This window comes from Dendrobates tinctorius, unplaced genomic scaffold (assembly GCF_039654945.1).
Source record: "Dendrobates tinctorius isolate UK_male_01 unplaced genomic scaffold, ASM3965494v1 ptg000224l, whole genome shotgun sequence".
Lineage (NCBI taxonomy): Eukaryota > Metazoa > Chordata > Amphibia > Anura > Dendrobatidae > Dendrobates > Dendrobates tinctorius.
In genome coordinates, this window is record NW_027361891.1 from 3,752,540 (window position 1) to 3,896,718 (window position 144,179).

The 144,179-nt window shown below is 44.8% G+C and overlaps 2 protein-coding genes across 4 annotated transcripts in view; one reads left to right on the forward strand and one right to left on the reverse strand.

Moving 5' to 3' along the window:
• The first annotated feature begins 12,450 nt into the window (after positions 1–12,450).
• Positions 12,451–101,599, forward strand: GNS (glucosamine (N-acetyl)-6-sulfatase). The gene is made up of 14 exons (XM_073555454.1): positions 12,451–12,684; positions 35,532–35,591; positions 42,760–42,963; positions 44,793–44,858; positions 60,919–61,017; positions 61,481–61,648; positions 62,194–62,276; positions 76,972–77,090; positions 77,583–77,686; positions 95,278–95,379; positions 96,740–96,844; positions 97,448–97,558; positions 97,714–97,874; positions 98,280–101,599. The coding sequence occupies exons 1-14, from the start codon at positions 12,544–12,546 to the stop codon at positions 98,371–98,373; spliced, it is 1,617 nt and encodes a 538-aa protein (XP_073411555.1). The 5' UTR covers positions 12,451–12,543; the 3' UTR covers positions 98,374–101,599.
• Positions 101,600–133,918: 32,319 nt separating this feature from the next.
• RASSF3 (Ras association domain family member 3) overlaps positions 133,919–144,179 on the reverse strand; it is a 272,610-nt gene continuing 262,349 nt past the window's right edge. For all 3 annotated transcript variants that reach the window (XM_073555455.1, XM_073555456.1, XM_073555457.1), the window contains 2 exons: positions 142,108–142,223; positions 133,919–136,243 (listed from right to left, as the gene is read on the reverse strand). In XM_073555455.1, the coding sequence (XP_073411556.1) occupies positions 136,094–136,243; positions 142,108–142,223 (266 nt within the window). In that variant the 3' untranslated portion in view covers positions 133,919–136,093. The remainder of the gene's footprint in view (positions 136,244–142,107; positions 142,224–144,179) is intronic.

Here is a 144,179-nt window from a genome sequence, read left to right on the forward strand (position 1 = left end):
CCCCAGCACCCGTATATAAATCAGCCCCAGCACCCATATATACACCAGCCGTTGGACCCGTATATACATCAGCCCCCCGCACCATATATATACAGTATATCAGTCCCAGCACCTGTATATACATCAGCCCCAGCACCTGTATAAACATCAGCCCCAGCACCTGTATATACATCAGCCCCAGCAACTGTATATACATCAGCCCCAGCACCCGTATATACATCAGCCCCAGCACCCGTATATACATCAGCCCCAGCACCCGTATATACATCAGCCCCAGCACCCGTATATACATCAGCCCCAGCACCCGTATATACATCAGCCCCAGCACCCGTATATACATCATCCCCAGCACCCGTATATACATCAGCCCCAGCAACCGTATATACACCAGCCCCAGCACCTGTATATACATCCAGCCCCAGCACCTGTATATACATCAGCCCCAGCACCCATATATACATCAGCCCCAGAACCCATATATACATCCCCAGCACCCGTATATACATCAGCCCCAGCACCTGTGTATACATCAGCCCCAGCACCCGTGTATACATCAGCCCCAGCACCCGTGTATACATCAGCCCCAGCACCCGTGTATACATCATCCCCAGCACCCGTATATACATCAGCCCCAGCACCCGTATATACATCAGCCCCAGCACCCGTGTATACATCAGTCCCAGCACCCGTATATACATCAGCCCCAGCACCCGTATATACATATGTATTGTATATACAGTAGTCTCAATGTGATATACACTCACTGGCCACTTTATTAGGTACACCATGCTAGTAACGGGTTGGACCCCCTTTTGCCTTCAGAACTGCCTCAATTCTTCGTGGCAGAGATTCAACAAGGTGCTGGAAGCATTCCTCAGAGATTTTGGACCATATTGACATGATGGCATCACACAGTTGGCGCAGATTTGTCGGCTGCACATCCCTGATGCGAATCTCCCGTTCCACCACATCCCAAAGATGCTCTATTGGATTGAGATCTGGTGACTGAGGAGGCCATTTGAGTACAGTGAACTCATTGTCATGTTCAAGAAACCAATCTGAGATGATTCGAGCTTTATGACATGGCGCATTATCCTGCTGAAAGTAGCCATCAGATGTTGGGTACATTGTGGTCATAAAGGGATGGACATGGTCAGCAACAATACTCAGGTAGGCTGTGGCGTTGCAACGATGCTCAATTGGTACCAAGGGGCCCAAAGAGTGCCAAGAAAAAATTCCCCACACCATGACACCACCACCACCAGCCTGAACCGTTGATACAAGGCAGGATGGATCCATGCTTTCATGTTGTTTACGCCAAATTCTGACCCTACCATCCGAATGTCGCAGCAGAAATCGAGACTCATCAGACCAGGCAACGTTTTTCCAATCTTCTACTGTCCAATTTCGATGAGCTTGTGCAAATTGTAGCCTCAGTTTCCTGTTCTTAGCTGAGAGGAGTGGTACCCGGTGTGGTCTTCTGCTGCTGTAGCCCATCTGCCTCAAAGTTCGACGCACTGTGCGTTCAGAGATGCTCTTCTGCCTACCTTGGTTGTAACGGGTGGCAATTTGAGTCACTGTTGCCTTTCTATCAGCTCGAACCAGTCTGCCCATTCTCCTCTGACCTCTGGCATCAACAAGGCATTTCCGGCCACAGAACTGCCGCTCACTGGTTTTTTTTTCTTTTTCGGACCATTCTCTGTAAACCCTAGAGATGGTTGTGCGTGAAAATCCCAGTAGATCAGCAGTTTCTGTAATACTCAGACCAGCCCTTCTGGCACCAACAATCATGCCACGTTCAAAGGCACTCAAATCACCTTTCTTCCCCATACTGATGCTCGGTTTGAACTGCAGGAGATTGTCTTGACCATGTCTACATGCCTAAATGCACTGAGTTGCCGCCATGTGATTGGCTGATTAGAAATTAAGTCTTAACACACAGTTGGACAGGTGTACCTAATAAAGTGGCCAGTGAGTGTATATTCAGCAGTATGTAACATAATATAGTATAATACTGTCAATTATGATGTAGGGTTGTGTGTATATAGTGTAGAGCTGTTCATATAGTATGTTGCTGTGTATATAGTATATAGTGTGGAATCCACACTATATACACTGGCCCATCTCTACACTATATAGTATATACACAGCTCCACTCTATATTCCTTACCACAGTATATATTGTGGAGCTGTGTACATTGTGTATACTCCTCCTGTCCTGTATACATGGTGTAAATATAAGTATCTGCTCTAAGTGTGTGTATGAAAATAAAAAGCGCTCCGATGAATTGTGCAAAGTGGCGGACTCTTTATTAGCCCATGTGACAAAGTTTTGGATCTATAACAGATCATTTCTCTGCTATGGAACTGAAATATTACCACATGGGCTAATAAAGAGTCCTCCACTTTTCCCTTATTTAATCATTTAATGTGTTGTTTATTTTCTTTTTATAAATGCCTTTGATTTAAGGATGTGTGTCCTAAAAGCATTTCACCCACTGCTTAATATTTGGTGGTGCTCAATTATGACACATATCAAGGCTGACATCACCACCCGGCGAAAGCGGGCAAGTGCCGTCGGGGCCTTGGCATGCTATGGGGCTCGTAATTAGGGGCTCCGGTGCCAGCGCCGACACAGTTGAAAACAATGATGAGTGAGGGAGCTATCTGCTGATGCTCCCTCTCTCATTATTCCCCCTCTGCGTCTGAGCTCTGTGACGTCTCAGTGCAGAGGGTGCAATGACATCACTACAGCGAATCGTCTGTGCCAAGCAGTGCAGAGGATCAGAATACACTGAGGAGACCAGAGCAGTGGGGACAGGGAGAAGTATTATATGGGACCCATTATACTGTATGAAGTAATATATGGGGCCCATTATATTGTATAAAGTAATATATGGGGCCCATTATACTGTTTGAAGTAATATACAGTTTGAGGGCCTATTATACTGTATGGACCATTATATGGGGCCCATAAAACTGTATGCAGTAATGTATGGGGCCCATAATAGTGTATGCAGCATTATATGGGCTCATTGTACCATATGGAGGAATATGTGGGGTTCATTGTACTGTATGGAGCAATATATGGGGCCATTATACTGTATGGAGCATTATGTGTTGCCCATAATACTGTATGGAGGACTATGTGGTGCCCATAATACTGTATGGAGGACTATGTGATGCCCATACTACTGTATGTAGGACTATGTTGTGCCCATAATACTATGAAGGACTATGTGGTGCCCATAATACTGTATAGAGGACTATGTGGTGCTCATAATACTCTATGGAGGACTATATGGTGCCCATAATACTGTATGGAGCTCTAGGATGTGCATATAATACTCTGTGGAGGACTATATGGTGCCCATAATACTGTATGGAGGTCTATGAGGTGCCTATAATACTATATGAAGGACTATGTGGGGCCCATAATACTGTATGGAGGACTATATGGTGCCTATAATACTCTATAGAGGACTATATGGTGCCCATAATACTGTAAAGAGGACTATGTGGTACCAATAACAATGTAATGAGGACTAAGTTGTGCACATAATACTGTATGGAGGACTATGTGGTGCCCATAATACTGTATGGAGGACTATGTGGTGCCCATAATACTGTATGGACTATGTGGTGCCCATAATACTGTATGGAGGACTATGTGGTGCCGATAATACTGTATGGAGGGTTATCCAAATTTGGAAGTTCTCCTCTATCTTTTGGATAGGGAATGACTTTCTGTTTGTTGTGGATCTGACCGCTGGGACCCCCATGATCCTAGGAAATGTAGCTTTGAAGAGTGCCATGTAAATGGAGCTGTGGTCCAATCATACGCACTGTGACGCCATTAACATGTGGCTCTCTAATTAATTCCTTTAATAGAGTGATGAGGGGACGACAAAGTATAGCAAAAATTCACTGATCGGGTCTGATGAGTGTTATAGTTTGTGGGCTGGTGGGATTTGTGTGGCAGGGCTGTTTTTTTGTCCCAGTCCAGCCCTGGCCTTATGTCTCAGTACAGCAGGCGCAATGACGTGCCGAGCAGTGTAGAGCCTCAGACTACACCTTGCAGAGACCGGAGCAGTGGGGGAACAGAGAGGTGAGTATTTTTTTAATCAATGAGTATTTTGTGGGGCCATTATAGTATTTGGAGGGCTACTTAGTGGGACATCATAATATTTGGAGGGCCACTATACTATTTGGAGTGCTCTGTGAGGGCCATTATACTAATTGAAAGGATATTTGGGTAGCCATAATACCATTTGGAGGGATATTTGTGGGGCCATCATACTATTTAGGGAGCTATCATACTATTTGGAGTTCTATATGGGGGGCCATCATACTATTTGGTGGATTATGTGGGGGCCTTTATATTATTTGGAGGGCAGTGTGGCAATTATAATGTTTGGAGGGCTGTGTGTGGAGTCAATTATTCTGTTTATAGGGCTGTATTGGGGCCATTATTCTGTTTTGAAGGCTGTGTGGAGGCCATTTTACTGTTTGGAGGGCTATGTGTGGAGCCGTTATACTGTTTGGAGGAGTAGCGGGGGCCATTATACAGTGGGAAGGGATGTGTGGGGTCAGGTCCTTATATAGAAATCATGGGATCCTATAGCCGAAGTTCTATTTGTCCCTCCCCCCAAAAAAAATCTTAATATCTCACAACTTGCTACCCTTACAAAGCCATTATCCTCCTATATAGTCCTCCATACAGTATAATGGGCCACATATAGTGCTCCATAAAGTATTATGGACCACATATAGTGCTCCATACATTATTATGGGCCCTATATAGCACTCCATACAGTATAATGGGCCTCATATAGTGCTCCAAACAGTGGGTCCTATATAGTGCTCAATGTGACACCCCAGAGTCTGGTTGTCACAGTGACATCGCCTCCCTCTAAGAGGTGAAGTCATGCTTGGAGGCAGAAAGGGGACCCCCATGCCAAGTAACCAGGGCCGGACTGGGACTAAAATTCAGCCCTGGCATTTGAAGTTACACAGGCCCACTAGTCACATGGTGACTATATAATATCTTTGTACACTTGTAGTTTACAAGAAGTGAGAGGAGATTAACACAACTATATAACATGTAGTCACAGCTGTGCCCAGTATTTCAGCTCAGTCCTATTTATTGCTTTTAGGTACAGTACTCCTCCCAAATCTCTGTCCCCTTTTGTATGCATGATTACAGAATTCCTGGCAGACCTGCTCTTTATTGGGCAACCAGACCCCCTGGTTATAGCCGCCCCTATCATACCTCCCAACTTTTGAAGGGAAAGATGGACAAAGACTGCGCGCTGCAAATTTTTGGCCACGCCCAGCCACACCCATTTCACAACTAGTCACACCCATGTCCACCTAATCGCACCCATTTAGCACTGCTGATCACACTGACTGGTACTGAGGGCACAGTGGCTGGCATTATGGGCACACTGACTGGCACTAAGGAAGAGAGAAAACAGAGAGAGAGAGAAAAAAGAAAACAGAGAGAGTGAGAAAGAAAGGGGAAAGAAAGAAAGAACAGAGAGAGAAAGAAAGAAGTAAAGAAAAGAAAGAAAGAACAGAGAGAAAAAGAGGGAAGAAAGAACAGAGAGAGAAAGAAAGAAAGATTAGAGAGAGAAAGAAAGAACAGAGAGAGAAAGAAAGAACAGAGAGAGAAAGAAAATGAGGGAAAGACAGAACAGAGAATGAAAGAACAGAGAAAGAAAGAAAAAGAGAGAAAGAAATAAAGAAAGATTCTACAAAGATACTATAGCAGCCCGGCTCCCATTGTAGTGCCCACCTGAGCCTCCCGGTGCAGGACCTATCATGATCCGCTCACATGGCCGACATCCCCGATTCCAAGGCGATCCTGCTGTCTGCGCTGTCGGAGGAGGACACGGTGATGGATCTGAAGCATTCCTGGTTCCGTCACAATCTCCTCAAGAAATTATCTCATTTCCAGTCAGCTTCCAGCACATCACTTCAGGTGGAACGTCATGTGTGTGTTTTAAAATGCTCCTCGGGGCTCCGCCGTGTACTCCTGTGTCCGTGGGAAAAGCCCGCTTTGTATGCTTTGTACACACTTGGCTCCGCTCCGTACATCCCATACACATATGGCTCCACTCCATACACACACGGCTCCACTCCGTCCACCTCGTACACGCGCGGCTCCTCTCCGTCCACCTCGTACACGCGCGGCTCCTCTCCGTCCACCTCGTACACGCGCGGCTCCTCTCCGTACACCTCGTACACGCGCGGCTCCTCTCCGTACACATCGTACACGCGCGGCTCCTCTCCGTACACCTCGTACACGCGCGGCTCCTCTCCGTACACCTCGTACACGCGCGGCTCCTCTCCGTACACCTCGTACACGGGCGGCTCCTCTCCGTACACCTCGTACACGCGCGGCTTCTCTCCGTACACCTCGTACACGCGGCTCCGCTCCGTACACCTCGTACACACACGGCTCCGCTCCGTACACCTCGTACACACACGGCTCCGCTCCGTACACCTCGTACACACACGGCTCCGCTCCGTACACCTCGTACACACACGGCTCCGCTCCGTACACCTCGTACACACACGGCTCCGCTCCGTACACCTCGTACACACACAGCTCTGCTACATCCACACTGTAAATCCTGACCCCACACATACTTACCTCAACCAGCACCATGACAACAGCAAAGCAGAGTCTTGCAGACGGTAGAGGCAAGGCTGAGCGCACAGGACCTGTGATGAGGTCACAGGAGGGGCGGAGTCAGGGGTGACATGATCGGGGGTCTGGACAAAGGCTCCTGCTGATCATGTGACCCCCTGACTCCTCCCCTCCTGTGATCTCATCACAGGTCCTGCGAACAGAGCGAGCAGGCAAGCGAGTGCGACGCTGTGAGTGGCTGCGGGGGGAGGGGGTCTAATGCTAAGGCGAGGATGGGGTGCGTGGGGGGGGCGTGGCGGCTTATCTCCCTGCAGTGCGGGAGGAACTTGAAACTATCACCGCCGTGCCCACAGAGGGCCGGCGGCAGGAGCCACAGTGGCCGCAGCAGCTGGCAAGCGGCCAGATGATCGGGCGCTGCCGCCCGCGGCCCACGTGACAGCGGCCCAGCGGGAAAATGCCCGGTTGGTTATATTGCCAATCCGGGCCTGCAAGTAACATAGATTAAATCACAATTCCTGCTGCAGGTCAGAAAAGGGAGCTGCCTTATAAATTCTGGCCAGCAGAGGGGGTTGGTGAGTCAGCTAGAAATGAGCTGAGGAGTTGTCATGGAAACAAGAGCAGCTGTGAGCTGTGAGGGAGATGACAAGACAGTTAAACGTGTGGTAAAAAGATCTTTCTGGAAGATCCAGTCAGTTCAAGACAGGGAGCTGATCGGTGAGGCGGGGAAGGACGATAGCAGAGAGAAGAGGCTTTGGGGAAGCTAAGAAAACTGCGTGTAGCAGACCCCAGAGCGAAGCGCTAAAAGAGAGAAAAGGGACGTCAGAGTCCTTGATGGTCAGGAGCTGTATGTCTTGACCGCTGAATCTGAAAGTACAAGGGATTGTAAATTCCTGTGCGACATTGAACACCTGAGGGTATGGTTTCAGATAAGGAGCCCGGGGCTGACGGTGAAAAGGACGGTACCCGTGGAATGTGGAATAGGCTCATACTGACAGCCATACAGGTTAGTGAAATCAGCACGCAATTGAGGGTCACAGCATAGTTATAAACCGCAGAGACCCACACACAAGGCGCAGAAGGAAGGTCTTAAACCCCCACCTGGCAAGGTGGATCCCCTGAATGCTTCCAGGCGAGCCGGACTCATTCCATCATCTGTATGTGGTACTCCGGACTGCAACCAATTACCAGTAAAAGGTAAAGAAACTGCACCTCTCTGTGTCCTCCTCTCATTGCTCAGCACCCCAACGTTCACAGCCATCCTATTAATCAAACATCTTTGCTCTGGGACTATTGCTCTACCTGTGGGGAGCCATTTTCACCTCAGCTGCGGCACACCATCAGTCTCAGGGGAACAACACCGCAGCGCTGGTCACCTCTGACCAGAATACCACAGGTGGCGTCACGTATTTAATCATCTACAAACTTTATCTTCATTTTTACCACATCACAAACAACTTTTCCCCTTCCCCTTTCATCATTTTTATTTAATGGACGCCCCAGGGCCACGGACCGGGTCGCCGCCGCCGTGAAACCGTCCCCCGTTGAAGTCAACGGGCCCGGTACCGAGTACCCCACGGCCCTGCTCTCCGCACGCGCGCTTCCTAACGCCGACATGCGCGTGCTCGGGCGCTCCACTCCACACAGTTTAATAGGCCCCATATAGTCCTCCCTACAGTAAAATGTGCCCATATAGTCCTCCATACAGTATTATGGGCCCCATATAGTCCTCCATGCAGTATTATGGGCAGTTGAAACAGTTGAAAGTACGGAGCGGGGGAGCCCCTCCGACTCACGTGCCCCATAGAGGCTGCGTGGTCTGCTGCCATTGGTGCTATGCTGCTGTGGGGGTTCATTATACTGTGGGGAAGGCAGTGCAGGACCCAGTATAATGTGTGGAGGGTTGTGTGAGGGGCTATTATACTGTTTGGAGGACTATTGGGGGCCATTATAATGTGGGCAGGCCATTATGCAGGGTGGAGGGTTCTGGGAAAGACTATGGAGGGACACTATACTGTATGGAGGCCATCACACTGTATGGAGGGCTGTGTTGGGACAACCATTTTGTGTCAGGGATGCCATCATACTGTTTGTGGGGTACTGTGGAGCATCTTACTGTGTTAGGCTCACTGACTCATGCTGTGCGTGTGGAGAAATTCACTGTGGGGGTATCTTATTGTGTTGGGCAAATCTGTTGACATCATACTTTATGGGGGCCATGAAAGGAGTGCATTAGTGTGTGTTAACACTAAGCGTCTTCAATAGGGGCTAAATGACTTTGTAAAGGCTGCAAAGTTGTGAGATATACTCTTCTGTGACCCTGCTGAATATTATTTTTTTCGGGGGAGGGAGGAATTAGGACTATGGTCCCAGTGATTTCTATGTATGCCCCTGCAAACAGTCCTAGATATTTCATTAAACCTTTTTTTAAACAAAATTCATGTATATAAAGGGGTTTTCAGCAACTTTTAGAAAGTTTACGTAGGATAGGGAACCCTTCAAAAAAGAAAGTTCCACTAGTCCCCACCCGCAGGTCAGTGGCCATGTGGTGGGAATGTCAGCACTTCTAGCCCTGATGGAGGCTATCGGAGCGCTGCTGGACGCTATCGGAGCGCTGCTGGAGGCTATCGGAGGCCTGATGGAGGCTATCGGAGCCCTGATGGAGGCTATCGGAGGCCTGATGGAGGCTATCGGAGCCCTGATAGAGGCTATTGGAGCCCTGATGGAGGCTATCGGAGGCCTGATGGAGGCTATCGGAGGCCTGATGGAGGCTATCGGAGCGCTGATGGAGGCTATCGGAGCCCTGATGGAGGCTATCGGAGCCCTGATGGAGGCTATCGGAGGCCTGATGGAGGCTATCGGAGCCCTGATAGAGGCTATCGGAGCCCTGATGGAGGCTATCGGAGGCCTGATGGAGGCTATCGGAGGCCTGATGGAGGCTATCGGAGCGCTGATGGAGGCTATCGGAGCGCTGCTGGAGGCTAACGGAGCCCTGATGGAGGCTATCGGAGCGCTGATGGAGGCTATCGGAGCCGTGATGGAGGCTATCGGAGCCCTGATGGAGGCTATCGGAGCTCTGATGGAGGCTATCGGAGCGCTGCTGGAGGCTATCAGAGGCCTGATAGACGCTATCGGAGCGCTGATGGAGGATATCGGAGTGCTGCTGGAGGCTATCGGAGCGCTGATGGAGGCTTTTGGAGTGCTGATGTAAGTTATCGGAGTGCTGATGGAGGCTAGGAGCCCTGATGGAGGCTACCAGAGCACTGATGGAGGCTATTGGAGCACTGATGGAGGATACCGGAGCACTGATGGAGGCTATTGGAGCACTTATGGATGCTACCAAAACACTGGCGGAGAATATCGGAGGGCTGATGGAGGCTGCTAGAGCACAGATGGAGGCTATTGGAGCCCTGATGGAGGCCATCGGAGCCCTGATGGAGGCTATCGGAGCACTGATGGAGGCTATTGGAGCACTTATGGATGCTACCAAAACACTGGCGGAGAATATCGGAGGGCTGATGGAGGCTGCTAGAGCACAGATGGAGGCTATTGGAGCCCTGATGGAGGCTATCGGAGCACTGATGGAGGCTATCGGAGCACTGATGGAGGCTGCTAGAGCACAGATGGAGGCTATTGGAGCCCTGATGGAGGCTATCGGAGTGCTGATGGAGGCTACCAGAGCACTGATGGAGGCTTTTGGAGCGCTGATGGAGGTTATCGGAGCCCTGATGGAGGCTATTGGAGCCGTGATGGAGGTCATCGGAGCCCTGATGGAGGCTATCGGAGCACTGGTGGAGGCTATCGGAGCACTGATGGAGGCTGCTAGAGCACAGATGGAGGCTATTGGAGCCCTGATGGAGGCTATCGGAGCGCTGATGGAGGCTACCAGAGCACTGATGAAGGCTTTTGGAGCGCTGATGGAGGTTATCGGAGCCCTGATGGAGGCTATTGGAGCCGTGATGGAGGTCATCGGAGCCCTGATGGAGGCTATCGGAGCACTGATGGAGGCTATCGGAGCGCTGATGGAGGCTACCGGAGCACTGATGGAGGCTTTTGGAGCGCTGATGGAGGTTATCGGAGCCCTGATGGAGGCTATCGGAGCCCTGATGGAGGCTATCGGAGCCCTGATGGAGGCTACCAGAGCACTGATGGAGGCTGCTAGAGCACAGATGGAGGCTATTGGAGCCCTGATGGAGGCTACCAGAGCACTGATGGAGGCTTTTGGAGCGCTGATGGAGGTTATCGGAGCCCTGATGGAGGCCATCGGAGCCCTGATGGAGGCTATCGGAGCCCTGATGGAGGCTACCAGAGCACTGATGGAGGCTTTTGGAGCGCTGATGGAGGTTATCGGAGCCCTGATGGAGGTTATCGGAGCCCTGATGGAGGCTACCAGAGCACTGATGGAGGCTGCTAGAGCACAGATGGAGGCTATTGGAGCCCTGATGGAGGCTACCAGAGCACTGATGGAGGCTTTTGGAGCGCTGATGGAGGTTATCGGAGCCCTGATGGAGGTTATCGGAGCCCTGATGGAGGCCATCGGAGCCCTGATGGAGGCTATCGGAGCACTGATGGAGGCTATCGGAGCCCTGATGGAGGCTATCGGAGCACTGATGGAGGCTATCGGAGCGCTGATGGAGGCTACCGGAGCACTGATGGAGGCTTTTGGAGCGCTGATGGAGGTTATTGGAGCCCTGATGGAGGCCATCGGAGCCCTGATGGAGGCTATCGGAGCCCTGATGGAGGCTACCAGAGCACTGATGGAGGCTTTTGGAGCGCTGATGGAGGTTATCGGAGCCCTGATGGAGGTTATCGGAGCCCTGATGGAGGCCATCGGAGCCCTGATGGAGGCTATCGGAGCACTGATGGAGGCTATCGGAGCCCTGATGGAGGCTATCGGAGCACTGATGGAGGCTACCGGAGCACAGATGGAGGCTATTGGAGCCCTGATGGAGGCTATCGGAGCGCTGATGGAGGCTACCAGAGCACTGATGGAGGCTTTTGGAGCGCTGATGGAGGTTATCGGAGCCCTGATGGAGGCTATTGGAGCCCTGATGGAGGCTATTGGAGCCCTGATGAAGGCCATCGGAGCCCTGATGGAGGCTATCGGAGCCCTGATGGAGGCTACCAGAGCACTGATGGAGGCTTTTGGAGCGCTGATGGAGGTTATCGGAGCCCTGATGGAGGCTATCGGAGCCCTGATGGAGGCTATCGGAGCACTGATGGAGGCTATCGGAGCACTGATGGAGGCTACCAGAGCACTGATGGAGGCTTTTGGAGCCCTGATGGAGGCTATCGGAGCGCTGATGGAGGCTACCAGAGCACTGATGGAGGCTACCAGAGCGCTGATGGAGGCCATCGGAGCCCTGATGGAGGCTATCGGAGCACAGATGGAATATTCCACCGGTGTGTATCTTTCATTCTGTTACAAGGATCTCTCCCTTTTGTAAAATCGCCCAAAAGCAGCAGAAACAACCTGGAAAAATAAAATGAAATATGGCCTAACAGTTGACTAATAAGCCTTCACATGCTAGGTCACCTATAGCCACAGTTTTGCGGTGATCGCCTTATGGAAACCATTTTATCGCTGCAGGTTTCCAGTATGTGCTATAGTGCCCAACAGGAGCCAGGACTAAGCTGCCGCCTTCCTGTGTTATGGCCTTTTTCACATTTGGAGACTGAAAACGCAACTACTAGGTGGCAGCAAGAGCGACGACAAGGCGCACAGGCCAAGTGCGACAGCTGAGCGTGACGCGCCGGCAGGCTCCGCCCTTCCTGTAGAGAGCGGGCATGTGACTGCGGAGAGCAGCTGACCTGCCCCCTCCACTTCCTCTTCATGTTGTGTGAGGAGCGATGAGATAGACGGAGGCGCTGGCATTACTGTGCGGAGGACCATGTGTGAGCGCGGAGCACCCCCCGCATGGCTCTGCCTGCTGCTGCTGTGCCCTGCGCTGGTGCCAGGACTGGGGGAGTCCCGGAGACCCAACGTAGTGCTGATCCTGACTGATGACCAGGATGTGACCCTCGGTGGCATGGTAACTATTCAGCCCAGGCTAAGTGGTGTACACGGGGTACATACATGTCGTATCCCAGTCTACACCGCGCCATAGACGTGGGGTACATACCTGTCATGTACCATTATACACTGTGCTGTAGGTATACACGGGTTACATACATGTCATGTACCATTATACACTGTGCTGTAGGTATACACGGGGTACATACATGTCACGTACCATTATACACTGTGCTGTAGGTATACACGGGTTACATACATGTCATGTACCATTATACACTGTGCTGTAGGTATACACGGGGTACATACCTGTCATGTACCATTATACACTGTGCTGTAGGTATACACGGGTTACATACATGTCATGTACCATTATACACTGTGCTGTAGGTATACACGGGGTACATATGCGTCATGTACCATTATACACTGTGCTGTAGGTATACACGGGGTACATACATGTCACGTACCATTATACACTGTGCTGTAGGTATACACGGGGTACATATGCGTCATGTACCATTATACACTGTGCTGTAGGTATACACGGGGTACATACATGTCACGTACCATTATACACTGTGCTGTAGGTATACACGGGGTACATACATGTCACGTACCATTATACACTGTGCTGTAGGTATACACGGGGTACATACATGTCACGTACCATTATACACTGTGCTGTAGGTATACACGGGGTACATACATGTCACATACCATTATACACTGTGCTGTAGGTATACACGGGGTACTTACATGTCACGTACCATTATACACTGTGCTGTAGGTATACACGGGGTACATACATGTCACGTACCATTATACACTGTGCTGTAGGTATACACGGGGTACTTACATGTCACGTACCATTATACACTGTGCTGTAGGTATACACGGGGTACTTACATGTCACGTACCATTATACACTGTGCTGTAGGTATACACGGGGTACATACATGTCATGTACCATTATACACTGTGCTGTAGGTATACACGGGGTACATACATGTCATGTACCATTATACACTGTGCTGTAGGTATACACGGGTTACATACATGTCACGTACCATTATACACTGTGCTGTAGGTATACACGGGGTACATACATGTCATGTACCATTATACACTGTGCTGTAGGTATACACGGGTTACATACATGTCACGTACCATTATACACTGTGCTGTAGGTATACACGGGGTACATACATGTCATGTACCATTATACACTGTGCTGTAGGTATACACGGGTTACATACATGTCATGTACCATTATACACTGTGCTGTAGGTATACACGGGTTACATACATGTCATGTACCATTATACACTGTGCTGTAGGTATACACGGGTTACATACATGTCATGTACCATTATACACTGTGCTGTAGGTATACACGGGTTACATACATGTCACGTACCATTATACACTGTGCTGTAGGTATACATGGGGTACATACATGTCACGTACCATTATACACTGTGCTGTAGGTATACACGGGGTACATACATGTCATGTACCATTATACACTGTGCTGTAGGTATACACGGGGTACATACATGTCATGTACCATTATACACTGTGCTGTAGGTATACACGGGTTACATACATGTCATGTACCATTATACACTGTGCTGTAGGTATACACGGGTTACATACATGTCATGTACCATTATACACTGTGCTGTAGGTATACACGGGTTACATACATGTCACGTACCATTATACACTGCTGTAGGTATACATGGGGTACATACATGTCACGTACCATTATACACTGTGCTGTAGGTATACACGGGGTACTTACATGTCACGTACCATTATACACTGTGCTGTAGGTATACACGGGGTACATACATGTCACGTACCATTATACACTGTGCTGTAGGTATACACGGGGTACATACATGTCACGTACCATTATACACTGTGCTGTAGGTATACACGGGGTGCATACATGTCATGTACCATTATACACTGTGCTGTAGGTATACATGGGGTACATATGCGTCATGTACCATTATACACTGTGCTGTAGGTATACATGGGGTACATATGCGTCATGTACCATTATACACTGTGCTGTAGGTATACACAGGGTACATACAGTGGGGAAAAAAAGTATTTAGTCAGTCAGCAATAGTGCAAGTTCCACCACTTAAAAAGATGAGAGGCGTCTGTAATTTACATCATAGGTATACCTCAACTATGGGAGACAAACTGAGAAAAAAAAATCCAGAAAATCACATTGTCTGTTTTTTTTTCATTGTATTTGCATATTATGGTGGAAAATAAGTATTTGGTCAGAAACAAGCAATCAAGATTTCTGTCTCTCACAGACCTGTAACTTCTTCTTTAAGAGTCTCCTCTTTCCTCCACTCATTACCTGTAGTAATGGCACCTGTTTAAACTTGTTATCAGTATAAAAAGACACCTGTGCACACCCTCAAACAGTCTGACTCCAAACTCCACTATGGTGAAGACCAAAGAGCTGTCAAAGGACACCAGAAACAAAATTGTAGCCCTGCACCAGGCTGGGAAGACTGAATCTGCAATAGCCAACCAGCTTGGAGTGAAGAAATCAACTGTGGGAGCAATAATTAGAAAATGGAAGACATACAAGACCACTGATAATCTCCCTCGATCTGGTGCTCCACGCAAAATCCCACCCCGTGGGGTCAGAATGATCACAAGAACGGTGAGCAAAAATCCCAGAACCACGCGGGGGGACCTAGTGAATGAACTGCAGAGAGCTGGGACCAATGTAACAAGGCCTACCATAAGTAACACACTACGCCACCATGGACTCAGATCCTGCAGTGCCAGACATGTCCCACTGCTTAAGCCTGTACATGTCCGGGCCCGTCTGAAGTTTGCTAGAGAGCATTTGGATGATCCAGAGGAGTTTTGGGAGAATGTCCTATGGTCTGATGAAACCAAACTGGAACTGTTTGGTAGAAACACAACTTGTCGTGTTTGGAGGAAAAAGAATACTGAGTTGCATCCATCAAACACCATACCTACTGTAAAGCATGGTGGTGGAAACATCATGCTTTGGGGCTGTTTCTCTGCAAAGGGGCCAGGACGACTGATCCGGGTACATGAAAGAATGAATGGGGCCATGTATCGTGAGATTTTGAGTGCAAACCTCCTTCCATCAGCAAGGGCATTGAAGATGAAACGTGGCTGGGTCTTTCAACATGACAATGATCCAAAGCACACCGCCAGGGCAACGAAGGAGTGGCTTCGTAAGAAGCATTTCAAGGTCCTGGAGTGGCCTAGCCAGTCTCCAGATCTCAACCCTATAGAAAACCTTTGGAGGGAGTTGAAAGTCCGTGTTGCCAAGCGAAAAGCCAAAAACATCACTGCTCTAGAGGAGATCTGCATGGAGGAATGGGCCAACATACCAACAACAGTGTGTGGCAACCTTGTGAAGACTTACAGAAAACGTTTGACCTCTGTCATTGCCAACAAAGGATATATCACAAAGTATTGAGATGAAATTTTGTTTCTGACCAAATACTTATTTTCCACCATAATATGCAAATAAAATGAAAAAAAAACAGACAATGTGATTTTCTGGATTTTTTTTTCTCAGTTTGTCTCCCATAGTTGAGGTCTACCTATTATGTAAATTACAGACGCCTCTCAACTTTTTAAGTGGTGGAACTTGCACTATTGCTGACTGACTAAATACTTTTTTTCCCCACTGTACATGTCACGTACCATTATACACTGTGCTGTAGGTATACACGGGGTACATACATGTCATGTACCATTATACACTGTGCTGTAGGTATACACGGGGTACATACATGTCATGTACCATTATACACTGTGCTGTAGGTATACACGGGGTACATACATGTCATGTACCATTATACACTGTGCTGTAGGTATACACGGGGTACATACATGTCATGTACCATTATACACTGTGCTGTAGGTATACACGGGGTACATACATGTCATGTACCATTATACACTGTGCTGTAGGTATACACGGGTTACATACATGTCACGTACCATTATACACTGTGCTGTAGGTATACACGGGGTAAATATGCGTCATGTACCATTATACACTGTGCTGTAGGTATACACGGGGTACATATGCGTCATATACCATTATATACTGTGCTGTAGGTACACACGGGGTACATACATGTCACGTACCATTATACACTGTGCTGTAGGTATATACGGGGTACATACATGTCACGTACCATTATACACTGTGCTGTAGGTATACATGGGGTACATATGTCATATACCATTATACACTGTGCTGTAGGTATACACGGGGTACATACATGTCATGTACCATTATACACTGTGCTGTAGGTATACACGGGGTACATACATGTCATGTACCATTATACACTGTGCTGTAGGTATACACGGGGTACATACATGTCATGTAACATTATACACTGTGCTGTAGGTATACACGGGGTAAATATGCGTCATGTACCATTATACACTGTGCTGTAGGTATACACGGGGTACATACATGTCACGTACCATTATACACTGTGCTGTAGGTATACACGGGGTAAATATGCGTCATGTACCATTATACACTGTGCTGTAGGTATACATGGGGAACATATGCGTCATATACCATTATATACTGTGCTGTAGGTACACACGGGGTACATACATGTCACGTACCATTATACACTGTGCTGTAGGTATATACGGGGTACATACATGTCACGTACCATTATACACTGTGCTGTAGGTATACATGGGGTACATATGTCATATACCATTATACACTGTGCTGTAGGTATACATGGGGTACATATGTCATATACCATTATACACTGTGCCGTAGGTATACATGGGGTACATACATGTCACGTACCATTATACACTGTGCTGTAGGTATACATGGGGTACATACATGTCACGTACCATTATACACTGTGCTGTAGGTATACACGGGGTACATACATGTCACGTACCATTATACACTGTGCTGTAGGTATACATGGGGTACATACATGTCACGTACCATTATACACTGTGCTGTAGGTATACATGGGGTACATATGCGTCATATACCATTATACACTGTGCCGTAGGTATACACGGGGTACATATGTCACGTACCATTCCTCGAACCTCAAGTAACGAGCATTGCGCTCATCACTAGAATCGGCCCACTTATACACATGATCGTTGCTCGGGTGTCCTCCGAGTATTTTGGCGTGCTCGGAGACTTAGTTTTCATTGCCTCAGCTGCATGATTTATGGCTGCTAGACAGCCTGACTACATGTGTGGAATGCCTGTTTGTTAGGGAATCCCCACATATATTCAAGCTGTCTAGCAGCCATAAATCGTGCAGCTGAGGCAATGAAAACTAAATCTCCGAGCACGCCAAAATACTCGGAGGACACCCGAGCAACGAGTATACTCACTCGTCACTATTAAGGAACAAAGATTGCTGTGGTCTGCTGAGCTGTACTCTGTGAGCGAGGCGGCAGAATGAAAGGATCGGCCGCTGAAGTTCACCCTGACATCACACATGTTGGCTGGTCGGCTGACTTTCATCTGCTGTGTGTATGATGTATACTTATATGATGGGAGGTAGAATGGAGGAGACTTAATCTTGGGCTGAGTCTTCTTGAGGAGCATTCTGCCCTTCACCTATGCCTCACTCTGGAATAAGAGCGTGCGGTCAGTCTGTTTCTCCTCACCTTTCTGCCTATTACAGGGTTACTTCCCATTCTGCTTCCAGCACCTGAGTTGAGAAGAGAGGGAAGTGTTAAACTGCTGACATATTCTCTGTTCAGTTCTTGTTTCCGCTTGACTTTTTTTTTCTCCTCTCCAAGCCCTTCATAAACTGCAGTAAACAATATTTTTGACCCCTGGCCTGTTTCCTGCTTCCCCAGTCTGACCAGTTTACAAATTAATTGAAATGGGTGGGCACTTTAGGTAGGTTCACATTTACTGGGAAAATTGCAGAACATATCATGCAGATTTTGCTGTGAATTTTTTGCATATTTCGCTATAAAAACCAGCCTAGCAAGCATCCCATCACCCTCAAGGAAAAAGGGGGAAAAACACCCCTCACTTAACTTCTTTTTGTCAAAATGTCCCTGGTCCTCTGCTGGTCTTTGTATTCTGGCCTTTAGCAATGACATGTTGTCTCCCGCAAAATTGAGAAATGTAGGATATGACCAATAATCCACTCCACGATGGTCTCAAGCCATAACAGAGCCAGGATTTCCCTGTCTGAATTGAGTGGATTATTGGTATGCGGATAATCGACTACGTTTTTATTTTTGGCTTTTGGGTGACTGGAGTGGAGTGATCTATTCAATGGATTGCCACATTACTTTTAGTGAATGCTTGATATTTTTTCTGTTGACACTGTATCTTTTCCAATAATTTTTATTGAACATTTAAATACAAATAAGAAATGTGGGAAGGGGGAAGAAAGGGGGGAGTGGGAAGGGGGAAGAAAGGGGGGAGTGGGAAGGGGGAAGAAAGGGGGGAGTGGGAAGGGGGAAGAAAGGGGGGAGTGGGAAGGGGGAAGAAAGGGGGGAGTGGGAAGGGGGAAGAAAGGGGGGAGTGGGAAGGGGGAAGAAAGGGGGGAGTGGGAAGGGGGAAGAAAGGGGGGAGTGGGAAGGGGGAAGAAAGGGGGGAGTGGGAAGGGGGAAGAAAGGGGGGAGTGGGAAGGGGGAAGAAAGGGGGGAGTGGGAAGGGGGAAGAAAGGGGGGAGTGGGAAGGGGGAAGAAAGGGGGGAGTGGGAAGGGGGAAGAAAGGGGGGAGTGGGAAGGGGGAAGAAAGGGGGGAGTGGGAAGGGGGAAGAAAGGGGGGAGTGGGAAGGGGGAAGAAAGGGGGGAGTGGGAAGGAAGGGGGAAGAAAGGGGGGAGTGGGAAGGGGGGGGAGTGGGACGGGGAAGGGGGGGGGGAGTGGGACGGGGAAGGGGGGGGGGAGTGGGACGGGGAAGGGGGGGGGGAGTGGGACGGGGGGGAGTGGGACGGGGAAGGGGGGGGGAAGGGGGGAAGGGGGGGGGGAGTGGGACGGGGAAGGGGGGGGGAAGGGGGGAAGGGGGGGGGAGTGGGACGGGGAAGGGGGGAAGGGGGGGGGAGTGGGACGGGGAAGGGGGGGGGAAGGGGGGAAGGGGGGGGGGAGTGGGACGGGGAAGGGGGGGGGAAGGGGGGGGGAGTGGGACGGGGAAGGGGGGGGGAAGGGGGGGAGTGGGACGGGGAAGGGGGGGGGAAGGGGGGGAGTGGGACGGGGAAGGGGGGGGGAAGGGGGGAAGGGGGGGGGGGAGTGGGACGGGGAAGGGGGGGGGAAGGGGGGAAGGGGGGGGGAGTGGGACGGGGAAGGGGGGGGGAAGGGGGGAAGGGGGGGGGGAAGGGGGGGGGGGAGTGGGACGGGGAAGGGGGGGGAAGGGGGGGGGGAGTGGGACGGGGAAGGGGGGGGGAAGGGGGGAAGGGGGGGGGAGTGGGACGGGGAAGGGGGGGGGAAGGGGGGGGGGAGTGGGACGGGGAAGGGGGGGGGAAGGGGGGAAGGGGGGGGGAGTGGGACGGGGAAGGGGGGGGGAAGGGGGGGGGGAGTGGGACGGGGAAGGGGGGGGGAAGGGGGGAAGGGGGGGGGGAGTGGGACGGGGAAGGGGGGGGGAAGGGGGGAAGGGGGGGGGAGTGGGACGGGGAAGGGGGGGGAAGGGGGGAAGGGGGGGGGGGAAGGGGGGGAGTGGGACGGGGAAGGGGGGGGGAAGGGGGGAAGGGGGGGGGGAGTGGGACGGGGAAGGGGGGGGAAGGGGGGGGGGGGGAAGGGGGGGGAGTGGGACGGGGAAGGGGGGGGGAAGGGGGGGGAAGGGGGGGGAGTGGGACGGGGAAGGGGGGGGGAAGGGGGGGGGAAGGGGGGGGGAGTGGGACGGGGAAGGGGGGGGGAAGGGGGGAAGGGGGGGGAGTGGGACGGGGAAGGGGGGGGGAAGGGGGGAAGGGGGGGGGAGTGGGACGGGGAAGGGGGGGGAAGGGGGGAAGGGGGGGGGAGTGGGACGGGGAAGGGGGGGGAAGGGGGGAAGGGGGGGGGAAGGGGGGAAGGGGGGGGGGAGTGGGACGGGGAAGGGGGGGGAGAGTGGGACGGGGAAGGGGGGAAGGGGGGGGGAGTGGGACGGGGAAGGGGGGGGAAGGGGGGGGGGGAGTGGGACGGGGAAGGGGGGGGGAAGGGGGGGGGGGAGTGGGACGGGGAAGGGGGGGGGAAGGGGGGAAGGGGGGGGGAGTGGGACGGGGAAGGGGGGGGGAAGGGGGGAAGGGGGGGGAAGGGGGGAAGGGGGGAAGGGGGGGGGCGGGGAAGGGGGGGAGTGGGAAGGGGGGGGGACGGGGAAGGGGGGGAGTGGCAAGGGGGGAAGGGGGGAGTGGCAAGGGGGGGAGTGGGACGGGGGCGAGGGGGGGAGTGGGAAGGGGGGGAGTGGGTCGGGGGAAGGGGGGGGGAAGGATAATAACAAGGAGAAGACCACAAGGTCCGAACAGGCTCTATATCGGGTGGGGAACCTCAGGCCCCCGAGCCATTTACGGCCCTCGATGACCTTTTAATCGGCCCTCGGGGAGATTCTCCGTGACCGCAGTGCTGTGGCAGGGAGCTGTATTTTCATTGACACCAGCTCATTAATTTATTCTTGCTCTGTTAGCGCACACACACGCAGTGTTCACTACTGAACACTGAAGGGCATGCGATGAAAGATTTTGTCCTGACTGACACCAGTGCCAGAGTCAGGATGTACTTTGTGGGCGGAGTTTGTACGGCCCCCGAAGGACGGTATAAATATCCAAACGACCCTTGGCAGAAAAAAGATTCCCCACCCCTGCTCTATATAGTGTGTTGACACTATATCAACACGTGAAGAATCACAGTAATTGCGTGACAACATATACACTGATACAGCTAGTTATGGGGTCTAAGGCTAGTGGGAGGGGGAAGGGGGAAGAGGGGGGGGGGGGAGGGTAATAACAAGGAGAAGACCACAAGGTCCGAACAGGCTCTATATAGTGTGTTGACACTGTATCAACACGTGAAGAATCACAGTAATTGCGTGACAACATATACACTGATACAGCTAGTTATGGGGTCTAAGGCTAGTTTCACACTTGCGCCTTATTGCGCAGCGTATCGAGCGCACAAGAAATGCATGTCAAAAGCGCTTGTAAATGCTGCGTTTTTTTGTAGCATTATTGTGCGCATAACGACAAAAAATCGCAGCGTTTTTATGCGTTTGTAAGCATTTTTCATGTGTTTGCATTTTTTATGCGCAATGGTGTCACTTCACAGGAGAAAAAATCCTTGAAAAAATTCTTGCAACACACTCCACCAATGGGATAGCAGTGGGTGTGTCTTATGGAAATTCTTTATATAGCCCCTGTGTACAGCTGAATTCTTCACATTTGCTTGCATTTGACTTGAGAAACATGGATCTGCACTGGAAGAGCTTTGACTTGGATCTGGACATCAGGATGGCTCAGGCTTATGCAGTTGCTTGCCATGAACAGAGGGAGAGAGAGAGGCAGCGAAGACGGCAGCAGCGGCGTATGTGGATACATCCCATTATTGAACTCCGGGTGAGCCGTGGAGCGTACCACACCCTCTACAGCGAGCTCCAGGCAAACCCGGAGAAATTTACTGATTAAACCCAGATGTCCCAAGAAACCTTTAACTATTTGCTTGGACGGGTACAAAAAGTCATCTGGAGACAGGACACGCAGCTCCGGCGTGCGATTACTCCTGAGGAATGGCTCCTGGTCACATTAAGGTACGTAGTTTTGCTAAACCAATGCCTGCAGAATTTTATTGGTTGTGACAATGTACTCTTCCAAATCTGGCAGAATTATAGTTCTGCCATGTAGTTAACAAAAGGCCGCGATAATTTTTTTTATGGCATGTATTGAAAAAAAGGCTGCAGATATAATTTTTTTTTTTTTTTTACTTTTACGTGTGTACAAAAATCCCTAAACACAAATATTAATTTTTGTTTTTTTTTCTTTGTGTCACAGATTCCTGGCTACTGGAGAGACCCTCTCTTCACTGCACTTCCAGTACCGAATTGAAATCTCCACGTTGTCTGGAATTGTAGCGGACACCTGCCGGGCTTTGTGGAACGTTCTTTGTCCAGAATTCATGCCCCTGCCAACCGCAGGAAAGTGGTTGGAAATCGCCGAAAGATTCTGGACTGTCTGCAATTTCCCTAACTGTTTGGGAGCGGTGGATGGGAAATACATCTGGATTATCAAGCCCAAAAGAACAGGCTCTGAGCACTACAACTATAAAAAGTACTTTTCTACTGTACTCATGGCCATGCTTATTGCAGTGGACATTGGGGCATTTGGCCGTGGGAATGACTCCCAGGCTTTTAAGAACTCGGACATGGGCAGGAGGTTGTATGGCAACAACTTCAATTTCCCCATGCCACGGCCTCTTCCCCACACAAAGCTCCGCCACAGCCCTTTGTAATGGTTGGTGATGAAGCATTCCAGATGTGCCAAAACCTGTTCAAGCCCTACTCCAGCCGGGACTTGGACCACAACAAAAGAATTTTCAATTACAGGCTGACCAGGGCCAGAAGAACAGTAGAGTGTGCATTTGGTATACTTGTATCTAGATGGCGCATTCTTGGCACAGCTATTAATCTGAAACTGGAAACAGTGGATGAGGTGGTCAAGGCCTGTGTTGTTCTCCATAATTTTGTAATTGCTCGAGAGCACCCGAACTTAGATCTTGATGATGTTGCTCCTAATCCATTGCCTGAATTTACACAGCACCCTCTCCGGTCATCCGTTGAAGTTTGTCAAATGAGGGACCAATTTGCGGCCTACTTCAATTCAGATGTAGGACGGGTGGAATGGCAAGAGCAAATGGTGTAAAAAAAAAAAAAAAAAATTGTATTGTTGGTATGTTAATAAAAAAAAACTATTTTGATACCTGTACTGAGTGCATTCTCTGTTTTTACACTCCCAATACCATTAGCAAGTAGCCAGGTGTATCAGTGAATTAATGATGCTGTGTTTGGTGCATCATGAATTCACTAATACTCTTGAGTAGGTGACTATACATACACACAAGTTGTATTACCTTTATAATCTCTACAGTGTGTGTTCAATTAACAGCGATTGTGGAGATAATAAAACACAAATGGGCATGACAATACAGATTAAACTGCAGCATCATTATAATCATCTGCAAAATATATGGAGCGTTAAGCAACGCTGCAGTTTCAAACTCATGTGTATTCACCTGCCCAGGTGTTCTAATAATCCAAGGTCAAGGTATTTGTGAAGTATATATAACACTTATTTTCACCATCATTAATCAGTTTCTTCAACACACACATAATAAGAGTATGTGGTTAATTACAAGGTATATCTATAGTTCCTTGCCTTTTCTCTAATAGTTAAATGAGGACGGTACAAAAAATGCAAGGTAACAATAGATATGCCTTGCACTCAACACCATCCTCTATGCCAGGGTTTCCAAAATCTATTCCTAAATGTCAACCAACAGATCATGTTTTAATGATTTATTTTTTTCCCCTCAGGTGATACTGTTATCACTAGAGTAATGGAATTACTTAAAACATGATTTGTTTGTTGGCATTGAAGACTGGAGTTGGGGAACCCTGCACAATTCAGTGTGTGTAATACACCAGATATCTCCATTACTGATGTTTCTTGTGTGAGTATAGGACAAATTCTGACTTGTCTTTTCCACATCACACTCTACATTCGTGTAATATTGCACAGACTGGATCCAGCAGGGTTCCCCAACTTAAGTCCTCAAGGTCCACCAACAGATCATGTTGTAATGAAATCCATAGCTCCATTGATAACTGCTTCACAAGAGCCAAAAAAAAGGATTCCATACAACATGATCTGTTGGTGGCCCTTGAGCACTGGAGTTGGGGAACCCTGCTGGATGCACTCTGTGCAATATTACAAGAATGTAGAGACTGCTGTGGAAAAGACAAGTCATGTACATTGGTTTCGTTGCCAACGCGTATCTCCAAGACTGACACAAGAAACATGTCTCAGTAATGGAGATATCTGGTGGCAAAAACGCTAAGTGTACGGCGCAGTGTGTGTACTCGGCGATTGACACAGTAACCAATCCAAATAGTTTTATTAGGAATGACGTTTGGGGGAAGATTGGGATACTTTGGGGGTGTGGAGAGACGAGGAACGACTGGAGGTTGAGGAAGGGGTTCTAGGAGAAGGGGCGACGAAAGTACTGGGGAAAGGGAGCTCTGGATTGGACATGGAGGCAGGTTGAGACACATTAGGAGGAGAGGGTGGATGGACGAACAAAGTTTTTGTTTTTCTTTTCTTTGGCGCAGGAGTATCGTGCCTGGACCGACTTGCACCGCGTGACCGACGTACTTTGCTCGACGGCTTGGTGATGGTGGACCGTGGCGTTGCCCTGAAAAAGATGGAATGCGGGTCACCAATTTGCTGCTCTGTGATCGCGGGGCTCCTAGAAGGGGACAAAGTTAGGTCGGTGCTCAAAGAAATGGCGGTGATCCTTGGAGATGTTGTCGTGTCGGTGCTCCCAGAAGGAGGCTGCCTGTCTGGGATCTGAGCAGAAGTTCTGGCGGGACTATGAGGAGGAGGAGGAGTGCTGACGGTGCTCTTTTGCTGAGGAGTGCTGACGGTGCTCTTTTGCTGAGGAGTGCTGACGGTGCTCTTTTGCTGAGGAGTGCTGGCGGTGCTCTTTTGCTGAGGAGTGCTGGCGGTGCTCTTTTGCTGAGGAGTGCTGGCGGTGCTCTTTTGCTGAGGAGTGCTGGCGGTGCTCTTTTGCTGAGGAGTGCTGGCGGTGCTCTTTTGCTGAGGAGTGCTGGCGTCGGTGGCCCAAGCAGGTTCTGTGGTGGTTTGGCTCCAAGCGGGTGGTGCTGTGGCGGTGGTGGTGCTCCATACAGGAGCAGCGCTTGACATAGTGGTGGTGGCGGAGGAGTGTTCAGCAGCACTCAGACTTGGGGTGGTGTAGTGGTGTCCGGATTCGCTGGGAATGCAGGTGGCCGTGCAGTGGTATGCAGCAGAAGTCGGTAGGGAGGTGTAGCGAGTCAGCGGTGGAACTGTTGGAAATGACACCACTGACTGCTGAACATACCGATTCTGCTGCGTAACCTGCAGGTAAGCAGTGTTGCAGGCCTGTAACACACTCAGCTGTTGCTCAGGACTAAGGTGTTCCGCCATGCCCTGTTCAATTTTACTGAAGAAATGGTGCGCTGGTCTGTTGAGGTCGGCCTCCAGACGGTCAAGGCACTGGTCAACAGAGTGGAAGCGGTGTTCCATGTGGTTAAAACTACGTTCCATCAGGGAAAAACTGCTTTCCATTCTGGCGGACAGCGCCTTGAGGCTGCCCTGAAAGGCCTCACTCAAGTGCATGAACTCGGGCATGACAGGCCTGCCGGAGGCCCTCTGCCGCTGGCGGGTAGTGCCCGCATAACGAGTGACAGAGACCTGGGACAGGGGAACACCTGATGGACCATCTTCCTGGTCATCAGGTGTCTGTGTTGCTGACCTGCAAGATGCTTCGTGGCTGTCGGATGGCTGGGACGGGTCCGAGGTCGATCAATGAAGAACCGCACCCGGGACAGGTTGCAGGTTGCTGCTCCAAGTGCTGTGGAAAGAAAGGGAAAACATTAGTATCATGCATTAACAAGAAGCATCAGCTGTGGAATAGAAAAGCACATAGTAATTAAAAAAAAACAACTTGCGCTCTGCTGGTAAGGACCAGTCTCAGGAAAGCCAACTCGCGATGATAGCGGTACTTCTGCGCCTTGCCGCTGAACCACTGCGAACCTGTCCCTCAGCACGAACATCAGTGTTGAAGCGGTCCTTCATCGAGCGCCAACGTGTGCGGATTTTGTTCACTGTTGGGAAAAAAATAAAAAAAGTTAGACAATGCACTGAAGGCAACATAATTATCAGCACACACACCTAATAGAACTTTGCAAACAGTCAATGCTGCAGCACAAATAAATTGTAGACACAATGCAGTCACTGTTGATCCTGAGGACACTGTTATGTTTCCTGCTAGAATATATATAGCAGCCAAAACAACAGTATCATCCGGAGCAAGAGTGAAAACCGGATCAAGACCGCAGTTCAATACAAAAAGCAATCACTGTTTTCCAGAAGGCATTGGTGTGTTTTATGCAAGAATATATCTTGCCACACACACCAGCACCATCAGGACCATAAATCAATGCAGCTTCCAGACAGCAGTTCAAAACAAAAAGCAATCACTGTTTCCAGAAGGCATTGGTGTGTTTGATGCAAGAATATATCTTGCCACAAACACACCAGCACCATCAGGACCATAAATCAATGCAGCTTCCAGACAGCAGTTCAAAACAAAAAGCAATCACTGTTTTCCACAAGGCACTGGTGTGTTTGATGCAAGAATATATCTTGCTACAAACATCAGCGCCATCAGGTCCAAAAATCAATGCAGTATCACAGAGCATCTTTATACTTACTGAATGCCCTTTTTGAACTTGGAGAGGCGCTGTCCCAGCCATCCATCATCGCTGCGGCCACCTCATTCCAGAGCTGCCGGGTCACCACTGTGTCTTTGTACTGCTGGTCATGGCTGTCCCACAATGGGATACACTCCTCAACAAGGCGGATCAGGTGCTCGTTGTCTATGTACACTTCTTCGTCATCCCGTTGTGGAACCTAGGAAAAAAAAACAACTATTAGGATGTTTGTAATTTTGGAGAATGAAAAAGATAGAAAAAGAAACAGAGAAGAAGCAAGATAAAAGATGAAAATGAAGACCGAAAAAGAAAAAAAAGACAGATTATATACTAACATTGCGTCTCCTCGCCACGACTTGACTACGCTGCTCCCGCTCTGAATCCTCCCGCTCAGACTGCTCCCACACTTCACTGGCCGTGTCCGATGTCTGTAAAGAAAAAAAATATTATAGCACATTTCTAGAGGCAGCTAAACTTACCCAACAGCAGCAACATCCTCACCTCACGATCAGCTTGGGCCAGTTCTTGCTGAGATGGCGAATAGACCGATCCAGAAGAAGACATGCTGAAATTTAAACAAAAAATACATTAGTACATTATAAAATTGTACAGGACACACAGACATTATGTTGAAGAATACTCACATTTTGGCTTCTGAAGCTTGAATCCACAGTAGGAAAGTTCTTGTAGGTTCTTGTCTGGTCTCTGCAAGGCTGTCTGTCGAGTATTGGTCTGACCCTGAAGACACCTTCTTTTATCAACACTCCTCCCAAACAATGTTGCTTGTTTAGGGGGAGGTTTAGACAAGTGTCTAGACATTGTTTACTCAAATCTATTGCTATTTTTGGGCACACACTGTGCGCACACGTGCGCTCGCGATTTTTTTTAACAATGTAGGCGGAACAAAAAATGCAACATGTAGCGTACGGCGCGTCTGGGCGCACACCTGTAAAATGCGCAGCGCGCACTAAACGCTGATGAACGCTTACAATCGCAAGACCCTGCGACCACCATGTTAAAGATAGGGGAACATTGCGCGTGTGCCTGATAGTGCACGATGCGCTGCGCAATAAAACGCTAGTGTGAAACCAGCCTAAAATAGTTTTGCTAGAAAAGTAACAGGCCAGAAGGAGTAGAGTGTTTTGGTTTCTTTGTTTATTATTTTAAAAACTAATCGGTATATTTGTTTCCTTTTTTAACTTCTGAAATATAGTTATTTTTAGGTCATATCACGTTAAACAAATTTCAGAAAACCCAATCTCAAAAAACTATGTTGTTCTTCATGATCTTTTATCCCGTCTTATCAACTGAACTTCTCTGGTCTTGATAGACTTCCTTTAGGCTGCCAATCTTTAGGAGTTCCTGCTTTGGTAGGCTTGAGGAACTCGTGAAGATAGTCAGCTCTGACTACCCGCATGGTCAGGCCTCTGGTCAGCACTGAGTGTTCTCCTATGACAGCAGAGGCAGCTTTGTCTATCAGCATGAGAGAAACACTGGAGGACTGAAGCTGGCCTGATCCAGTGATCTAATCAGGTTCCGAGGACCATGAGAAGGCTGTATAACGTTACCATGGAACATCAGCTCGCCTGATCCAGGCGATTGGCTTTCTTGCTGGGTGTGGTGCTTGAACAAAAATCTATGGGCCGATTCCCAAGTAACAGCAGACACATACAGAAAAACATCTTCCACCAACCTCAATTTAAAAAAATTAAAGAACTTAATTTATTTTGCTTGCCCTAAAATAGAAAGCAGAGGTGAAAAATTTGAAACAGCCTACATACTTCACATGATTAATGGCCTATACGAAACTCATAGACCAAGTATTTCCAATTTTTTACTTCTGCTTTCTATTTTAGAGCAAGCAAAATAAATCGAGTTTTTAATTTTATTGGAACCTGTTCTATACTGTGGCATTTAACAGTTTGGGCACCTCTGGTCAAAATTACTGTTATTGTGAACAGTTAAGCAAATTGATGATGAAATGATCTCTAAAAGGGCTAAAGTTAATGTTGACACAAAGTGTGTGCCCCTTCCTGATTTCTTACTCTTTTGCATGTTTGTCACACTTAAATGTTTCAGATCACCAAGCAAATTTAAATATTCGACAAAGGTAACACACGTAAACACAAAATGCAGTTTTTAAATGATGGTTTTTATAAAGGGAAAAAGAAATCCAAACCTACAGGGTCCTGTGTGAAAGTGATTGCCCTCTAAACCTAATAACTGGTTGGCCCATCCTTAGCAGCAACAACTACAATCAAGCGTTTGGCAATGAGCCTTTAACAACGCTAGAGGAATTTTGGCCCATTCATCTTTGCAGAATTTTTGTCATCCAGACACATTGGAGGGTTTCTGAGCATGAACCAACTTTTTAAGATAATGCCACTGCATCTCAATTGGATTAAGGTCAGGACTTTGACTACGCCACTCCATAGTCTTAATTTTGTTTTTCTTAAACCACTTAGAGGTCGACTTGCTGGTGTGTTTTGGATCATTACCCTGCTGCATACCCCAAGTGTGCTTCAGCTTTAGATCATGAACAGATGGCATTCTCCTTCAGGATATTTTTGTAGACAGCAGAACTCATGGTTCCATATAACACAGCAAGTCCTCCAGGTCCTGAAACAGCAAAACAGCCCCAGACCATAACACTACTACCACCATATTTCTCTGTTGGTATGATGTTCTTTTTATGAAATGCTGTTATTTATATGCCAGATGTAAAGAGACATGCACCTTCCAAAAAGTTCAACTTTTGTCTCGTCTGTCCACAGAGTATTCTTCCCAAAGTCTTGGGGGGTCATTAAGATGCTTTTATGTTCTTATTGTTCAGCAGTTGTTTTCATCTTGGAACTGTGTCAAGCATGCCATTTTTGCCCAGTCTTTCTTAACGGAGGCAAATGATGCCTGCAGTTCTTTGGATGTTGTTGTGGGGCCTTTTGTGACCTCTTGGTTGAGAGGTCGCTGCACTCTTGAGGTAATTTTGGTCGGCTGACCACTCCTGGAAAGGTTCACCACTGTTCCATGTTTTCGCCATTTCTGGATAATGGCTTTCACTGTGGTTCGCTAGAGTCCCAAAGCTTGAAAAATAGCTTTATGGCCTTTTCCAGACTGGTAGAGCTCAATTACCGTATTTTTCGGACTATAAGACGCATCGGTCTATAAGACACAATCAGATTTTAGAGGTGGAAATTAGGGAAAAATATATTTGAACCAAAAAAAGTGGTAAAATATTTAATAACATACTATATGTGGTGTTATTATATGTAATAGTATGTTTATATGTTAGCTACGGATAGAAGATGGTGCTGCATGTCCAATCTGGTGTCTGTTAAGTACAATATGAAGATGCTGGAGGGTGAGTATAGAATTGGGGAACAGGGCTTATATTTAAAGCACCACTCCAGCACTGAAAAATAACACTGGAGTGCTGCTTTAAGATCCCAAGGGAGAACTATAACACTCCTCATGTCCTCCAGATCATATGGCATGCTGGGAGTTATAGTTCACCACAGGATGGCAAAGTGATTTTTATGTGCTGCAATTACTAACCTTTTAATTCTTTCTTGGACAAGCTGTGCTCAGTGCAGGCCCTGCAGCCAGCCAGCCACACTGTGGTGAGGTCATGCAGCATCACATGGCCGCACAGAGCCCTCCCTCTTATGACCTCACCACAGATCATATAAGAGGACGCTGCACTGTTTGTAGTGCGGTGTCTGCAGGACCTGTGATGACATCATGAAGAGGCAGGGAATTGTGCGGTCATGTGATGCTCTAGCCCGCCCTCTTCATGACCTCACCACAGGTCTTCCACAGGAGCATTCAGCATGGCATCAGCACAGCCAGGGCTGTGTTGCCTGTCAGGTATGCGATCCTTCCTCCTTCCCCCTGTTCCACCGGACACAGATCTTCCCAGCTGCTGCAGGAATCGGCACTGGGGAAACCATGTGGGTCTGTCCTCTGCTGCTCCCCGCTCACTGCTCAGCTCACGGGAGAGCGGGGAAGCGGCTCATGAATATTCACTTCACTTTAAGTATCGGGACCACATTGTTTCCCCAGCGCTGGATTCCTGCAGCAGGCAACATTTTCCTGCATCCTGCGATCCCAATCACCACTGCCACTCCCTACATTCCGACCATAAGACGCACCCACACTTTCCTCCCAAATTTGGAGGGGAAAAAAAGTGTGTCATTTGGTCCGAAAAATACGGTACTTTGTTTCTCATTTGTTCCAGAATTTCTTTGGATCGTGGCATGTTATAGCTTTTCAGGAACTTTTGATCTACTGCACGTTGACAAGCAGGTCCTATTTAAGTGATTTCTTGATTGAGAACAGGCGTGGCAGTAATCAGGCCTGCATGTGGCTAGGGAATTTGAACTCTGCTTCCCAAAGCTGTGATAAACCACAGTTGATGTTTAAAGGGGGTGGGTAATCTCTTTATTACACAGGGCCCTGTAGGTTTGGATTTTTTCCCCTTAATAATAAAGACCTTCTTTTAAAAGCTGCGTTTTATGTTTACTTGTGTTATCTTTGTCTAACATTTACATTGGTGATCTGAAACATCTAAAAAAAAAATCGGGAATCAGGAAGGGGCAAACACTTTCACACAATTGTACATTTCATTTTTTAAATTTTTAAAATTACGAAAAGGAAAATTTGGAGTCTTGTGTGCTTAAATAACTGTGACCAAGGTTTCAGACTATAATTAGCTGCTTAGAGTTATGGCTTCTTCACTATCATTGTTAGAAAAGGCCAAGTGATTCAAATTTCCCAGCGTTTGGAAACCAGCCTCTAACTTTGTGCCAAAAACAGCAGCCATGTGTTCTTCTAAGCAGCTGCTTAGCGCTCTGAAAATGGTGGAGGTCGACAAAGCAGGAGAAGAGCAAAGCGTTTTCAAGTTGCTTTTTCCTCTGTGCGAAATGGGAGTTAACAGGAACAGTGGAGATCATGATAAGGTCTGGAAGATCAAATACAATTTCAGTGAGGGCTGCTCATATCATTGGTAGATATTGCAAATCGGAACCCCTGCTTGACTGCAAAAGACATTCAGAAAGATTTAGCAGACTCTGCACTTGTGGTACATTGTTCTTCTGTTGAGAGACACCTGCACAAATGGCTTTCATGGAAGCGTAATCAGAAGAAAACCTCTTGTGTTCTCACCAAAAATAGTTTCAGAAGTTTGCAAAAGAGCATCTAAACAGCTATTCTAGCCTGATTCGTTTTGGAAACAATCCTGTGTACCAATGAGATTAAAATAGAACTCTTTGGCCATAATGATCAAAGTTATGTTGTGGAGAAAAAAAAGGGCACAAACTCAGGAAAAGAACATCTTGCCAACCAGCATGGGATTGGATCAATGCATGCTTTGGGGTCGTGTTGCAGCCAAACTTCTGCATACTCAATTCAGTTCTCCAGAATAAGTTCTGTAATCTAGGACCATGGTTTTGCATGACAGTTTGGGAATATTTATCAGATTAAGTATGAGATTAGGAGGGACTCTTCATGTACACAAGGACTGATGCAGAAGATGCATAACAAGGTTTTCTATATTTAGCTAACAATTAGGGAAATTAAACTTTAGAGCAAATTATGTAACGGTCACATAACTCCTGTGACTCCAGACTTGTCTTCGGAGACTGGATAACCCCTTTAACTGCATTGGGTTTTTAACAGCTAAAGTCCAAAGATTGCATTGTGTCAGAATTTTTTTGGGCCAAAGTTAACCTGAAGTTATATACAGTAATCATTAATTGCACTTGGCTTCTGGCCCATAGGGAAGTGCAGAAAGATAAGTGTCATTTTACTGTGAATGTACTGTGCACATTAATGGATGCTATGTTCATCCTGAAAGTACCGTACTTAGGACGTTTTTTGGATTGGTACCAACTGTTTTTGTTTTTATTATTAGGAAGAGGTTCAATTACATAATTGCAATCTATGTACATTTATTTACAGAAGACATTTGTACAAAGCGAGGAACTGTCGTTAACTGTATTGTCATACAAGCAAACTGACTTAACGCCTTAACCACCAGCACCGTACATGTATGCAACTGATCAGCAGAGGATGAGTGGAGCTTGCTCAGGAGCTGAGCCCACCACATTCCCAGCAGATGATGGCTGTGTCATTTAGCTATCATCTGCCTCTAACATAGGGTTGCCAACTATGCAGAAATTCCTGAACACACTGCAAAAATATGGCACTTTATTGCCATGTCCGTAAAAAAAAGTTTGGCTCCAGCGCCTTCACAGAAACACACTCAAAATTCAGAAGGAAGCAACTCTTTATATAACACTAGCCCACATTAAGGGACCATAGATGTGGCGATGTTACCCAGATCTGCCCAACAGATGCATTACATTTAGCATACTAGTCATTCGAGGCGCATACCCCAGCAGCTACAGTTGTGGCCAAAAGTATTGACACCCCTGCAATTTTGTCAGATAATACTCAGTTTCTTCCTGAAAATTATTGCAAACACAAATTCTTTGGTATTATTATCTTCATTTAATTTGTCTTAAATGAAAAAACACAAAAAGAATTGTCCTAAAGCCAAATTGGATATAATTCCACACCAAACATAAAAAAGAGGGTGGAAAAAAGTATTGGCACTGTTCGAAAAATCATGTGATGCTTCTCTAATTTGTGTAATTAACAGCACCTGTAACTTACCTGTGGCACCTAACAGGTGTTGGCAATAACTAAATCACACTTGCAGCCAGTTGACATGGATTAAAGTTGACTCAACCTCTGTCCTGTGTCCTTGTGTGTACCACATTGAGCATGGAGAAAAGAAAGAAGACCAAAGAACTGTCTGAGGACTTGAGAAACCAAATTGTGAGGAAGCATGAGCAATCTCAAGGCTACAAGTCCATCTCCAAAGACCTGAATGTTCCTGTGTCTACCGTGCGCAGTGTCATCAAGAAGTTTAAAGCCCATGCCACTGTGGCTAACCTCACTAGATTTGGACGGAAAAGAAAAATTGACGAGATTTCAACGCAAGATTGTGTGGATGTTGGATAAAGAACCTCAACTAACATCCAAACAAGTTCAAGCTCCCCTGCAGTCCTAGGGTACAACAGTGCAACAGTGTCAACCCGTACTATCCGTCGGCGTCTGAATGAAAAGACGTTTTGGAAGAATGTTCTCTGGTCAGATGAGACAAAAGTATAGCTTTTTGGGCAAAGGAATCAACATAGATTTACAGGAGAAAAAAAGAGGCATTCAAAGAAAAAAAACATGGTCCCTACAGTCAAACATGGCGGAGGTTCCCTGATATTTTGGGGTTGCTTTGCTGCCTCTGGCACTGGACTGCTTGACCGTGTGCATGGCATTATGAAGTCTGAAGATTACCAACAAATTTTGCAGCATAATGTAGGGCTCACTGTGAGAAAGCTGGGTCTCCCTCAGAGGTCATGGGTCTTCCAGCAGGACAATAACCCAAAACACACTTCAAAAAGCACTAGAAAATAGTTTGAGAGAAAGCACTGGAGACTTCTAAGGTGGCCAGCAATGAGTCCAGACCTGAATCCCATAGAACACCTGTGGAGAGATCTAAAAATGGCAGTTTGGAGAAGGCACGCTTCTAATATCAGGGACCTGGAGCAGTTTGCCAAAGAAGAATGGTCTAAAATTTCAGCAGAGCATTGTAAGAAACTCATTGATGGTTACTGGAAGCGGTTGGTCGCAGTTATTTTGGCTAAAGGTTGTGCAACCAAGTATTAGGCTGAGGGTGTCAATACTTTTGTCTGGCCCATTTTTGGAGTTTTGTGTGAAATGATCAATGTTTTGCTTCATTCTCTTTTGTGTTTTTTCATTTAAGACAAATTAAATGAAGATAATAATACCAAAGAATTTGTGATTGCAATCATTTTCAGGAAGAAACTGAGTATTATCTGACAAAATTGCAGGGGTGTCAATACTTTTGGCCACAACTGTATGTGCACACGTTAGATTGTGCTGGATAATGAGCACAGTTTAATGTCTCATACATTTTTACACTTAAAGGGAATCTGTCACCTGTTATTTGGACTATGAGCTGCCGGCATCGACATCAGGGGCTTATCTACAGCATTCTGTAATGCTGTAGATAAGCCTCCGATGTAACCTGAAAGATAAGAAATAAGAAAAGAAAAAATGGGTGACAGATTCCCTTTAAGTGCCGGCAGCTCATAGTCCAAAAAAGTTGACAGATTCCCTTTAAGTAGTCATAATCATGATTTTTTTTGAAGATTGATGTTCTTATCTCTGTTCAAGCTTCAAATACCGTATATTAGTTTTTCCCTTGTGTTAATACTGGCCATATAATCCAAACAAGAACAATGTTGAAATATTTAAAAAAAAAAATTATAAATCCTTTTTTTTTTTTTTCTTCTAGACTCCGTTAAAAAAGACTAAAGAACTCCTTGCTGATCATGGTGTAACATTTACAAATGCTGTAAGTATATTGTTCTGTGTTACAATTCTATTAAATGTTTTCAGTAGGAAATCCTTTTATCACCTATACAAGGGATAGATGATAAATGTATGATTGTTGGGGATGCCCTCATGGGGACCTGCACCAAGAACGAGCGCCCTCTGGTTTGATGATGGTACACCGATATTCTTTTTTTGTTTAACCGGTTCCCGACCTGTGACACAGCGTATGCGTCATGAAAGTCGGTGCCAATCCAACCTATGACGCATACCCTGTGTCATGAATTCAAAGCCCCCCTGCGGGTCGGGTGACCTGGGTCAATGAAAGGTCATCTGACCCGCAGATACAGGGGGCTTTGTAATTCACCACAGGGGGCGTGGCTTCGCCCCCACGTGGCTACGATCGCTCTGATTGACTGTTTCACTTTTAACAGCCAATCAGAGCGATAGTAATATTTCATCAATGAAAATTGATGAAATACTACAATCCAGCCATGGCCGATGCTGCAGTAGCATCGGACATGGCTGGAGACACCGATTCCCCCCACCGGCGATCGCCCCCCCGCAACAGAATGACAGCGGCGATCTGCGGCCGCTGTCATCATCTGCCCCCCCTCCCATTCCCTCAGCTCCCCGCCAGCATCCGATAACCCCCTCACCCACTCTCACCGCCCCCAGCACCTTCTAAGTCCCCTCGTCGCTCCCGGTGTCCGGCGGGTCCGGTTCATGGGCGCCGCCATCTTAGAAAATGGCGGGCGCATGCGCAGTGCGCCCGCCCGAATCTGCCGGCTGCAGATTCCATTATTTCATTTTGATCACTCTCACAGTGATCAAAATGAAATAAAAAGTAAATGAACCCCCCGATTATCACCCCCATAGGTAGGCATAACTAATAAAATAAAGAAAATATTTTTATTTTTTTTTTCGGTTAGGGTTGGAAAGAGGGTTAGGGTTGGAAAGAGGGTTAGGGTTGGAAAGAGGGTTAGGGTTGGAAAGAGGGTTAGGGTTGGAAAGAGGGTTAGGGTTGGAATTAGGGTTAGGGTTGGAATTAGGGTTAGGGTTGGAATTAGGGTTAGGGTTGGAATTAGGGTTAGGGTTGGAATTAGGGTTAGGGTTGGAATTAGGGTTAGGGTTGGAATTAGGGTTAGGGTTGGAATTAGGGTTGGAATTAGGGTTAGGCTTGTGGTTAGTGTTATGGTTAGTGTTGGGGTTAGGGGTTTGTTGGGGTTAGGGTTATGGATAGGGTTGGGATTGGGGTCAGGGATGTGTTGGGGTTAGGACTGTGGTTAGGGATGTGTTGGGGTTAGGGTTGAAGTTAGAATTGTGGGGTTTCCACTGTTTAGGCACATCAGGGGGTCTCCAAACGCGATATGGTGCAACCATTGATTCCAGCCAATTTTGCGTTCAAAAAGTCAAACGGTGATCCCTCCCTTCCAAGCCCCGACGTGTGCCCAAACAGTGGTTTACCCCCACATATGGGGTATCAGCGTACTCAGGAAAAATTGCACAACAACTTTTGGGGACTAATTTCTCCTATTACCCTTGGGAAAATAAAAAAATTGGGGGCTAAAAAATTATTTTTGTGGAAAAAAAATGTTTTTTTCATTTTCACGTCTCTGCATTATAAACTTCTGTGAAGCACTTGGGGGTTGAAAGTGCTCACCATACATCTACATAAGTTCCTTGGAAGGTCTAGTTTCCAAAATGGGGTCACTTGTGAGAGGTTTCCACTGTTTAGGCACATCAGGGGCTCTGCAAACGTAATGACGACCGCAGACTATTCCATCAAAGTCTGCATTTCAAAACTTCACTACTTCCATTCCGAGCCCTGACGTGTGCCCAAACAATGGTCCCTCCCCACATATTGGGTACCAGCGTACTCAGAACAAACTGGGCAACAACTTTTGGGGTCCAATTTCTCCTGTTACCATTGTGAAAATAAAAAATTGCGGGCTAAAAAATCATTTTTTGAGGAAAAAAAAGATTTTTTATTTTCACGGTTCTGCGTTATAAACTTCTGTGAAGCACTTGGGGGTTCAAAGTGCTGCTCACCACACATCTAGATAAATTCCTTGGGTGGTCTAGTTTCCAAAATGGGGTCACTTGTTGGGGGGTTTCCACTGTTTAGGCACATCAGAGGCTCTGCAAACGTAACATGATGCCCGCAGACCATTCGATCAAGTCGGTATTTCAAAACGTCACTACTTCCCTTCCGAGCCCCGACATGTGCCCAAACAGTGGTCCCTCCCCACATATGGGGTATCGGCGTACTCAGGACAAACTGGACAACAACTTTTGGGGTCCAATTTCTCCTGTTACCCTTGTGAAAATAAAAAATTGCGAGCTAAAAATCATTTTTTTTGAGGGAAAAAAATGATTTTTTATTTTCACAGCTCTGCGTTATAAACTTCTGTGAAGCACTTGGGGGTTCAAGGTGCTCACCACACATCTAGATAAGTTCCTTGGGGGGTCTAGTTTCCAAAATAGGGTCACTTGTGGGGGGTTTCTACTGTTTAGGCACACAGGGGCTCAGCAAATGTAACATGACGCCCGCAGACCATTCCATCAAAGTCAGCATTTCAAAATGTCACTACTTCCCTGCTGAGCCCCAACGTGTGCCCAAACAGTGGTTCCCCCCCACATATGGGGTACCAGCATACTCAGGACAAACTGGACAACAACTTTTGGGGTCCAATTTATCCTAGTACCCTTGTGAAAATAAAAAATTGCGAGCTAAAAATCATTTTTTTTGAGGGAAAAAAAATGATTTTTTATTTTCACAGCTCTGCGTTATAAACTTCTGTGAAGCACTTGGGGGTTCAAGGTGCTCACCACACATCTAGATAAGGTCCTTGGGGGGTCTAGTTTCCAAAATAGGGTCACTTGTGGGGGGTTTCTACTGTTTAGGCACACAGGGGCTCAGCAAATGTAACATGACGCCCGCAGACCATTCCATCAAAGTCAGCATTTCAAAATGTCACTACTTCCCTGCTGAGCCCCAACGTGTGCCCAAACAGTGGTTCCCCCCCACATATGGGGTACCAGCATACTCAGGACAAACTGGACAACAACTTTTGGGGTCCAATTTCTCCTGTTACCCTTGTGAAAATAAAAAATTGCGAGCTAAAAATCATTTTTTTTGAGGGAAAAAAAATGATTTTTTATTTTCACAGCTCTGCGTTATAAACTTCTGTGAAGCACTTGGGGGTTCAAGGTGCTCACCACACATCTAGATAAGTTCCTTGGGGGGTCTAGTTTCCAAAATAGGGTCACTTGTGGGGCGTTTCTACTGTTTAGGCACACAGGGGCTCAGCAAATGTAACATGACGCCCGCAGACCATTCCATCAAAGTCAGCATTTCAAAATGTCACTACTTCCCTGCTGAGCCCCAACGTGTGCCCAAACAGTGGTTCCCCCCCACATATGGGGTACCAGCATACTCAGGACAAACTGGACAACAACTTTTGGGGTCCAATTTATCCTAGTACCCTTGTGAAAATAAAAAATTGCGAGCTAAAAATCATTTTTTTTGAGGGAAAAAAAATGATTTTTTATTTTAACAGCTCTGCGTTATAAACTTCTGTGAAGCACTTGGGGGTTCAAGGTGCTCACCACACATCTAGATAAGTTCCTTGGGGGGTCTAGTTTCCAAAATAGGGTCACTTGTGGGGGGTTTCTACTGTTTAGGCACACAGGGGCTCAGCAAATGTAACATGACGCCCGCAGACCATTCCATCAAAGTCAGCATTTCAAAATGTCACTACTTACCTGCTGAGCCCCAACGTGTGCCCAAACAGTGGTTCCCCCCCCACATATGGGGTACCAGCATACTCAGGACAAACTGGACAACAACTTTTGGGGTCCAATTTATCCTTGTATCCTTGTGAAAATAAAAAATTGCCAAGTAAAAAAATTTTTTTTAGGAAAAAAAAGATTTTTTTTATTTTCACTCCTCTGCATTATAAACTTCTGTGAATCACCTGGGGGGTCAAAGTGCTCACTATGCATCTAGATAAGTTCCTTAGGGGGTCTAGTTTCCAAAATGGGGTCATTTGTGGGGGAGCTCCAAAGTTTAGGCACACAGGGGCTCTCCAAACACGACATGGTGTCCGCTAACGATTGGAGCTAATTTTCATTTCAAAAAGTCAAATGGCGCTCATTCCCTTCTGCGCCCTGCCGTGCACCCAAACAGTGCCCCCCCCCACATATGGGGTACCAGCGTACTCGGGACAATCTGGACAACAACTTTTGTGGTCCAATTTCTCCTGTTACCCTTGTGAAAATAAAAAATAGCGTGCTAAAAGATCATTTTTGAGGAAAAAAAAAGATTTTTTATTTTCACTGCTCTATGTTATAAACTTTTGTGAAGCACTTGGGGGTTCAAAGTGCTCACTACACATCTAGATAAGTTCCTTAAGGGGTCTAGTTTCCAAAATGGTATCACTTGTGGGGGAGCTCCAATGTTTAGGCACACAGGGGCTCTCCAAACGCGACATGGTGTCCGATAACGATTGGAGCTAATTTTCCATTCAAAAAGTCAAATGGCGCTCCTTCCCTTCCGGGCCCTGCCGTGCACCCAAACAGTGGTTTATGACCACATATGACGTATCTGTGTACTCAGGAGAAATTGCCCAACAAATTTTAGGATCCATTTTATCCTGTTGCCCATGTGAAAATGAAAAAACTGAGGCTAAAAGATAATTTTTGTGAAAAAAAAAAAGTACTTTTTTTTTTTTTTTTTTTTTTACGGATCAATTTGAGAAGCACCTGGGGGTTCAAAGTGATCACTATGCATCTAGATAAGTTCCTTGGAGGGTCTAGTTTCCAAAATGGGGTCACTTGTGGGGGAGCTCCAGTGTTTAGGTGCACAGGGGCTCTCCAAACACGACATGGCAACTGCTAAATATTCCAGCATATTTTCCATTCAAAAAGTCAAATGGCGCTCCTTCCCTTCTGAGCCCTGCCATGCACCCAAACAGTGGTTTATGACCACATATGAGGTATCGGTGTACTCAGGGGAAATTGCCCAACAAATTTTAGGATCCATTTTATCCTGTTGCCCATGTGAAAATGAGAAAATTGATGCTGAAAGAAAATTTGTGTTGGAAAATTTAAAATGTCCATTTTTTCCTTCCACATTGCTTTAGTTGCTGTGAAACACCTGAAGGGTTAATAATCTTCTTGAATGTGGTTTTGAGTAGCTTGAGGGGTTCAGTTTTTAGAATGGTGTCACTTTTGGGTATTTTCTGCCATATAGACCCCTCAAAGTGACTTCAAATGTGAGGTGGTCCCTAAAAAAAATGGTTTTGTAAATTTTGTTGTAAAAATGAGAAATCACTAGTCAACTTTTAACCCTTATAACTTCCTAACAAAAAAATATTTTGCTTCCAAAATTGTGCTGATGTAAAGTAGACATGTGGGAAATGTTATTTAGTAACTATTTTGTGTCACATAACTCTCTGGTTTAACAGAATAAAAATTCAAAATTTGAAAATTGCGAAATTTTCAAAATTTTCACCAAATTTCTGATTTTTTCACAAATAAACGCAAAAATTATCGACCTAAATTTACCACTAACAAGAAGCCCAATATGTCACGAAAAAACAATCTCAGAATCGCTAGGATGCGTTGAAGCGTTCCAGAGTTATTACCTCATAAAGGGACACTGGTCAGAATTGCAAAAAATGGCCAGGTCATTAAGGTCAAAATAGGCTGGGTCATAAAGAGGTTAAGCTAAAGCCTCACACCAGCAAGGTCTTTTTTTTTCTCTTTCCCAGCGCTGGTGTGGCGCTTTAAATGTAAGCTCCCTGTTCTTGCTCTCCTTCCAGCTGCTTCACCTTTTACTGACGCCTCTCTAGTTCCGTAGCACTATCTTATGCTCCTATCTTCTGACTGTGCAGAAGTCAGATTTTCCGTCACAAGAGCGCAATGCAAGTTTATGAGAGCCAGAACAAACGTCTCATAGAGATGTATTGAAATTGACTGGAAAAAGATGTAGGTGGTAGAAGATGAGTATGAGACTGGGGGAATTACATAAAGTAGTATAAAAAACCTAGTGGAGTGGTGCTTTAAGGGGAGACTGGGTATGTTTGGATGTTGTATGTTTTGCTCAACTTGAACTGAGCCAAAGTCACTCATACGCACTAAAACTTCATTCAGATAAGGAACTTGGGCACCCATTGTCTTGTGATCAGTGGGCTCTCAATAGAAAAATTCACAGCAATTATACATTAACTAGAAATAGGCCCGATGCTATCGCATCGGGAGCGCAGTTGTGGCTTTTGCTGCGCATGCGCGGGCATAGCGGTGACGTGAATGTCACTTGCGCAAGTAACATACACGTCAACGCTATTCCCGCACATGTGTAGTAACAGCGCGGCTGTTATTTGTTGTTAGTACACTAACTACAAAGGCACAATTGGCATCCTTTAATTAGATATTTTCCCTTTTTTTTTTTGTATATATGATGACTCTGTGGGTGTTATTCAGACTGTTTAATTTATATGTCAATCTTGGAATCCTATATTAAAAAAGGCATGCTGGTGGTGATGAGCAAGGGTGCGGGGACTGTCTAACAAACAGGCAAACCCTGCATGTGTTGCGACTGTCTAACAGCTGTGAGACATGTAGTCACGGCGACGCAAATACTTTTTTCGAACGCGCTGAAAATACTCGATTAGGACACAGAGCATGGTTGGATAACACTTCATCCCTACATGATGGTCAATAGGAGGCCAGTTCTTGGCTTCTGTCCTATATAAAACGATCTATGGATACTTTTGACATACGCCAGAGCTTCCCTGGCAGATGCTACTAACGTGCACCACACCTATAGCTAGTGGACATATAAGAGCTGATAACCAAAACATCTGGGAAGGGAAAGATGATTTGTTTGTTAATATCTTTGGCTTCCTGTGTGCAGCATATGGCCTGGTAAGTTAATGACTAGATAACCACTTCCCACATAGATTGTGATTAACGTAGATCAGATAAGAAAATTGTTCTAGTTCAGAGAATGACAGATGTACTAAACTTGTTGCCTTCTACTGCAGTAAGAGCCTGCATGCTGTATGGTGGCATTTGACCATTGGGCTACAAATAGTAGAGGCTTGTTAGAACACTATTTCAGGTATTAGATGATGCTGAAGAGGTAAAGGCTGTGTATGAAGAGTTTGCGTTTTTCTCTACAGTATGTTGGTAGCGCCCTTTGCTGTCCAAGTAGAGCCAGTATTCTGTCCGGGCGATACCCACATAATCATCATGTCGTCAACAACACAATAGAAGGAAACTGCAGCAGTCAAGCATGGCAGAAGACACAAGAGCCATACACCTTCCCTGCGCTCCTCCATTCATCTGGTTACCAGACATTTTTTGCTGGGAAATACTTAAATCAGGTACTGTCTGTATACGGTCAGGATTAGGAATTCTCACTCCTACTGTGTATGATTTATGTACACCATTATTTAAAGAGCAATAAAAAAGTAGACTGAGTTTATATTTGATTCATGCTACTGTCTTAAAGCGAGCCTGTCATGTACATGCAGTCCGATCTATCGACAGTATGGTATAGAGCAGGGATGAGCAATTAATTTTCCAGAGGGGCCACATGAGAGGCCGTGACTGTTGTGGAGGGCCAAACCAATAGGCCAAAATTAATTCTGCTCAATATTAATATCAATATATTATTATTATTATTATATTATTGATAATTTTATCAATATTAATTGTATTACTTAATATTGAGCAGAATTAAGTATGCTGACATCCCCCTATATATCGTTTGAACCCTAACATAGCCCCTTCTGTATATCGTATGTGCCCCCAACAGCCCTTATGTGGCATGAGCCCCATGCGGCCGCCCCACGCGGCCGCCCCCATGTGTGGCATGAGCCCCACGCGGCCTCACATGGCTCCCCCATGCCCACCCAAACAGCCCATACACATGAGAAAAAAACAAAACATACTCACCTTGGTCCTGTTCCCTGACATTCTGCTTTTCTCCCTGCCTCCAGTGCGCGGACTCCGGTGGTATACAGCTGACGCGATGAAATGATGTCATCGCGTCAGCTGTTTCACACGCTGATTGGTGGAGGAAGAGGCCGGAAGCCCCTCCTCAACCAGAGCCGCACATGGAAACAGCAAGCGGGTGGGCACTGTGTGGCACTTTGCCCAGGTCTGGTATAAAGGAATAAAAAATGGTCCAGATTGGTATATAGGTTTGTTGGAAAAGCTTCAGTGTAATTGTATTTTTCCAATTGAAAACACTGGTGTTTGTATGCATATAGTGCATAGAGTCCAGTGGATGGTCCTTCACCTGATTGCCAGCTATCTCTAAATGCACAGTCAAACAGGGAAGACTGCCAAGCACTGATTAGGACCACCTACTTGACGCGTATGCATGCAAACACCAGGAAAATTCCCACAAAAATGTACATCAGTCTGATCAGCTGTTACTGCTCTATAACATTCTGGCTGCAGATCAACTTTATAGGTTTCCTTTAACGCAAGAGGTTTGGGCCCAGCTTTAAAGAAACACTAAATATCCAGAATGGGGAAAGTAATCGCAGCAAATTCCCCCTTTTAAAGATCTCCTTTTTTGATATTTTGTTTCAAGTTACAATTAAAACTGAGAAAAATGTAAAGGGAAAACAGTGTCCCTCACTGTCCGGTGTCTCACTGTAAGGCAAGTCCCTGCAGCAGGAGCCCGGTAGGAAAAAGACTTTGAATCCCACCCCTCAATCGTTCTGGGACTGAAAATGCTACTGGAGTTTATCCCCTGTGTTCTTTGCTGTATTTCTACTAGACTGTTTGTTTCAGGATCATGCAGAGAATCCTGCGTACTGACCAAAAATAGCATGTTCTGCTTCTTTATATGTTTATCAGTTTCTAGGATCAGCGCTCGTGTAAAACGTCCAATATCTCAATTAAGTTGATACCATTGTCATAGCTCATTGTCAAAATATTGAGTCGCTCCATTTTAAAGATTTTTGACCCAGATGTGTGTTTGGCATCTGCTCATCCATGGGAAGGGAATTGGACCAGTGAAGGGATATGAAGAATTCCATTTTCGGTCTATTTTAGCTCACTTTAGATCACATTCACTTGTGGGAAAACTTGTTATAGCCAAAAATAAAAATTTGAAGTGACAGGGTTGTGTCGTTTTGCATGTCACACTGTTTTTACCTGCTTCCCGTATAATGCTGTATTACTATTTATTGTGTAGTACGGATCCGAAGATGCGGGTGGAATCAGTCATGTACCTCCTGGATGGAGCTACTGGTTTGCATTGGTGAGTAACCTATTGCTAACAAAACTAAATTCTGGTAAGCACTCAATATACCTGACATACACTGCAGTTGTATGACCCGAATCCGATATTAAAATAAATCATTTGTGTTGTAGTTTGTTAGAGAATTGCTCTGAGCAGAGGGGTCCAAAGTGGCAAACTCCTTTCAAAATACTTGACCCATATCAGGATGTGGCCTTGTTTCTGGGTCATTGCACTTGAGGAGCACAGGTCTGGAAGGTTAGAGCTTCGTTTTCCAACGAAGGTTCCTTCAGGGATAGGGTAGATGCAGGAGGCCCACACAAGTGAGGGCTTGTTATTGGATCATTCTGCTAAAGAATAAAAATGGCAAATTGCTGCCTTTTGGTCATGTCGCCTCCCAAGAAAGAGGCTAAAAATGTAAATATTAAGAGTCATTATAAACAGCTCGTCCCGCAAATATCAAGTCCTGACACGGCTTCATCACTGAAAAATAAAAAGTTTGGGTTACAGAATATGACCCACCCAAGATTCCACAAATAAATGACAGCTCTCTGATTGACAATATGAGACGTACAGTTTTGTTGTGTTTTGTTTTTGTTTGTTTTTTTGCGGGGGAGGCGTTGTTTTCTGACACAACTTTTATTTTCCCCATTGAAAAATGTGTATGAATAACTTTATGATTTCATAGATTGGACTATAACTTTTTTTTTTTTTCTTTGCTTGGCATAAGCGGGTTTAAAATTTTTCTTAGAAAAAATTACATTACAAATTTAGTTTTTAGCTTTCATAGTAGAATTCCCCTGCAAATGTTTGATCATTTATTTATCCTGCAATACTTCAGTATTGCAATACATACAACAAATTCCAGTCGTCTATAAAGCCCAGTCTGTGGCTTGACTTCACACGAGCACCAAGATGGCAGCTATTAGGGTCTTTGGCAGTCCCTTGGCTGCCATGGCAACACATTGGCACGCCAGGATTCATGTGAACCAGAATGGTTTAGCTTAAAAGCTGCAGTCTGTGATTGGCAGCGGCATTTAGGAGGCTCGATGACAGCGATTGAAGCTCTGATCGCTGCTGTTAAGAGGCAGGTGTTGGGTGGATAATACAGCCTGCACCTGCCTGGGGGACAGATGGATAAATTATGTATTATAATATTTATATTATTCATAAATCGTAACTCTTGCAAAATACATTTTGCAAGATTGATGGAAATAAGACTCTTGGAAAGTGAGGATTAAAAAACTAAGACTGTCTGCAGTGGGAAGGTGTTAGGAGCAGACAGAACATATGCCAGGTAACTGAACAAGTAGCCCGTGATTGCACCAGTGTTTGCTGCACTCCGAGGACAGAATGATGCAGAATGACTTGCGTCACGCACAGATTTTCTAAGTAAAAGCTCGTTGAAATAGATCTATTATTCATAGTTTCCTTGTATTATCCTTACTCTGCTGGTGAATTTATTACTTATGTGATTTTCATCTTTAGAGGGGTTTTTCCATGGGAGGAGAAGCGCAGCAGGAATGAGTCCCATCTGTGTATGTGTTCTCTATGTACATGCCCCACAGTGAGAGATATGGCATGTGGTGATCAGCTAGTTGTATGCCCACCAAAGACCAGGTCTTAGCAAAATAATGGCGTATCCTGAAGGAGTTTTACTTTTTAGAATTTGAAAGTAATCTCAACCAGTGGGGTTTACTATGTGTGTGTATTAAGCAAAGTGTGAAGTGGCTAAAGGGGTGGTCAGAAGGCAAAGCGTTTGTCAGAGCCCCCGCCTCCTCCCTGAAACTAGGCATCATCAGTGACCCTTGTTTCAGGGGCTGGTCCTTACTTTGTCCCTGCGTGTCTCATTTGTGTAGTATCTCCCCCAGTGCTCGGTGCAATGCGTGCGGCAGCAGAGATGATGTGACATGAAGGGGCGGCATTAGTCCTCTTGCACGCTGGTTATAGTGACACCGCTTAGCTACTATTAAGCTAAGCAGACAACAAACCTTACTCTCCGCTCATCGCACACAGCGCTGGGGGGGACATTGCACAAAGGAGGTGACACTCAGGGACAGAACAGGAACCAGCCTCTGTAACGAGCGCCACTGATGATGCAGGTTATGTGACTGACCGCAGCCTCTGCCCCTGATGGTGCTTTGTTTCAGGTAGGGGGCAGGTGCTATGACTGACCGCAGCCTCAGCCCCCTGATGCTTTGTTTCAGGGAGGGGGCAGGGGCTGTGACTGACCGCAGCCTCTGTCCCCTGATGATGCTTCATTTCAGGGAGGGGGCAGGAGCTGTGACTGACTGCAGCCTCAGCCCCCTGATGATGCTTTGTTTCAGGGAGGGGGCAGGAGCTGTGACTGACTGCAGCCTCTGCCCCCTGATGATGCTTTGTTTCAGGGAGGGGGCAGGGGCTGTGACTGACTGCAGCCTCAGCCCCCTGATGATGCTTCTTTTCAGGGAGGGGGCAGGAGCTGTGACTGACTGCAGCCTCTGCCCCCTGATGATGCTTTGTTTCAGGGAGGGGGCAGGGGCTGTGACTGATTGCAGCCTCAGCCCCCTGATGCTTCTTTTCAGGGAGGGGGCAGGAGCTGTGACTGACTGCAGCCTCTGCCCCCTGATGGTGATTCTTTTCAGGGATGGGGCTTGTGCTATGACTGACCGCAGCCTCAGCCCCCTGATGCTTTGTTTCAGGGAGGGGGCAGGGGCTGTGACTGACCGCAGCCTCTGTCCCCTGATGATGCTTCATTTCAGGGAGGGGGCAGGAGCTGTGACTAACTGCAGCCTCTGCCCCCTGATAATACTTCGTTTCAGGCAGGGGCCGTGACCACATGCTCTGCACCCTACTCTGATGACTTTGTGTATTCCCAGTGCATTCTGGGATACTCTAAGGAATCGTCATCCAAATGGAAGTAGAAGAAACCAAATACATAAGTAGTTTAGTTAGGGAATATTTAAAGCAAGAATATTAGAAAATTGCTTAGATTATGGGGGCTAAATAGGGAAAAATTCTTTGCCTTTCGACCACTCCTTTAATATTAATACATAATTAAAAATTATGTTAAGTAAAGGTTGCGTTTTTGCTAGTAATATACAATAAAAGCACTTGGACAAGTCGGTTCCAAGAGTAATATAATCCCCTTGTCCAATATGCAAAAAATGACACCAGTATCAACAACAATAATAGGATGGAGGAGCTTGGGGAATGCTCCAGTGGCCAAACCCCATCCATCTAAATCCCACACAATGGATACACTGAGGTATCTACAGGTCCCTACCAAATTGTACCTATGCAATAAATATGCATTCATTCCACATCTTTAATAGATAACCATATCTTATAGTCCAAGATGTGCTGTGAAATGTGATCTATTCCTTCTGACATTGCTAACGCATAGTGCAAAAAGGATTCTTGTTCTAGTTTCGGAAATAGTAGATACAGTTGTACGAGAGAGAGGAAAAGGAACGTTCTCGCCCATCATGTAAATGGGAACTTCAGAGTCTCAGGGTTTCCCAGTGATACTGCTGTAGCTCCACTTCATATCAGGGTGGCACATATAGTAGAATGACCTATTATACCCTGTACAGGCTATAGGGTACTTAATGACTCCCTTTATCTGAATCTCTCTAGAATCTCCTCGTGTTCTTTCTAACGAGTTTCCTCCACTGGGTTTTAGCAGAAGCGCCTAGTGCACAAATTCACATGTAGGAAATGAAGTGTCAATTATGGGATAAACGCCTGTAAAATTGGCTTTCCCCCCCCAAATTGGGCTATTTATCAGCTGTCCACTGGTCCTCCCAACAATCCATGTGCTGTGGCCATAATTATCTTAATATGTCACTTGTTCTCGATTACAAATGGGGAGGGACCTTTCACAAATCTGAGAAATAAAAGTACTAAAATGCCCCTGACACTGGGAAATCTATCATAAATTGATGTATTTGTCAACATGGTCTGAAAGGATTTAGGGTATGTGCACACGTTGCGGATTCACAGCGAATTTGGCCCTGCGGATCTGCAGCAGATTCTTCTATGGTGTACAGTACCATTTTATCCAATGTAAAACAAAAACGCTGTGCACATGCTGCAGATTTTTCCGCGCAGATTTGCTGCGGTTTTGAATCCGCAGCATGTCAATTCTTTGTGCTGATTCTGCTGCGTTTTTACACCTCTTCCATTATAGGAATCCGCAGGTGTCAAAACGCAGGTGAAATCCGCACCAAAACTGCAGAAAATCTGCAGTAAATCTGCACTAAATCCGCAGGTAAAACACAGTTCACTTTACCTGCGGATTTGGCAAAATCTGAGCAGAAAAATCTGTAGCAGAATCTGCAACATGTGCACATACCCTTAAAATTGCTTGGGGTGCTTTCACACTGCATTCTGGCACCTGTTTGGTAGCCCCGTTGGGGCTTGCGTCTGAAACCCCCCCCCCTCAAAACTGGATTTGGACATATCCGCCGATGGGGACCATACACTATAATGATGCCGATAGAGAGAACATGAGCTCTGATGTGCTTCTTTTTTGGAGTGTACGCCTACTGGAGGCAGACACTCAGACGTAGTAGACTAGGAACTTGTGAAAGAATATATTACAATTTTTGGACTATAAGATATTATACATGTGGAATGAAGTCATGTTTATTGTATACTAGATGTGTCCCTGATGCTATTGCATCGGGAGGGCAGTAACATCACGATGGGGGTGGCGGCCCACCCACTTCCGTGCAGTCACATCCGGCAGGAAAGACGGTGTTTTGCGGCCTGTGCTTGAGATGGTGTGCGGCGCCACCAGAGGGTGGCCGCACCCAATCTCCAGCACAGGCCTCAAGCCGCGGTCTTTCCTGCCGGCTGTGACTGCACGCAAGTGAGTGGGCAGGCAGCGGTGGGATCCGGCGCGTGTAGTCAGGCGGTGCGTCCTGGCGGGGGTCCGGCGGCGGCATCCCTCTCATTACACCCTCTCATTATACCCCCTTCATTACACCCCCTCTTTACACCCCTTTCACAGCCTCTCATAATCGCAGCGGCGGCCTAGATCCGAGCGGCAACTGGGATCCAAGCAGCGGCCGGGATCCTGGCGGTGGTCAGGATAGCAGCAGCGTACGGGATTGCAGCGGCAGCTGGGATCCCAGCGGTGGTCTGGATCTGAGGGGCAGCTGGGATCCCAGCGGCGGGTGGGATCACAGCGGAGGCCTGGATTCGATCGGTGGTCGAGATGGCAGCGGCGTTCGGGATCGCAGCTGCGTCCTGGATCCAAGCGGCATCACTTGGGTGTTCCAAAATGGCGGTCGGCGTACTTCGGTGCAGCGTGGTGGATTGTGGTGTTCGGGGACATCCAGACAGAAGTGGATGACAGACAATTTAAGGCAATTATATATATATATATAGACTAGCTGAAGAGCCCAGCGTTGCCCGGGCATAGTAACGAACTACGGTTAGTTATAACAAATTATACTGTGTGTGTATGTGTGTGGATATATATATTGTGGTGTAGAAAAATTATTTGCCATTATGGGTTATCTGAATTATCTGAAATGAAAACAGATTTGGGGGAGAATTATCTGTGAAACTGACACAGTTGCACTTGGCAATCAATCAGATTCCACCTTTCATTTTCCAAAGAGTCTGTGAAGAATGAAAAGTGGAATCTGATTGGTTGCTGAGGGCAACTGAGTCCGTTTCACTTTACACCATGTCTGATAAATCTCCCCCTTCATAACCCTATTACACATACTGTCCACCTATTTTTGGACCACCCTGTATGTGTGTGTATGTGTGTATGTATGTATGTATGTATATATATATATATATATACAGTCATGGCCAAAAGTATTGACACCCCTGCAATTCTGTCAGATAATACTCAGTTTCTTCCTGAAAATGATTCAAACACAAATTCTTTGGTATTATTATCTTCATTTACTTTGTCTTAAATGAAAAAACACAAAAAGAATTGTCCTAAAGCCAAATTGGATATAATTCCACACCAAACATAACAAAGAGGGTGGACAAAAGTATTGGCACTGTTCGAAAAATCATGTGATGCTTCTCTAATTTGTGTAATTAACAGCACCTATAACTTACCTGTGGCACCTAACAGGTGTTGGCAATAACTAAATCACACTTGCAGCCAGTTGACATGGATTAAAGTTGACTCAACCTCTGTCCTGTGTCCTTGTGTGTACCACATTGAGCATGGAGAAAAGAAAGAAGACCAAAGAACTGTCTGAGGACTTGAGAAACCAAATTGTGAGGAAGCATGAGCAATATCAAGGCTACAAGTCCATCTCCAAAGACCTGAATGTTCCTGTGTCTACCGTGCGCAGTGTCATCAAGAAGTTTAAAGCCCATGGCACTGTGGCTAACCTCCCTAGATGTGGCCGGAAAAGAAAAATTGACAAGAGATTTCAATGCAAGATTGTGCGGATGTTGGATAAAGAACCTCCACTAACATCCAAACAAGTTCAAGCTGCCCTGCAGTCCAATGGTACAACGGTGTCAACCCGTACTATCCGTCGGCATCTGAATGAAAAGGGACTGTATGGTAGGAGACCCAGGAAGACTCCACTTACCCCGAGACATAAAAAAGCCAGGCTGGAGTTTGCCAAAACTTACCTGAAAAAGCATAAAACATTTTGGAAGAATGTTCTCTGGTCAGATGAGACAAAAGTAGAGCTTTTAGGGCAAAAGCATCAACATAGAGTTTACAGGAGAAAAAAGAGGCATTCAAAGAAAAGTACACGGTCCCTACAGTCAAACATGGCGGAGGTTCCCTGATGTTTTGGGGTTGCTTTGCTGCCTCTGGCACTGGACTGCTTGACCGTGTGCTTGCCATTATGAAGTCAGAAGACTACCAACAAATTTTGCAGCATAATATAGGGCCCAGTGTGAGAAAGCTGGGTCTACCTCAGAGGTCATGGGTCTTCCAGCAGGACAATAACCCAAAACACACTTCAAAAAGCACTAGAAAATGGTTTGAGAGAAAGCACTGGAGACTTCTAAGGTGGCCAGCAATGAGTCCAGACCTGAATCCCATAGAACACCTGTGGAGAGATCTAAAAATGGCAGTTTGGAGAAGGCTCCCTTCAAATATCAGGGACCTGGAGTAGTTTGCCAAAGAAGAATGGTCTAAAATTCCAGCAGAGCATTGTAAGAAACTCATTGATGGTTACCGGAAGCAGTTGGTCGCAGTTATTTTGGCTAAAGGTTGTGCAACCAAGTATTAGGCTGAGGGTGCCAATACTTTTGTCCGGCCCATTTTTGAAGTTTTGTGTGAAATGATCAATGTTTTGCTTTTTGCTTCATTCTCTTTTGTGTTTTTTCATTTAAGACAAATTAAATGAAGATAATAATACCAAAGAATTTGTGTTTGCAATCATTTTCAGGAAGAAACTGAATATTATCTGACACAATTGCAGGGGTGTCAATACTTTTGGCCATGAAAATATATATATATATATATATATATATATATATATATATATATATATATATATATTCATAACAAATTATAATGTGTGTGTGTGTATATGTGTGTGTATGTATGTGTGTGTGTGTGTGTGTGTGTATATATATATATATATGTATGTATGTATGTATGTATGTATGTATGTATGTGTGTGTGTGTGTGTGTGTGTGTGTGTGTATGTATATATATATGTATTATAACTAACCGTAGTTGGATATATATATATATAATATATATACTGCTCCAAAAAATAAAGAGCACACTTAAACAACAGCATATAACTCCAAGCAAATCAAACTTCTGTGAAATCAAACTGTCCACTTAGGAAGCAACACTGATTGTGTGTGTTCGTATATGTAATATATATGTGTGTATGTATGGATGGATATGTGTGTGTGTGTGTGTGTGTGTGTGTATGTATATATATATATATATATATATATATATATATATATATATATATATATATATATATATTATAAAGCTGAGTGTAGAGCCCCGCCCACTCCGCATAGCCACATTCACTATAATATCCCACATCATCCCGCCAGAGCCACCGGACTACTACCCCTAATATCCCCCATAGTTCTGTCAGAGCTACCAGACTACTACCACGAATATCCCACATCCTCCCATCAGCCTGGGGTCACAACCAGAGCACTGAGTGGAACGGTCCTAACTTCCATACCGGGGGATCCCTTTTAAGAGAGGCCTGGGGTCAAAACCAAAGCGCTGGATGGATTTGCCCTGACTTCCATACTAATGATCCCTTTAATAGAAGTCTGGGGTCAGAATCAGAGCGCTGAGGGATTTGCCCTAACTTCTATACCGGAGATCCCTTTAAGAGGGAAGATGTACCTATGGGATGAAGGATGTGTGATGGGTATATAGGCATGGGAGGGGGTGATTCATTTGTCATGTGCTCTCTGCTCCTTTCTTGGGGGCAGACAATGGTTGGGAGCGTATGTTCCTGGGGATGCTAGATTTCTTCCACCCGGTCAGTGTCTGCAAAGGTGCTGTTGAGTGGGAAAACTGTTGCTCATAGCAACCAATCACAGCTCTGCTTTTTTTAAACAGCTCTGGTGAAATGAAAGATTCCTTGTGATTGCTTGGTGATACACACATACAGGGGTTGGACAAAATAATGAAACACCTAACGTTTAGGCATCATAATCTTTGAGCATGTTATAAGCATGCAAACCGTGACATATGGTAATGTTTTGTAGTTGATTATTTGTGTTATGTGATATGTGTATGTAAATTAACTGTTTGTTTTGCAGAATTGTAAGAACATTGATGAGAACCTGATACCAATGGCAGACCTCTCGGATTTTCAAAGAGGCCAAATTGTTGGTGCTCATATGGCAGGCGCTAGTGTAATAGAAAGTGCCCGAATGCCTGGCGTGTCAAGAGGTACTGTCTCCAAAGTAATGACTGCGTTTGAAAGAGAAGGAAAAACGTCCGCAGCAAAGCACGGGTCCGGCCGAAAGTTGAAGTTGGCTGAGAGAGACCGTCAGACTCTAAAGGGAATTGTGAGAGAGGATCACAAGACCACGGCTCCGAAAATCACTGTTGAGCTCAATGAACACCTACAGAACCCAGTTTCCACGAAAACTGTTCGTCGGGAGCTGCACAAATCTGGATTCCACGGAAGAGGTGCAATTAGAAAACCGCTGCTCTCAATGACAAATGTTTCCAAGCTTTTAGAGTGGTGTAGAAACCTCCAGAATTGGTCCCTCGAGCAGTGGAAACATGTGATATTCTCAGACGAATCATCGTTTACCCTATTTCCGACCTCCGGCCGAGTGTACGTTTGGAGACAGCTGAAAGAAGCATTCCATCCAGACTGTCTTCTCCCAACCGTAAAACATGGTGGAGGTTCTGTGATGATCTGGGGTGCTATTTCGTGGAGATCCGCCGGGCCAATGATATCCCTTCATGGAAGAATTAACAGCCGAGATTTAGGCATTTTGGGCGACCAAGTGCATCCTATGGTTCAAGCATTGTTCCCGGAGGGGAACACCATCTTTCAGGATGATAATGCACCAATTCATACAGCTAGAATCGTTACAGCATGGCACGAGAAACATTGTAATGAAGTTGAGCATCTCATCTGGCCCCTACAATCCCCAGACCTCAACATTGAGCATTTATGTCCGATTTTAGAGATTCAAGTTAGACGTCGATTTCCGCCGCCATCGTCGCTCAAAGAACTGGAGGGTGTTTTAATGGAAGAATGGGCTAAAATTCCTTTGAAAACAATTCACACCTTGTATGAATCCATACCTCGGAGAATTGTGGCCATAATCGCCGCAAAAGGTGGACCTACACCATATTAAACTAACTTTTGTTGATGTTTCCAGGTGTTTTCATTATTACTCTGTCGCCTAATTGGGGGACACAGAACCGTGGGTGTTATGCTGCTGTCCACTAGGAGGCGACACTATGCATAATCTGAAAAAGATTAACTTTGGCTCCTCCTCTGCAGTATACACCCCTGGACGGCGTCAGCCTTCTCCAGTTTTTGCTTAGTGTCGCAAGGAGGCACACCTTTTTTCCTTCCGTTTTTTTCCTTTTTTTGTCCGGAAATACAGATGAAGAAAAGAGGGTCTCCAGCGAGACTCCCGGCATGGCTCCCTCCTCGGTCCACTATTAGGGGTACCCAGTTGAGGTCGAGGTGGCTATTCCCCATGTCGCTCCCTCCCCAGTCCCTCGTGTCCTGGTTCGAGGTCGAGACCCCCCTCCTTCCCCAACCCCTTTAAGGGGTCTGGGTTGAGGTTGAGGCGAGGATGAAGACCCCCTGACGGTGACAGACGCACCCTCCCTAATCCCCCGCAGGGGGCATTAGGTTGAGACGCCTCAGGTAGGGTCGGAGATCAGGCAGCATTCCGCAGCTTCCAGGGACCCCAGGCCGGCTGAGGGATCCTGTTGGGGCCGGGGGAGGGTGCGGACCGGATGGCACAACCGAGACAGGACTTTTTCTGCATCCCTGTCTCTGCAGCAGCAGCGGCGCCATAGCGCTCCAGGGGCCCCCCATACAGGAACTGCTACCCCTGCTACCCCCACCGCTATCCAGTCGACCATTCTGGGGGGGTCTGGTACAAATCCGCCCCCCCCCCGGACTACCGCGCCGCTCTGGAGCCCTCCTGGGCATCAGGCCTCTAATTTAGACCGCGGCTTCGGCCTAGCCGAAGCCGCCGCCTTTTCCCCGCCCCCCGGCCCGCCCCCCGGATGACCAAAATGACACACTGGAGTGTCATAGAAGGGGCGGATTGAGGCAGAAAGGGGGCGTTTTTACACTGCCCAGCGCGCCCTTTTCAGCTCTCCGCCCCCTCCTCCCTCTCCTCAGAGTCCCGGTGGCCATTTTTTCTGGATGAGATCCAGGAGAGGAGCATCACAGCGGTCTCCGGGGGGCACAGAACTGGGATCTGTCGGCGCTGGACCTAGGGGCACACCGGTGGGGTAAGCTCACAGCTGGGCTCTCATTACTCAGCTGTGAATCTATACTTCCTATAAGGCTCTCTGTGGGTTCCCTCTGCGTAGCCACCCCTGTACGATCCCTTATAGCCAGCCTCTGTGCACTATGCCGGGCTCAAGGAAGAGAACCAGGCAGGAATGTTTCTATGCATTCTGCACAGCCTGCAAAGCCACGCTCCCTAGTGGTAGCACATATCCGCACTGCCGGGACTGCATCCTGAACTCTGGGTCAGAACCCCAGGGAGTTCCTACTGACGCTTCAGTGTCACAGGCCACGCCGGAATGGGCAACTCAGATGTCTCAGTCCATGACACAGTCCATAGACAACCTAACTGCTACATTGCTGCAAGCTCTGCAGAGTCGGGCCCCGGCTATGGACGGTACACAGCAAACGGACAGCTTGTCTCAGGAACATGCTGCTTCCGACTCTCACAGACGTAAGCGGACCCATAGGTCTCGATCACCTGAGTCGCACTATAGCACAAGGTCGTCCCCCTCCAGGGAGAGACAGCATCATTCCAGGTCTCCTGGGCAGTCCCCTGCCACAGACAGACAGTGCAATTTACCACAGGGATCCCCCACCACAGAAGACCCCCGCCCCAGGTCGCCCTCCAGGGATCACCTTAGCGAGGCACAGGATTCGGAGGGCATCTGTGACTCCGACTCAGATAACGAAACGGACAGGTCCGTGGTACCTTCTCCCCCTAGCAATACAGCGCTAGTTGAGGACATAATTTCTGCCATTCATCGGGTGCTAAAAATTCCAGAGTCGGCCCCGGAAGTCCCAGAACATAGGATTTGCTTCGAAAGTGTTCAGAAACCACCTAAGGTCTTCCCTAATCACCATGAGTTTGAGAAAATACTTACCAAACAGTTTGCGCAGCCTGAGAAAAAATTCGCTAATCTCAAATATTTGGAAGCGAAGTACCCCTTCCCACAGAAAGACACCAAACAATGGACAGATCCACCTGAAGTGGACCCTCCGGTTTCTAGGCTAGCAGCGCAGACTTTACTCTCTCTGCCGGATAGCTCAACCCTCAGGGACGCAGCAGACCGGCAAGTAGAACGCATGGCTCGTTCTATTTTCGAAGCGGCAGGTGCCTCTCTGGGCCCTGCGTTTGCTTCAGTTTGGGCAGCCAAGGCCATCCTGGCTTGGGCCAAAAAACTACAGGAGGGTCTTCAGGCTTCAAATCCTGAGCTCTCGGACCAAGCGGTCCAGATAGCAGTGGTAGCAGACTACATGATTCATGCAGCCCTGGATTCCGCCAGAGGTGTTGCGGGAATAGCATCAAACGCCATCACGATCCGACGCATCCTCTGGCTGCGAGAATGGAAAGCGGATGCGGCCTCAAAGAAGTCCCTCATGCGACTTCCTTATTTTACTGGAAGACTTTTCGGCGAAAAGTTGGACACCATGATAGCCAATGCCACTGGGGGTAAGAGTACTTCTCTCCCTCAACTAAAACCGAAACGCACGTTTAAACGAAGAAACCAGACGCGATTCCGATCCTTTCGGAATTCCTCGGGCTGGTCCGTTTCGCGCCCAGTGCAAAACCGTAACCGTTCTCCACGCAGGGACAACCCACGGACGCAGCAGCGACCGGACAGGGCTTGGCAGTCGAAAGCAGGCCAAGCGAAACCCAAGGGAGGAAAACCTCAGAACTTCGCTTCATCATGACTCGCGACCTCCGGAAGACACCCCACCAGTAGGCGGCCGACTTTTACTCTTTCAGCAAGTCTGGCTGCCTATTACAGAAGACAGGTGGGTCAGGGAAATAGTGTCTTCCGGATACAAGATAGAGTTCACTTCCGTTCCACCGAACCGGTTCTTCCTTTCTATTCCTCCAACACCACCAGAAAAGGCTTGTGCTTTCCACCAAGCGGTTTCCGCTCTCCTTCAATCAGGAGTTGTGGTGCCGGTTCCCGCGAACGAGAGATTCCGAGGATTCTACTCAAATTTGTTCGTAGTCCCCAAGAAAGGAGGCGGCGTCCGACCCATACTGGACCTAAAACAGCTCAACAATTACGTACGGGTCCGTCATTTCCGCATGGAGTCCCTCCGGTCCATCATTGCATCCATGGACCAGGGAGAATACCTCGCCTCCATAGACATACAGGATGCGTATCTCCACATACCAATTGCTCCCGCCCACCAAAGGTTTCTCAGGTTCGCGGTCAACCAAAACCACTACCAGTTTGTCGCCCTTCCGTTCGGACTCGCCACGGCTCCAAGAACGTTCACCAAAGTCATGGCGGCCACCATGGACGTCCTGCACTCAAGAGGCATTCTAGTCGTCCCGTACCTGGACGACCTCCTCATCAAGTCTCCCACTTTCAAAGACTGCGAGGTCAGTGTCTCAATCACACTAGACACTCTGAGTCGCCTGGGATGGCTAGTCAACCTACAGAAATCGTCGATTATCCCTACTCGGACTCTAACATTCCTGGGAATGGTATTCGACACCGCCAGGGGCCTGGTGCTCCTTCCCAAGGACAAGACACTGGCCATCCGTCTGGGAGTTCGCACACTCCTTCACAGTCCTCCTCGATCTCTCCGGTTTGCCATGAGAGTCCTCGGCCGGATGGCAGCAGCAATAGAGGCAGTGCCATTTGCCCAGTTTCACCTCAGGGTCCTTCAACTAGCCATACTCAGATCTTGGGACAGGAACCCCTTCTCCCTCGACAGGGAGTTCAGGTTGACGTCATCAACCAGGAGGTCCCTGCATTGGTGGCTCAAACCAACCTCGCTTACACGAGGGAAGCCATTCCTCTCAGGACAATGGAAGATCCTGACTACCGATGCAAGCCTGACAGGCTGGGGGGCGGTGCACCTACATCACAGGGCACAGGGCAAGTGGTCACCGAGGGAAGTGACATTACCCATCAATGTTCTGGTAATCAGGGCCATTCTCTTGGCACTGAGAGCCTTTCATCACTTGCTTGCAGCCTCGCACATACGGATACAGTCGGACAATGCCACGGCTGTGGCATACGTGAACCACCAAGGCGGGATCCGCAGCGCCCAGGCGATGAGAGAAGTGGCTCATATCCTCCGCTGGGCGGAAGACACGAGGTCGGTACTTTCTGCGGTACACATTCCGGGTGTAGAAAACTGGGAAGCCGACTTCCTCAGCAGGCAAGGAATGGACTCGGGGGAGTGGTCTCTCCATCCTGAGATTTTTTGCCAGATCTGTCAACGCTGGGGAACCCCGGAGGTAGACCTAATGGCATCCCATCTCAATACCAAGGTCCCCAATTTCATGGCCAGGACACACGACCCGCGGTCGCTCGGAGCGGATGCCCTGGTCCAGGACTGGTCCCAGTTCCGACTCCTGTACATTTTTCCACCCCTCCCCCTAATCTCCAGGGTTGTGAGGAAGATCAAGCAAGAGGGAGTTCCGACCATCCTCATCGCGCCAGACTGGCCCAGACGTACATGGTACGCCGACATCGTCCAACTTACAGCAGACGCCCCCTGGCGTCTACCCGACCGTCACAACCTTCTGTCTCAAGGTCCTTTCTTCCACCAGAATTCAGGGGCTCTCAATTTGACGGCATGGCCCTTGAAACCTGGATTCTAACCCAGGCAGGTTTTTCACCGGCAGTCATTGCAACTATGATCAGGGCAAGGAAGCCTGCCTCCGCCAAGCTCTATTATCGTACCTGGAGAGCTTTCATTTCTTGGTGCGACTCTCATGGACAAGTCCCACTCCCTTATTCCCTCCCGAAGGTACTAGGTTTTCTTCAATCGGGCCTAGATACCAAGCTATCCCTAAGTTCGCTTAAGAGTCAGGTGTCAGCGCTTTCAGTCCTTTTTCAAAAGCGCATTGCTATTAAACCGCAAGTAAGGACTTTCATCCAGGGAGTTTCCCGATTGGTTCCTCCCTACAAACGTCCGCTGGATACGTGGGACCTCAATCTGGTCCTGACAGCATTGCAAGCTCCACCCTTCGAACCTCTTAGAGGAGTTCCACTCTCCATTCTGTCTCAGAAAGTGTTTTTTCTAGTGGCGATCACCTCGTTACGCTGAGTGTCGGAATTGTCAGCACTTTCCTGCAGACGGCCTTTCCTAGCCTTTCACCAGGACAAGGTGGTTCTCCGCACGGTACCATCCTTCCTTCCGAAGGTTGTGTCCAACTTTCACCTCAATGAGGAGATTTCACTGCCATCCCTTTGCCCGGTTCCGGTTCATAGAGTGGAGAAGGCTCTGCATACGCTTGACCTCGTCAGAGCATTGCGGATTTACGTGTCCAGGACTGCACCTTTCCGGAAATCTGATTCCCTCTTCATTCTTCCGGAAGGTAGTCGCAAGGGGCTGCCGGCTTCCAAGGCTACCCTTGCCAGGTGGATCAAGTCCACCATACATGAGGCCTACCGACTTAACAGTTCCCCTCTTCCGGCCGGTATCACGGCACACTCTACACGGGCAGTAGGGGCCTCCTGGGCCATTCGGCATCAGGCTTCGGCACAACAAGTGTGCAAGGCGGCCACTTGGACTAGCCTACACACGTTTACGAAACACTACAGTGTTCATACCCAGTCCTCAGCGGATGCGAGCCTGGGTAGACTGTTCTGCAGGCGGCAGTACCCCAAGTCTAGGGAACTGTCAACACAATATTCGTCCACTGCTTCCCACCCAGGGACTGCTTTGGGACGTCCCACGGTTCTGTGTCCCCCAATTAGGCGACAGAGTAAAGGAGATTTTTGTGTACTCACCGTAAAATCTCTTTCTCTTAGCCTTTAATTGGGGGACACAGCTCCCACCCTGTTGCCCTTACGGGCTGTTGTTTACTGTTGAGTTCTCATTGTTCTTTGAGCTCGTACATAGTAGCCTTCTTACAGGCATGGTTATGTTATTTGATTACGTTCCTCCTTATGGTTTGGCACAAAACTGGAGAAGGCTGAAGCCGTCCAGGGGTGTATACTGCAGAGGAGGAGCCAAAGTTAATCTTTTTCAGATTATGCATAGTGTCGCCTCCTAGTGGACAGCAGCATAACACCCACGGTTCTGTGTCCCCCAATTAAAGGCTAAGAGAAAGAGATTTTACGGTGAGTACACAAAAATCTCCTTTTTGTCCAACCCCTGTACATTCAATTGCAAATACCAACAAAATAATCATATATTTTTATTTTTTTTTTTTACCCTAGGAAAAAAATTCTAAGTACTATAACTATACTCTCTCGGAAAACGGACGGGCGCGGACTTATGGCCAGAACTACAGTGTGGATTACCTAACAGATGTCTTGGTGAGTTATTTCTCTTTAAAGTGGATTTCCCAGAATCAATATGTATGATGGTGTGTTTTTATTTTTTTTTATTTCTTTGGCATAAATGAGTTGGGTGTGGGGAACCTGAGAACACCCCATTCATTGATTGGCTGTAAAATAAAATTTTTCTGCTCATTTTTTCCAAATTAAGTTAAAAAGAATTTTATTTAACAGCATGACGATGGGCACTATTCTTTATCTTCTTTGGAGAAAGGAATTGGCTGTTGTATAGAGGCATTTAGGTCAAGAACAGTAGGGCTGCATGCATCACTAATTTTCCTCTAAATTGTCTGATTCTGGTATATTGGATCTATATGTCCCTGATGTAAATGGATTATGAGGCCTCACTTTGATGTGATGTATTCACATGGTACTATTGGACAAAATGGAGGATCTTACTGTATTATGAATTATATAAATTCTGTCTTTTTTTTATGCATAGGCCAACATCTCCTTGGATTTTCTTAGCTACAAATCCAATAATGAGCCTTTCTTCATGATGATTGCCACTCCAGCTCCACACTCTCCTTGGACTGCAGCCCCTCAATATGAAAGCTCCTTCAAGACTGTCACTGCACCTCGAAACAGCAATTTCAATGTCCATGGCAAGGTTGGTATCACAGGAGTGTAAGAGATGGTGTACCCATGGTGCCATATGTAACTTTCTATTCTCTGCGGTCCTTAGTGTTGTAAATTGATACTTCCAATCTTGGATCCTCCAGTGATCGCTCATAAAAACTCAGAGGCGTGCATAAGCGAGTGCAGAGAGTGGCGTACAGGCTCAATAGAATGTCTGGAAGCATGTACATAGTGCTGATTGTGGGCTCAAAGACTTTCTATTGACCCCATACATCGGTGTATGAGTGCTTCTTCTCCCCATAAAGTGGCTTCTTACTGTTAGATTGCCTATAAGAGCCTGAGCTAATGAATTCATAGCTAATAATTACCGCTATCAAGCGATACCATTCTGTGCTGGGGCTTTCTGCTGTGTCTTCCCCTGTGGCATATGTAAGCCAAGAGTGCCTGTTCATACAGTTTACATGTGCAATAATGAGGAAATGAATAAAATATATTGTGTATATATACAATCAGAAGCAGGAATATTATTATTCCTTTACTGGTATAAAAACGTATCTGATCTTTCATCTCTTTCAGGATAAACATTGGCTAATACGACAAGCCAAGACCCCCATGTCTAATGTTTCCATACAGTTCCTGGACAATGCTTATCGCAAGAGGTAGGATTGTTGATATGACTTTGACTAATATCTGTCTATATCATTAGAAACAACTGACCATATATTAAAGGGGTTTCATGTTTGTTTGTTTGTTTGTTTGTTTGTTTTTTATAATTCTTTATTTCAAGACTCACAACAAAATCCAGGTTAACATAATAATTGAAACCAGACAAGTAGACGAATACAAGCAATACAACTTAAGGGCCCCGTCACACATAGTGACGCACCAGCGATCCCGACAACGATATTACCTTGTCAGGATCGCTGGTGTGTCGCTACATGATCGCTTGTGAGCTGCCAAACAGGCAGCTTCACCAGCGATCAGCACCAGCGACACGGGGGTAACAAGCGACGCAAGTTGCTTAGTTACCCACTGTGTACCTTAGTTACCAGCGCGCTGGTGCAGGGAGCTGGTAACCAAGGTACACATCGGGTTTTTAAGCGGCGTGCGACACTTAGAAACCCGATGTGTACCTTGGTTACCAGCTCCCTGCACCAGCGCGCTGGTAACTAAAGTACACATCGGGTTACTAAGCGCTGCGTGCAGCTTAGAAACCCTTTGTTTACCTTAGTTACCAGCGCCAGATCGCTGGTCTCTCGCCTGTCACACGCAGTGATGCATGCTGGCCAGCAGGAGACCAGTGATCAAAAAAATGTCCATGCCATTCCAGGACGATCAGCGATAACCAGCAGGGGGGCCGGTCGCTGGTCAGTGTCACACACAGCGATCTCGCTGGTGAGATTGCTGGTGCGTCACAAAACTTGTGACTCAGCAACAATCTCGCTAGCGAGATCGCTATGTGTGACAGGGGCTTAACTCCCGACCAAGACAATCGTCCACGGGTCCTTAACATCTGGGGAGCCGGTAGTAGAGGTCAATTCGGAGGGTCTTTCATTTTTAAACTTTTAACAAGCAGTATAGGAAAGAAAAGACACAGGAGAGGAAGAAGAAGGAGAGCAGTTGAAGCGAAAAAAGAGTGGGGGGAAATAAGTAATGGAGCCAAGAGAGGCAAAAAAAAAAAAAAAGGGGGAGGGAAGGAAAAAACGAGGGGGTAAGGGAAGGAGTACCCCCCCCCCCCCCTGACCAAGTCCACCACTCAACCTGATGTTTTCAGTTAACCTCAGGGGCGTTTGCCTCCAGCATTAGATCACAATACTCACTAGAGCTTCGAAAATCCATCCATCCAAGCCAAGTAGACCAAAACTTTGGGTATGATTCATGTATGGATGAGGTGAGGTCCTCCATGAACATAATTTCATTGACTTTTGCGATCTACTGAGTTATGGTTGGAGGAGCGGGACTCTTCCATCTCTCCGGGATACAAGCCCTCTCAGCCATGATCAAACATTTCAACAGAGAGGATTTATAGATCCGGAGAGGGATTTCATTATGTTGGAGTAGTATCAGAGCCAGAGTCAACTTTTCGGAACAGCCCATAACCCGGCAAATAATTTCCCACACCTCTGTCCAAAATGATTGCAAAATGTCACATTGCCAGAAAATATGAAAAATTGTGCCCTCTGCCCTTCCACACCTCCAGCATTTGGGGTGAATTTCTGGAAATATGCTGTGCAACCTCAACGGCACTCTGTATCATCTGGACAAAATCTTATTGCCAGCCTCCTGGAAACTAGAGCTAATCGAGGCACAGTGTACAAGGGTAAAAATTCGAGTTCTCTGATCTTCCGTAAAATAAATATTTAAATCTCTCTTCCCACTGCGCAAGGAAAGAAGGGGGCGACCGGCTCTGGGGGTCCATCAGCATAGAGTAGGTTTTAACTAAGGTGTGTCTGATTGGGCCCGGGCTATTACATAAAAGCTCAAATTGGGTTTTGGGTCGTCTAAATTAACTTTTAGGGGGAAGGCTGCTGAAAAAGTGGGTAAGTTGCAAACACCTCCAACTGCCATGGGGTATTGGATCTGTTTTGGTGGTAAGGTCACTCAGAGAAGACCAGGAGGCTCCCTCTCCCCAGTTTTCTACTCTATCCATCCCCGAATCTATGCACAGACGAAAAATGGACTCCGAGCGGCTAGGGACAAATTTAGGATGACTCAACACTGGAGTGAGAGGAGAAGCCTCTGGGAGTAAATGTAAACGGACTAGTGCTGTATTGCAGCATTTTAAAATGTATCCAATAGTCGGATGGGATTTGGTTTGCTCTGGGGCCGAAAGTAAAACCCACGGGAGGGTCTTCAATGGGACGGGCAAAAACGTTGTTCTATTTGAACCCATGCCTTATGGTTACCATTTCTGCACCAGTCTATCATTCTAGCTAGGTGGCCTGCCAAGTGATACATTTTTAGGTCTGGAAGCCGCACTCCCCCCAACCTCTCGGGTCTGCAGACAAACCTCCCTCTAGCAGATTTTTTCCCCATATAAACGAGACTTGAATGGACCCTAATTTTCTTAAAAAGTTAGCAGGAATATTGATGGGGAGAGCCTGTAGAATATACAGGACCCTCGGTAATATGTTCATCTTAAAAATGTGGCATCTGCCAAACCAGGTTAAGGATATCTTGGACCACCTATCACAGTCAGCTTGAATAGATGTTAAAAGGCTAGGGATGTTCCATTGATATACAGGATTGATGTCTGCAGATAGTCTTACTCCTAAATATTTCAGGTGTTGAGTAGACCATTTGAAACTGAAGGACTTCTGTAAAGATCTTACAAGTTCCGGGGAAGAATTAATATTAAGCGTCTTGGATTTTGAAAAATTAATCTGGAAATTAGACAATTGGGCATATGTTGTGAATTCATTCATTAGGTTAGGCAGAGAGATCTTAGGTGAGGAAACGAAGAAAAGAAGGTCATCAGCGTATGTTGCTACTTTATAAGTGTTTTGAAGTACATGAATACCCGAGATATTGGGGTTGGCTCTAACATGTCTAAGAAAGGGTTCAAGGGTGAGGATGAAAATGAGCAGGGACAGAGGGCATCCCTGTCGTGTGCCATTATAAATATAAAACGGATCTGAAAGTGCATCGTTCACCCGGACCCTGGCGGAAGGGACTGAATATAGAGACAGGATCCACTGGAGCATCCTTGTTCCCAGACCCAGGTGAATGAGGGTCTCTTCCATGAAAACCCAATTGACCCTATCAAATGCCTTCTCGGCATGAGTGGATAAGAGGATTGATGGGACATTCCGGGATTTACTGTAGCATGATGAATTAAGTTAATAGACTTAATAGTATTATCTCTGGCCGCTCGGCCTGGCATAAATCCAGCTTGGTCCGGGTGAACGATTGGGGTTTCATGTTTTTTTAAAAAGCTACTAATGCCCTAAAAAATAAAACTGTACCTGCTGAAGCCTCTTCCATTCTAGTGCCGCCTTTCTGAAGTTCCCTTCTCTATTTTCAGGAATGCAGCAATGATGTCTCGTCTTCAGCACCTAAACGCTGCAGCCGATTGCTTGGCTCAGCGGCTTCATTCTGTTATGAACAGCTGACATGTGCCCGCAATAGGCGCGAGCGGAATCGCCGTCCGCCCGCGCCTATTAACTAGTTAAATGCCGCTGTCAAAGCTGACAGCGTGCATTTAAATAGCATTTCCGGCCGCCGGGCCGGAAATGACGTCACCGCCGACCCCCGTCATGTGATCGGGGGTCGGCGTCATGTTGCCTGGACAACCAGAGGTCTCTATGAGACCTCTATAGTTGTTCCAGGCATATGGCTTTCAGCGCCACCCGGTGGTCGGTGCTGAAAGCACAGCAGTAAATCTGCCACATATGGGCGATCTGCTCATCGCCCATATGTAGCAGAGCCGATCGGGTTGCGCAAGCTTTTAGCCTCCTATGGAGGCTATTGAAGCATGCCAAAAGTAAAAAAAAAAAAATGTTTAAAAATAAAAAAACCTAAAAGTTCAAATCACCCCCCTTTCGCCTCAATCAAAATAAAACCGTAAAAAAAAAAATCCCACATACACATATTAGGTATCGCCGCGTTCAGAATCGCCCGATCTATCAATAAAAAAAAAGCATTAACCCGATCGCTAAACGGCGTAGCGAGAAAAAAATTAAAAACGCCAGAATTACGTTTTTTTGGTCACCAAGACATTGCATTAACATGCAATAACGGGCGATCAAAAGAACATATCTGCACAAATGTGGTATCATTAAAAACGTCAGTCCGGCACGGAAAAAATAAGCCCTCACCCGACCCCAGATCATGAAAAATGGAGACGCTACGGGTCTCGGAAAATTGCGCAAATTTTTTTATTTTTATTTAGCAAACTTTGGAATTTTTTTTCACCACTTAGATAAAAGAGGACATAGACATGTTTGGTGTCTATGACCTCATAATGACCTGGACAATCATAATGGCAGGTGAGATTTAGCATCTAGTGAACTTAACAAAAAAGCCAAGCAAAAAACAAGTGTGGGATTGCACTTTTTTTGCAATTTCACCGCACTTGGAATTTTTTTCCCGTTTTCGAGTACACGATATGGTAAAACCAATGATGTAATTTAAAAGTACAACTCGTCCCGCAAAAAATAAGCCCTCACATGGCCATATAAACGGAAAAATAAAAAAGTTATGGCTCTGGAAAGAAGGGGAGGGAAAAATGAAAATGTAAAACGAAAAATTCCCCTTGTCATTAAGGGGTTAAAGAGCAGCAATCCATCTCGGTGTGCTGTGTGAGATCTCCCTTCTGCTCCCAATGGATTGCAAATTAGCTAACATATGCAGAGGGGTCCACTGGTGAAAATGCTGGATCAAGTTATATAATGGCCAGAAATAGTGTTAGTTCTCATGTACACACTGGACAGCTTATTCTGTATAGTTACCTATTGGAGTGCTGCCTATCCTCTGTGAACCTGGATATATATATATATATATATATATATAATATGTACTAGCTATGAACCCGTTCTACGCTCGGGTGGCGAACATTTTTATTGGTATATGGTCTCCCATCCTGGTATGTGCTGCCCCCCTCCTATCCTGGTATGCATGGTACCCTATTCCTCATCCTGGTATGCATGGACCCTCCCAATCCTGGTAAGCATGGTCCCCTCACCCCCCAATCCTGGTATGCATGGTACCCCCTTATCCCTATCCTGGTATGTATGGTTCCCTCACTCCCCTATCCTGGTACGCATGGTCCCCCTCACCCACCTATCCTGGTACGCATGGTCCCCTCCCGTATCCTGGTTTGCATGGTCCTCTCACCCCGCTATCCTGGTATGCATGGTCCCCTCACCCCCCCTATCCTGGTATGCATGGTCCCCTCACCCCCTTTTGTGGTATGCATGGTCCCCTCACCCCCTTTTGTGGTATGCATGGTCCCCTGACCCCCCCCTTTCGTGGTATGCATGGTGCTCTCACCCCCCTTTCGTGGTATGCATGGTGCTCTCACCCCCCTTTCGTGGTATGCATGGTGCTCTCACCCCCCTTTCGTGGTATGCATGGTGCCCTCACCCCCCTTTTGTGGTATGCATGGTGCCCTCACCCCCTTTTGTGGTATGCATGGTCCCCTCACCCCCCTTTCGTGGTATGCATGGTGCTCTCACCCCCCTTTCGTGGTATGCATGGTGCTCTCACCCCCCTTTCGTGGTATGCATGGTGCTCTCACCCCCCTTTCGTGGTATGCATGGTGCTCTCACCCCCCTTTCGTGGTATGCATGGTGCTCTCACCCCCCTTTTGTGGTATGCGTGGTCCCCTCACCCCCCTTTCGTGGTATGCATGGTCTTCTCACCCCCTATCCTGGTATGCATGGTGCTCTCACCCCCCTTTTGTGGTATGCATGGTCCCCTCACACCCCTATCCTGGTATGCATGCTACCCTACACCCCTATTAAACTGCACACATACAAAAAAAAAAAAAAAAAAAAGAACATTTATACTCACCCTTCTTTCTTGTGCTCCAGCGTTGTCACGTTCTGCTGGAGGCCGGGGGAGGAGTCAGGCGCCGGAGTACACGCATGCCCATAGCTTGCGCAGTCTATAAAGGCTTCGGACAGAGTGACGCTTAGCCCGTTATATTATAGATGTGTGCTGGCCAAAAGAAGAGATGGAAGCTGCAGATGTGAAGACAAAAGCTCCTCACAATGCATGGAGGTCTTTATCCTAAGTCTAATATCCAAAGATTGTATACCAACAGAAAGGAGGGTGGACTGAGGCTTGATAAGCATCCAAGCTTCCATCACAGATGAAACAAGGAGTTATCCAGGACTACAGCAGAAAAATGGAACCAAAAGATGAGATGCTGAGAGAAAGCCTAAGGCAGCAACAACAGATCTGGAAGGAAGAACAGCCATGGCAAGACAAGCCACTGCATGGGATGTGCAATCGACAGATAATGGAGGTGGCTGACATGGTGAAATCCTACCAATGGCTGGAGAAAGCTGGACTCAGACAGCACAGAGGCACTAATCATAGCAGCACAAGAGCAAGCACTAAGTACCAGATCCATAGAAACCGTAATCTACCACACAAGAAAAGACCCAAGGTGCAGACTATGCAACAAAACCTCAGAAACCATCCAACACCTAGTGGCAAGATACAAAATGCAGCCTTGCAGCACTGGGGTCCTGGGTTCGAATCCCACCAAGGACAACATCTGCAAGGAGTTTGTATGTTCTCCCTGTGTTTGTGTGGGTTTCCTCCGGATAGGGAACTTAGATTGTGAGCCCCATTGGGGACAGTGATGATTGTGTGCAAACTGTAAAGCGCTGCGGAATATGTTAGCGCTATATAAAAATAAAGATTATTATTATTATTATTATTAAATGCAAGCAGGAACAGTGTATACTGAACGCCACAACCAAGTAGCGGGAATTGTATACAGGAACCTCTGCACAGCATATGAGCTAAGTCCCCCGAAGTCCAGGTGGGAGACTTCAGAAAAAGTGGTTGAAAATGAAAGGGCTATAATCCTGTGGGACTTCAAGATCCAGACAGATAAGCAGGTGTTGGCTAACCAACCAGACATTGTCATAGTAGACAAGGATCAGAAGCCAGCAAATAGATGTGGCAGTGCCAAGTGACAGCAACATCAGTAAGAAGGAATATGAGAAGCTGGAGAAATACCAAGACCTCAAAGGAGAACTGGAGAAGATGTAGAAGGTGAAGGCAACAGTGATTCCAGTGGTGATAGGAGCACTTGGAGCAGTGACCCCTAAGTTGGGAAAATGGCTACAACAGATCCCAGGAGCAATATCTGAACTCTGTCCAGAAAAGCGCAAAGCTGGACGCAACTAACATCTTGTGCAGAACCCTCAAACTCCCAGGCCACTGGTAGAGGACCCGAGAATGAGAAAGGACAAAAAAAAAAAACACCCTATGGCTGTTGTTAATTGGTGTTGGATCCTACCTGTCCTTTTAACTTTGCAGGCGTTTGATCTGGTATAGGTATGTCTGTTAAAGGTTAGAGTTTAATCAAAGACAGGTTGCCTTGTCGCAGCTGGTGGGCATACATGAATAGTCCAATTTATGGGCTAAGGATTTTTACTTTATAATCAACTAGCTGAAGAGCCAGGCATTGCCTAGGCATAGTAACTAACTGTGGTTAGTTCTTACAAACCACAGCAATACTGTCTGCTATGCTGTGTATCTAATCCTATCCTGTGTAATACTGACTGATGAGCTGTGTATCTAATCCTATCCTGTGTGATACTGTCTGCTAAGCCGTGTATCTAATCCTATCCTGTGTAATACTGACTGCTGAGCTGTGTATCTAATCCTATCCTGTGTGATACTGCCTGCTGAGCTGTGTATCTAATCCTATCCTGTGTGATACTGACTGCTGAGCTGTGTATCTAATCCTACCCTGTGTGATACTGTCTGCTAAGCCGTGTATCTAATCCTATCCTGTGTGATACTGACTGCTGAGCTGTGTACCTAATCCTATCCTGTGTAATACTGACTGCTGAGCTGTGTATCTAATCCTATCCTGTGTGATACTGTCTGCTAAGCCGTGTATCTAATCCTATCCTGTGTAATACTGACTGCTGAGCTGTGTATCTAATCCTATCCTGTGTAATACTGACTGCTGAGCTGTGTATCTAATCCTATCCTGTGTGATACTGACTGCTGAGCTGTGTATCTAATCCTATCCTGTGTAATACTGACTGCTGAGCTGTGTATCTAATCCTATCCTGTGTGATACTGACTGCTGAGCTGTGTATCTAATCCTATCCTGTGTAATACTGACTGCTGAGCTGTGTATCTAATCCTATCCTGTGTGATACTGTCTGCTAAGCCGTGTATCTAATCCTATCCTGTGTAATACTGACTGCTGAGCTGTGTATCTAATCCTATCCTGTGTAATACTGACTGCTGAGCTGTGTATCTAATCCTATCCTGTGTGATACTGACTGCTGAGCTGTGTATCTAATCCTATCCTGTGTAATACTGACTGCTGAGCTGTGTATCTAATCCTATCCTGTGTGATACTGACTGCTGAGCTGTGTATCTAATCCTATCCTGTGTAATACTGACTGCTGAGCTGTGTATCTAATCCTATCCTGTGTGATACTGACTGCTGAGCTGTGTATCTAATCCTATCCTGTGTAATACTGACTGCTGAGCTGTGTATCTAATCCTATCCTGTGTGATACTGTCTGCTAAGCCGTGTATCTAATCCTATCCTGTGTAATACTGACTGCTGAGCTGTGTATCTAATCCTATCCTGTGTAATACTGACTGCTGAGCTGTGTATCTAATCCTATCCTGTGTGATACTGACTGCTGAGCTGTGTATCTAATCCTATCCTGTGTAATACTGACTGCTGAGCTGTGTATCTAATCCTATCCTGTGTGATACTGCCTGCTGAGCTGTGTATCTAATCCTATCCTGTGTGATACTGACTGCTGAGCTGTGTGTCTAATCCTACCCTGTGTGATACTGTCTGCTAAGCCGTGTATCTAATCCTATCCTGTGTGATACTGACTGCTGAGCTGTGTACCTAATCCTATCCTGTGTAATACTGACTGCTGAGCTGTGTATCTAATCCTATCCTGTGTGATACTGTCTGCTAAGCCGTGTATCTAATCCTATCCTGTGTAATACTGACTGCTGAGCTGTGTATCTAATCCTATCCTGTGTGATACTGGGCACCCCCCCTGCAGCCTGTGTCAGAGGGTGGTCTGTGTTGGCACGGTAATAAATTATTTCCAGCTTTACAGAACGACGATAACACCATAGAAATATAATAGGCCTCAGCTACCACAACTGTCTACAAAGAAAACTTTTGCTCATAGCAACCAATCACTGCTCAGCTTCTTTTAAACAGCCCTGGTGAAATGAAAGATGCTTAGTGATTGGTTGCTATGTGGCGTGGGCATGGCTGATAGATAGATATATATATATATATATATATATATATATATATATTTATATATACACACACACACACACACACACACACACACACACACCCACACCTCTGGAAAAACTTAAGAGACCACCACATCAAAACCCCAAAACCCTGTCATGGGCAGCCCATTCTACAGACCTGAACCCCATTCAAAACCTCTGGAATGTAATCAAGAGGATGATGGATAGTCACAGGCCATCAAACAAAGAACTGCTTACATTTTTGCGCAAGAAGCAGTGTGAAAGACTGGTGGCAAGCATGCCAAGACGCATGAAAGCTGTTTTAATATCATGGTTATTCTACAAAATATTGATTTCTGAACTCTTCTTGAGTTAAAACATCAGTATTGTTATTTCTAAATGATTATGAACTTGTTTTCTTTGCATTAATTGAGGTCTGAAAGCACTGGTTTGTTTTTTTTGGTTTTTTTTTTTTGGTTTTTTTTATTTTGACCATTTTTCTTTGTGAGAAAAAAAATACACAATTAAGGCTAAGTTCACACGTACCGGAACTCTCGCGGAAATTACAGCGAGAATTCCGGAATTCCATTCCGCGGGAAAATCGCATTTTAAATTCCTGCGATTTTCCCGCGGAAAAACTAGCATTTTGCAAGCGTATTTAGCTTGCAAAATGCTAGCGTTTTCCAAGCGATCTGTAGCATCGCTTGGAGAACTGATTGACAGGTAGGTCACACTCGTCAAACATAGTGTTTGACGAGTGTGACCAACTTTTTACTACTGAGGCCGCCTATGCAGCATCAGTAGTAAAAGATAAAATGCAAAAAATAATAAAAAATGGTGTTATTCCTTCCGGCGTCCCGCACAGCCGTTCCCAGTAATCCTTTGCGAAAATGCCCGCGATGACGTCCGTTCTCGTGGGATCGCGATATCTCGCGGTAATTCGCGATGACGTCGCGTGAATGACCGCGAGACTTCGCAAAGGCTTACTGGGAACGAGAGCGTGGAGAGAGGCGGGATGGCTGCGCGGGACGTCGGAAGGTAAGAATAGCAATATTTTTTATTTTAAATTCTATTTTTTACAGGGATATGGTACCCAAAGCCCAGAGGACAGTCTCCTCTCCTCCGGACCGTGGGTACCATCCGCAAATGTTCTGCTTACTTTCCGCATGGTGTGCACAGCCACATGCGGGAAGTAAGCGGAACAATGCATTCCTATGGGTGCGGGATCGCCGCGATTCCGCAAAATTAGCATACTGCGGTTTTTACCGCGAAGCGATTCCGCCACGGTAAAAACCGCAGCATTAGCACAGCATTGCGGAATCCCATAGGAATGCATGGGTTGCTTATTTTTCACGTTTTTGCGGCAAAATCGCACGGTTAAAACCGCCACGGAAACGCGAAAAAAACGCCACGTGTGAACTCAGCCTTATTGTTTGGAAATTCTGAGACATTGTCAGAAGTTTATAGATTAAAGAACAATTTACTCAAAAATATACCTAGAAAGAGAAAAATCAGTCAAATGTAACGTTTGAAAGTGGTCTCTTTGCCAGAGCTGTACATATATATAATGAGATGATGACCTTAAATAGATTAACACTTAGGATTAAAATAATTTTTAGCTAAATGTTAATCTATTTGAGGTCATCATCTCATTATGTTGTTTTTTTTATAAACTTTAATACATTTTTTTTCCTAGTTTTAATGATGCTTCGTTTGAAAATCCAAAACAGTCAAATGAGTTATAGTCAGGGTGTAGAGGCTGTGGTCACGGTCACTGCTTCAACCTTTGCCCCCTCCCTGAAGAGAAGCGTCTTTACTGACTCCCGTATGAGTCGGTTGTCAATTCTGACATATGCTCACTAGATTCTAGTCCCTGTGCAGTATACACAGTAATCGTGCGCACACTCATCGGCACTGATCATAAGTAAGTAGTTGGCACATGAGCACACTGTTGGTGCACATTTGTAAAAAGCCAGAGTGCTGGAAAAGAAGATGGGGAAAAAAGGGAAACCATGAGCAAAATATCTCAATTTTATTTCACATAAAGTATGAGCAAGCACCACATACAGAAATACATGCACGCGTAGCCATACTATCAATGAGGTTATTAATGGTTGTCAGATGAGTGTTCTGCCACACTGAATGCACTTGGACACACAAATCATCAAGATTCTCTACTGGCAGCGCTTATTGCAAGTGCTGACCAATGACATCCCAGATGTTCTGACTGGCAAACAAATCCAGAGACGCCACAGGCCATGGTAGCAGGTTTAGGACGTGCAGGCAACTCACAGTAGCATGAGCAATATGTGGCCTGGCATTGTCGTGATGAATGCAAAGACAAAATTGCTCAGGCAGGACTCTAAACCTAATATTTTTCAGTGTAAAAGAAAATCGTAGAAGTCAGCTCAGCAATGCGTAAGATACCTGTGCCACGAGGAGGAATGGAGCTGCCCAGGGCTGCAGCAGCAAATAGGATAAAAAAGGTAGATTCTCCAGCGAACGTCCTTGGGTAAGAAAAATGTCACCTCTTTGTAGTCTGGCCTGCTATGTGCTATCATTCCTGGATTTTAATGTTTGTGAAGTAAACTTCATGTTTTACTTACCTGAGGATGTTTCGCTGGAGAATCTACTTTTTTTTCCCCTAATATTTATCAAGTCTACAAATGTAAAGGCCAGGAAGGATTCAGCTGTAATTAAAACAGCCTTAGGTTAATTTCATATATTCAGTTTTATATACGGTGTGTGTGTGTGTGTGTGTGTGTGTGTATGTATATATGTGTAATAATAAATATATATATATATATATATACACATACACACACAGTGGGGGGGAAATAAGTATTTTATCCCTTGCTGATTTGTTTGCCCACTGACAGCCGTGTGCAGCCTATAATTTTAAGGGTAGGTTAATTTTAACATTGAGAGAGAATATCAAAAAACAAAATCCAGAAAATCACATTGTATAAATTCTATCAATTTATTTGCATTTTGCAGTGTGACATAAGTATTTGATCTCCTGCCACCCATTGAGTTCTGGCTCCTACGGACCAGTTAGACACTACTAATCAACTCGTTATCTGAATTAAAGACAGCTGTATTACATAGTCACCTTTTATAAAAGACTCCTGTCCCCAGACTCAATCAGTCAGATTCTAACCTATACAACATGGCCAATGCCAAAGAGCTTTCTAAGGATGTCAGGGACAAGTTCATAGACCTGCACAAAGCTGGAATGGGCTACAAAACCATACGTAAGACGCTGGGTGAGAAGGAGACAACTGTTGGTGCAATAGTAAGAAAAAGGAAGAAATACAAAATGACTCAATCGACATCGATCTGGGGCACCATACAAAATCTCACCTCTTGGGGGGGAATCCTTGATCATGAGGAAGGTGAGAGATCAGCCTAAACTACATGGGAGGAATTTGTTAATGATCTCAAAGCAGCTTGGGCCACAGTCATCAAGAAAACCATTGGTAACACATTATGCCGTAAAGGTTTTAAATCCTGCAGTGCCTGCAAGGTTTTCCTGCTCAAGAAGGCACTTGTGCAGGCCCTTCTGAAGTTTGCCAGTGAACACCTGGATGATTCTGTGAATGATTAGGAGAAGGTGCTGTCTTCAGAGGAGACAAAAATTGAGGTCTTTGGAATTAACTCAAGTCACCGTCAGGGCTGTGGAGTCGGAGTCGGTGCTCATTTTGGTGGAGTCGGAGTTGGAGTCGGTATAAAATGGACCGACTCCGACTCCTAAAATATATAATAAATTGGGTACAGTAATTCAATGCAGGATGTGCTGAATATTTTTTCATAGGAGTTTGGGAAAGTTATGAAATGTCCTATAAATGGCTGTTATATTCCTGATCTAAGGCTACATTCACACACAGCGTTTTTCCTGTGTTTTTTGAGGATACGTTTTTCAGCTGCAAAAGCTGATCATCTTTTTAAAAAACTGCATCACCTGAAAGGTTTTTGAGCTTATAGATAATGTTTTCAATAGCAAAAGCAGATTAGAAATCTGCTCTATCTATCCATTTATCCATATCTGTCTATCCATATCGTATCTGTACCAAAAAGAATGAAAACCGGGTAGTACACCAATATATATTCTGTTCTATCTAAATATCTTGATTATTGGATCATAAAAATGATTAAATGTCTGAGGTTCACATTGTACTACAATAAATTTTTCACTTAAATATAAGCAATATGTTTGGGAGTCGGAGTCGTGGAGTCGGAGTTGGAGTCGGAGTCGGTGTAAGGGAAATTGAGGAGTCGGAGTCGGAGTCACAGGTTTGGCTTACCGACTCCACAGCCCTGGTCACCGTGTTTGGAGGAAGGGAAATGCTGCCTATGACCCAAAGAACACCATCCCCACTGTCAAGCATGGAGGTGAAAACATTATTTTTTGGGGGTGTTTCTCTGCTAAGGGCACAGGACTACTTCATTGCATCAATGAGAGAATGGATGGAGCCGTGTACCGTAAAATCCTGAGTGACAACTTGCTTTCCCTCCTGCCTGGACACTAAAAATAGGTTGTAGCTGGGTCTTCCAGCAAGACAAAGACCCAAAACATACAGCCAAGGCAACAAAGGAGTGGCTCAAAAAGAAGCACATTAAGGTCATGGAGTGGCCTAGCCAGTCTCCAGACCTTAAGCCCATAGAAAACTTATGGAGGGAGTTGAAGCTCTGAGTTGCTAAGCGACAGCCTCAAAATCTTAGTGATTTAGAGATGATCTGCAAAGCGGAATGGACCAAAATTCCTCCTGACATGTGCGCAAACCTCATCAACTACAAAAAAAGTCTGACTGCTCTGCTTGCCAACAAGGGTTTTGCCACCAAGTATTAAGTCTTGTTTGCCAGAGGGATCAAATACTTATTTCTCGCTGCAAAATGCAAATAAATTTATATAATTTATACAATGTGATTTTCTGGATTTTAGTTTTGATATTCTATCTCTCAATGTTATAATTAACCTACCCTTTAAAATTAAATTATAGACCATTCATGTCTTTGTCAGTGGGCAAAATAACAAAATCAGCAAGGGATCAAATACTTAATTCCCCCACTGTATTTATAATGTTATTTTGGAAACCTGACTACAGCTTGGCATGTCCAACTAATTTGAGTGAGTCCAGTTTTAAGGATTTTAGTTCTTAATCACCTAGTGTTATACTCCTGCTTTGCGTAAACAATTCTAATTATTTATATCGGAATTTCCAGTCATTTTTTAGTTCTGCGACCTTCTTTCAAAGAATGAAGCTGGTGAATACTTTTTAACAGACATGGATTCCTTTTTCTTGTTCACCCTGATATAGATCTCCCTGCATATGTAGTAGAACTATGAATAATGTAAAGTATTTTAACCTACATTGGCTGTCTGGTGTTAATACTATGTGATGCGCTGGACAGGTGGCAAACTCTGCTGTCTGTTGATGACCTGGTGGAGAAGCTCCTCAAGCAACTGCAGGCACGTGGAGAACTGGATAACACCTTTATCTTCTTCACATCTGACAATGGCTACCACACAGGTAAACACTTTTTTTTTTTTTTTTAATTTGTCTCTCCTGTATCCATACTATAAGTAGAAGGTGAGGATATGGATTCTGAAATGCATAATTTTAGGAGCCATAGTATTAGAGAAGATATTAGAAACTCCTTTCCCTAGTTTAGCTATTATTATTACAGAAATCCCATCAGCCTAATACCCTTCCAGTCCTAGACCTAGAAGTACATGCAAGATTGTATGGAGCTGAACTAGGAAACTTTTTTGCAATATTCAGTCTTATCTAATTTTACAGGTATTCTAGGCAAGGATAAAATATCCAGTCAATTCATAGTGTTGGGTCTAGTATACAGTATACCAATTTACTGCATAGGCAATGAAAATGATAAACTATGTACAAAAAAATACTGGCCACATTGACTACAAAACTTTTACACTGTGAATATGGTTTGTTGTATGCCCTGTAAGCACGGGTCATAGTATCTACTGTACCAGGTATTTCTTGTCTTTGTTGTAGGGCAGTTCTCCTTGCCAATCGATAAAAGACAACTCTATGAGTTTGACATTAAGGTCCCATTACTTGTCCGTGGGCCTGGGGTAAAGCCTAACCAGACAAGCCAGGTAAATTCAATGGAATAGAGTTAAGATTTAAACTTGTGTGCATTTACGTATTCTACCCGGAAATTCTGGGTGGGGAGATCCTCTATAAATGTGGACTAGAAGAATAAAGGTGCCGCCATTGATTACAAACTGTTTCAGTTGTCCCTGCAGGAGCTAAGGCCTCATTCAAACATCCATTCTTCCTGTGCATGTTCTATTCATGTTTTTCCCAGATACAACATATAACAAATGTCTGTTTTTGTGGGGTTTTTTGTCCTTTTTTTTTTTTTTTTAGAGAATGAGGAAACGCTAAACTATTGAAATCCCGACCAAACATTGGTGAAAATTCTTATACAAAACACAGATGAATGTTTGTTTGTTTTTTTTTCTCTTTTGCATACAAGCAAAATTATTGACCTAAGGCTTTATTTTGTTTTTACAAAATTTGAGGAGTGGAAAGATAGAACGTTGTTCCCATTATCCTAGCGACATGTTGTGTTTGGCATATTATATGCTAAATATGTTGCAGCATAGATCCAGAACTACTTCTGCCTGTACAATGCTAGGAGTTGTGCTCCTCTGTTTAGTGTACGCCTGCATTATTACTAATGCATTCAGACTGAATGGCTGTTAAATTTAGCTATGGTCCAAAGTCAACTATTTTAACAGTTGCTTGGTTTTCAAAACTGTGTTCAAAATGCAGAGTACATCTCTATCTGGTATAACATTCCTTTCAAGCATACAGATTCTTTCTTCCCTTGGCATCAAAGACCTTGTCCTGTCCTGGATTTCCTCATAGCTTTCTGACCGCACATTCAGCGTTTCCCACTCCCACACTACCTCCTCATCCCGCCCCCTCTCTGTTGGAGTCCCCCAAGGCTCTGTCCTGGGGCCCGTACTTTTTTTCCATCTATACTCTTGGCCTAGGACAACTCATAAAGTCCCATGGCTTCCAGTACCACCTGTATACAGATGACACTCAGATCTACCTCTCTGGCCCAGATGTCACCTCTGCTGTCCAGAATCCCGGAGTGTCTATCAGCCATATCCTCCTTTTTCACCTCTCGCTTCCTAAAACTCAATGTAGACAAAACTGAACTCATTATCTTTCCTCCATCTCGCGTATCTTCCCTACCCGATCTATCTATTATGGTGAACGGCATGACACTCGCTCCCGCACCTGAAATCCGCTGCCTCGGAGAAACTCTCGTCTCTGCCCTGTCCTTCAAACCACACGTCCAAACTCTTGCCACCTCCTGTCGCCTCCAACTCAAAAATATTTCCAGAATCCGCCCCTTCCTCAGCCCTCAATCTACTAAAACTCTTGTACATGCCCTCATCATCTCCCGCCTTGACTACTGCAACACTCTCTTGCACCACTCCAGTCTGTCCTCAATTCTGCTGCCCGACTAATCCACCTCTCTCCTCGCTACTCCCATATCTCCCCTCTGCAAATCCCTCCATTGGCTTCCAATTCCCCAACAAATCCAGTTCAAATTACTAACACTGACCTACAAAGCCATCCACAACCTTTCCCCTCCCTATATCTCTGAACTTATCTCCCAATATCTTCCCTCATGTAATCTTCGATCCTCCCAAGACCTCCTACTCTCCTCCACACTTATTCGTTCCTCACATAACCGCCTCCAAGATTTCTCCCGAATATCCCCTGTCCTCTGGAATTCCATGCCTCAATACGTCCGATTATCCACCACCCTCGGATCCTTCAAATGGAACCTGAAAACCCATCTCTTCAGGAAAGCTTACAGCCTGCAATAACCATTCGGCCGCCTTATCACCACCAGAGCTGCTGCACCCCCGACCTTCTGTCTCTTCCCCACTATCCCATAGAATGTAAGTCCGCAAGGACAGGGTCCTCTCCCCTCTGTACCAGTCTGTCATTGTAAATTTGTTTACTGTTAATGATATCTATAACTTTGTATGTAACCCCTCTTCTCATGTACAGCACCATGGAATTAATGGCGCTATATAAATAAGCATAAAAGAAATTGTGTATTTGCTAGTGTCCAGGTAACATCATGTGTATTGTACACTTACTGTAGTCTATACGAGTCTGTATTTTAAATCCCTTAAATGAACAAACATTCACTTCAATTAATTGTCTCCCCTTTCTTGGACTGTGGATTGTTGTCATTCAGCTCAAGCTCTTACTTAAGATATGCCATGTTAAGAGGCAAATGGGTAGACAGGAAGCCTCCTTTTACCCCAGCATGTCACTCTCCACAAGGAGAAATGTTACTCCTTAGATGCCAGTCAGAGGCAGGTCATAAAGCCAAATCAGATCTCACGCTTTACACTGAAGGGAGGCAAAGTCCCAAAACACGTGTCTGCAAACTGAGATTCTGGTTTGACTTTTATCCCAAGTTATGTGGCAAGGTTCATTAAAGGATTGATAATGACTTTTAGAATTGCTACTTCCAAAGAGTAGCTCTAGAATTCAAGTCGTCTTCCTCTCTGAAGAGAGGTGTACGTAGGGTAAACACATTACAACGGTGGTGGATTAAGTTAAAGTAGTGGAGGTGTGCACTTGTGACTGTGCTAATTTGACACAACCACTCCACATTTAGCTTTGAGATAGACAATACAAAATAATATTGTGGTACTGTGTTAGCGAGAAAAGTCGATGTAAATAGTTGTCTCCCCCCCCCCCCCCCCCCAAAAAAAAAAAGAAAGAGAAGTATTAATGGAATAATGCCTTTTATTGGCTAACCAGAGAAATTTATATTTGCAAGCTTTTAGGGCTCAAAAGGCCCCTTTATCACGCTGTATTACAAGTGAATTACTGAGAAGAGATGGCAACATTTAAATAGGAATTACACAAGGACATGAGGTGATGCTAGCTAGAGACAGGCCAAGGAAATCAAACTAAGGTTTTAGTTATACATGCAGATGAGGTGGCAGTGTTCTACTAGCGATCTGAATACCTACTCGTGGAGGTGTGAACTGTGTCCATTTAATGAGTCATAAATCCAGGTGTCAAACTGAGTCCTACTGTTAGCGATTGAAACATATTTATAAACTTAACCCCTTCGCGACTAGACCTTTTTTTCATTTTCATTTTTTACTCCCTTTCTTCCCAGAGCCATAACTTTTTTATTTTTTTATTTTTCCGTCAATATGGCCATGTGAGGGCTTATTTTTTTGCTTGACGTGTTGTACTTTTGAACAACACCATTGGTTTTACCACATAGTGTACTCGAAAACGGGAAAGAAATTCCAAGTGCGGTGAAATTGCAAAAGAAAAAGTGCAATCCCACAATTGTTTTTTGTTTTGGCTTTTCTAGGTTCATTAAATGCTAAAACTGACCTGCCATTATGATTCTCCAGGTCATTACGAATTCATATATTAAGAGACTCGGCACTCAACTTAAGTGATAGTAAGCAAAACGTTTCGGTCTTGCATCAGACCTTCATCAGTTACTACAAACAAGATACAAAAATAAGGAAAAAAACAAATGAACAAAACAAAGTATATACAATAATCAGAGACCTGGTCAAAAATAGATTACACTAGTAATTAAGATCAATGCTAATGCGGCGTGGCCTGGAAGCTCATGGTGCAGGCTGCATAGTCAGGGAGCTCCTGCAGACACGAGCTACCACTCTGCTTCAAGCGGCTCAAACAGGCTGATTTTGTCACCTTTGTCTACTAGAGGACCCAGGGAGCACATAGCATGCCGCGAGGACCCCCGAAACTGCGCAGTAACCCAGCAAAGCTTACAGATTTCTACAGCAGGGAAGGGCTGCAGCAATCCAAGATGGCTCCGGCATCTCACTCAGGCTCTGCATCCTCCCATCCCTCCTCTAGGGACATCAGAGAGACAGTGGCGATGGAAACAGAAGATATTCCTCTTACCCAGGCCACAATGCAGCGCCTCTTGTCTTCCCTCAGGAAGGCTCTCCATGACGATATGAAAGGTATGATTGGGGAGCTTAGGCAAGACATTGTTTCCCTGGGTGACCGCACAGACCATATTGAGCAGAAAATGGTGGAATATGCGACTGCTCATAATGTCCTGGCTGATGATTACTCTGCCCTAGAGGAACGTTTTTCGACCCAGCAACTTAAACTATGGGATTTGGAGGACAGATCCCGCAGATGTAACATAAGACTTCGTGGTATTCCTGAGACTGTTACAGAGGCTGATCTGTCTGATCACTTTACGGCCTTTCTCAAAGAGGTTCTCCCTGATGCTCAATCCAGGCCCCTGGGAATAGAAAGGATTCACCGGGTGCCCAAACCCTCCCACATTAATCAATCTCTTCCCAGGGATGTGCTTGCCTGTCTCCACTCTTTTAGGGTAAAGGAAGATTTCATGCATGCAATGAGAGATCAGAGAACCCTTCCGGAGCCCTTTTCAAAAATTGCTGTTTTTCCGGATCTCTCGGCAGGGACCTTAGCCAGAAGAAGAGAGTTTGCGCCCCTGTGTAAGGTGTTAAGAGAAAATAGCATTCCTTATAACTGGGGTTTTCCGGTGAAGATCCGATTTGTGCATATGGAGACAAGATACGTTTTTCACTCACCTAAAAAGCTGGAACAAGCGCTTCGTGATTGGAACCTACTGGTCTCCCCAAAGAGGGGTAGTCCACAACCTGGTCGAGTACAGCCTTCGAGAAGAGTAAGAGCGGACTGGGAGACGGCAGGTTGACCTTCCTAAAACTACTCTAGGTGGCACACAGCCTTAAATTCTTCTTGTGGCCTCTGTCTGCAGATGGCTTTTCTTTCCCTGATGCAGCGTGGAAGAATGGTGTATTCAAAGGGACCTGGTTTTCCCTTTTTTCCCTCTCCTGATGCTGTTTATCTGCCCCATTGCAGTATTCATACTGCCTGTTACGTTTACATAGATGTTCTTTTTATTGTCTGTTTACTTGTTTCCCTCATTTTGATGTGTATCCCTTTTTGTCGTCCCTGGGTGTGTCTGGTGAGACGTGTTCTCCACAGTTTCGAAACCTTTTTTACACATGACAGTGAAACTTGTTTCTTTAAATGTTAGGGGGCTTAACTCGACGTTTAAACGCTCTATGTTGTGGGAGGAGGCTCGCCGAAATAAAGCAGATGTATTGTGTATACAGGAGTCCCATATGCTTGAAGGGGACAACCACCGGGTCCGTAGTCTCATGTATCCCACAGCCTTCTTTGCCAATAATACTTCAAAAAAAGCTGGTGTCTGTATCTTTGTTAAAAAGGATACTCCTTTTCAACTCCTCAATGAGATTGCGGACCCGGGAGGGAGATTTATTATTCTGAATTGTGTTATAGATGGTTCAGCATATTCTGTTGTTAATGTGTATGCCCCTAACCTCTCCCCTGTGAAATTTATGAGAGAATTGTTAAAAGTTGTGGAGGTGGAGGCTAGAGGCGGAGTTATTATATGTGGTGACTTTAATGTTGTCCCTTCAAGGGCTTTAGACTGTTCACCTCGCTCAAAAGTGGGTCGAGGTGAACTGAGCTCTCTCTGTTTGGAAAAACATTTACATGATGTCTGGAGATACTTGCATGCTACAGAGAGGGATTTTTCTTTCTTTTCCCATAGACACAGCTCCTACTCCAGAATTGACTACTTCCTAGTTGACAGCGGAACTCTCCCGGCATGTGTTTCGGCGGAGGTGGGAACAATCTCCTGGTCAGACCATGCTCCTGTCAGTTTGGAAATATCTGTGGGGTTTCGGCCACGGACTCCCTGGCAATGGAAACTAAATCCTGCTCTTTTAACTAGGCAGGAGGTGAGGACGGATGTGGAGGTGCAGCTGGCGGAATACTTCTCCATCAATGATAATCAGTCAGTTTCTGATGAAACTATATGGGAAGCCCACAAGGCTTTTGTTAGAGGCCTTTTTATACAAAGAGCATCCCAACTTAAAAGAGAGCGCGAGCACACTAGAGCGACCTTAGTGGCTGATTTGCAATGGTTGGAACGCATTAACAAGCTTAACCCGTCCCCTTTGGTCTCTAAACAACTGGCCTTAACCCGTTCACAACTCAGGTCCTTTCTATTAGATCAGCATGAGAAGTATTTGAGGAAAATGAAAACTTCTTTTTATGCAATGGGGGACAGAGCGGGTTCATTACTTGCTAAACGTATCAAAAAGAGGGAAAGGTTAGCTCATATTGAGGCTTTGCGAGATCATTCCGGAACCCTTATACGTAACCCCATCGCTATAGCTGAGGTATTTGCACAATTTTATTCTAAATTATATAACTTAGAGGGAGATGTGAATACCCCGCTTCCATCACAGACAGATATCCAAACCTATCTAGATTCCATCTCTCTCCCAAAATTGTCGCAGACCCAACTTGAGGCCCTTAACTCTCTTTTCTCTTTATCTGAAATAAAGCAGGTTATAAAAACTACTAAACTTATTTCCGCCCCAGGTCCAGATGGACTTCCTAACGATTATTATAGACGTTTTTCTTCTGTTCTTGCCCCATACCTCCTCCGTACTTTCTCCTCGTGGCAAAGGTCTGGGTCGGTCTCTGCTATCTCCCTTCAGGCTACCATTGTCACTATACCCAAGCCAGGTAAATCTACAGAGGACCCGGGAAATTATCGTCCCATCTCATTACTGAACTGTGATGTAAAAATTTTTTCTAAATTATTGGCATCTAGATTGAATGTAATTACCCTGTCCCTGGTTCATCCAGACCAGGTGGGTTTTGTGGCCGGTAGGAGGGCTGGAGATGGCACTAGACGTATGATTGACGTTATTGATGTGGCTGAAAAGATGGGTGTCCCCGGTGTGCTTCTCTCATTGGACGCAGAGAAGGCTTTTGACAGGGTACATTGGGGATACCTTAGCTCTGTCCTTAAAAAGTTCGGTTTTGATGGCCCAATATTGTCGGTTATTCTGTCGTTATACTCTAACCCTAATGCTAGGGTGCTATCTTCAGGTTTTTTGTCCTCCCCCTTCCAGATCACTAACGGAACCCGTCAGGGTTGCCCCCTGTCACCGATTATATTATATTTTCTTTGGCTATAGAACCCCTGGCTGAGTCCATAAGATCTAACAAAAATATTTCAGGTTATCATATAGGTTCACACCACCATTTGATTGGCTTATATGCGGATGACATTATTATCACTTGTACTGACTTGCATAAATCTTTACCGGCTGTTATGACTTCTCTGTCCTTATTCTCAGCAATTTCCTTTTATAAACTTAATGCGACTAAGTCTCTTATTTTTCCCATAGCAGTCCCTTCGCCGCTTCAAGAGAGACTGAAAACAGAACTCCCCTTTACATGGCGGGATGACGGAATTCCATACTTAGGTATAACCCTTACCCGCTCAAAATATATCGCCTCAACTAACATGGGAAACTTGGTCTCAGCTCTAAATTCCAAAATCTCTAGACACCCTTTACATGGTTTTTCATGGATAGCCCGAGTCCAAGCCTTTAAAATGTTTCTTCTCCCTAAAATTCTTTATTATTTTAGTTCCCTCCCTATTGTAATTCCTTCCAAATTCCTCACTAAACTCCAAAATATTACTAACCGATATATCTGGGCTAATAAAAAACCTAGAGTAGCGGGTAAAATTATGTATCTTCCATATACGGAAGGTGGCATGGGAGTTCCCTACATAGCCGGGTATTATAAGGCTGCTGTTTTAGAAGCGGTGAAAAAGTGGTGGTCAACCCCGCTTGAGAATTTGGGCTGGATACAGATAGAATCGAGCTTTGTCGAAGGGTCCTCATTACGGTGCCTACTAGAGGCAGAATCGCTCCGGCCGACGCCTTATTCCCCTCCGCTAATTACAATGCAGGCCACCCTTGTAGGTTGGAGACGAGTGGTGGGAGATTGGATCTCACTGCCGCCGAGCCTGATAAATATCAAGGCCCTGTCCTTTCACATACCCTATATTGATCTCCTTCCCTGGATGAAGGCTGGTATCCACTCACTGGGAGATATGTTGTGGGAGGGTACCTTCTCGTCCTTTTCCAAATTATGCTCGAACTTCTCTGGTATAGAGAAAACGGTTTTCCAACACTTCCAAGTGAAACATTTATTATCATCAATACACCGCCTCTCCTTCCCCTTATTACCTGTATGCCCCTCTTCTTTTCAAAAATTTCTCCTATCCAACCCTCACCAGTACAAGGGCTTATCTGCTATATATAAAGCTTGTAATAACCTTTTATTTCCTATAAGACCAACTTATATGTCGCGTTGGGAGGAGGATTTATCTTTTCACACCTCGGATGAAGAGTGGAGAGCGGGAATAAAAGCAATACAGCGGGCATCTAAATGTATTAACCACCTTGAGACACTAAAAAAGATTCATCTTAGATGGTACTATCCCCCGATTACTTTATCTAAATTTGGAAAGAATTTCTCCCCTTTGTGCTGGAGACAGTGTGGAGGAAGAGGTACTTTGGCTCACATGTGGTGGAAATGTCCTAGTTTGACTCCCTTTTGGTTAGTTGTCTCAAACTTACTTAAATCTGTGACGGGTATTGATTTCCCTCTATCTCCTGAACTGGCAGTTCTAAACATTGGGATCGAAACACTTCCCCTAGAATTCGTACCCTTGGTCTCGAATATATTGATGGCTGCTAGGATTAGCCTTGCTGGTAAAAATGGAAGGCTCCGCTCCCGCCTACCCTCGCGGAGTTGGTGGTCAGACATAACTCAACATTTCATCATGAGTACTTTCTTTCACTAGATGCAGGGGTCAGAGACAGGGTAATGAAGAACTGGGCGGGTTGGGTTTCCCACCCTTTGGCATCTCCCATAAAGTTTAGTACTTAGTCTATACATCGGATCGGATTAGGATTTCTTGAGTCTTACCGGATCCCCCCCCCCCTCCCTTCCTTTTCCTACGGTCTCATTGTCTGATATTGTTATTGTTATTGTTGTTTGCATTTTTGTCTGTCTATATTATGATCTTTGGTTTTCTTTCTGTAAGATCATTTGTCTTTGAAAATTTCAATAAAAATTTATTGGATAAGATCAATGCTAATGAACATAGTAGCTAGAACCAGTCAGATTATCTCAGGTATAGAGAAAGTCTCAGGTATTAAGAAATAATAATCTAAGGTGTAGAAAAAATGAGGACCATAGAAGTGAGGCCAGAGAGTATTTAGTGGAGGAAAGGCAGGACATACCAGAATAAAGTTTATTAGGTCAGGTGGACCAATAATCTTGGTTGAAGATCACTAGATCTATAATGAAAATAATGTCATGTGGAGGCATATAGGAAAGCAATGTAAAATCTAATGATTGGCAGCACATACCATTAAACATTCCGTGACATGAAAAAGCAGGGCAAGGGTTGTCAGACCTGAAAGCAGACACAGATGGCTATAACATATATAGTTAGCCAGGCATAGAATAAAGCCGGAGCTCACTGGTAGCAAGTTCAGAAAATAGTGGGCTATGCTGGTGACTAACATGTGCACATATAGGGTTAAGTGCGCCGTGCCTGAATGGCATGTGCGGATGTAGTGTCTACCGCTTACTACTAGTGTGGACAACATTAAATTATCTGATCACTTAAGTTGAGTGCCGAGTCTCTTAATATATGTTAATGGTGAGGGAACCTACTCTTGCACCTTCTAAAGCTGTGCACACGCTTATTTATTCAATTATGAGTTCATAGACACCAAACATGTCTAGGTTCTCTTTTATTTAAGTGGTGAAAAAAAAAATTCCAAAGTTTGCAAAAAAAAAAAAAAAATAGCCCCATTTTCGGAGACTCATAGCGTGTCCATTTTTCGTGATCTCGGGTTGGGTGAGGGCTTATTTTTTTTTTTGTGCCGAGCTGACGTTTTATATGCTACCACTTTTGTGCAGCTAAGTTCTTTTAATGGCCCATTATTGTATTTTAATGCAATGTCATGGCGACCAAAAAAAACATAATTCTGTCGTTTTGATTTTTTTCTCGCTATGCCGTTTCACGATCAGGTTAATCCTTATTTATTGATCGGGCGATTCTGAACGCGGCGATACCAAATATGTGTAGATTTTTTTTTTTTTTCCTTATTGTTTTGATTGGGGCGAAAGGGGGGTGATTTAACCCCTTAACGACCACCGATATGCCTTTTAATGGCGGTAATTAAGGGTACTTAAACCACAGCGCCGTGAATTCACGGCGCTGTGGAGTAAGTAAATGGCGCCCCCCGTGTCGGATTTTCTCCGGGGTCTCGGCTGCAGGGGGTAGCAGAGACCCCAGAGAACATGAAATGGGTCGGTTTTTGCCGACCCCGCTTTTGCGATCGCCGTTATTAACCCTATAACGGCGACCGCAAAAAAAACCAAAAAACGCGATTTTGCATTTAATTTTTCTTTCCTCTGATGAGATCGCACATCAGAGGAGAGAGAAATGGGGTCCCCGATTTCCCCCCCCCCCTCCAGTACCTCTGTGGTTCAGGGTCCCCTCCCAGTGGTCCTGCGTCCTCCGGTGGGCACCTCCATCTTGGATCCGGAGAAAATGGCGGGCGCACCCGCCAGGAATCTGCGGGCTCCGGCTGGCAGATTGCATTCATTCATTTTGATCACTATGTTAAACTATCATAGTGATCAAAATAAAAAAAATAGTAAATAACCCCCCTGTTTATCACCCCCTTAGTTAGGCAAACATAATAAAATAAAGAAAATATTTTTTTTTCATTTTTCCATTAGGGTTAGGGCTAGGGTTAGGGCTAGGGTTAGGACGATTTAGGGTTGGGGTTAGGGTTGGGATTAGGGTTAGGGGTGTATTGGGGTTAGGGTTAAATCAAGAATTGAGAGGTTTCCACTATTTACCAACTTTGGGGGTCTAAAAGTTGGGGGCTAAAAATCACTTTTGTGGAAATAAAAGACTTTATTTTCACGACTCTGCATTATAAACTTCTGTGAAGCACTTGGGGGTTCAAAGTGCTCACCACACATCTAGATAAGCTCCTTGGGGGGTCTAGTTTCCAAAATTGGGTCACTTGTGGGGGGTTTCCACTGTCTAGGTACAGCAGGGGCTCTGCAAACGCAACATGATGCCCGCAGACCATTCCATCAAAATCTGCATTCCAAAATGGCAATCCTTCTCTTCCAAGTTCTCCCATGCGCCCAAACACTGGTTCCCCCCCATATATGGGGTATCAGCGTACTCAGGACAAATTGCCCAACAACTTTTGTGGTCCAATTTCTCCTGTTAGTGGGCTAAAAAATCATTTTTGAGGAAAAAAAATCCCTCACGTCTCTGCGTTTATAAACTTTTGTGAAGCACTTGGGGGTTCAAAGTGCTCACCACATATGTAGATGAGCTCCTTCGCAGGTCTAGTTTCCAAGATGCGGTCACTTGTGGGGGGTTTATACTGTTTAGTCACATCAGGGGCTCTAAATGCAACATGACACCCGCAGACCATTCCATCAAAGTCTGCATTCCAAAATGGCACTCCTTCCAAGCTCTCCCATGCACCCAAACAGTGGTTCCCCCCACATATGGGGTATCAGTGTACTCAGGACAAATTGCACAAAAACTTTTGTGGTCCAATTTCACCTGTTACCCTTAGGAAAATAAAAAATAGCGTGCTAAAAAATCATTTTTGAGGAAAAAAAATTATTTTTAATTTTCACGGCTCTACGTTATAAACTTCTGTGCAGCACTTGAAGGTTCAAAGTGCTCACCACACATCTAGATAAGTTCCTTAAGGGGTCTAGTTTCCAAAATGGTGTCACTTGTTGGGGGTTTCCACTGTTTAGGAACATCAGGAGCTCTCCAAACACAACATGGCATCTGATCTCAATTCCAGCCAATTCTGCGTTGAAAAAGTCAAACGATGCTCCTTCCCTTGCGGGCTCTACCGTGCGCTGAAAAAGTGGTTTACCCCGACATATGGGGACGTATTCGGGAGAAATTGCACAACAAATTTTGTGGTGGAGTTTCTCTTTTAACACTTGTGAAAATAAAAATAATTGGTTCTGAAGTATATTTTTTGCAAAAAAAGAAAAGTTTAAATGTTAATTTTTTTCCTTCCACATTGCTTTAGTTCCTGTGAAGCACGTAAAGAGTTAATAAACTTCTTGAATGTGGTTTTGAGCACCTTGAGGGGTCTAGTTTTTAGAATGGTGTCACTTTTGGGCATTGTCTGTCATGTACATGCCTCAAAATGACTTTAAATATGATGTGGTCCCTAAAAAAAAAAAAAAAATGGTTTTGTAAATTTTGTTGCAAAAATGAGAAATCACTGGTCAACTTTTAACCCTTTATAACTTCCTAACAAAAAGAAATTTTGCTTCCAAAATTGTGCTGATGTAATGTAGACATGTGGGAAATGTTATTTATCAAGAAATTTGTGTGACACATCTCTCTGATTTAAGGGCATAAATATATAACATTTTAAAATTGCAAAATTTTCAAAATTTTTGCCATATTTCCATTTTTTTCATAAATAAATGCAAGATATTTCGAAGAAATGTTACCACTAACATGAAGTACAATATGTCACGAAAAAACAGTCTTAGAATCAGCGGGATCCATTAAAGAGTTCCAGAGTTATAACCTCATAAAGTGACAGTGATCTGAATTGTAAAAATTGGCCCGGTCATTAAGCTGCAAACTGGCTCTGTCACTAAGGGGTTAAACTTTTTTTTTTTTTTTTTTTTTTTTTAAATTTTTAAACACATTTTCTTTTTACTTTTTTCATGCTTCAATAGCCTCCGTGGGAGGCTAGAAGCATCCACTACTCGATCGGCTCTGCTACATAGAGGTGATGCATAGATCACCTCTATGTAGTTGAATTACAGCATTGCTATGAACGCCGACCACAGGGTGGCGCTCATAGCAATCTGCCATCAACAACCATAGAGGTCTCGAGGAGACCTCAGGTTGTTATGGCAATGCACCGATGACCCCCGATCACGTGACGGGGGGTCGTCGATGCGCGTATTTCCGGCCGCTAGTTAAATGCCCACTGTCAGCATTTGACAGTGGGATTTAACTAGTTAAAAGGCCCGGGCGGATCACGATTCCACTCGCGCCTATTGCGGGCACATGTCAGCTGTTTAAAACAGCTGACATGTCCTGGCTTTGAGGTGGGCTCACGGCCGGAGCCCACCTCAAAGCGGGGGATACTGCCAGCTGATTTACTATTCAGTCAGCTGGCAGTAAGGGGTTAAACTCCCAGATTTTTTATTCTCTGTCACTATTAAAATGACCTTTCAATATTAGTATTTTTTTTTTTAAACTCTTTATTGAAAGATTCCACAGGATAATGTTACAAACATCACGTCACAGTATATGGGCAGAATGATCCAAACAGTCACCCCTCACAATAATGTAGGTAACATTACACCCTCAATAATAGAGTAAAAAAAAATAGGTGAACAAACAATATAGAACATAGCATATTAGGATAATTTCCATTATGAAGCATTGCACATTCAATTGAATTAACAGGTTCTCAGATCACATACCAGTTTGGGTCGTAATAAAAGTACACTCTTGCAGTTTCCACACATCATCACCTTACATATGTTGACAGGGACAACATCAGTGTCCATATCGTGAGATAGATGAAGTCCTGACATTAGGGGATAGATGTGTTAAGGGAGAATCACACCATCTCTCCCATATCCTGTGAAATTTCTGAGGGCATCTTCTATTTCTATTTAATTATTTTCTCATATGGTATTTTATCATTCACTTTTTTTTTCCACTGATTAATAGTAGGATGCTTGCCCCCCATTCACCTTAGTGCTGTTGCTTTCCTAGCAATAAATACAACCTCCCGGAGAAATATTTTATCATATTGCAACCACAGTTCTTCATGCACAATACCCAAGATGCACAACTCTGGGCTACCTTCAATTGATATCCCAATTATCCGTTCTAATGTAGTTATCACTTTGCTACAGTATCTTTGTATTATCCCACAACTCCAAATAAGATGCCAGAAGTCCGCTCCCGATTCCCCACACCTATGACATTCATCAGTTACCTGTCTGCCAAATCTATGTAGTTTACTCGGGGTCAGGTAGGACTGATGTAGGATATATAGTTACTGTAAGTTATTTGCGGCTGGCGACACCGTCGTATGTGCCTCTAGGGCATCATTCCACTGATCATCAGTGATAGAAGGGATTAATTGCTGCCATTTACTCTCAACAGCAAGTTGAGTAGAAGCAATTCTGGAGTTTAGTAGAAAGGTACCGTATTTTTCGGACCATAAGACGTACCTTTTTCCCCAAAAATTTTGGGGGAAAGTGAGGGGTGCGTCTTATGGTCGAAATATACTAACCTCCGGAGGCTGGTGCGGGTGCCGTGGGGCTCTGTAGTGCGGTGGTGGCAGCGGGCTGTGCTCCGGTGCAGGGGCGGCGGTGGCTCCGCCGGCATTTCCTCCAAGCCCGAAGGCCCCCGCACATCCCTTGCTGGCCGCCGCCATGTTGCGGTGGCCTCCGGGAACATGGACGCCGGGAAGATGGCCGCTGGTCCGGAATCTCGTCCCCCGAGATCTCGGAACGAGATCTGAACCTGCGCATGCGCCGTCCCCGGACCGGTGGACGTCTTCCCGGCGTCCATGTTCCCGGAGGCTACCGCAACATGGCAGCGGCCAGCAAGGGATGTGCGGGGGACTCCGGGCTTGGAGGAAATGCCGGCGGAGCTGCCGCCACCCTCACCCCACAGAGCCCAGCTGCCCCAGCACAGCCCAGCTGCCCCAGCACAGCCCACCTGCTCCAGCACAACCAGCCTGCCCCATCACAGAGCCGCCACCGCACGAACCTGGACCACTGAATGACCCCTGTGACCACTCCTCCACCTGTGCTGGATCCCTTACAAGGTAAGCTGAATTCGGACTGTAAGACGGACCCCCATTTGACACATTATTTTTTTTCCCTATTTTCCTTCTGAAAATTGGGGTGCGTCTTATAGTCCGAAAAATACGGTATATAGAGAAGATATTACGCCCGTGGGTCCTTGAGTTGTTAGAACTCCTATCAATGGATATCTGGATATTCGTATCCTAGGAAATGGAAACTGGTGCATTATGGCATGTCTCATTTGCAAGTATCTATACAAATCCCTATGAGGGATCCCAAATTTAAATGAATTTGTTCAAATGATAATAAAGTTTCATTTTCAAGAATCTGATTAAGTGTTGTTATTCCATATTACTTCCAGAAAATTGGGTCCTGTATGTTTTTGAGGTGTGGAAACTCAGGATTATCCCATAACGAAGTCTCTCTCATTTGGTCAGTGAATTTCATGATACACTTACTTTCTTGCCACACCTGTATCGCCAAGCTGTATGCAAACAATAAACCTTGTGGTGGTCTATATGATCCTTCTAAGCCTGCCCCCACCTATCCACTGCTTCAAGTAACATATCTGAGCGGCCAGATAATACAAAAGCAGGTCAGGTACCGCATATCCACCCTGGTTTTTGGGTCTCTGCAGAGATCCAATACTTAATTTGGGCCTTGATAATCCCCATATGAATGTCGCCATCATGCCATGCATTTTCCTAAAAAAAAAAACCTTTGGGGACTTTAGTTGATGAATGTTCTAACACATACAAACATTTTGGGAGAATTATCATTGTGATTAAACCAATTCTACCCACCACAAATGGGGGAAGCTGAGACCACTCAAACCTTTTCTTCATCATATCATATAAGGGGTATACGTTATCCTTAAGGTCCTTAATTGGGTTATGATTAATTATAACGCCTAAGTATTTGAACTTTTGTACTACTTGCAAACCAAACATCATAGGTTCAGCCATATTTTCCATAAGTGGCATGACCACTGATTTGCTCCAATTAATTTTGAGACCCGACAATTCCCCAAAGTAGTTAATGAGGTCAGTTGCTCTCGGGAGGGATTGCTCCACTTTATTTAGGATGAGAACCAGGTCATCCGCGCATAATCCCACCTTGACTATTCTGGAATTTATATTGATGCCCTCTACCAAAGGGTCCTGCCTGATTTTAAGAGCAATAGGTTCTATCGCTAGAGTGAAGAGCATCAGGGACAGAGGGCAGCCTTGTCTGGTTCCTCTACCTAGGTCAAAGTATTCCGACAGTATTCCCTTTACAAGAATATTAGCTCTTGGCATACAGTAAAGTTACTTAATCCAATTACAAAATTTATCAGAGAAACCACAATATTAGGACTTTTAATACTGCCAAACTCTGTCCAGGTCTAGAGAAGTGTATTCCTACAGGTGTAAAATGAAAAATGAATTGCATTACTGCATTAGAAGTATGAAAAATTGAGAAAGTTTAGCACATAAAATGGCCAAGTTATGTGTACCTGGAAGCCACGGTAAGGCATTTCTCGTTTTCCAGGACCTTATCTATGCCAATAGATAGGGTCCTGGAAAATGAGAAATGCCTTACCGTGGCTTCCAAGTACACATAACTTGGCCATTTTATGCGCTAAACTCTCTCAATTTTTCATATTTCTAATGCAGTAATGCAATTCATTTTTCATGTTTGCATGTTATGGCGCTACAGTGTGCTTCGTTTTTTGTTTGAATGTATATGAGTTGGTGACTCTAGGTTAAGCACCTGTTCACCCTATGCTTATGCTTGGATGTGACGGTCAGTTTTTGAAATTTGTATTCCTACAGGTGTGTCCAGCTCATTTTTTATTGTATGTCTATGCAGGTTCATCCTTGTTTGCAGTTTTTGTTTTGTTTCCCTGATGTATGCCCCTGCATTGCGCCTTGTAATCAAGCCTGATGAAGGGGCCTTTTGAGCCCTGAAAGCTTGCTTGCAAATATAATTTCTCTGGTTAGCCAATAAAGGTATCACTGCTTGAATACTTTTCTCAATTTTTGGGGGGGACATAAGTATTTACCCTTGTTGTAGGAATGTTTTCCTCAGTGATTGAAGATGTAGTTTTCTATCCTCATTGTCTGAACAAATCCAAATGTACCTTAGAGCTTGACTGTAGATTGATTTTTTTTTTTTTGTTTGTGTCTTGGATGAAAGGTGTTCCATCTCAGGTATGCCGGACTCAGTTTGACACCTGGATTCATGACTCATTACATGGACACAGTTCAGATCTCTAATAGAACACTTCCACCTCATCTGCATGAATAACAAAAACCTTATTTTGATTGATTTCCTTGGCCTATCTCTAGCAAGTATCACCTCCTGTCATTGTGTAATTCCTATTTAAATGTTGCCATCCCTTCTCAGTAATTCACTTGTAATTACAGCCTGATAAAGAGGCCTTTTGCAAATGTAGTTTCTCTGGTCAACCAATAAAGGTATCACTACTTGAATACTTTTCTCATTTTTTTTTTTTGGGACATAAGTATTTACATAGCTTTGAGACAACACAATGCAGCCACTGCTCTTATCGTATGGCTGAGTGTGCAAAATGCAGCCATGAGGCAATAATCTAAAGAATAAATGTTTGTGGAACAATGTACAAACAAACTAATGGACCGATCTTGGAGCTAGGTGAAATAAATCATCTTTATTACATAATCTTAAACACCATGCATTTCCAGGCTTAGGTGCCCCTTTATGAACTGCTAGATCCTGGCACAATGTGAAATGGTCTGTCTGTTGGCTTTCTGGGACATCATGCCACAAACTTTTAATCTTAACAGATGTGTATCTCCACATCCTCAATGAATGGATGTTATTTCTTCTATTTTAGGCACTTGTTGCAAACATTGACCTTGGTCCAACCATCTTGGATATTGCTGGATTTGACCTTAATAAGACCCAGATGGATGGGATGTCATTCTTCCCCATTTTGGTAGGTAGAGGCGTTGTCTTGTAGTATGTCAAACACTGAAACCATCAACTAGTGCTGCAGTAATATTCTAATAATCTTAGTAACAAAGATTGGTTCAAGATTAAAAAGTGAACTTTTGAGGCTTCTTGTCTGGTGTAGAATAGATTAGTAGAATGGCATTTCAAATTATTTATAATAAATGGGGTTTTCAGGACTCTTATATGAACAGAACATCCCTGGGATAGGTAATCCGTATCAGATCAGTGAAGATCTAACTTTTTCCACCTCCATTAATCAGCTGTTTGTCCAAGTTTACAGATCAGCAGTTCTCAGATACTACAACTCTGTTCCCATTCACTTCAGTAGTAGATGAGGTGCAGCACCTGAGAGCAGTCACTACAATGTACAGAGCCGTGCTGTTCAGCCCCGTACATCCAACCACTTGTGGATCTGTGTTAACAGCTGAGTACTGGCAGAGCTAGACCTCTACCAATCTGTTACTGACGCCCTGAAATACTCTTATTTTTCTACTGTGCAAATGATGTAATTTTTATACATTTTCTTTATGTATCAATTTTTCTTTTTCTGAAAGCTACTTACAACATGAACTATCATCCCTCTCTGTCCCGATTCGACAGTCACATATCAGAATCCAGGAAGCTTCCAATATGTTTCGGAGTTTAGGGAAGGGAAACATTCTTATTCTGTCTTGTCCACTTTTGGGGCCATAGAAGCCAAGACGCATGTTGAAGGGATATTCCCATCTCCATGATCCTATCCCAATATGTAGTAGGTGTAATAATATTAGCAAATACCTCCAGTTACAAATGTAGTAGTGTTTCTGAATCGCTATGTCTCTTTCATCATGTGCAGGGCATTGCAGGACCCTTGGGTAACCATTAGCAACTAGGTAATTGTCACTATCAATGGTCGTAACTATGGATATCTAAGGTCCTGCAATGCCTGCACATGAGGAAAGAGCAATAGCGAATCGGAAAAACTATACTACATTTATTCTTGGAGGTATATGCTAATCTTATTACACCTACTGCGTATTGGGATTGGATCTTTAAGAAAGATGAGAATACCCCTTTAAGTGTAACACTACGTTCACAGATCGTTTCATCACATGCAAAGCTCTGTTCACATGTCTGTTCAGACATTCCTTTAGGGTTAGTCTCATAGATCGGAAAAAAGTTCTGAATGCAGATGCAAAACTTTTGTTCTAAAAGAAAAAAAACATGTGAACAGAGCTCTATGGAGGTGTAATGGAAGTATAAACCAACAAGGGTCCACAAGTATATAACACCAAGTCATTCCACCTGCATGTTCAATATGTTTTGGACTTTTTCTGAACTGGGATATTTGCTTATGTTTTCAGAGAAACAGCAATGGCACCTGGAGAACTGATCTTTTGGTTGAATATCAAGGAGAAGGTGTTAATCGCACTGATCCGTCATGTCCTGCTTATGGACCTGGAGTGTCTGTATGTAGTATCAATGACCTAATGTTGTAAAAAATGGTTGAGAAATGACCCATTATGGTGTTGGCTCCTTTGATTAGGTCTACTCTTGCCTCTGCTAACCCTATCCTTGTAATAACTATGGTGTCGGTAATTGTATAAACATATTGCAAAACTGTGTGGCCATATGGTGACACATGGAGCACCTTTTGTCCTTTTCTGCAGAGCTGCAGGTACAATACATGCCATTGATGGTGTTTTATGTAATTGTTGTATTTTAACATTATTACAATATAAGTGTCCAACAAAATATGGCATGTTTTTTGTGGGATTATCATGTATTCTGAATGCAAAAAAACCAAAAAACAAAACTGAAAGCATAAACATGTTTTATATATTTTAAAGTTATATGTATAAATTTGTTCTAGGGCATATTTAATGTGCTTTTACATAATATGGAGAACATTCTACAGTTTTTGAGAAACCAACTGCCTTGTGCTTGTACAGATGAGGGCTAAGGATGTCTCACAGCTTTCTGTAAACCATAAAGGGACCTTGCTTCTCGCCTCCTATTGATATTAAACTTCTGTTATTTAACGCTTTAATTTTAATTTCAATGACTTCCAGCAATGTTTCCCAGACTGTGTGTGTGAAGATGCGTATAACAACACTTATGCCTGTGTGAGGACGATTTCCAAAGACCACGACTTGCAGTATTGTGAGTTTGATGATGCAGAGGTGGGTTGCTGCACACAACTTGCATCTTGTAAAATATATGTGAAGATCTGGTGGAACCATTGTTTTTATTTTGTTATACGTGTTAGTAATAAGCCACCACCCATAAAACGTAGGAAAAATGTGTTTTTAAATATGTCTTAAATATTGGCTTTCAGGTTTTTGTTGAAGTCTATAATTTGACGGCAGATCCAAACCAGTTGACAAACATTGCTAAAACCATAGACCAAGAGATCCTAGAAAAGATGAACCATCGGCTTATGGTCCTACAGTCCTGTTGTGGAGTTTCCTGTCGAAGTCCAGGGGTCTTTGATCCTAGGTAATGCATCTCTACTATGCTATCAACAGTTGGAGAAATATTTTGGGAACCTATTTCTTCATTATAGGACTTAAGTTGTCCATTTTATGAAGATCAAATAAATATTCCCAAATTCTTACCCTACAATATTTGCAAGTTTTTTTTTCTGCAGTTTTACACCAGACTGTTGAACACTCTCAGTTGCCAATTATTTTTTATATGGCAGACATGATCTCATAAATCTGTTATAATAGAAGTTTTTCAGGGACAATTCTGGCCAGCTCTTTTGATCAAATGTTATTTTTCACTATTATTTTATGCATGTATTAAGCAAAGCAGCACAGAAAAAGAACCAAGAACACCCAGACCAGCCACCCAATATATCAAAGGAAACCCTAAACTGATATGACAATATTCTTCCTGCAGGTACCAGTTTGACCCGATGTTGATGTTCAGAAATCAAGGTGACCAGGGCCATATGTTGCGGAGAAAGTCTTTGAAGCCGAGCACCTTACTTTAGAGGGTGGGATTTTCACAACCGTCACTTTGAAGTAATGAAGCTGGCCTCTTGATTGCCAACGGCCAGCCTGGGAGACTGCCACAATCTGTCTTATTGCTGTCATTTTTTTGTGCAGGACTTAATCAAAACCTGGCTATCTGTGTTGAAATCTGTGAATTGTGACAACTCTGGCCATGTCAATGTTTTCTTCCCAGAACTGTTACTGTGTGGGCCTCATATGGCTCACAGGTCACCGCTCTGGATCGGTGGCTGGAGTTATGGTGATGCTTTTTGAGATAAAGGGAACAGAACTAGTCCTATTCTAAAATTTCAGCCAGTCTAAAAAGCAACGAAGCTTTGCTTGATTACGAGCTGATCTAGATATCCAAATTAAACTCTAATGCTTGGCACTAATGTCTTGTAATCCAGATTATTTTTGTAACAAAAATATTTTTTCTATTTAGAAATGCTGAACACATATCAGGCTTCAATGACATCAAAAGACATTGGCACAAGTTTTTCTCAAATTTCTTAACCATCACTTCATTTTTTATTCCATTCAATCCTATTGTCTTTATCATGGGGTCATATGCATTCAGATGGGTGCTTGACCTGTAGTAATTTCCTGGCCTAGTGGATATTCTAGGCACAGCTATTGAATATATGACCAGTCCATGACATAAGACAAAATTCCATCTAATAAACTGACACAATGTCCAAACTGGCAAAAAGTCCTCTATAACTTGGAGAAAATTATGGACAGCTAAGCACCTTCTTGTGAAACTTGATGGCGCATGACTTATTAGCATATATAGTATGCACATTTCTCTTCTGAGTTTTATTTTTTTCGCCAAGATTAAATTATAAATATTTGTGACTGAAAAATAAGAAAGCTGTCCTTCAGGAAGTGTTTTCCTAAATTCTCCTGCTGGGATCTGTACCTTAATTATTTTTTTTTTTTTTTTAGCAAAGGTTAAAAGACAAATGCAGAAGGGAACTGGGAGTGCGCTAAAAATCCACAGCCAGTTGTTTCTCATCACTGTACTGTCTAGTAGCACTTTGTAAATGTTTTTCCCTAGTAATTGAAATTATCTTCACAATGACGTTTTAGAATTTAATCATTGACTATCATCCAGAATGAAAACCACTAAGAGGTAATAAAAGGGTATTCTTGTGTCCTTAAATTACATTAGTCAACATGAAAATTAAACAGGTTGCAATTGACTTGATTTTCTATTTTCTTTCATACTCCTGCTATGATTTTTTTTATCTTGCATAGCACAGGTTTTTCCAAGGAGATAAACCTACAGAACCCTGCCAAGTATGCACAGTAGTTACATTCAGGCTGAGTTAACTCCTGAGATCCCAATTACCCCTCTCCAGCCCATTGATTTCTATAGAGCTGTTAATTGCTCACCTCCTTGTCAGCTCCTGACTGAGCTGCTCTTATCGGTCCTGCATAATCACAATCCCTATCCCACAGCATGGGCAGTTTCCAGATTAAGAGAACTAATCACTGTTCTCAATTTCCTGAGCCTTCTGCTTGTTCAACTGCACTGTTATGTCTGTTAAGATGGTGATAAAAGTGTAGACTCGCAGCAATGACTGTAGTAGAAGGAAACTGACCAGAACTGTCACAGAGGTATGCCTGCATCCTTCCTCCCTTAGTATGGACACCACAGACTTGATGATAAATGCCCTAAAAAGGTTACATTGTGGCATGACAGCGTTTTGTGATTTATTATACCCTTAGATTGATCATGGTTATTTTAGTGCATTATTATGAACTATGTTATGCTTGTAAGTAATGTCACATTGCAAACAAATTTCTGTAATGGAACTCCAAGTAATTACGTTAATATATGAAGGATTTCAAGTTTTATATTTATTTAAACTCGTTATCTTACCCAGTTGTATACATGGAGAATTATTATGGAGATTGCATTCTATTTTTATGTCCTCATTAAATAAATCTACATAGATGCTGTATTCATAAGTGCTTGTCTATTCAGCATAATCTATGAATACAGCCAGAGTGTAAAAGACGAATGCACCCAGCCTCATGCTTAGATATGTACGATCTAGGAATGAAGCTCTATATCCCATCACTGTTATGGTAACTGATAAATGAATGAACTAGCCCAAATTACAGTTGAAATCTAAATAGGCTGCAGTTGTAAAAATTTAAATTGTACATTAGTAAATACGGTAGTTTCAAGTTATGACTTTTAAAATGAAATCCAAAATCTTTTCCAGTGTTTCTAAATAAACATGATCTTCAGCAACTTTTTCGTCATTGAGAATATAAAAAAGTCCTCAGTTATACAGTAGCAGTATTTGCTAAAATAAGCCCGGCTGAAAGTGTTCTAGTACTGTCTAATAAAGTAGCATAGATTATTCCACATAAAGACAACACGTTATTTGCTGACATGAGATTCTCTGTTTCAGAGCTTTTGGGGGGATAAATTACGGTAATGACAGTGCTGAATATAAGTCGAAATTCAAAAAATGCCCATGTAGTAGCACTATAGATTTGTGAACATGGCCTTAGCGCCTTTTTTTTTCTTCTAATACAGTATATACGGTAGATATTTGTCACAAACTGGCAGAGAAGTTCATTATTGGCCAGTGTGACTGCAACTGTGTGGCTAGATATACATGATGTTCTTAGCATTTTTCCCCAACAGTGGAATGGATCATGCTCACAGTCAACATTATGAAACACAAGTTTTGGCAATGAAGTTGAAATTATTCAAGTTTTCTTTTGAAATGTGGAAATCACGCCATATCTGTTCATTTACGTTGAGACTAAACTGGAATATGACGACATGTATGCCTGTGTCCATGTCAGTTTTTGAATGAGAAAAGCATTTTTTTTCTCCAGTCCTGAAAACCTCTTTAAATGCCATAGCAATGATGAAAAGTCTTGTTTGTTAAAAGTTCTATACTGGTATCCACTTATTGTGCTTGTTGGTCTGCTGTCGGGAAATCATCAAAGTAAGAGAACAAGACCAGTTTTAGTGCTAAATATATACAGTATACAGTCATTCAAAGATACTTTGCACTGGTATTTTATAGCTGCTCAATGCAGATTTGTATGGATTTCCTTTGTCTTCTTTCAGTGTGGTCTTTAAATATCTGTAATTTACTTTACCCTGTGTGGATTTGTTTTACTTGCTTAGAAAGTGACCTTTAACTTGACCCTGTTCACTGCTGCACTTTTCAATAAAATTGAATTTCTCTGTCAGTTATTGTGGATTTCATAGTTGCCTCATTATTGCTGTGCTACAGTCTGCCATAAATCAGTCTATATTTATGTATACACTGCGCAGTTACTATACCTCTGCTGAACTCACATATGTGTGGGGAAATTGCCTAATCTGTATCTTTTCCCAAAATTGTCCGAGCTTCAATAACTGAATAGATAACATACCGTAGTTGTTTCTCAGATCAAAATGCAGGATGCCATTTACAACACACAATGTTCTGCATATAGACAAGCAGATTCAGGCTGTTACAAAACTTCAATTTTCCCATTCCCTATGACAGCACCATGGAACAAGAGGATCCGCCGTTAAGGATAGGAAAACCTACAGTTTTAAAAGGCGGAGCCCTCTAGTACGCTTCATTAGTTTCCTGTCCTTGAGGAAGACCCTACAGCTGGCTGGTGCTGCTGGGGAAGTGAAGATTCTACCTGGGCTGAAGAGCCAGCAGTGGAAATAAAGCAGCGTTCCTGGCGTGCGGAGCCACTAATGTTCTGGAGGACATCTCCCAGGAGCACAGCCGGACCAGGCGCTATGCATCCCTAGGAACCAATGCCAATAGACTGATGTCAGTTCTGGTGACATGGTCTGGTATGGCGCAATGCTTCCCTGGAACCCAGCTGAGTCTGATGTCGTTGCTTCGCTGGCAGCCGGCATAGCGATGCATTCCAGGGGCCCGACCTGGGCATGGCCTGAAATAGCATAATGCATTCCCTGCAACAACAATGAATCCAGGGATAGTGCTGAAGCCACTCCCTACTCTTGGCTTGATCTGGGGGTAGAACCAGGAGGTATACAGAATAAAAACCTCTCCCCACTTCTGAACCATGCTTCAGGAGGTATTCCAGATGGAGGACATGAACCTACTGAAACAGCCTCTCCGACCTTGGTTAAATCCCTGGAGAAAAACCTTTCTAACTGCCTTTTATTTTTCTTTTAAATGTTTCATAGGACAAGCCTAGGAAAGCACAATTTAAAGCCAAGCACAAGGAATGTTCCCCCAGACTAGCACCCCAAAACTTAAAAGACCCTTTCACCCATCAAGGAAAGGGGTTGCTAAACAAAAAGACACAAGATGGACGAAGTCCAGAAATAAAGGAAAGCCCTCGCAAGGTGATCATTTTTTATCTGGGGTTCCAAAAAAATATAAGGAAGACAATGATGCCAGGCCCCAGATAGATGTAAGGCTGAGTCAGTTGCTTCCTGCCTGAGAGAGGATTTCCCTAAGCCCTTGGATATTAGACACCATAAGAAAAGTGGTAAAATTACCATTTCTCTCTCATCCCCACCCCTTCCCTCAAGAAAGCTATGTAAAAAAAAATAATGAAAAATCAGCATTCAGGGGTAAATTCCGTGGAGCAGTGTCGGACTGGGGTGCCAAAGGTCCATCAGTAACCAACTCCATGGCTTCACTTTTCAATTATATATAAATGTGACCTTTTCCTCAATCACAAATTTATATAACCATGAGCTGGGTAGATTGTTAAATTAATAAGATGTTGCCTTTGTATTTATTGATTCAAATACCGCATATTGTGCCAAGTATGGCTCCTATAAGAAGGTGGTGTCCCTCTCTTACACAGCGGCCCACCAGAGGATCCTCCTGTGGGTCAGTATGAACCTGCCCTGGAGGAGAAAATAAGGTCACTTCTAGAGAAAGGGTCTCTAACTTGTGTGCCAAGAAGGGAAGAAAGAAGGGTTCCCTAAGGGTCCCCTATTCCTATGGAAAAAGCCAGAGCAATCAATCAGGACAATTGTAAATCTAAAAGGTCTAAATCAATTTTTTAGTTCCCAAACACTTTAAAATGGAAACAATAGTTAACAGTAAAACAGTTGTTTCCAGGATGTTTTATGGCCACTATAGACCTCTGAGACACCTACTGCCTATTTTTCAAAGCCATCAAAAATCCCTCAGGGTGGCAGTCAACATACAGGGACGCTTAACACACTTACAATTCCAGGCCCTCCGCTTTGGTTCATCAATGGCCCCAAGAGCCTTCACAAAGATGGTGCCAGAAATATTAACACACAAGAGAGAAAGACAGACATTTTATTTATCCCATACTTAGACCATTTCCTCATTGTGTGCAAGTCAGACGCCGAATGCAAACAAGCGGTGGAACATGTCAGGACATGATGTGCTCTCTAGGATGGATAATAAACTTTATAAAATCACAAATAAAACCAGAACAAAGGCTGGATTCAAAGTGACAAACTTATTTTCACCCAGAAGGATAGGGAAAGTGTGCAGATCAGTTTCAGAATTGATAAAAAATCCGGTGACTACCCTAAGAAGGGCTATATCAATCCTGAGGACCTTAACGTCTTGCATCCTGGCCATAACCTGGGAAAGTTTCCAGAACCCTTCAGTGGGAAGTTCTGAAATAAGGTGAAAAAGCCAAAGTAAATCTGGACAAAAGAATTATCTCAGGAAAGACACAACAATCTTTTTATTTGGTGGCAACACAAGAAAAAACCTCAAAAAATATATAATGGATCAAATACTCTAAAAAAAAAAACACCAAGATAGCAGCAAAAAAATATTTGATCCTAAAAATTAACTTTTATTCCAATATTTAAAACCTGGATGATACCAGTATAGGGAGCAGGGTATTTTTAACATACAAAATATGCAATGTATCAGGGCACTGCACTCGCCCTAATAGGCCCTAGTGCGTCCCTTCCTTGCCGCGGAGGTTGGCACCCTAATATATGCGATGTGGCGCCCCCGCTCAACGTCGGTGACCCTAAAAAACCCTAATCCACGACGAGGATACACAAAAAAACAAACACACAGAATTCCCGAAAAAATTACCCCTGGTGAAGAGACTATATACTGTCTCTAGGAGTGCACCTATTCTAAAACAGAGTGGTGGGTATATGTCCACCCTAATATCTCGTAGTAAAAAATGCTTATGGTTCAAAAAGATACTTATCAGCCATCAGATGATATCGGGCTGGGCTCGATATCATCTGATGGCTGATAAGTATCTTTTTGAATTTTTATGCTGACAGACTGATGGATGGCAATTTGTATATTGGGTCATTGGGTTACCCCATGAATTAATTTAATGGTGTTCTTTGCCATCCTCGCTTATAAAAGAGACTATTGTGTCTATTGTGTATTTTGAGGACTATTATGTCCTTTGGATATGTTAGATCAGCAAATATTTTTTCCTGGTGAACTCCTTTTGGATTTGATCTACGCATTGCTGTTATGTGTAAACGTTTTTTCATAGAAAGCTACAGTCTGTCATTTATGCAGCATTTAGCATTTTTTTCTACGAGATAAGTTTCTATTTGAGCTGCAACCATAAGCATTTTTTACTACGAGATATTAGGGTGGACATATACCCACCACTCTGTTTTAGAATAGGTGCACTCCTAGAGACAGTATATAGTCTCTTCACCAGGGGTCATTTTTTTGGGAATTCTGTGTGTTTGTGTTTTTTTGTGTATCCTCGTCGTGGATTAGGGTTTTTTAGGGTGTTATTAGGGTCACCGACGTTGAGCGGGGGCGCCACATCGCATATATTAGGGTGCCAACCTCCGCGGCAAGGAAGGGACGCACTAGGGCCTATTAGGGCGAGTGTAGTGCCCTGATACATTGCATATTTTGTATGTTAAAAATACCCTGTACCCTGTTCCCTACGTGGCAACACAAGACAAATGTATCTCGTAGTTCCTTGCAAAATCAAAAACCCTCAAATAATCACCACAGACGCAAGTTCATTTGGCTGGGGAGCACACACAGGGAAGATTCCCCCAAGGGGGATTGCCTCAAGAGTTGGTGGATGCATCCTCCAACAGAAAAGCACTAACGGCCATCGGGCTGGCGATACTAGATATCCTGCCAGATATAAAGGGCCAACATGTGAAGGTTTTATCTGATGACAAAACAGCAGTGGCATACACTGCTCAAAAAATAAAGGGAACACTCAAATAACACATCCTAGATCTGAATGAATGAAATATTCCTATCGAATGCATTGTTCTGTACAAAGTTGAATGTGCTGACAACAAAATCACACAAAAATCATCAATGGAAATCAAATTTATTAATCAATGGAGGCCTGGACTTGGAGTCGCACACAAAATTGAAGTGTAATGTCTTTAAAACAAGTCAAAATGAGGCTCAGTATTGTGTGTGACCTCCACGTGCCTATATGACCTCCCTACTATACAACACCTGGGCATGCTCCTGATGAGGCGGCGGATGGTCTCCTGAGGGATCTCCTCCCAGACCTGGTTAAAGCATCCGCCAACTCCTGGACAGTCTGTGGTGCAACGTGACGGTGGATGGAGCGAGACATGATGTCCCAGATGTGCTCAATCGGATTCAGGTCTGGGGAACGGGTGGGCCAGTCCATATCTTCAATGCCTTCATCTTGCAGGAACTGCTGACACACTCCAGCCACATGAGGTCTGGCATTGTCCTGCATTAGGAGGAATCCAGGGCCCACAGCACCAGCATATGGTCTCACAAGGGGTCTGAGGATCTCATCTCTGTACCTAATGGCAGTCAGGCTACCTCTGGTGAGCGCATGGAGGGCTGTGCGGCCCTCCAAAGAAATGCCACCCAACACCGTTACTGACCCACTGCCAAACTGGTCATGCTGAAGCATGTTGCAGGCTGCAGATTGCTCTCCATGGCGTCTCCAGACTCTGTCATGTTTGTCACATGTGCTCAGTGTGAACCTGCTTTCATCTGTGAAGAGCACAGGGTGCCAGTGGCAAAATTGCCAATCCTATTGTTCTGTGGCAAATGCCAAGCATCCTGCACGGTGTTGGGCTGTGAGCACAACCCCCATCTGTGGACGTCGGGCACTCAGACCATCCTCATGGAATCGGTTTCTAACCGTCTGTACAGACATATGCACATTTGTGGCCTGCTGGAGGTCATTTTGCAGGGCTCTGGCAGTTCTCCTCCTTGCACAAAGGCGGAGGTAGCGGTCCTGATGCTGAGTTGTTGCCCTCCTACGGCCCCCTCCACGTCTTCTGGTGTACTGGCTTGTCTCCTGGTTGTGCCTCCAGCCTCTGGACACTACGCTGACAGACACAGCAAACCTTGCCACAGCTCGCATTGATGTGCCATCCTGGATGAGCTGCACTACCTGAGCCACTTGCATGGGTTGTAGAGTCCGTCTCATGCTACCACAAGTGTGAAAGCACAACCAACTTTCCAAAGTGACCAAAACATCAGCCAGAAAGCATTGTTACTGAGATGTGGTCTGTGGTCCCCACCTGCAAAACCACTCCTTTATTGAGTGTCTTGATAATTGCCAATAATTTCCATCTGTTGTCTATTCCATTTGCACAACAGCATGTGAAATTGATTGTCAATCAGTGTTGCTTCCTAAGTGGACAGCTTGATTTCACAGAAGTTTGATTACTTGGCGTTATATTCTGTTGTTTGTGTTCCCTTTATTTTTTTGAGCAGTGTATTATTTAATATGGTGTATTTATTAATTATTAAATATTTAGTAACTCTTAATAAATTACATCATGGCCTAATTTTATCCATGCTAATAGTCATGTGTCTTTATTTATGAAAAAGTAAATGGGTCTTGTGTTACCATGAGGGGTCCCCCATGTATATATGATGGGGGGTACATGATCACACAGACTCTGTACAGAGTAAAATATATTATTTTATTTGATCAGTTTTGTGGTATTAAAATTTTTTTAGTCAGATGGAAAAGGTAAGAGGTGGTTTGAGTCAGCTGGGTGAGGGCACAAACAGGTTAGAACTGGTTTGAAGCAGATGCTCTGTGCAGTCTTTTCAAAGGATGTGATTGGTGGCCTGCAAAAGAGTGAGAAATTTTCAAATTATTTAAAGCCAAGACTGGGCATCAGCTGGTATTGTGTGACAGAAGAAGATAGAAGACACCTTCCCACGCAACCCCTTTTTCTATGAAACTGTCGTGATGCGTTTATTAGAGGGATAGTTGCCCAGCTTTTGCTGGGTGGAGTTGGTCTGTGGTTAATATTGTTAATTGCTTACTATGAGAATTGATAGTATTTTAATACTTAATATGGTATATTAATTATTAAATATTTAGTAACTCTTAATAAGTTACCTTATTTTTTGGATTTTTTTTGAGGAGAAAAATAGGAAAAATTATTTCTTGTAAATAAAATGGTGGTGCTTTTTATAATCCTTGCATCTTATTGCTTACCGGGGGTGGTGGCTGCTGTGAAGTGGGGTCCCAGGGTTGCTGCTAGAGGAGGCAGGAGTGGGGTGATGCTGAAGGCTGCAGGCTAGTATGAGGGGGCGTTCTGATGTGCGGTGTGCCGCTGCGGATGTCCGCTGCTGCGGGGGTGTCTGGTGCTGCTGTGGGTGTTTCCCATGCTGCGGGGGCTCTGCCGACACTTCGTGAAAGGCCAGAGCCCCTGCAGTTCCATGGTTACCTATGCGGTGGACTCCAGGAAAATGGCCGCCGGGGGGGCGCCGCATGCGCAGATGGAGATCTCGGCACCAAGATCTCGGGAGATGAGAACTCAGCGCTGAGACCTCCATCTGCCCATGTGAGATCTCCATCTGTGCATGCACCTCCCTGACTGCCGTTTTCCCGGAGTCCACAGCATAGGAAACCATGGAACTGTGAAGGCTCTGGCCTTTTACAAAATGTCGGCAGAACCCCCACAGCACCGCCAGGCACCCGCAGCACTGCCGAACAACCCCTCATCCCAGCCTGTGGCCTGCATCAATGGTACTGGTAAGGTATATCCACATTATAGGATGCACCCCCATTTTCCCTCCCAATTAGGGGAAAAAAGTGCGTCTTATAATCTGAAAAATACGGTGCATCACAGCCTAATTTTCTTCACGCTAATATTGTGTCATGTCTTTATTAAAAAGTAAATGAGTCTTGTGTTACCATGTCACATGAACACGCTGCTGTGCAAAATTGCCATGACGTAGCCATGCGTCCAAGATTGGGAACAACTTCCCAACCTGGATGTATGGATACGTCTAAGGTCGTGAAGGGGTTAATTACAATTGAAGTGTAGACCTTCGGGTTTATCTCAGTTGTTTAATTTTAAATCGGTGCTATGCAAAGCCCAAATCACTAAGATTCTGTCACTCTCTGGACCTAACTGTATATCTAAGGGCCCCGTCTCACATACCGAGATCGTTAGCGAGATCGCTGAAACGTCACCGATTTTGTGATGCAACAGCGACCTCGCCAGCGATCTCGCTACATGTGACACACAGCGGCGACCGGGCCCCAGCTGCGATGTCGCTGATCGTGCTCGAATGTCCTGGGCCATTATTTGATCGTTAGTGTCCCGCTGGCCAGCATGCATTTTTGTGTTTGATGCCGACGAGCGACCTTGTTGGCGACTCAGAACTCAGGGACGCAGGCAGGAGTCGTCAGAATAGCTGTTGTGTGACAAGGTCCCAACGACCGCCGAGGTCGTTATACGGATCGCCGGATCGTTGCTGCGTCGCTGAGTAGATCTGTCTGTTTGACAGCTTACCATTTAGCGATGTACCAGCGATCCTTACCAGGTCGTATCGTTGTCGGGATCGCTGGGGCGTCGCGTAGTGTAACGGTACCCTAAGTGAAACTATTCTCTATCACAAAACAAAGGCCTGCAGTACATTGGACCCATATGTGGCTTAAGGGCTCATACTCACTTGCGAGAGACTCGCACGAAAACCCGGCACTGCCACCAACACTGGGACTGGAGCGGGAAGCTACATAGAAATACATGTAGCCGAGTGTCGGTGGCAGTGCCAGGTTTTCATGCGAGAGCATGAGAATCGTGCGAGTCTCTCGCAAGTGAGTATGAGCCCTAAGGGTCTCTTCAGGACCAAGTAATAATAGGTAGGCACATACAGTGCTTGAAAAGTATTAATACCCTGTGAACTTTTCCACACTTTTTCACGTTACACTCAAAAACCTAAGTGTATTTTATTGAGATTTTATGTGATATACCAACAAAAAGTAGCAAGTATTTGTGAAGTGTAAAATTGTGATGTCGATTTGTATGCAGCTCCACTGCGTTGATGCAGTGAAAAGTAATCCTAAAATGTAATTATTGCTGGAAGTCTTTTGGAGTAGTTTTCTACTATCTTTGCACATCTAAAGACTGAAATTTTTCTCATTCTTCTTTGCAAACTTGATCTAGCTCAATGAGATTAGATAGAGAGCATCTGTGAACAGCAATTTTTAAGTCTTGCCTCAGATTCTCAGTTGGATCAAGGTCTGGACTGTGAATGGGCCATTCAAACACATGGATATGTTTTGCTTTAAACCATTCCATTGTAGCTCTGGCAGTATGTGTAGGGTCATTGTCATGATGGATGTGAAATTACACCCCAGCCTCAAGTCTTTTGCAGCTTCTAACAGGTTTATAATTATATTTAGCTCCATCCATCTTCCTATCAACTCTGACCAAGGTCCCTGGTGAAGAAAAGCATTATAATGACACTGCTATTTTTAAAGCGTTGTGTCGGGATGTGCTCCACAAGACCGGAGAAGATGGAAGTCTGTAGAGAACTGTGGCTGTGAGAAGTCGTCATGGCGTCTTGACAAGATGAAACAAGAGAATAACCCCAGAGTTGTTTACTACTAGATCAACCTTCGTAATCAAAATGTTTGGCCCTCATAAAATAATAAAGCTTATACTCACATATCGTGCCAGTGTAAGGGGGTGAAGCACAAGAAGAATCAGAAGGGGGTTACCTCCTCTGCTCCATGTCTGGAACCATTTAGCTGGGTAGCAGGATAGACGGGGGGGAAGACCTTGACCGACTGCATCATGGAGTATCAGATGCTGTAGTAAGTGTACAAAAATAGCTGCTAACAGTTGTTACCTGGTGGTGCTGCTGGGAGAAGGTCCCCGATGCGCGTTTCGCTATATAACGTGGGACGCCGGACCTGCCGCTCCCGGCTCCTTGCACGCCTGACATCAGCGCCATCATTACTGCAGCATATAGATAGACAGCACTATCACCCCCCTTGGAAGAAGCGGTTATAGCGAAACGTGCGTCGGGGACCTTCTCCCAGCAGCACCACCAGGTAACAACTGTTGGCAGCTATTTTTGTACACTTACTACAACATCTGATACAGGGCTGTGGAGTCGGAGTCGTGGAGTCGGTGCTCATTTTGGTGGAGTTGGAGTCGGTATAAAATGGACCGACTCCTAAAATATATAATAAATTGGGTACAGTAGTTCAATGCAGAATGTGCTGAATATTTTTTCATAGGAATTTGGGAAAGTTATGAAATGTCCTATAAATGGCTGTTCTATTCCTGATCTAAGGCTACATTCACACACAGCGTTTTTCCTGCGTTTTTTGAGTATACGTTTTTCAGTTGCAACAGCAGATCCGCTTTTTAAAAAACGGCATCACCTGAAAGGTTTTTGAGCTCATAGCTAATGTTTTCAATAGCAAAAGCAGATTAGAAATCTGCTCTATCTATATATCCATTTATCCATATCTGTCTAGCCATATCATATCTGTACCAAAAAGAATGAAAGCCGGATAGCACATAGACTAACACTCCTTTTTTTTTTAACACCAGTCAGGTACACCTCATAGCTGCCCAAAAGGACGCCCAGGACAGGCATTGCTCGTCTTCAGTAACACATCAACATCAATTGATAGTTGGAATAAATAGACTGCATTCACCACACCTTCTTAAGGTGCAGGCTTTATTTTCAAGTGTAGGGGTGTGCAGTATGAGCTTCTGCAGCAGCTGAGGTGTGCAGTATGAAATTCTGCAGAACAGTATGCGGTTCTGCCCCCCCCCCCCCAAGGTTTGATCCTGGCTATGCCCATAGTGTGAATGTAGCCTGAGGATCTAGGCTTTATCTTAGCCGTGATAAGTCATAGTGTATGTGTGTGTGTATATATATATATATGTATATACGTACACATACAGTATATATATACACAGTACAGACCAAAAGTTTGGACACACCTCAACCAAAGCGTTTTCTTTATTTTCATGACTATGAAAATTGTAGATTCACTCTGAAGGCATCAAAACTATGAATTAACACATGTGGAATTATATAATTAACAAAAAAGTGTGAAACAACTGAAAATATGTCTTATACTCTAGGTTCTTCAAAGTAGCCACCTTTTGCTTTGATTTCTGCCTTGCACACTCTTGGCATTATCTTGATGAGCTTCAAGAGGTAGTCACCGGAAATGGTCTTCCAACAGTCTTGAAGGAGTTCCCAGAGATGCTTAGCACTTGTTGGCCCTTTTGCCTTCACTCTGCTGTCCAGCTCACCCCAAACCATCTCGATTGGGTTCAGGTCTGGTGTCTGTGGAGGCCAGGTCATCTGGCGTAGCACCCCATCACTCTTCTTGGTCAAATAGCCCTTACACAGCCTGGAGTTGTGTTTGAGGTCATTGTCCTGGTGAACGGATGGACTCTACATGCCTGGTTCCCACCGTGAAGCATGGAGGAGGAGGTGTGATGTGCTTTGCTGGCGACACTGTTGGGGATTTATTCAAAATTGAAGGCATACTGAACCAGCATGGCTACCACAGCATCTTGCAGCGGCATGCTATTCCATCCAGTTTGTGTTTAGTTGGACCATCATTTATTTTTCAACAGGACAATGACCTCAAACACACCTCCAGGCTGTGTAAGGGCTATTTGACCAAGAAGGAGAGTGATGGGGTGCTACGCCAGATGACCTGGCCTCCACAGACACCAGACCTGAACCCAATCGAGATGGTATGGGGTGAGCTGGACAGCAGAGTGAAGGCAAAAGGGCCAACAAGTGCTAAGCATCTCTGGGAACTCCTTCAAGACTGTTGGAAGACCATTTCCGGTGACTACCTCTTGAAGCTCATCAAGAGAATGCCAATAGTGTGCAAAGCAGAAATCAAAGCAAAAGCTGGCTACTTTGAAGAACCTAGAGTATAAGACATATTTTCAGTTGTTTCACACTTTTTTGTTAATTCCACATGTGTTAATTCATAGTTTTGATGCATTCAGAGTGAATCTACAATTTTCATAGTCATGAAAATAAAGAAAACTCTTTGAATGAGGTGTGTCCAAACTTTGGTCTGTACCGTATGTATGTAATCGATATTATACAGTGTATTACATATTTACAATTTATTACAGTTTTTTGTGTTCTAAAGTTGTATTCCAATAAATAGATATTATGTTCTATCTAAATATCTTGATTATTGGATCATAGAAATGATTAAATGTCTGATGTTCACATTGTACTACAATACATTTTTCACTTAAATATAAGCAATATATGTGGGAGTCAGAGTCGTGGAGTCGGAGTTGGAGTCAGTGTAAGGGAAATTGAGGAGTCGGAGTCGCAGGTTTGGCTTACTGACTCCACAGCCCTGGTCTGATACTCTATTGTATATGCCCTGTCCTTTTTGGACACTATTTAGCTATATTCATTGCACACATATGTTTATATATATTTTTTAGCACTGTGGCACTTTGCACTTTTTTGTACCTCATGTGTATGTACCTTGTCCTTTTTGGACACTATTTAGCTATATGCATTGCACACATATGTGTATATACAGGGGTTGGACAAAATAATGGAAACACCTGGAAACATCAACAAAAGTTAGTTTAATATGGTGTAGGTCCACCTTTTGTGGCGATTACAGCCTCAATTATCCGAGGTATGGATTCATACAAGGTGTGAATTGTTTCCAAAGGAATTGTAGCCCATTCTTCAGTTAAAACACCCTCCAGTTCTTTGAGCGACGATGGCGGCGGAAATCGACGTCTAACTTGAATCTCTAAAATTGGCCATAAATGCTCAATAATGTTGAGGTCTGGGGATTGTCGGGGCCAGATGAGATGCTCAACTTCATTACAATGTTCCTCGTGCCATGCTTTATTGATTCTAGATGTATGAATTGGTGCATTATCATCCTGAAAGATGGTGTTCCCCTCCGGGAACAGTGCTTGAACCATAGGATGCACTTGGTCACCCAAAATGCCTAAATAATCGCGGCTGTTAATTCTTCCATGAAGGGATATCATTGGCCCTGCGGATCTCCACGAAATAGCACCCCAGATCATCACAGAACCTCCGCCATGTTTTATGGTTGGGAGAAGGCAGTCTGGATGGAATGCTTTCGGCTGTCTCCAAACGTACACTCGGCCGGAGGTCGGAAATAGGGTAAACGATGATTCGTCTGAGAATATCACACGTTTCCACTGCTCGAAGGACCAATTCTGGAGGTTTCTACACCACTCTAAACGCTTGGAAACATTTGTCATTGAGAGCAGCGGTTTTCGAATTGCAGCTCTTCCGTGGAATCCAGATTTATGCAGCTCCCGACGAACAGTTTTCGTGGAAACTGGGTTCTGTAGGTGTTCATTGAGCTCAGCAGTGATTTTCGGAGCCGTGGTCTTGCGATCCTCTCTCACAATTCGCTTTAGAGTCCGACAGTCTCTCTCAGTCAACTTCGACTTTCGGCCGGACCTGTGCTATGCGGCGGACGTTTTTCCTTCTCTTTCAAACGCAGCCATTACTTTGGAGACAGTACCTCTTGACATGCCAAGCATTCGGGCACTTTCTGTTACACTAGCGCCTGCCATATGAGCACCAACAATTTGGCCTCTTTGAAAATCTGAGAGGTCTGCCATTGGTATCAGGTTTTCATCAATGTTCTTACAATTCTGCAAAACAAACAGTTAATTTACATACACGTACCACATAACACAAATAACTACAAAACATTACCATATGTCACGGTTTGCATGTTTATAACATGTTCGAAGATTATGATGCCTAAACGTTAGGTGTTTCCATTATTTTGTCCAATCCCTGTACATTTTTTTTAGCACTGTGGCACATTGCAGCTTTTTGTACCTCATAACCACTTGGTCATATTGCTGCTATTATGTTGTTCAGTCCAGCCTTGCACCTTCATTAATTTTATAAACCACATGGTTATTATAATACTATTAATTTGGTATTTGTCTATGGGCTTTAAACCTTCTTTGTACCTGGCTCACATGGTTTAATTTGTGCTGATGGGAAATCACTCTGCCTTGTTCTGCATAATTTTGTATCTATTTGTTACAATTTTAAATATCTAATTAATAAATCACCGACTGCCTCATGGGCCTGTCAGCAGCAGTGGGGAAGGGGAAGTTGGGCTAGACAGGAAGCAGTGCAGGCTGAGGGCGCGAAAGGAGAGCGCACGCAAAGGAGAGCAGCATGTGCAGCAGAGAGAGCAGGTCGCAGCCGCACGCAGTGGAAGAGAGAGAACTCCCAGTCAGAGGGATAAGACAGGAGGACATAACATAACTACTGCTGTCCGTGAGTACGTGGACGCGGAGTCCCCATTGACTAGGGGAATATGTCCTGACCGTGCAGAGACGGAGGCATGCGCGCGCCGCCCCAGTACCCGCGGTGACAGGTCAGAGCCCCTGATTCTGGCAGAGAGACTTAACAAAAGATTGAGCATCGTTCCACGGAGAGACTGTTAGTTTCAAAGCAGAGACTCATAGCAGGGGAGACCCCATTTGGCCCAGTGTCCCTCCTGCTTTCCCCCTTAACCCCGGAGGTCCCGGCTACAGAGACTACAGCGTTTACAGAGAGTGCAGAGACCACAAGTGCGCTGCTGTCAGCACCTATGTTAGAGAAGACGACCCTTCAGACTGATAAGTTGCAAGAATACCCGTTAATCATTGTCCTGCTTTACTGTTTAAAAAGTTTATGTAAACTAGGCAAAGTTATCAATCGGTATAACCTTGCCAGTTTAACCCCCACTGTTTTCTCCCTGCGAGGAGATTTTGACCCCTGTAAATAAACCCTTTAACTTTTGGTCTCTCTCTGTCCCGTGGTGACATACTCAGCACCTGCACGTTATCACACCAGCGCCGTTCCCACAGTGTCAGCACTCGCGGTCTTGGTTGCTATTGTTGTGACACGTAACGCTGGTCCCCATCAGCACTGGCATCACTGTCCCTGCCTTTGGACAAATCAAACATGAAGAGAAAGTCTGGGTGGCAGCTGATCTCAAACTTTCTCTTTCTGCTCAATTCGACAAGAGGCAGGGATAGTAATGCCAACGCTGATTGGGCGCCGGCGTCACATGTCACAACAACAGCACGGAAGTCCCAGGAGACCGAATGCAGACACCGCAGGAATGGCACTAGCACAGGAGTTGAGTATAAGCTTTATTATTTTATGGAGGCCAAGTGTGGAGTATGAGAAGAAATAATCCAAGTAGTGGACAACTTTTTTAACCCCTTTCTGCCATATGACGTACTATTCCATCCATGTGCCCTGGAATTTAATTCCCAAGGACAGAATAGTGCGTCATACACGATCAGCCGCGATCACGGGTGGAGCGTGGCTGATCACGGCCGGGTGTCAGCTGATTATCACGGACCGCTTCCGGCACTTTAACCCCTGGCACACTGCGATCAAACATGATCACAGCATTCCAGTGGCATAGGGAAGCATCGCGCAAGGAGAGGGCTCCCTGCATGCTTCCCTGAGACCCTCAGAACAATGCGATGTGATCACGTTGTTCCGAGGGCCTTCTCCCTGCAGGCCCCCGGATCCAAGAAGGCTGCAGGGTCCTGCAGAGAGGTGGCTTGTCAGATCGCTGATCTGACACAGTGCTGTGCAAAGTGTCAGATCAGCGATCTGACTTTATACAGTAATGTCCCACCCTGGGACAAAGTAAAAAAAAAAATCAACGTGTAAAAATATTTTTAAGAGATTCCTAAATAAAGAAAAAATAAATATTGTTCCAAAAAATAGATTTCTTTATGTAAATTAAAAAAACAATATAAGTACACATTTAGTAGTATCGCCACGTCCGTAAAGACCCACACTATAAAACTGTCCCACTAGTTAACCCCTTTAGTGAACCCCTTAAAAAAAGGCAAAAAAACAATGCTTTATCATCATACTGCCGAACAAAAAGTGGAATAACACGAGATCAAAAAGACGGATATAAATAAACATGGTACCGCTGAAAATGTCATCTTGTCCCGCAAAAAAACGAGCGACCGTACAGCGTCATCAGAGAAAAAATAAAGTTATAGCTCGCAGAATAAAGTGATGCAAAAATAATTATTTTTTATATAAAATTGTTTTTACTGTATAAAAGCGCCAAAACGCTGTAATCGTACTAACCCAAAGAATAGAGCAACTTTATCAACTTTACCACACGCGAAATGGTATAAACGCCCCCCCCAAAAGAAATTCATGAATTGCTGTTTTTTGTTCATTCTGCCTCCCTCAAATTGTAATAAAAAGCGATCAAAAAATGTCATGTGCCCAAAAATGATTCCAATAAAAACGTCAGCTTGTCCCGCAAAAAATTAGGTTAGGGTTTGGGCTAGGGTTGGGACTAAAGTTAGGGTTAGGGTTAAGGCTAAAGTTAGGGTTGGGGCTAAAGTTAGGGTTAGGGTTGTGTTAGGGTTATGGTTGGGATGAGGGTTAGGGGTGTGTTGGGGGTTAGGGTTGAAGTTGGAATTGGGGTGTTTCCACTGTTTTGGCATATGAGGGGCTCTCTAAATGCGACACGGCGTCCGATCTCAATTCCAGATAATTTTGCTTTGAAAAAGTCAAACGGCGCTCCTTCCCTTCCGTGCTCTGCCATGCACCCAGTGGTTTACCCCCACATATGGGGCATCAGCGTACTCAGGACAAATTGCACAATAACTTTTGGGGTCTAATTTTTCCTGTTACCCTTGGGAAAATAAAAAAAATGGACCTGAAATAATTTTTTTGTGAAAAAAAGTTAAATGTTCATTTTTTTTAAACATTCAAAAATTCCTGTGAAGCACCTGAAGGGTTAATAAACTTTTTGAATGTTTTTAGAATGGTGTCACTTTTGGGTATTTTCTGTCATATAGACCCCTCAAAGTGACTTCAAATGTGATGTGGTCCCTAAAAAAAAATATTGTGTTGTAAAAATGAGAAATCGCTGTTCAAATTTTAACTCTTATAACTTCCTAACAAACAAAAAATTTTGGTTCCAAAATTGTGCTGATAGCAACATTTCCCACATGTTTACTTTATAAGTTTTTTGTGTGACATATCTCTGTGATATAAGGGCATGAAAATTCAAAGTTGGAAAATTGCGAAATGTTAAATTTTTTTGCCAAATTTTCATTTTTTTCACAAATAAACGCAAGTAATATCAAATTAATTTTACCAGTAACATGAAGTACAATATGTCACGAGAAAACCATGTCAGAATCACCGGGATCCATGGAAGCGTTCCAGAGTTATGGCCTCATAAAGGGACAGTGGTCAGAATTGTAAAAATTGGCCCGGTCATGAACGTGCAAACCACCCTTGGGGGTTAAGGGGTTAAGGACATAGTGGAAGTTGTGGGTTCATATGATTCAAATGCATATGGATCTGACCTGTCAGTACAATTGATGTACCATGTACTGATGGTAGAAATAGAAAAACAGTCAGGTCACCCATCAGTTGTGCACAGAAACTGTAGTGCAACAGGAAAAGCAGTGGTCCAAGGTATAATCCAGCTAAAACAAGTCCGTTAAAAAATTTAAAAAAATATTTTGTTTAAAAAACATTTTTTGTAAAACAGTGGTCTCACAGTGTAAAAAATCACAACCCCCATGTGGGGATAATAGCGCGGGCAGACGTGTTTTTCAAACAAAAGTTCAACAATGCAGAGACTAAGAACTTATGTTCGAAACGCGTCTGCCCACGCTACTATTCCCACATGGGGGTTGTGATTTTTTACACCGTGTGACCATTGCTGTATGAAAAATGTTTTTTTCAAAAGTATTTTTTTGAATTTTTTTAACCGACTTATTTGAGCTGGATTATTCCTTGGACCATGTGCTGATGGTGGTTCTGGTGCTGAATTCATGCACTGATGATAGTGGTCCTAGTGATGTATTCATGCACTGATGATAGTGGTCCTAGTGATGTATTCATGCACTGATGATAGTGGTCCTAGTGATGTATTCATGCACTGATGATAGTGGTCCTAGTGATGTATTCATGCACTGATGATAGTGGTCCTAGTGATGTATTCATGCACTGATGATAGTGGTCCTAGTGATGTATTCATGCACTGATGATAGTGGTCCTAGTGATGTATTCATGCACTGATGATAGTGGTCCTAGTGATGTATTCATGTACTGATGATAGTGGTCCTAGTGATGTATTCATGTACTGATGATAGTGGTCCTAGTGATGTATTCATGCACTGATGATAGTGGTCCTAGTGATGTATTCATGTACTGATGATAGTGGTCCTAGTGATGTATTCATGCACTGATGATAGTGGTCCTAGTGATGTATTCATGTACTGACGGTGGTCCTGGTTATGTTTTCCTGTAGTGTGTAATGAATGCGCTGTGAGAATTCAGTCGTCTGCAGTCACATAAAGTGACTGTAGACTTTCAGCTAAAACCTGGACAAGCCCTTTAATTATAAAATGAAGCATTATGGGATTACAGTCAAGTGACAACTAGCTTTTCTTTCTGCTTCTCTGTTTTTCACTCAACATTGAGAGAATTAGGAAAAGCAGCTTGTTGGCATGTGACTTTGAGTGTCCAAATTGCATATGGCTGATTGGCGCCAATCCCCCCCTCCCCAAGTGGTTTGAGTAGTCATCGTGTGACCAAACTGAACTCTTACCCTGGGTCCCAGAAAATCTAGATACACCTCTGGATCCATGTCTACAGTCCATAATTCTGACACGAGACATCAACTGCATTAAGTGTAAGGGTGGCTTCTCCCCTTCTGTGGGGGTTTCGAGCATAAGTCTCGATGTAAGCCACTGAATGGCTACCTGAATGCAATGTGAAAGCACCCTAAACTGTAAAATGTTGATAATTACAATCAAAATTATCTGTATAATTTTCTTCAGCCCCAAAAAGTCATGGATGCATCAAAAAGATTTTTATGGCCATGGCAAAACGTGCCTTATTTTACTCAGTGTCCAGGAATTTGTGGACGGTTAGCAACCGGTATAGGGTCTGTATCACGGGAACAACACGTGGACCTCCCACTGTTCTGCAGATGCCGACTACATACCATGTGGCAGATATGACCTGGATTCTGCACTGAAAGCGTCATATTCAGTGACAATCTGCAGCCCAGGTATGTGAAGAAGGCTTCAGTGTGTTACATAGCTAGAGAAGTGCTACATTGACTTTTGTTGGAGTAAGGAGAAAGATCTGCCGTGGAAACGTGTCCGTGTCGGTTATATCCAGGGTCGGACTGAGGCACCGGGACACCGCAGTATCCTCCGATGGGCCCCGCTCCCAGCCCCCTTCATTAGTCCCTGCCCTGCATGTCAATAGTGCCTACAACTGACCGGCCGTGCTGTGTGAAGATGTCAGGTGCATCGGTTGCTTGGCACAACTCCTAGACTAGGCACAAACTCACATCATCCCATAAATCCCAGCAATGACATCGCTGGGCTGCTCTGTGCGCACAGGACCTGTGATCAGGTCACAGGAGGGGAGGAGTCAGGGGTCACATGATCAGGGGCCTCAGTGTATGTAGGACTCTGCTGTGCTGGTTTTCATGGAGCTGGATGAGGGGAACATTATGTGTGGGGTCAGGAGGAGTTTACAGGGTGGATGTAGCAGAGCCGTGTGTGTACGAGATGTACAGAGCAGAGCCGCGTGTGTACGAGGTGTACGGAGCGGAGCCATGTGTTTACGAGGTGTACAGAGCGGAGCCGCATGTGTACTTGGTGCACAGAGCGGAGCTGTGTATGTCCGAGGTGTACAGAGCGGAGCCATGTGTGTACGAGGTGTACGGAGCGGAGCCGTGTGTGTACGAGGTGTACGGAGCGGAGCCGTGTGTGTACGAGGTGTACGGAGCGGAGCCGTGTGTGTACGAGGTGTACGGAGCGGAGCCGTGTGTGTACGAGGTGTACGGAGCGGAGCCGTGTGTGTACTTGGTGTACGGAGCGGAGCCATGTGTGTACGAGGTGTACGGAGCGGAGCCGTGTGTGTACTTGGTGTACGGAGCGGAGCCATGTGTGTACGAGGTGTACGGAGCGGAGCCGTGTGTGTACTTGGTGTACGGAGCGGAGCTGTGTATGTCGAGGTGTAAGGAGCGGAGCCGTGTGTGTACGAGGTGTACATAGCAGAGCCGCGCGTGTACGAGGTGTACAGAGCGGAGCCGCGCGTGTACGAGGTGTACAGAGCGGAGCCATGTGTTTACGAGGTGTACAGAGCGGAGCCGCGCGTGTACGAGGTGTACAGAGCGGAGCCGTGTGTGTACGAGGTGTACGGAGCGGAGCCGTGTGTGTACGAGGTGTACAGAGCGGAGCCGTGTGTGTACGAGATGTACAGAGCAGAGCCGTGTGTGTATGAGATGTACGGAGCGGAGCCGTGTGTACGAGGTGTACGGAGCGGAGCTGCGTGTTTACGAGGTGTACGGAGCGGAGCCGCATGTGTACTTGGTGCACAGAGCGAAGCTGTGTATGTCCGAGGTGTACAGAGCGGAGCCATGTGTGTACGAGGTGTACAGAGCGGAGCCGTGTGTGTACGAGGTGTACGGAGCGGAGCCATGTGTGTACGAGGTGTACGGAGCGGAGCCGTGTGTGTACTTGGTGTACGGAGCGGAGCCATGTGTGTACGAGGTGTACGGAGCGGAGCCGTGTGTGTACTTGGTGTACGGAGCGGAGCCATGTGTGTACGAGGTGTACGGAGCGGAGCCGTGTGTGTACTTGGTGTACGGAGCGGAGCCGTGTGTGTACTTGGTGTACGGAGCGGAGCCGTGTGTGTACTTGGTGTACGGAGCGGAGCCATGTGTGTACGAGGTGTACGGAGCAGAGCCGTGTGTGTACTTGGTGTACGGAGCGGAGCTGTGTATGTCGAGGTGTAAGGAGCGGAGCTGTGTATGTCCAAGTTGTACGGAGCGGAGCCATGTGTGTACGAGGTGTATGGTTCGGAGCCATGTGTTTACGAGGTGTACGGAGCGGAGCCGCATGTGTACTTGGTGTACAGAGCGGAGCTGTGTATGTCCGAGGTGTGCAGAGCGGAGCCATGTGTGTACGAGGTGTACTGAGCGGAGCCGTGTGTGTACGAGGTGTACGGAGCGGAGCCGTGTGTGTACTTGGTGTACGGAGCGGAGCCATGTGTGTACGAGGTGTACGGAGCGGAGCCGTGTGTGTACTTGGTGTACGGAGCGGAGCTGTGTATGTCGAGGTGTAAGGAGCGGAGCTGTGTATGTCCAAGTTGTACGGAGCGGAGCCATGTGTGTACGAGGTGTACGGTTCGGAGCCATGTGTTTACGAGGTGTACGGAGCGGAGCCGCATGTGTACTTGGTGTACAGAGCGGAGCTGTGTATGTCCGAGGTGTGCAGAGCGGAGCCATGTGTGTACGAGGTGTACAGAGCGGAGCCACGTGTGTACAAGGTGTACGGAGCGGAGCCGCGTGTGTGCGGAGCAGAGCCGCGTGTGTGCGGATGTGTACAGGGTGTGCTGAGCAGAGCCACATGTGTACAAGGTGTACGGAGCGGAGCCGTATGTGTACTTGGTGTACGGAGCAGAGTCACGTATGTACAAGGTGTACGGAGCGGAGCCACGTGTGTATGAGGTGTACAGAGCAGAGCTCTCTAATCTTTCTCTGTTCTTTCTGTTTCTTTCTCTCTGTTTTTTCTCTCTCTTTCTTTTTTCTTTCTCTCTCTGTTCCTTATTTCCCCTTTCTCTCTGTTCTTTCTGTTCTCTTTCTTTCCCCGTTCTGTCTTTCTCTCTCTTGTTTCTTTCTTTCCCCTCTTTCGTTCTGTGTGCTCTTTCTTTCCGCTCTCTCTTTCTCCTGTCTTTCCTTGTTTTCTTTTTTCTCTCTGTTCTTTCTTTCTTTTCCTCAGTACCAGTCAGTGTGATCAGCATTGCTAAATGGGTGCGGTTGGGATGTGGACATGGGTGTGACTAGTTGTGAAATGGGTGTGATTGGGGCGTGGCCTAAAATTTGTCGCAGTGCGCCGCAACCTTTGTCCCTTTTTCCCTTCTTCAAAAGTTGGGAGGTATGATAGTGGGCCTCAATAATGATTTTTCTCTTTTGGGCCCAAGGTACTCCAGTCCGAATCTGGTTATATCCACAGATTCAGCACCAATAAGTGGAGAATGACACCCAGGGAATGAGAAGGGGCTGTTCTGTTCTTCCAATGGATGTTGCACATACACATCAGAAATCTCGAGGGGGGTCCTCCAGTAAATAAAAGGGGGATTAAATCCAGCACATGTAAACACATGACCACCAGGACATTAATACAATCTAGGCGGATTTATTCTCACTGCACATGAGACACTTCTATCAGCCTCATCTGCTCTAAATATCCCACCAAATCCATGATTTATCATTGGCTGAATTCATGCAGAGCTGAAATCTCCTGATTGAAATGTGATTCCCTGGAGTGCAGGTCCCCAGCAAACCAGCCCTGTACATCCCCCCCCAGGTGTCACTGACCTCATCACCACTAGATTAGGGCCACTGACATGTTGCTGAATATTACCTCAATGCTATAAGCGGGACTGTACAGGTGGAGCATTATCCTGTGTAAACAAGACCAGTGCTGCCGAGCAGTGTTGGACTAGGGTGCCAAGGGCCCACCAGTAACATTGACTTTGGGGGCCCACTTTTCACCTGCATACAAATATTACATGACACTCATTCACAAATTTACCTATATCTCTATATAATGATTGTCAGGAAAAGGAGGGACCTTCGGCCAGCACACGGCTATCACATGTGCAGTGGGCTTATCTTAGCTATCCCGCCACTGCCAACAATGTGATGAAAAACATTAAAAAAGGCTATTGACCTATCAATTTACTGCAGGGGCTTATTTTAGTTATCCCACTGCTGCTACAATATATCCTGAACTCCAAGGATTTATATATATATCCTGCTTTTTAATTCCGCTTTGGAACTTGCAGCTCTCCGGCGCCCCCTTACCCTCAGGTCAGTCAGGAAACTACACCTAGGATAATTAGTCGCCGGATGGGCCGCTTCACTGTGGACTGGCTATCAGGCACGCTGCAGCGAGGGAATTATAAATGCTCAGGCCGCAGCCAGACAATCTAATATATAAAGCTCAAGTGTGTGTATGTCCGGGATTGGCATCCGCACCGTCGCAGCTAAAGCCACAAAATTTGGCACAGTCACACGTCTGGACCCCGAGAGTGTCCTAGGCTATGTTGTGAGGTGAAATTTTAACCCCACGCGTTCCAATTCACCAAACAGTTTTGCCCCTATCTACATAATGGGGAAAAAGTGTGTATCAAGCCCCGCCCCTCATTATGATGTCATAATGGTTGCCATGGCGACGCTGAGTTCATCATAGGTTGCAAGCCCCGCCGCTCATTATGATGTCATAATGGTTGACTATGGGATGGAGGATGGGTGATGGGTGATGGGTATATGGGCACTGGACTATGGGATGGAGGATATGTATGACTGGTATATGGGCACGGGACTATGGGATGGCAGATATGTATGATGGGTATATGGGCACGGGACTATGGGATGGAGGATATGTATGATGGGTATATGGGCATGGGACTGTGAGATGAAGGATGTGTGATGGGTATATGGGCACTCGACTATAGGATGGCGAATATGTATGATGGGTATATGGGCATGGGACTATGGGATGGAGGATGTGTGATGGGTATATGGGCACTCGACTATGGGATGGAGGATATGTATGATGGGTATATGGGCACGGGACTATGGGATGGAAGATATGTATGATGGGTATATGGGCATGGGACTGTGAGATGAAGGATGTGTGATGGGTATATGGGCACTCGACTATGGGATGGCGAATATGTATGATGGGTATATGGGCATGGGACTATGGGATGGAGGATGTGTGATGGGTATATGGGCACTCGACTATGGGATGGAGGATATGTATGATGGGTATATGGGCACGGGCCTATGGGATCGTGGATGTGTATGATGGGTATATGGGCACGGGACTATGGGATGGAGGATAATTATAATTTGCTATAACTAGCCACAGTTAGTTACTATGCCCGGGCAGCGCCGGGCTCTTCAGCTAGTAGCCTATAAAACTTGTTCCGTCGCTGCCAGGTTTACCCACCTAGCCCAGAACACACTTTCCTGCCACCAGCTCTGATTTCTTAATTAATAATAAGTGAAGAGGGTCCGAAGCAAACCCAAATTAGTAGCGGAATTAACTTCAGGCACGTGTAAATTCGTTATAGAGCATGGAGAAGACGAAACTAATAATTTTATATTTACTCCAAAAAAGTAGGCAGTTTACAGAAGGTATAAAAAGATTTTACAATATGAGAAAGTATGTACAAGGCAATTACAAAAAAAAATCAGGGATTAGACAAGATAAACACTCACATTTTGCTTAGATCATCTCAGGCAAAACAGGCTGGTAGGAGGAGCCAAACATCACAATGCAATACAGAGTTGTTCTGTATCTGTTTCCCCAAGCAGACTGAGCTGCAGACTGAGTGACCGTATCTTATAGTTTTGGGTCATGACATCACTAAAAGGGGCTGAGTTACCGTGGTCCTCCCCTTTTCTCTGAGTTGCAATTTTGGTTCTGAAAACTTCTCGGCTACATAACTAGGCTGGAGAACCTAGCAGAATAACGGCAGACCCATCACTTATCTTGGCTTGAAATTAGCTTACTTTTGACTAAACATGGACTGTCTATTCCACTCTGTTCAGGAGAAATCCATTTCTCGGATTCTGCTGGCACTAGAATCGAGAAAAACACAGTCTAAGAAGCTCCGTCGACGCACGTTCCAGATATGTAATTTTCATATTGCTAACATAAACTGACATCGCATTATGACCAAATGATTAGATTCTAACTCTAGGCTATGGAAGAGCCAAGCACATGTGGAAGACAGACATTCTTTTGGGAGGAGGGAGATAACTCACTGGAATTCTCAAGTCACAATGAGTGTGTGTGGAGAGGGCTGAGGGGGGGTCGCTTGTCTCTGTGCAGCTATGACTGTAGCAGAAAGTTCTGGAAAGTGTATTATTAAGGGAAATCACAGATCATATTCACATTATCGTGACAATAATAAACTGGGTAGTTTGGTTAATGGCAAAATGCTGCTTTTTTCTGTACAGAGTGAATAAAGTGAATTATACCAAATACTGCACACAGTGTGATTGGGGGCCCAGATCTGCATAGGGGCCCACTGATTGATAGCCCTGTTCCCCTATGGGTCAGTCTGAGCCTGCTGCAGAGAATCTCATCTGGTATGCACAACACTATTACTCACAGGACAGGCGCTGACGATCAGGGGGTTGCTGAATGTTCAGTGTAGCCTAGCTTTTAGGGTAAAGGAAATCTTGCACTGCTCCACAGCGACCAAGACCGTAAATGACTCGATAGGTGGGGTTGGATAAAATTTATGTTGGGTCACATTACACCCACATCTATATGCAGCCTGACTTCTCTAAACAATTACATGTGCTCTTGAAGTGAAATATGCATCTTAAGGGCAGGTGCAGGCGGCCATATTATCAGAGTTCAATCTGACAAAACATCAGATCACACTTGGACCAATCTTATTCCATGGGCTGCGCAATCTCCCATTTTTTCCTCAGATTAAGTCGGTGTGAGGTAAAAAAAAAAAAACAAAAACATGCAAGCCTGAGTTTGATCTGATATTCGTACCACACTCGGCCATGCAAATCACTGAGTGCGTAGAAGACATCGGACTTCACTCGGATGACAGCTGAGGGCAGTGCAATTTCTACTGACAAAAAAGAATTATAAAAAAGGTTCTCTATCTTCTCCTCATCGAATAGAATCAGAGCACAGTACAATATTTTGAAAGACTATGATCAGTGTGATTTGCATGACCCACCCAATTCTCAGATGAGAGAAAGTACAGCCGTCTGCACCTGCCCTTAACCCGTATTTAGGGTGGAAGGAATTTTGCTCTTATCCACTGAGACCAATACCAGAAATTACTCGATAGTTCAGGTGGGATAGAATTTATATTGGGACACAAAGCTTCACATTAGATCACACCAGCGGTGTATGTAGGGGTTTAACTCAGGGGAGGGAGGAACAAAACATCTAAGTGGGCCCCTAAGCGGTAACCTTGATTCAACTAAAGTCATGGCCAAAAGTTTTGAGAATGACACAAATATTATATTTTCACATGATCTGCTGCCCTCTGGTTTTCATGTGTGTTTGTCAGATGTTTTTATCACATACAGAAATATAATTGCAACAATATTATGAGTAACAAAAGGTTATATTGACAGAATGAGTTCATGCAGCAAGTCAAAATTTGCAGTGTTGACCCTTCTTCTTCAGGACCTCAGCAATTCTCCCTGGCATGCTCTCAATCAACTTCTGGATCAAATCCTGACTGATAACAGTCCATTCTTGCAAAATCAATGCTTTTATTTTGTCTGAATTTGAAGGTTTTTGTTTGTCCACCCGTCTCTTGATGATTGACCACAAGTTCTCAATGGGATTAAGATCTGGGGAGTTTCCTGGCCATGGTCCCAAAATCTCTATGTTTTGTTCCCTGAGCCATTTAGTTATCACCTTTGCTTTATGGCAAGGTGCGCCATCATGTTGAAAAAGGCATTGTTGATTGCCAAACTGCTCTTGGACGGTTGGGAGAAGTTGCTCTCGGAAGACATTCTGGTACCATTCTTTATTCATGGCTGTGTTTTTAGGCAAGACTGAGAGAGAGCCCATTCCCTTGGCTGAGAAGCAACCCCACACATGAATGGTTTCAGGATGCTTGACAGTTGGCATGAGACAAGACTGGTGGTAGCGCTCATCTAGTCTTCTCCGAATAAGCCGTTTTCCAGATGTCCCAAACAATCGAAAAGGGGATTCATCAGAGAAAATGACTTTACCCCAGTCCTCAGCAGTCCACTCCCTGTACCTCTTGCAGAATGTCAGTCTGTCCATGATGTTTTTTCTGGAGAGAAGTGGCTTCTTTGCTGCCCTCCTTGAGACCAGGCCTTGCTCCAAGAGTCTCCACCTCACAGTGCGCGCAGATGCACTCACACCTGCCTGCTGCCATTCCGGAGCAAGCTCTGCACTGCTGGTAGCCCGATCCCGCAGCTGAAACACTTTTAAGAGACGGTCCTGGCGCTTGCTGGTCTTTCTTGGGCGCCCTAGAGCCTTTTTGGCAACAAGGGAACCTCTCTCCTTGAAGTTCTTGATGATGCGATAGATTGTTGACTGAGGTGCAAGCTACGATACTCTTCCCTGTTAGGCCATTTTTGTGCAGTGCAATGATGACTGCACGTGTTTCTTTAGAGATAACCATGGTTAACAGGAGAAACAATGATGCCAAGCACCAGCCTCCTTTTAAAGTGCCCAGTGGTGTCATTCTTACTTAATCATGACAGATTGATCTCCAGCCCTGTCCTCATCAACACCCACACCTGTGTTAATGGAGCAATCACTGAAACGATGTTAGCTGGTCCTTTTAAGGCAGGGCTGCAATGATGTTGAAATGTGTGTTGGGGGATAAAGTTCATTTTCTAGGCAAATATTGACTTTGCAAGTAATTGCTGTTAAGCTGATCACTCTTTATAACATTCTGGAGTATATGCAAATTGCCATTAGAAAAAATGAAGCAGTAGACTTTGTAAAAATTAATATTTGTGTCATTCTCAAAACTTTTGGCCATGACTGTACTGTGGTGCAGTCTATTTGTGGGTGTCGGGGAACCTCAGCAGATGACCGTGCTGTTACTGGGAAAAAGCTCTACTCAAAGACCAACACTGATTACCGCCATATGATGACCATACAGTAATAGTTACCAATGTTGCAGAACAAACAAGGGATTACAGTATAGTGACTTACATCTGATGTTCTTTCTGATGGAGCCTTTCACTTTTCCACCTGGCTCAGACAGACCGGACAAGTTCTTCCAGCAATGACACGGCTGTAGAGATTAAAACAAAGACACATGACTTCTCACATTTCCACCACCATCCCCATCTATCCTGTACCTGCGGATACCCCAATACTGAGCTGCTGCCGTGTCACTATTAGGCTAAGGGGTTCTTCACAGTAAGCGAGATCGCCGATGCGTCACAGATTTTGTGACGCGCCAGTGATCTCGCTGTGTGTGGCACGCATCAGCGCCCGGCTCGCCCCGTCGGGTATCGCCGATCGTGCAGGAATGTCCTGGGCCATTTTTTGATCGTTGGTCTCCCGCTGGCCAGCATGCATCGCTGCGTGTGGCAGCGGGAGACCAACGATCAGCGAGCTCCCAGCGCTGTAAGCAGATGCTGGGAGCTGGTATCAAAGGTAAATAGCGGGTAACTAAGCGCACGTGTCCCTTAGTTACCCGCTGTGTACCCTGTATACCAGAATGCTTGCGCTGGTATCCAAGGTAAACAACGGGTAACTAAGTGCCGCGTGCGCTTAGTTACCCGCTGTTTACCTTGGATACCAGCTCCCAGCGCGAGCATGCTGGTATCCAGGGTACACAGCGGGTAACTAAGGGACACACGCGATTAGTTACCCACTATGTACCCTGGCTACCTGTGTCCTCGCTGGTCCTGATCACCAGAGTCTGCCTGTTTGACAGCTCACCAGCGATCATGTAGCGACGCACCAGCGATCCTGACCAGGTCATATCGTTGTCGGGATTGCTGGTGCGTCGTTTAGTGTAACGGGACCCTAAGTTCACACTGGACGTTTTTGCAGATATTTTTTGCCTTTTTAATGCTAATTTTCAGCTCCTTTTCACAGTACCAGCAAAGTCTGAGATTTTAGGATTTTGTGCTTTGAGTGGTTTTTTTTTTTTTTTTTTAGACAGAGCTTGTCACTTTTTACACCCATTCAAATAAATGGGTGGTTAAAAACCACTGAAAAAAACGCACCAAAAATGCAGGTATGTTTTGCTGTGGTTTTTTTGTGCCAAAACCTGATTCTATTGAATAGGAATCTTTTTTTCAACACTAAACTTTATCAGCATGCCAAAACCGCAGCAAAAAAAATGCAAGAAAAACATGTTTTTTCTGCAGCTTTCCTGCCAAGAGATCAGATTTTGCTGCAGGAAAAAAAAAAAGCTGGAAAAACGCCTAGTGTGAACTGTGTGGTACAAAAACAGTGATCCTCTATTGTAAGTGCCCTACATAATAATGCCCTGTGCGAGTGCCCTAGAAAACAGTGGTCTCATTTTGCCTCTTGAATGTAATAATGCCCCATGTACACCTTTGACAGACAATACCAAGTGCCTCTATAACAATAATGTTTAAGTGCCCACTTAACACCCCTATACACAGTTTGATGCGACTACACTTCCAATATACACAGTATCATGAGCCCATAGCTCCTCTATACAAACTAGTATGGGCCCACAGCTCCCCCCAAAACCCATAATGGTCCACACACTGTATAATAGCCCTCACATTAGCTCCCACACTGTATATTTGCCCCCAAAAGTAGTCCTCACAGTTTGACTGCCCCCAACAGTAACTACCACACTCTAAAAAGGACCCCACAGTAGTTCCAAAACTGTAAAATGTCCCCCACAGTTTGACAGACCCCCAAAGTAGCTCCCACACTGTATAAAGGTCCTCCCAGTTTATTATGGCCCTTACAGTAGCTCCCACACTGTATACAGGTCCTCCCAGTTTATTATGGCCCTTACAGTAGCTCCCACACTGTATATAGGCGCCCACATTGGCTCCCAAGCTGTAAAAAAAACCTCTTCATGATAGAGCTTTAAATAGGAGTCTAAAATAGCCCAAGTTACCAGTGTGAAAATGGCAAGATTTCTAGTATAAAATCGGGGCAGCCTAATGATATGAGCACACAGTCATTTTCGGCTGGATTGTGCCTGAAACCCACCAGAAAAAAAAGTATAATGCACAACAATGCCATGGCAGTGCATAGATTTTTGTCATTTGTTTTATGCTTACAAGAAATTAAGCGGCTAAAAGACGTAACCTGTTCATTCTTCTGGCAGCTTCTGCTTGGAAGCTGCTTGATATTTATAGTTTAAATTTCATAAAAAAAAACAAAAAAAAAAAAAAAACAGAAAGCAAAGCACAATCAGCTGGGAGGATGCCGCTTTCAAAATGTTTTTTCTAGCCGAGTAACATGAAGAACAGGTATTATTGCCACATGAAACATGCGATTATGCTGCCACGGCCAGCACCTGCCTGCAGTTTTTTTTTTTCTTTAAAGTTTGTACAGATATTTATTATATGAACTAGGGGGCAGGTCAGTGAGGGATCATAGTTTGATTTACTATTTATGGCGGTTTTTATGTTTGGCAGCTGTCACACATTAAAAGACGCTTTTTATTGCAAAAAATAGTTTTTACATCACCACATATTGAGAGCTACAATTTTTCCATATTTTGGCCCACAGTCATGTGAGGTCTTATTTTTTGTGGGACGAGATGACGTTTTTATTGGTACCATTTTTAGGCACGTGACATTTTTTTATCACTTTTTATTCCAATTTTTGGGAGGCAGAAAGAACAAAAAACAGCATTTCATGAATTTCTTTGGGGGGGGGGGGGTGCATTTATACCGTTCCACATGTGGTAAAATTGATAAAGTGGTCCTATTCTTCGGGTCAGTAAGGTTACAGCGATGCCTCATTTATATCTTTTTTATGTTTTGGAGCTTTAAAACAATAAAAACTAATTTTATATAAAAAAATTATTTTTGCATCGCTTTATTCTGTGAGCTATAACTTTTATTTTCCAATGATTGAGATGGCAGCTCGTTTTTTGCGGGGCAAGATGACCATGTTTATTTATATCTGTCTTTTTGATCGCGTGTTATTCCACTTTTTGTTCATGATGATAAAGCATTGTTTTTTTGCTATTTTTTTTAATGGTGTTCACTAAAGGGGTTAACTAGTGGGACAGTTATATAGGTCGCATCATTACGGACGCAGCGATACTAAATGTGTACTTTTGTTTAGATTTTTTAATTCAATTTATTGATGAAATATTGATTTATTTTTAATTTAATTCGTACTTTTACGCTGTGTCCTACTATGGGACACTGATTTTGTCCAGGCTGATCGCTTCTATAGCATGCGCGTGACAGGAAGTCTCTCAGCTCTTGAAACCCATCGGGTCTCCATGGCAGCGATCGGGACCCCGTGTCATGACATAGGGTCTCCGATCCAAAGGCAGAGGGGTTATCACAGCTGACAGCCCCTCTGCCTGCTCCCGGAACGCTGCGATCATGTTTAATCGCAGTGTTCCGGGGGGTTAAAGTGCCGGGAGCGGTCAGTGACCACTCCTGGCACTTAGTGCTGGGTGTCAGCTGTGAGAATTAATGACCAAGACATTAGTAAGCACCATTTTTTATTATTTTATTTAAAGGGGTTGTAGATGTTTACTCTTTCATGTGGCTCTGACATGGAAGTGAAAAGAGCTGTTTGGTGGCTGGTCAAGTGGCCAAGTCAACCAACCAATCGCTACAGCATTGCGTAGACTTTAGGGATGAGCAAGTAGCTTTGGCTAAGTCCTTATCCGATTAGCTATAGCGCTTACCAAATAGCTGCATCTGGAACCCAGAGACCTGAATCGCTCCTGCTGATCAGCTGTGCAGCACCGCAGCTGCATGTGTCACGGCTGTGTGATAGTCACAACATATGCATGAAGAGCCTGTGTGTTGTGACTGTCACATGTGCATGCAGCTGCAGAGCTGAACAGCTGATCAGCAGGAGCGCTCCAGGTTCCCGAGGCAGCTATTCCGATAAGGACTTACCCGAAGCTACTCGCTCATCCCTAGTAGACATCCTTTTTTCCCCCCACTCCCTAGGATCACTTGTGCAGAGGCTGAAAAATACTCTCACACAGTGCTGAGCTTTATGTACTCTAAGAATAAGTTGACCAATTTCTGGTTTTGGACAACCCCAATGAGGGGCTATGTTGTGACTATTAAGCTGAGCACAGACAGCCATATGAAAAAACAAACAAAAAAAAAACAATAGGCCAGTCATATCTATCCATTGTAGTTGCAATTGGCTCCATGTGTAGTTCTGTGTACTCATTCACAGACTAGCACCGAAGTGGACTGCATCAGCCGATGTGAATACTTGATTATTATTATTGGCGCTGAGCGCTGTCCGATAAGCACATGGACCGACAATACGACTGGACTTGACCTTAGTTGGATACTGCGCTGACAATTGTCCTTGATTAATGAACATATAAAATCAGATATCAGAGGAATGATTTTAGAGGATTGTGATCCACTCATCAACATTAAAGAGTCTGTCAGCATGGGATGACTGTTCAAATTAAATCCTGCCGCTCGGTGCATTACTGCAGGGCCCATTGCTTAAATACACTTTCCCTCTTCTATGATTGACAGCTCTGGATTCAAAGAGCCAGAAACGGTAAAGATAGATGGGAAGGTCTATATTAATGTTTGTTTCAACTGTGAAGCAAACAGCACCTGTACTTGGTTTGAACAGTCGTTCTGTGCTGACAGAGTCCCTTTAACATTACAACACCAAGAAGGAAAAGGCATGTGAACCACAGGATCAGCAGGCATATTAATGATGGAAAAAAATGGCAACATAATTTTCAAAAGATCTTCATTTATTCAGCAGAGATGAGTCCCCTTTTGTCTTTGACACCGGGATACTGGAGATTTGTCCATGTAGGCAATTCCTTGAACAGGGAATATGAAAGTGCCCCAGTAGCAGTTTTTCAACACAACAATGGCAGCCTACATGTTTCTTATGCTACTGTGAGCACTCTACATGGTCTAAATGTGCCACCATGGCCATCATCATTTCTGGACTTGTGTCCCTTCGAGCACATCTGGGACATCATTGGCTGGCAATTACAAAAGGAAGCTGCCGGCAGCGGATCTTGACGATTTGCATGCCCAAATTAATTCAGTGTGGCAGAGCATTCCTCAGACAACTTAACGTCATTGATAGTATACACAGGAGCGCACGTTCATGAATTTATGTGTGGTGCTCAAACTCGATACTGAATCATTTGAGATATTTTGAAAACATTTTTCATAATTTTCATTAACTTGCCCATCCATCCTGCAATTTTCCCAATTCCTCCACTTTTCCAACTTGGTGTTGCAATTTGAGTGTTGGGAAGTTTATCTTCCACAAAAACTTATATAAACCCACGCAATTTTCCACATACTGAATAAGCAACTACAATAAAAAGCCTGCCCATCAAGACTTTATTTTACTGGATGATCATGACATTTCAGGAGTGAACTCCTAGAGCTCTGATGTAGCTCCGAAAACAGAAAAATGTCTTCGAGATGAATGCTGCATGCATAAAAGTACACTACTCAACTTTAACTTAATAAACAGCAAAAATGTTAAAACCATTCTGAAAAAAAAAAAGAACCATATTCAAATTCATAAATAGAAGAACTTTATTAGAAGACTTTATGAACCCAATTTCATCCTGTAATTGTAACTTTCTGGTACCATCAAGCATATATTAGAGCAGTGTCTGCATTGCAGCACTCTTCGGTTTGGCAGAAGTACTTAAGACCTTATATATTTCTAGTCCTTATATCTAATGTCTACAAATAAGTGTTTTCAATTTAAAAAGAAAAAAAAAAATAATTCCAGTGCCAAGTCTTGTAAAACATTGTGGTCACGATGGGCTATGGGTAAGACATGCAAAGAAGCACATAGTAGCATCAATCTGCTTCCCCTCCAAAGGGAATTTTATAAATTTTCTTCTTTTAAATAATAAATTTTAAAAAAAGGTAAAACATATGTATATAGACATTAATACAGTAATCTGTCCTCAAAGACCATGTGTAGTGCATAAGACATTGTATCATTTAGTCTAAAGTACTGGATCTGCCCATTAAAATACATTTCAAGTAAAAAAAAAAAAAAAAAAAAAAAACACATTCACAGTTGACCATTTCATTAAATACAACTTTAGACAGCTTAAAAATAAAATGGGTCATTTCATCCATTTTGCTGCAGTGGGAAACGACACCACTATGCAGGCTTTCACGATATCCAGGTAACATTCACGCAAAAAAAGATTAAAAAAAAAAAACAACACTTCTGAGCAAATGGATATAGTCCTACAACCCAACCCTTCAAAATTAGAGTCTTCTAACCTCTAAAATCAGCAAAAGCCATTTTCTCAGATTATAAAAGTGTCCCCTATATGATACATAGGGATTTCTTATATGTGATTAACAGACAAACCCGACACCTCTCTAGCGTCCCATATTCCAGATGTGAATAAAAGATATTAATAAGCCGAGGTTTCGCTACTATGAGATGAAGTGGTAAAAGTAAAAACCTGATGTCTGACCACTAGGAGTCGCTCTATCCTCGTGCCGTCCGTAGCACTAGCTATATGCAGAGGGAGATCAACGAGAAACCGGAAACGTAGAGACTGATCGTAAACATACGAAAACGGAAACATTGTCCAACAATACTTCTTAGGCTAGATTCATATTAATGCCGCACTCTCCGATGAACACTACATCAGGGGGTTTCTTTTTTTAGAGATTCTGACAAAGTGCTCGCCTGAGAGCGCTGAATTAACATGAACCTAAAAATGACAAATCTAAAACACAGTAACAAATAACGCTGCCTGTGATCCCAATGTTCTTTGGTTTTCTCAGAACATGCACTATTATAAAAGGTGCTGCATGTCTACCATTACTTCTACCTTTTCTATCGCAGTCTTACCCTCTGTAGCTGTGTGATCGTTCTGGCAAGCAGACCACCTTACCAGAGCACACAGCAGATTTCCAGAGTGGGCTCTACCGTATCTGCCAATGTATTACAGATCAATACAGACTGTCTTTTAACCTACTGTTTCCATCTCATTCATTATGCATCTGAAATGTGGATGTTTCCTCCAATCATTACAGAGCGTCTAAACATACTATATGCCTACAAAAGAGAAGCCAACATGGCTGCCCACCCTTACTATTATCTGCATAGCTGCTGCTCGTCACACTTTCCCATCCGCTGTCCCTCTAAAACATACCCTCCCAACACTATAGAAGCATTGGCGGACCCCCGCTTATCCGTGCCTCCAGGATCATCACTAACTGTTCTGCTTGCTGGACTGAATCGTACGACCTTCATGAATTCTTGCGAATCTTCAGGTGCTGATCAGAATCAGCCCATATCTATAGCAGACATTCGTCACAAAACATTTTTACAACAATAAAAGTAGAAAAAAAAACCTTAAATAAAATCCTGATGTGTTAAAAACAATCTTTTTTTTGTCAGAATTAAAGCTTGAATAATTTATAAGAAATATAATTTAACTAAAAAAAAAAAAAAAGAAAAACCTCAAAATCTAAAAATGATTTTGATATTTGGATTGTCTGCAGCAAAAACCACAAGTTCTGTGGCAGCTTTTTATAGTCCCAGGATAAGTCAATCCATCATATCCATATGGCCCGTTTACGACAAGGCACACAAGTATCTTCCCATGGACATGTTCCCTTGCTATGAAGTCTCCTCTGGACAGAGCCGCACATGTGCCCATTGCTCTGCCATGCTGTAATCCACAGGCCCTTGTGGCTGGAGCCCTAGCCCGGTTTGCGCACTCCGCTCAGCGCTTCCTCTAGCTTCTCCTTGTAGCAGGAATAGCGTTGCCTCAAACTCTGCAGCTGGTCGTCTTCTTCCTTGTCCAGGATGCGCAGGAAATTCTGCAATTCTGGGATTGTGAAGGCTTCCCACTGCAACAAAGAGAGGAAAATACTTAAACTTGTAAAAACCCCATAAGACAGTTTCCTGGGTCTATTTTGACAGGATATATGGAAACTAAAAAAGTTTGGGTCTAACCCGGAGACAGCGATGCATTCACTATCACTATTAGGTCAGCTAACAACAAATGTAAAAAGGGAAGGAGTGTAAATGGTAATGAAACAATGAATAAAGAACAAACAGCAGGCAGAATAAGCCTGTATAATAATAGATGAGCTCAGGGTACTGGAGACGAGGCAGAACCACTCACTACTGTGATAAAACAGGCAGGGAAATATTTTACCTCACAGGAAGAAAAACACAAAACAAAACAGCTGTGATCCCCTGCTGTCCTGTCTGTATCCTCTCTTTTGCTTCCTCCCCTGCCCAGGAGCTGTGGTATGATCAGACCATGTCCCTGCACGGTCAGATGCAGCCATTACACAGTACACAGCAGGGGCACACGTATAAGATTATCTCAGCACAGGGACATTTTATTTAAACACATCCGATTGTGGAACGGATTATTATTCCAAGATATATTGATTAAAATGTACTTTGTTCTTGGGAAAAAAACCTTTAACAATATTACCATATTTTTCTGACTATAACACACTTTTTAGCAAGAAAAACACTTACTAAAAAGTGTGCATGAATTACAGTCTGGAAGCAGCAGCTTGTGATGGAGATGGCAGAAACAGCAACCTTCCTGATCACTGAGAGAACTGCTCTCCTCCTGCCCCAAGCTGATCTATGTTATCGGTGCAAAGAAGGAGAGGAAGCCACCAGGACCATGTCCTGACCAGCTCCGGGACCTTTCAAGGTCTTGTCATCAGACACATGCCTGAAAGCAACTAGAAAATATGGTAAAATACAGTGGGGAAAATAAGTTTTATACACTGACGATTTTGCAAGCTTTCCCACCTACAAAGAATGGAGAGGTCTGTAATTTTTATCGTAGCTACACTTCAACTGTGAGAGACAATCTAAAAATAAAAATCAGAAAATTATATTGTATGATTTTTAAATAATTAAATTGCATGAAATAAGTATTTGATCACCTACCAACCAGCAAGAATTCTGGCTATCAGAGACCTTGTTAGATTTTCTTTAAGAAGCTCTCCTACTCTGCAGTCATTACTTGTATTAACTGCACCTGTGAGCATATGGACAGGTGTCTCATACAGGTAACAAGTTCAATCACTCACACTCCAACCTCTCCACCATGGCCAAGACCAAAGAGCTGTCTAAGGACACCAGGGACAAAAAATTGTTGACCTGCCCAAGGCTGGGATGGGCTACAGGAACAATAGGCAAGCAGCTTGGTGAGAAGGCAACAACTGTTGGCGCAATTATTAGACAATGGAAGAAACACAAGATGACTGTCACTCTTCCTCGGCCTGGGGCTCCATGCAAGGTCTCGCCTCGTGGGGTAAGGATGATTCTGAGAAAGGTCAGGAATCAGCCCAGAACTACACAGGAGGACCTGGTCAATGACCTGAAGAAAACTGGGACCACAGTCTTAAACATTACAGTTAGCAACCAACTAAGCCGTCAAGGATTAAAATCCTGCAGGGCACACAAGGTCCCCCTGCTCACGCCAGCATATATACAGGCACATTTGAAGTTCCCCAATGACTATCTGGATGATCCAGTGGGGAGGTATGGGAGAAGGTCATGTGATCAGAGGAGACCAAAATAGAACTTTTTTGGTATCAACTCCACTCATCGTGCTTGGAGGAAGAAGGAGGAGTACAGCGCCAAGAACACTGTCCCAATCGTGAAGCATCATACTTTGGGGTGCTTTACTGCGAAGGGGACAGGACAACTGCATCGTATTGAAGGGAGGATGGATGGGGTCACGTATTGGAAGATTTTGGTCAACAAAAAAAACTGGGTCTTCCAACATGACAATGACCCAAAACACACAGCCAGGGCCACTAAGGAGTGGTTCCGTAAGATGCATTTCAGGAATGGCCTAGACCAGGGTTCCCCAACTCCAGTCCTCAAGGCCCACCAACAGATCATGTTTTCAGGATTTCTTTTGCATTGCTCAGGTGATAATTGCTTCACCTGTGCAAAACAAAGGAAATCCTGAAAACATGATCTGTTGGTGGGCCTTGAGGACTGGAGTTGGTGAACCCTGGCCTAGACAGTCTCTAGACCTGAACCCAATAGAAAATCTTTGGCAGGAGCTGAAACTCAGCTGTTGCCCAGATACAGCCCCGAAACCTAAAAGATCTGGAGAAGATCTGTATGGAGAAGTGGGCCAAAATTCCCTGCTGCAGTGTGTAGAAACTTGGTCAAGAACTACAGGAAACGTCTAAACTCTAATTGCAAACAAAGGTTTCTGTACTAAATAAAATATTAGGTTCTGTTTTTCTATGGTATCAAATAATTTGCATTTTATTGCATGAAATAAGTATGTAAAATCAAACAATGTGAATTTCTGGATTTTTTTTTTTTTTTTTTAAGGATTCTGTCTCTCACAGTTGAAGTGTAACCAAGATAAAAATCACAGATCTCTCCGTTCTTTGTAGATTGGAAAACTTACAAAATCGGCAGTGTATCAAATACTTAATTTTCCCTACTTGGGTGTTTGCTCGCATGCATATAACAGAGCTGTGTGTATGTAACTTTGCATGTAGCAGAGCTGTGTGTATGTAACTTTGCATGTAGCAGAGCTGTGTGGGTCCATACAGTGGCTTACGAAAGTATTCACCCCTCTTGGCATTTTTCGTGTCACCGACAACCTGGAATTTCACTGTTTTTTTTAGGATTTGCATCAGTTTATGTACAGAACATGCCTACAACTGTGAACATTTGATTTTCTTTTTTTGTGAAGCAAACAAATAGGACAAAATAAAGCTTCAGTGGGAATAACCAGGACCAGCTCAAGGTTTTCGTAGGCTCCAGTTAGGGTACCGTTACACTTAGCGATGCACCAGTGATCCCAACAACGATATGGATCGCTGGTGCATCACTAAGTGGTCGCTAGTGAGCTGCCACACAGGCAGATCTCACCAGCGACATAGCAGGGGTCAGGGGTCGCTACTTACCTGTCAGACAAGGCGATCCTGACGTCCTCCCGCCCACGTCCACGCGTCGCTCGTCGGCGCCACAGGAAGCAGACGACGAGAAATGGTCCAGGACGTTCTCGTGCGACCAACAATGAGCAGCGGGGGAGCCGGTCGGAGGTAAGTATCAGACATAGCGATATCGCTAGCAATATCGCTATAACGTCACAAAAAACAGTGACATTACAGCGATATTGCTAGCGATATCGCTGTGTGTAACGGGGGCTTTACCCATCTCTTGACAGATTTGTTGTGGTACCATGTTGTTTCCATTTGATGACAGTTGATTTGTATGGTGCTCTGAGGGACTATCAGAGATTGGGACTTTTTTTCCCCATGACCCAACTCTGACTTGTATTGCTGAACAACTTTGCCCCTGACTTGTTTGGAGATCTCCTTGGTCTTCATGGTGTTTGGTTAGTGGTGCCTCTTGCTTACTGGTGTTGCAGCCTCTGTGGCCTTTCAGAAAAGGTGTGTATATATTGACAGACCATGTATGTGACTTATGAAAGTGATTGCTTGCACCAGAACTTTTTAAGGACTTTATAGCAAAATGGGTGCATACATTTGCACATGCTAATTTTTAGTTATTTGATCCCATAAATTTAATGTATGCCTATATTTTTCTCACTTCACCAACTTAGACTATTTAGTGCTGATGCATCACACACTAATCTGATTACAAAAATATTTAAAACACAGGTTGTAATGTAACAAAATAGGTAAAAAGCCAAGGGGGTGAATACTTTTTAAAGCCACTGTACAGTCATGGCCAAAAGTTTTGAGAATGACACAAATATTAATTTTTACAAAGTCTACTGCTTCATTTTTTCTAATGGCAATTTGCATATACTCCAGAATGTTATAAAGAGTGATCAGCTTAACAGCAATTACTTGCAAAGTCAATATTTGCCTAGAAAATGAACTTTATCCCCCAAAACACATTTCAACATCATTGCAGCCCTGCCTTAAAAGGACCAGCTAACATCGTTTCAGTGATTGCTCCATTAACACAGGTGTGGGTGTTGATGAGGACAGGGCTGGAGATCAATCTGTCATGATTAAGTAAGAATGATACCACAGGACACTTTAAAAGGAGGCTGGTGCTTGGCATCATTGTTTCTCTTCTGTTAACCATGGTTATCTCTAAAGAAACCCGTGCAGTCATCATTGCACTGCACAAAAATGGCCTAACAGGGAAGAGTATCGCAGCTAGAAAGATTGCACCTCAGTCAACAATCTATCGCATCATCAAGAACTTCAAGGAGAGAGGTTCCCTTGTTGCCAAAAAGGCTCCAGGGCGCCCAAGAAAGACCAGCAAGCACCAGGACCGTCTCTTAAAAGTGTTTCAGCTGCGGGATCGGGCTACCAGCAGTGCAGAGCTTGCTCAGGAATGGCAGCAGGCAGGTGTGAGTGCATCTGCACGCACTGTGAGGCGGAGACTCTTGGAGCAAGGTCTGGTCTCAAGGAGGGCAGCAAAGAAGCCACTTCTCTCCAGGAAAAACATAATGGACAGACTGATATTCTGCAAGAGGTACAGGGAGTGGACTGCTGAGGACTGGGGGTAAAGTCATTTTCACTGATGAATCCCCTTTTCGATTGTTTGGGACATCTGGAAAATGGCTTATTCGGAGAAGACCAGGTGAGCGCTACCACCAGTCTTGTCTCATGCCAACTGTCAAGCATCCTGAAACCATTCATGTGTGGGGTTGCTTCTCAGCCAAGGGAATGGGCTCTCTCTCAGTCTTGCCTAAAAACACAGCCATGAATAAAGAATGGTACCAGAATGTCCTCCAAAAGCAACTTCTCCCAACCGTCCAAGAGCAGTTTGGCGATCAACAATGCCTTTTTCAACATGGAGCACCTTGCCATAAAGCAAAGGTGATAACTAAATGGCTCAGGGAACAAAACAAAGATTTTGGGACCATGGCCTGGAAATGCCCCAGATCTTAATCCCATTGAGAACTTGTGGTCAATCATCAAGAGACGGGTGGACAAACAAAAACCTTCAAATTCAGACAAAATAAAAGCATTGATTTTGCAAGAATGGACTGCTATCAGTCAGGATTTGATCCAGAAGTTGATTGAGAGCATGCCAGGGAGAATTGCTGAGGTCCTGAAGAAGAAGGGTCAACACTGCAAATATTGACTTGCTGCATTAACTCATTCTGTCAATATAACCTTTTGTTACTCATAATATGATTGCAATTATATTTCTGTATGTGATAAAAACATCTGACAAACACACATGAAAACCAGAGGCCAGCAGATCATGTGAAAATATAATATTTGTGTCATTCTCAAAACTTTTGGCCATGACTGTATGTACCATATGTAGCAGAGCTGTACGTATATGTGCATAAATAGTAGACATGTGTATGTATATGTGCATATGTAGCAAAGTTGGCGCAGAACCCTGGCAGTCACAGAAACCCATCAGCGTCACTCAGTTGCATCACTAGATCACAGATGGTCGGTTGCCCCTCTGCTGGCGCACTGTAAATGCTGCCGTCACAGATTGACAATGGCATTTAACAGGTTAACAGCCACAGGCGGAGCTTGGATCCACGAGCGACTGTTAAAGACCTATGATGGCTGATTGACTCCAGCCATTATCTGCCACAAGAGAGCTTCTGAGCCCACATATGACGTACTAGTAAGTTATATGTCAGTAAGGGGTTAAGGTGCAGTTTTACATTTTGTTCTGAAGACCAAAAGGAGAGAGAAAAAAATCCAAATTTTACTTTTCTGTCTCACACAAATAATTTGCATTTACTCACCATGACATCTCCAGTTTCGTGTTCTCTTAGGACAAAACTTAGGGTTTCCAGATTGGGTCCAGCTACCAGTCGAAGATAGAGTGGGTGCTCTCTGTCAGACAACCGGCACATGTAGACTGGAAAGGAGAGACATGCAATTCATTAGGCCTTTATTTTAGTGATATTGGGACAAGGGTGAGGAATTCAGGATGTAGAGACAAGATGTAAGAAGCTGCCTTTTCCTTCAGCACCACATTATCCAAGAGGCTTTTGTGCAAGGGAGAGCAAGTTTGTGTATACACTACAAGTGGCAATAAAACAAACACTAAAGGGAACCTGTCATGTCCTTTGTAGCATGGAAACTGTCCCCAGTGCATTGGTAGACGTGCAATATGTATCACTTAGGCTACTTTCAGACTTGCGTTATGAGGCGCAGTGCAGGGCGGCTGCCAAGCTCCGCCCCCGGCCGCGCCTCCTCCAGTCAGCTCCTCATATGGGCGCATGATGCTGCATGCGACCGGCGTACCCTATATTTAGCGTTGGGTACGCTGGCCGTGCGCTGGTCTGCTTTTGCCGGCACATGCGTCCTTTTGGCACTGCGCCGAGCACACAAAAATGCACCGTGTTGCATTTTTGTGCGCTCGGAGCAGCACCAGAAGGGCGCATGTGCCGGCAAAAGCAGACCAGCGCACGGCCAGCGTACCCAACGCTAAATATAGGGTACGCCGGTCGCATGCAGCATCATGCGCCCCATATGAGGAGCTGACTGGAGGAGGCGCGGCCGGGGGTGGAGCTTAGCGGCGGCCTTGCGCCTCATAACACAAGTCTGAAAGTAGCCTAACACATTTTTTTCATTAAAAACGGTGGTCTAATCGTGTGGAAAAAGCACTTTACAGTTATATCATACCTGCACAATTATTCATAGGGGTGCGCTTCATTTTATTCAGTCAAGGTTGTTGCCGCTCACACAATTTGACTGATGATTCCAGGGTTTGCGCCGACGTCACTCAAACCTGAATTGAGAATCCAATACTTGCAGTGTATCATGGAGCCGCGCTCGTCACGGCGCAAGCACAGGGAGCTGCTCATCATGACGCGTGTGCGGCTCCCCGATCAGCACTGCGCAAACGCGGGGTTTTTAAATCGGATTTCAGTGACGTCGGTGCAAACCTTGGGATCATCATTCAAATTGAGTGGGTGACGCCAACTGTGACAGAACAAAATTATGCACACCCCTTGATTAATTCAGCAGGTACAATATAACTATATAAAGTGCTCTTTCCGTGCGATTAGACCACCGTTTTTAATTAAAAAAAAAGCCTGTTAGTGATACACATTGCATCACTAACAATGCACTGGGGACAGTTTACATGCTACAAAGGACATGACAGGTTCCCTTTAAAGGGAATCTGTCACCAGGTTTTTGCCACCTGAAAGCAGCAAGATGAAGAGACAGAGACCTTGATTCCAGAGATACATCACTTACTGGGCTGATAGCTGTAGTATTGATAAAGTCACTGGTTTATCAGCAGACAATTATCAAAAGAGGACTACTAAACCTGCAACCATGTAGTCCTCCATATTCATGAGCTCTGCATAACCCCGCTCCTCCCCGATTGGCAGCTTTCTTTGTACACTGTGCACTGGCACTGCCAATCATTGGTGTGGGCGGGGTTACACAGAGCTCAGCATTCAGAGACCTGCTAGGGCTTCAGCAGAGGGACATCATTAAAACTGAAACACACAGCCCAGTATGCAGTTTAGTAAGTGATACATTGCTGAATCAAGGTCTCTGCCCCAATATTATGCTGCTGTTTAAGGAGAGGAAAAACCTGGGGAAAGATTCTCTTTAAGTGAATAAATAAGTGTATAGCCGTACTCTGGCACATCTGCACGATACAGGATAATTACATCCAGCAATTCACCTAGTTTTCTTATTACAACTTTTGTGATATAGTATGACAACATACGTAGACTTCAGGACTCCCTTTGTTTTACTGATTCTTGGGGCTACAGGCTCCCTACAGAGTGGCAGTAGACATGATCCATGGCCATGGTTTTCTGTTTTCACAATATTCCCTCTTGAGCATGGA

What these genes read in the sequence shown, in the direction of transcription:
- GNS (XM_073555454.1), top strand. Translation starts at nt 12,544, where the DNA reads ATGTGTGAGCGCGGAGCACCCCCCGCATGGCTCTGCCTGCTGCTGCTG. An exon ending in CTGGGAAATACTTAAATCAG is followed by an intron (nt 42,964 to 44,792) that starts GTACTGTCTGTA and finishes TTTATTGTGTAG; the next exon opens with TACGGATCCGAAGATGCGGG. An exon ending in ATTTCAATGTCCATGGCAAG is followed by an intron (nt 61,649 to 62,193) that starts GTTGGTATCACA and finishes CATCTCTTTCAG; the next exon opens with GATAAACATTGGCTAATACG.